The sequence below is a fragment of the Equus caballus genome, chromosome 18 (genome assembly GCF_041296265.1).
Source record: "Equus caballus isolate H_3958 breed thoroughbred chromosome 18, TB-T2T, whole genome shotgun sequence".
In the NCBI taxonomy this organism is placed as follows: Eukaryota; Metazoa; Chordata; class Mammalia; order Perissodactyla; family Equidae; genus Equus; species Equus caballus.
Window position 1 is genome coordinate 64,852,673 of NC_091701.1, and position 127,359 is coordinate 64,980,031.

The window sequence follows — 127,359 nt, forward strand, 5'->3', positions numbered from 1 at the left end:
ACACAGCAATGGAGATTGGATTGCTGATTACCATAGAGGAAGAGGGGAGGGCAAAAGGGGTGATTAGGCTCACATGTGAGGGGATGGACTATAATCAGTTTTTGGATGGTGAACATGATGTAATTTACACAGAATTGGAAATATATTATGATGTACATCTGAAAGCTATATAATGTTATAACCCAATGTTACTGCAATTAAAAAAGTAAATAAATAAATAAATATTCTGCTATAATCTATAGACCAGAATTAGTATCTTCAGTACATAAGGACAATCTCAGAAGCTCCTAGAAAATAAACATACTAAATTTTTCAAACTACTGACACCTCAAAGAATAGATGTTTGGGTACACACTTAAACTTTCAGACTGCACCAGTGGAGTGAACCAGGATTTTGAGAACACTTTTTTAGTTGCACAAGAGACAGCTCGTGAGATTCCTAGTCTGAGATCCAGCAGAACAATTAATTTCTTAGGGGTGAAGGAACTGATAAGGGAATATTTGATTATGATTATTTGTGTGGAATATTTTTAATATTTTATTTGCTCTCTATATAAGTAAACCTCTTTTCTTTCATTTTAAGATATCTAACCCACAATTTTATAAGCTTTATTTTGAAACTGAAATAAAACATTTAAAAATAATATCAGATTCTAACTGATCTCCCAGAATCTTAGGGAAAAAAAACTTTATTAAGTATTCATACTTTTCATGGTAATATAGTTATTTACCGTATTTACCATTTAGCATTGATTCAGTAAGAAGATATTCTCCTTCCTGTCAGTATATATTGAACAAATGGATTGTGTACTGAAGGACTTAACTTGAAGGGTCATATTTGAGAACGACGGTCGTCAAATTATGGTCATTTGTGGGAAGACTTTGACTGCTCTTATGCAGTAAATACTTACAATGCCCTCCTAGGGAAACTGGCCTGATATCTGGCTCAAGAGTCCCACACAGGCTCATGGATGGTAAGGAAGATCAATTCTGGCATGCCAAGAATCATGTCAGATTTGGGGAACCTTAAGAAAAGAGGAATTCACCCAAAGTTTTAGATACAGTGGGTAAAATCTGGGGTAGAGAGATCTCTTTTTTTGGCATGATTTGTTATTCTCAAGATGTCCAAAAAAACAGGCTTTTGAAAATCCAATCCAAGATTCCTTATAAATCTTCCAAGCAAAAGTTCAGTTTGTGGCCTTAGTGGTTGTTCAGTGCTGTATGGTTAATGAATTAGATAAATTAGATTAAATGGCCATATTCCTCGAAAAACATAAACACCAAAAATGGCTCCAAAAAACAGGCAATCTGAATAGACCTATGCCAAGAGAAGGATTTGAATCAGTAATCAAAAAACTACCCACATCTGGTCCATATCCACATGGCTTCACAACTGAGTTTCACCAAATGTTCAAAAAGAGTTAATACAAACTCTTCAAATAATTCTTCACGAACTCTTCAAAAAATAGAAGAGGAGGGAATACTTCCAAAATCATTCTATGAGACTGGTATTACCCTGATACCAAAAGCAGACAAAGACATCACAAGAAATGAAAACTACGGACCAATATCTCTTATGAATATGAGAGACGCAAAAGTCTTCGACAAAATACTACCAAACTGAATTCAGCAACATATAAAAAGGACTAGACACCATGACCAACAGGGATTTATTCCAGGGATTCAAGATTGTTTGAACATCTGGAAATTAATGTAATACATCATATCAATAGAATATTAAATAAAAATTGCATGATCATCTCAACAGATGCAGAAAAAGCACCTGACAAAATCCAACACCCTTTCATGACAAAAGCAATCAGCAAACCAGGAATAGAAGGGAACTTCCTCAATGTGATAAAAGGCATCTACAAAAAAAATCCACAGTTAACGTACTTAATGATGAAAGACTGGATGCTTTCCCCTAAGATCAGGAACAATGATATATGCTCTTGCCAATTCTATTCAATGGAGGTTCTAGCCACGGCATTTAGACAACAAAGAAAGAAAAGGCATTCAGATTCAAAAGGAAGAAGTAAAACTATCTCTGTTTACAGATGGCCTGATCTTTTATACAGAAAATTGTAAAGAATCTACTAAAATATATTAAAACTAAGAAATGAGTTCAGCAAGGTTGCAGGATAGAAGACCAATATTCAAAAGTCAATTTTATTTCTATACACTTGCAATAGGCAATCCAAAAGTGAAATTAAGAAAACAATTCCATTTGTAATAGTATCAAAAAAATAAAAATAAATTTAACAAATGAAGTACCAAACATACTCTGAAAACTATGGAACATTGAAAGTAATCAAAGATTTAAGTAAGAGTAAAGTCATCCAATGTTCATAAATCTGAAGATTTAATAACATTTAACATTAAAGTGGCAATACTCCCCAAGTTATCTACAGATTCAATGCAATCTCTATCATAATCTCAGCTGACTTCTTTGTACAAATTGACAAGCTCATTCTAAAATGCATATGGAGTTGCAAGAGATCTAGCATAGCCAAAACAATTGTGAAAAAGAAGAAAAAAGTAGAATAACTAACACTTCCTTATTTCAAAACTTACTACAAATCAAAGGTAATCAAGACAGTGTGGTTTGGGTGCAAAGGCAGATAGAATAGAAGCTAGAGTTCAGAAGTAAATCCATATATCTATGGTCAATAGATTTTCAATAAGGATACCAAGACAAGGATACTCTTCAATGGAAGAAAATAATCTTTTCAACAAGTAGTGCTGGGACAAACATATAGTCACATGCAAAAGAATAAATTTGGACCCTTTCCTCATACCATATACAAAAATTAACCCAAAACTGATGAAAGACTAAGTATAAGAGCAAAAACTATCAATTCCTTAGAAGAAACCATAGGGGTAAATCTTCATGATCTTGAATTTGGCAAACAATTCTTAGATATGACACCAGAAGTATAAGCAACAAAAGAAAAAAAATAGAGGGGCCAGCCTGGTGGCGCAGTGGTTAAGTTTGCATGTTCCACTTTGGTGGCCCAGGATTCGCTGGTTTGGAACCCAGGTGTGAACCTATACACCACTTGTCAAGCCATGCTGTGGCAGCTATCCCATGCATAAAGTAAAGAAAGATGGGCACAGATGTTAGCTCAGGCCAGTCTTTCTCAGAAAAAAAAGAGGAGGATTTGTGGCAGATGTTAGCTCAGGGCTAATCTTCCTTAAAAAAAAAAAAAAAGAAAAAATAGATAAATTGTATTTCATCAAAATGATAACCTTTTGTAGTTTGAAGGACACCATCAAGAAAGTGATAACACAGAATGGAAGAAAATATTTGCAACTATATATCTAATAAGGGACCTGTATGTGTAGTATATGAAAAATCCTCTCAACTCAATAATAAAAAGACAAATAATCCAATTAAAAATGGACAAAGGATCTGAATAGACATTTCTCCAAAGAAGACATAAAAATGGCCAGTAAACATGAAAAAATGCTCAACATCATGAGCCATCAAAAAATGCAAATTAAAACCACAGATATCATTTCACACCTATGGGGATGGTTAAAATAAAAAAAGATAATGATAAGTGTTGGAGAATAGTGGAGAAATTATAACCTTCATACATGGTTAGTGGTAATGTAAGATGTTTGGAAAACAATCTGGTAGTTCCTCAAACAAACACATTTAACACATGACCCAGCCTTTCCATTCCTAGGTATATACTCAAGTGAAATTATAGAATATCTCCGAACAAAAACTTGTACACAAATGTTTCTAGTAGCCTTATTCATAATAGCCAAGAGATGGAAACAACACAAATGTCCATCAGCAGACAAATGGATAAACAAAATGTGATAAATTCATGCAATGGAATAATTCAGGCACAAAGAGGAATGAAATACTGATACATGCTAAAACATGAATGAACCTCGAAAACATTATAAGTCAAAGGAGTCAGACACGAAAGATCACATTCTATAGGATTCCATTCATCTGAAAGTTCAGAATAGGGAAGTCTATTGAGACAGAAAGTAGATTAGTGGTGCTTAGAGCTGTGGTGGGAACAGGGATGGGAGGATAAAAGCATGATAGCTAAAGGATATGTGATTTCTTCTTGAGGTCATGAGAATGTAATAAAATTGACCAGGGTGATGGCAACACATGTCTTTGAAGAAATGAAAATATACTATACTAATATAATATACTAAAAGCTACTTTAAATGAGTGAATTATATGGTATGTTAAACATATCTCAAGGAAGCTGTTAAAAAATGCAACATGACTGTAGATTTGTGAAATAAACTTAAGGAAATCTAAATTATAAATTAACACCCTTGCCCACCTATGTAAATAATCAGACCAAACTTTAAGAAACCAGACTTATTTTTTTTTTTTTGAGGAAGATTAGCCCTGAGCTAACATCTGTGCCCGTCTTCCTCTACTTTATATGTGGGACGCCCCCTGAGCATGGCTTGATAAGCAGTGCATAGGTCTGCACCTAGTATCCGAACCAGAGAGCCCTGGGCCACGGAAGAAGAGCGCGTGAACTTAACTGCTATGCCACTGAGCTGGCCCCCAAACTAGCCTTATTTTTGATCAAGAATATTTATTCTTTGAAATTATTATAATCACAAGAAAGGGATATTGTAAGAAAAAAATGCAAAATCCTTTGAAATGGATATATATATATATATACACCTCCTCTCCTATATGTATATATATATCCCCTCTCTCTATATATATATTAGATTATTATATATATGTGTGTGTGTGTATCTCTCTCTATATGTACATATACATATATACAAAGGAGTATTGTGTGTGTAATATACTGTTCTCTTGTTATATTTTAGAGTTGTTAGAGTGTCCTTTTAGTGCTTTCTAGTGTGCCCTTCTGGGTTGTCTTGACCTTTCATTATTTTGAGCTATTTTACAGATATGTTACTTGCAGGAAAACTGATAATAATGTACATTATTCTTGATCATGGAAATATGAATTAGATATTCAATGGAATGCAACTGATTATTTCCCTGAGCATTGAACTGTTTTGCATCTATTTATGAATTCATTTTGTCATTTCTTGTGTTCTTCTATATGTGTGATATTTTGAGTTCTTTGAATGGTTGTAACATCTTACTGGTTCTCTCATTAATGAATAAATTAAAAAACACCTGTGATATGTTTTCATTTTATATTTTTGTGATTCACAATTTTGTCCTCTTTTATTTTTTATTTTCTTATGGAGGTAACATTGATTGATAATATTATATAAATTTCAGGTGTACATCATTGTATTTTGACTTCTGTATAGACTATGTTGTGTTTACCACCAATATCTAGTTGCCCCTTTACCCCTTTCTCCCCACCCCTACCCCCTTCCCCTCTGGTAACCACCAATCTGTTCTCTGTATCTATCTGTTTGTTTGTTGTCATTCTTATTTTTTTATCTTCCGTATATGAGTGAAATCATAAGGTATGCCCTCTTTTAAAAATTATCTTTAGCTAGTTCTTTTCCTTCTTTTTCTTTGTGCTATTCAATACTACACAGTGGAATATAATGGGGAAAGAAGACAAAGCCCTGTACATTCTCCTATTTTTCAGCATCCTTTTCTTTCTTTCAGCCTAGGAAGGAATTTGCATACACTGCATTTATTTGGAATCTTCTAGCTTAAAAAACAAATTCACAACTTTTTAAAAATTGGTTTATGGAAGGATTTACAGGTTTATTGATGACTTCAGAGAGGGTAACAGAGATGAGAGTCACTGATTTTAAGAGTTATTCCACTGATTACTGTAAAGAATTATGTTTGTAAGTTAAATTATTCAGCAGTCCAGTAAAAATGAATGAAAATCAACTTTAACTCATAACTTTAATATTTTCATACAATCAAAAAATAGAGATATACATTAAGTAGGCATAACATGAGTTGTTTTAATTGTCCAGAATATCTTGGGTATGTTTTACAGAATAAAGAAATGGTGCTTCCTATTAGCAGATTAAAACCAAGAGAAAATTAAAACAAATTCACATTTTTAAAAAATTGTTAAGCAATAAATACAGCACTACAGCTACAATTTTTTCTATGTACACCAGATTACATCTGAACAAACATTAAATTCCAGAATGGATATTTTATGAATAAATGCACTGGAAAATAACTGTATAAAATAAAAAAAAGATAGATTAGAATTTTTAAAAATTAAAGTATGACTTATACAGTACTTGCAGGAAAACAGCAGATCCAAATTTTAAAAGTTAGAAATTCCCAAAATTAGTTTTTAGATACCAACGAAGTTTGCTTTTAAAAATATTGATTGTACCTTTTTTTCATGAGTAAGATACAAAGGAGATGTTAATTAGCACTTCAGCTTTAGAGAAGACTAATATTTAAAAATATTACCCCTAAAAAATGTGGATCAAAACTGAGACTAATTAATCATGGGCTGTCTCCACCTGAAGACTGTTCAATAGGTGAATCTTGGCCATAAAGGAAATCTGATCGAAAATTAATATGACAACAGCACAGTAAAAATACTTGACAACCACAACATGATTTTAACATGATAGCTGATAATGCGATATCTTCTACTGTCATTTATAGGTGAGACTTGACAGTTTGTCTGGAAGGATGCTGAAATATGTGAACAGCATCAGCAAAGGATTTGAATCTGCGTCTTTGACTAATAAATAGCAAAAGAATCAATTTGCTTAACAGAATTTTTGTATAATTTAGGCAACAGAAAGTCCAGAATAGCCTGCATTCCTTTTTGTGACAGCGTGCTGTAAAATTCACAAATTTGAAGTTCACTTAATAAAACCTTTACACATATATAGATAAATTATAAATTATAAATGTATTGACTAGGCCATTTAACATGCTAATTCTTACTAATTTAGCTAATTTTCCTGGACAATTTCAAATGATTTCTGAAGTCACCATCTATTGACAGTTTAAGAAACAACCTATGATGACTAAGTCACTCAGTTTAATCCATTTTAAGCAGATTGACCCACTGCAAAAATGCATACACATAATGACTTCTCCTCCCAAAATTGACTTTTACTAATTGAAGGCATTTTTGTTTTTCAGAAATTTCAGTGGAAAATAACATTAGGGAAACTGAGTCCCATTTAAATGTCACTTTAATTCGTTGGCAAGATGTCCTTCCACCTTCCTTTAATTATTTCATAAACGTTCTGACAAGTCTTCCTCAATGATGGAGTCAAGTCTTTCACTGATTTATCATTTATAGTAGCTCTATTAAAATATTAAAACATTGTGTATGATAGATAATGTATTGCCATAGTTTTTTAAAAAATAGCCTGAAACATTTCCAAAGCTGTGTATCTTCTTATAGTAAAAGTCAGAAAAGTAATATTTTTAATGGGGTAAAAACCGTAAGAGTAGTGGATTGGCATTTATTACAGTAGGAGTTGTTTATATTTTCTGGATTAGAATGCAAGTTCATCGTCAAAATAAAAAAAAGAAATATGTCAAACATACCTATTCTTAAGGTATGAATCATCAAAGCTAATATACTCAATAAAACAATGGCCTTGAATTTTTTTAATAAATATATCTTATCATAGATATTTCTGATATCTTAGTTTTTAAACAAACTTCTGATGCTGGCATCTGGTTGTCTTTAAAATATTTACCAAATATAGAATTCCAGACTCTATTTTATTATAAAATCAGCCCAGACATAGTATCAGATATTAACATGCACACATTGTTACGTTATGTGTTTGTTTTTAAAAATCTTACCTAGATTGTATGTATTTGATTTGAGACTATAAAATAGAATAACAAAGTATTTACAAGCTCATTTTTCACAACAATTTTTTTTACAAACTTCCAAGAAAATAAGAAATCCTTCATTGATTTCCTTCATGTAAAATACCTGCTAATTTGTCTACACAGTAGAAATGGAAGGGGCATAGTTTCTATTTACAGATACAGGGAAACTGATTCCCTCCCACTTGTGTAGTAAGATAGGAAAGTAGCTGCAAGGTGTTCTGTAGTATCAACAAGGTGTCTCCCTGATAATACCAAAGTGGAATTGCATATTATAATACTATCCATCAATTCTCAAAAGCAGATATGACACAGGGGGGAGCTGTGACATATCAGCAAATGAGTAGCCAAAAGCAGTTCTGCTCAATTGCCTTCCTTGGGGAGAATAGGGTGAGCCAACAGGAATAATTAAGTCTTTATCTGGTCCGTTGGAAAGGGGAGACACAAAAAGGGCTAGAACACTTTCTGGGCAAAAAAATCAAATGCACCAATGAATATGGGATAAAGATTTTAAAAACAAATGAAAAGCTAATTTTCTCTCCAAGTCTATAGGCCTTGGCTAGGTCTCTTTAGGCAACAAGAGTAGAGTGATGCCCAATGTGTATGTGGACTTTTACAGTCTTATTCATTTGTGAATTCATGCAGTGGTGTGCTGGAACTGGCTCACGCCAGCCTACAAGAGTTGATTGTGTTTATATTTTCCCAATTCCACATTCAGTGATGTCAAGTTGACAGCTTAAAATCAGCCGTGGTAAGAGTATTTACACCGCAGAAACTGGCAAACGTTACACATCAGAGCTTTGTTTCCCCATAGAGCTGCTTGTTAAACATTATCAACACATTTCTGACTTCATGGAGGGTTTTCTTTGTGGCATCCAAAAAATTCATTGAATATCAAAGTCTTCTAGTTGTAAAGTCATGGATCCGGGTCTTTGAGATAGGAGTGGCATAAAATAGTTAAGTAACCCTCCCTCCATTATCAATCATATAACTTCCCTGGCTTTAAGATAATATTTTCAATATCAGGCATGCTTTTTCCATTTAAGTGTTCGCTAGGATAGTCATGACTGTAACCTGTACCATCACTGATTGTTGACACTGTGTAAGATGCAGTACGGAGGGCATCTGAATGGGAAAAGCTGTTTCCAAATTGGATTTTATATTGATTCCAGTTTCTTTTCAAAATTGCTTGAACCTATCAATCAAAAAGAAACAGAAAGACAAGAGCAATCCATTAACTGAAATGAAGATATTCTATTTAATACTACAATAAATTATGTAGTATAGCTTTTTTTCTAAAAAATGCATTGATGTTAATTAGTGACTAAAATTGCCTTATTTCCTTACTTAATTTAAAAAATAATTGAGCAAGCCATCTTTACGTTAGGGAATTCATTGCAATTATTCTGTACTTTTAGACTCCGTGAATATTTCTCTTTCCATGCCTTATCTCTGAAGCTTTAATAATGCATAAGAATGTATTGTTTTTGAACCAATAGTTAATCCAGACACCCCATTTACAAGCTTGCATGCACAACATCTAGCTTTATATAAAAATCTTTACGAATAAACTGAGAAGAGAATTAATGGTGCCCCTCTGCCTGGATGAATTTGAAGTTTATCAACTCTTCCTTGTTCTCTGCCTGGGGTTAGAGATCAGGCCTAGGTAAGCCATATAGAGTGACTTTGGTTTTAATTGAACATAAGACACCAAGGTGATTTTCTTCACATTGAGTCAGCGAGCACAAATGGGAATATTCAAATACATCTCCAACTCGATCACCTGGACACTTCCAGATGTCTGATGAGTGAGCAGACCAGCTTGGGGCAGTCTGCTTGGGGCTGATACATTCTAGGTTATGAATGTATTAGCCACATCCCTGTAACCTGATCTATGTCTTCCCAAAGCATGCACAGCTTTGAGTTGTCTTCCCCAAACTCTCTACTGCTTTTTGACCCTTTGATTTCAAAGGAAATCCGAGCACCTAAAAGCAATTTTCCATACAGTATACATGTATTCTGTAATACATATAATTCATGTATTACAAACATACTCATGCAAAAATTGTTTAACTTTCTGCTAAGTATATAGAAGTCCTCAACTTTTTATTCACTTTATTCATGTGTACACCTCAATATTAAACTTTAAAATAGGGCTGGCTTATTTCAGTCTTCTCATTTTCCTGTCAAATAGATCAAGAAAACTTCTCCAAATTACAAACAATCTCTAGCAAATATCATGGGATACTTTAAAGTCTTGTTAGTGTCTCCTATACTCTGTTACTTAAAATGAACAGACTGTTTTATTGTCTCATTCATGTTTTATCATGTAGAAAAACAGAAGAAACAAATATGAAGTCAACGAGTTTCTTTAGTTAGAATTCAAATTGAGTTATTAGAATTTCGTGGTAGCTTTGCTATCCTCTGTAATTCAAAAATCATGTAATTAGAAATACAATAAATTGATTTTAGAAGTTATATTATTATGAAACTCAGAACTTCAGGACTTTCAAGCTTATTTCTATATCTGAAGGAAATAATTTATATTTATATTTATGTAAATTTTCTTTGAAAAGAGTATTTATAGGACAACACATATATTTATCTGGCAAAAAAATTACACTTTGTTTCCCTCATGGTTAAGTAACGTATTTATAAATTTTGCAAATAATAAATATAAATTAAGGTAATTTACAAATAATATCTGCATATGTAATATCTTCAAGAACACAAGCAAATGACAAATGGAATGGCTTTAGAGTGTGACTTTTAAACACATATTCAGGGATTTAAAGCAAAAATGACTTTTGGCCAATTTTCTAATTATTTCTGCTGAGAATTGGTTTTGATCCTAGTTTTTATGCTAAAATAATTTCTCCTCACTTTGTTACTGAATGCTGGGCTGATTGAATACGTACACTATATAGTTTCTGGTTGAAAGGAAGAGGAATGTAGCTCTGTACCAAAGATTCTACATAAATGTGGAGAAGAAGCTGACAGGAAGAAATATCTTAGCTGTGAACATAGTACTTACAGTTTTAAAAATGAAAGCTTCAATTCAATTCTAAAAGCCACAATGGTTTTTGAAATATCTGAATGGTTTGTTCTCGAAACATCTAGTTTGACTAAAATCATCACCCTATTTCTTTCTTGACAATAAATCATCAGAAAAACCATGGAAAGTTTATGTCTTGAACTGTGGGAATTTATTTACTGAAGTTAAAAATAAACCTAATTAAGACCCACAGGCCTTGTAGACATCTGTTTGTTTATATTATCCTCTATAAGGATGTTATGTTTTCCATCTGCTTCCTCTAATACAATATCACACCTGTTCAACAGAACATTAAAGTGGCCACTCTTAATAAACTTTTAATGTGAAAAAATTAATGGAGAAACATAAGAAGAAAAACTGCCTTTGGAAGGGAAGATAGGCTGGTATTATTAAAGATATGAAAATATTTTTCATTATTTTACATATGAGTGTTATATAAATAGTAAGGCCAACTGTTTAGAATATAACATTACAACTTTATATGCCCATTAGCACCTGATAAGGAACCGACTCTTTACTCCTTAACCTAGATCACTGAGGAGATATTTAATAAAGCTTCATATAAAAATTCTACCTACTTCTCATTATAGAATGTGGGTTTGGTTATTTTCAACAAATCTTTCGCTCACCCTGTAAAACTCTCTATGCTCAGGTGTTGTTAAATATACCCACGAGACTAGGGGGGCCCTTCTGAGGACCAGAGTCCCTAGTTTACGTTAACAGTGTGCATTTTTGTCTTAGTGGACTAGAGATGAGATGAATGGGGCCTGAGCACTTGTCAAGTCACAGTTATTTAGTGAGAAATGCAAATAGGATTATTGTGGCTAAAAAAATAAAACGTGAAAGTAAAGAAATAGAGATATTAAGCTGAAGACAAGCCATTTGACCTAATGTGTAAAGCAAGAAGGAAACTAAGCCTGAGCAAATGATTTTAAGAAGTACGGGACATAGTTGGAACCACACAAAATGAATCTGGCAGCTGTAGCTTCGTGTTGTGAGAGTGGGAAAAACTAAGAGGCAAAGAGACAAAGAAGGAGGGATTATAGCATTTCCTAAGATGAGAAATGAATCATACACAAACAGGGATTGTATCTCGAGAGATGAAGAAAATGGGACAGATATTGAAGATGTTGTGAAGAACTGAAGATTTGGCAACAACTTGGCTAGAAGGTTTTATATTATTGTAATTTTCCACTGCCAAAATTTCCTCAATTTTAGGACATGGCAGAAGATCAGAGTCTGCGTCTCTTTTGCTTACACAGATCAAGTGCAACAAGAGTGCTAGGCATTAGTTTGGATATCCCCTGGGCACTCTTTCTAAATAAAAGGGTCACTTTGACATTTGATTCCAATATGATTAATGTTCCCATTTGTACACGTATTTTTGAAAATGAGTGAGGGCAAATCTAACAAGGAATCTGTAATGTACTAAGAATCTACTGAGGGTGGAGCCTGGTGCTAAAAACGTTGCATTTCTAGCTTTCATGAATCCTGGTGAGTCTTGTGTAGGAACTTGCTTTGATTCCCCTTTGATAAAGGTAGACACTGAGACTCCAGGAGGTTCGGAGTATTACCCAAGATATCACAGCCAGGAGCGAAGTGGCATCTTTAGGGTTTAAATGCATTGATGTGGCAGTGACTTTATTCTATCCTGCCTCAAAAAATATTTCACTAGTGATTATGTTTTGTACATTTAAAAATTACCCTTCACAAAAATGAAATCTGTTTCTGCAAATGCAGAGGTGTATCTTTCATATTTCTCTCATGTTTTTTGGCACGTTGTCCATATCTCTCTCATCTATATTTAACTGTAAAATCCTATATAGGCAGTAGATAAGATTGTCTAATTCAGTTTACACAATAAGAAATTTATAGAGATAGGTAATAAATGTTGTTTAAATTTTGTTATCAAAACAAATGAGTTATCTATTTTCCTAATTTCATTCTCTGTCTATATTTTTCATTGACTTCAGAAAAACAGTCACTCTTGTCCTCCGTATAGGAGAAAAATCATGGAGGCATGATTAAAAATATGCACTATAGTCTATTATGCTGGACAGTGCTACACTCCATTTAAAAAATATATGTATGTATAAAATAAAGATCTACATTTTAAAATTAAAATGTTTTAAATTTAATGACAGAATTAAACATGAAATATTATTATATGCTGAGAAAGTAATCAAATATTACTTAAGCAAAGGAAAGCAATATTTTACAGTTTTTCGTGACATGTATATGGTTTCCAATGTTGATTCATTTTACAGGAATGATTCTCATAGTTATGCCAACTGGTTCTACGTGTCCCCTATCTGAAGCTTCGTGATAAGCTTCATAGTTACCAAGCATCCACTTCTCACTCAGTTACTGTCTGGATTTCTAAACTGTAGAATTTTGCCAAAATCCTCCAACAGGTTAAAATTTGTCAAGTAGATTAAAACCATGTAAAGAGGTGAATCAGCATGGCTCAAACCACTGAGCAATAGCACGACTCATATGCATAAGAAATATGGTACCAGAGTTTCTAAAATGCCTGAAACTTTCCATTTAGGAAAGCCTTGGATGTAAATCTTGAAATGTCTGAGAGCATGTTGCCATATTACAAATTAGAGCATTCTATTCTACTAAAGTTCCTAACCCACTGCATCTCTTCCCTGTCTAACTGAGTTTAATTATTTTAAATCCTTTTATATACACCTTAAAATTGATTCCAAAGACCACATTGTGGACCAGTCAAAAAAACAGAGAAAAGGAGAAAATGAAAACGAGCCAATTCTATTTCCTATTAGAGTGTGTGTATTGTTCTATGACATGAAGTGTTGCCTAGCACCATACCTAGGTCGAAGTACAGACTTAATAGGATTGTTCAAAAAAATAGGTCAAAAGACTGGATGAATAAAGTCACTGTGGAATATTGTAAAGTGAAGCTGAATTTGCCCTAGTCTTCAACTCCAATATGACCTGAGCTTTTGGGAAACAGAATTGCATCATGAAGAGAGAGTCTATGATTCTTTTTCCTGACAGAAATGGAATTTGAAAGAATTGTTCCTAGAGAATTTATAATTCTCTCATTTTTTAAAGAGAAATATATATTGCAAATATAAAATGATAAAAGGAATAAAATCAATCACCATACCTCTCCATTAAAGAAGCAGAAAATTGTAGAGACCAAAAGACCCTATAAAAGAAAAATAGAATTATCTGATTTCAAATGGAAAAGAGACATTATTTGTAACCAACTTGCTGCATACATAATAAAAACAAAACCAAAGCTATATGTAAGTTTAATACCAGATTTCGCAAGCTGCGTTCCTGATTCAAGAACAGCATACTGATAGTGCATAAGGATGTGCATGATGTGGTCGTATACCTCCAAGAACACCATACCTGATAGTGCATAAGGATGTGCATGATGTAGTCATACACCTCCTCTGCAATCCTTCCTTCGGGTCGCCATGGAATCAGCACAAACTCAATGCCAAGTAATGGCACCAGGATAAGCGTAGCCCTCACAGCTTTCATGTAGAGATTAGATTCTGCTTGGTGAGTAACTTTTAACTTGGTGATGAGAACACGTACAATATTTAATAGGAAAAAAAGATTAACCTAAAAGAAAATGAAATGGTATATGAAAATTATTTAATATTAAGAAGCATTATTGAGGATCTTTAATTTTATACATCTTGGAATATTTTCAATGTGCAAGAATAAAGGGAATATTTGCCTAAGATATTAATTTGTATTTCTGGAATTGTGATTTATTAATTTAACAAGTACACCAATTTTAATGGACTTGGATTTTAGAAAAATAAAATTATGGTGGAAGTAATATGAAACACATTCAGTTGAGGAATACATGAGTGTTTTTCTCAGCTCATTTTCTTATGAAATTTTTTGAATTTTGCTATGGTCCAAAAATTAAAGCTTTTGAATATTTTCAGCTCAAAGGAAAGAACTGTTTATTTTTTCAATTGTTTAATTCTTTCAACAAATGCTTATTTTTTAAAGTCCCTTCTCTGTACCAGTGTCCACACTAGGTACTTTCCAAATATATATTACACCATAATAACAATTTTCATCTTTTTGGTTTATCCTTCCTGTGTTTCTTTTTGTAGCAATAATCCTCAAAACTCCCCAAGATATTATTGTAATCCTCTTTATCTTTTTGAGTAGGCTGAATCACACACTTGAACCAGTTGATATTCAACCTAGATCGTCCTAGAGATAAAAAAAATCTTGGCACCTCACACGGCCTTCTGTTAATGACTTTCTGTAATTACATATTTACTGTGTGTTAACAACATTCCCCAAGAGAAAACATTCTCTTTAAAAAGGAGACATAAAACTTCAAAAATATAGTCCGGATAACTAAGTTACTCAGAAAACGGACAGAGTTCTGCTGAAATACATTTCTTTCTCTCTGATTACTTTCTCTCTTTCTTATCTTTATCCAAGTCAACATCTTTCACATCTGTTTATTTTCTCTATGCCCATTCTTTACGTGTGGACACTAACTCCAGATGAGACCCTTAGGACTCCTATGCTATTATGCTCTTTTCTTTTCTTTTTTTCTCACCTTGACTTCTACCATCTGTGCTTGTTTAATAATCCAAAAATTTCAAAGTGCATACCAATATGCAATTGATACCGCATACCTTAATAAATTGGAATAATAACGGTAGCACCTCATTTAATGTAGAAAACAATGAACAAATAACATACATTTGCTGATGTAAGGCATGTGTTATGAAAATAACTGGGCATAAAAACATTCCACTATTATTCCTAGAGAAGTCAATGGAACATATGCTTCAAAAATAGACAGCACGCTCTAATCCTGATGGAAACACATCTATGAAAAGTAACATGGTTACTGATACAGGAATGTCTCTGCTAAAGACAAAAGCAGAATAAGCCGTTTCAACAGGTGTAAGAATGAAACATGACAAATCAACACATCAGCTGTTATTCCGCCCATCCTACTGCACTCCCTTCGTGAGCATTCATTGCTGTTTTAAAAGTTTTGACTAAATGGAAACTACTAACAGCCCATAGAAGAAAAAATAATAATGCTATTTTACCTGCTTATAAATTTAGAACATGAAATATTTTATAATCCTAATATGCAAAAACCATAAATTATAAAAATCAGAAGAAATGCTGCAATTTAGATGCCCATTATATGAAGCTTTCTAAATGCCAAGTGCTTCTTCAAAATGGTAAGTCTGATTTAAAATGTGAAACTAGAAAATCATCCTACTTCACTTTTTGCAAATACTTGCATTTATTTTAAATAAAAATAGTACAATAATTTTAAATTTCAGATGAACTATGTCTGAATCTCATCTATCTTAGAGCAAAAGTAGTTCAGAAGAAAGCTGTTTTTACTTGAACGCCCATAAAGTTCCCATAGCTAGGAGGTACAACAGGACATTTTCATGTCACGAGACCAACCTAAGGTCATGACGGGAAGCAGGGGGAGTCAGCACCGTGGCGGTAGGAGGATTCCTGGAAACCATTCTCATTCTAGAACAACCAGCAATCACTTCACCGGGCACCAAAGTGACTTAAGCATCCCTCGCTAAACACAAATTGAATGTATCCCCTCTCAACTTCCCCTTAGCAGGATCTCAAAACTGCTGTAGCCACGCCTGTACCACCCTGCTCAAGGACAAATGTGACAGAGGAAGTCCGAGTGGAAAGAAAGGGATTGCAATTGAAATATCTTATTTATACAAAACATATGACCATGTTAAACAATTGCTTGTGCCCCTCCCAAGACCTTGCAATTGGCCAGGACCAGTGAGGAGCCTCAGAGCTTAAACAAGGACAGAACAATTTGTCCTGGTAGAAAAATAGGCTCCTAATCTTTTCTTAGGCCAAGAAAATGCAAAAAGTTACAAGCAAATCATGTGGATTTCACTTCCTGTCTTACTGAGCAACTTGACGGGCTATCTTCCTATGTGACGTTTTACCCCAGCTGGGCCATCTACTCTTGCCTCTCAGAGTGGATGTGGACAGGCTTTTCCAAGGATTGTTAGTTGCTGTTACATTTTTCATTTGCTGAATGTTTTTACTTATTTCCTGAACCACTCTGATTTAGGCATTTGAATCACATACCCCTCTGCAGACTCAGATCTCTGGTAATAAAATTTTGCCTTGTATTTGTTCTGTAAGCTCTGGGTGGTCCAAACAATGGATCTTAACTTCTTTGAACTCTCCTCCAAACAGAACCATGGTATCATGTAGAAACTACAAGTGAGCGTTTTTTCAAGAGTTTGTTATATATTCCAGGCACTGTATTAGTCATTTAACAGGATGCATCTCATTTAATCCTTACAACACTCTGTGACGTATTTATTCTTATTATTCCATAATCACAGATGAGAAAACAAAGACATAGAGCAGGTAAAAATAAAATCAAACAGACTTGCCCTGAAGCACAGCCAGCAGTGGTAGAGCTGGGTTTCAATGCTGGCTTTTTCAAAGAACACAAAGGAGGATGTCTCAGGGTACAGCTTAGACACCGTGTGTCAAAATGTCCCTAGCATGTGCAAAGAGCAGGGAAAGGAAATTCTCTCGCTCTGAAATTTTCAGTAGAATCTACATTAAGGCATGTTAAAATCTCCATAACAGATGTAAGAAATTCCATGAGTTGATTTTCTGAACTGGCTCTCTTGTGTGGCCCAGAACAAATCAGGAATTTGACACTTATTACATGCCTTATACATGCCAGGTTAAACGCTTATTATGTATTAACTCATATAATTCCTTGTTAAAAAAATTAAAAGTCGCTATTATTAAATTCTCTATTTTAAAAATGAGAGACTTGAGGCACAGAATGATTAGTTTAATTCTGTAAGGTCACACAGCAGGTAAGAGGTGGAAGAAGAGTTCAGAATTTACCCTCTAATTTTTAAGACACACTTTTGAGAATTAGTTAACAATAATACATTTGAGAATGGCTTGAACAGTGTTCTAACATAACTGGATACTAAATTGCAGCTAGCAAATATAGTAAAATAATAGAAGAAAATTTGTCTAAAAAAGAGTCTGAAAACAAGGGTTGGAGAGCTTCAAATTTTGGCTTGACATACCACCTTTGTCTTTTTGTATATAATTAAATATCAGCTGTAATTACAGTCTTGAAGACTGTAATTGCATTCTGGTCTCTCATGCTCTATGAGAGAAAGCATGTTAATTTGGATTAATTTATTTCCCCTTTGAAACAATGTAATGAAAGCCTTGAATGTGAGTTTCATTTCCCTGCAACCACCTTTAAAAATGTCCAATTGGTGCACTTGTATTAAGTAATGATCATTATAATAATAAAACAACAGTTTAAGCAATACTCTCTTTCCAAATTAAAGTCTTTTCTTTATAGGAATATTACTGTTATTACCAACATAGGTGTGTAGGTGTTTCCAGTTTGCCCTCCCTAGCTACTAGAGCCAGCCTCTGCCCTTCTCTGTTCTGCCCGGTGTCCCAGGAGGCCCCAAGTCATCTCTGAGAACTGCGTCATAACCCAGGCTTTCTTGCCTCTGACGTTTGCTGCATTTGGTCAACGGGAGGAACCAAGAGAGAGAAGTCTGAGTATTTCTTTCTCCTTCCTTTGCTCTGCAGGCTGTGGTTTGGGCAGTGGCTGTGTTCCTTTACGCAGGACCACCTCCCCCAACACTTGCCCAATTACGGGAAGTGTTCCGTCCCCTGTTTAGGTCTAGCTGTAATAACAACTTCCCACTGTTGGTTCTTGGTGCCTCACCATCCCTTATGAATTAGTTCCTTTACTCTTCCTGCCAGCACCTCAAATATAATACTGTCATTAAATCTTCTTCAGTTAAACACTGGCAGCGTGTCGTCTGGATCCTGAAGAATACCATAGGCTAGATGACTCAGAAAATAAAGTTGAAATATGAGCAATGAGGAAAAAAGAAGAATTTTAATTACATACCAGTAAAGCAGCACAAATTGGGCCATGGATAATGTAGAGGAGATGGGTATCAGAACTGATCCAGCAGCTAGGGGAAAAAACAGAAATTATATTGAAGATTTTCATTTTACGTAGTTCCAATAGAAATCAGAAAGAGAGATTATCTTACTTGTCATTGTAATATAAGCTTCTGGCAACAGCATGTATACAAGCAGGAATCAGTGGAAATCCTGTAAATATTAAAGAAAATGAAAATAAATAGGCAACTGTCTCTATCAATGGAACTCCTCAAATAGGTCATGAAATATGAAACAGAGATACTCTAGGAGCAAATATATATATATATATATATATATATATGTTTATTGAGTAAATATCATCTGTATACTCAAGCAGTAAATATGGTAAAGTATTAGGTATTTGTATTTTGAGGTTTGTGTGTATAAGTTTTCTTCTAATAGAAGTCATTTTGAATCAATGGGCTCCAGAGCCTAAGTTCCTAATTGTGCTGCCTAAGCCTCAAGGATTCGAAGAACCCCAGCATTCACAGATTTTCTGTGAGATGGAGTTGGCCAATATTTGGTAGATGATCTGATGTGGGAAGAAGTTGAGAGCAACTGTGTGAAGAAGAAGAGAAGGAAGAAAGAGATGATTTGTGTATCAGAAATTTTGCATGTTTTGAGCATTCTAAATCAGATTTTTCAAACATGAAATGAAGAAATATATAGGTCTCTATTTTTACAGATATATCCCTTTATAAAGGTAACCCGAATGCACTAAAGATGGTGTGTGTTTGTATACGTCTCTGTATATATCTATATCTATTATCTGACTGTATAGATAGGTGACGGAAGATAGATAAATAATATAATTTCAGTTATGTTCTTGGAAACTAGTCTTACTGAATTCATTTTCAGCATTTTGTTTTGCATTATTCCTGTTATTTTTTTAATATGCTAGAAGTGAATCATTGTTTGCTTTGTGAATAATACCATGTCAGCAGATTGTGTGGAAAAAATAGATCTTTTGCACGCCTTTATTCAATAACTGATCCCTCTTAGATAACATTACAATATATTTTTTTAAACAAACATTTTTAGAATGGAACATCAAAGCTGGTTAAGCCCAATGCCGTCAATTTGCACGGGAAGAAAAAGGAGATTCAGAACACTGAAAAGACTAGATCCCTAATTCATGATTCTAATTGTTGTTTTAGTCACTACATATTTAGCCAAGATACACATCGGAATATTAAACAGAAGAAACCCACAGTGTATTATTAATTGACCTCTGACTACTGAAAACAATGAGTCAGTGGTACTTTGTTTAAATATTTCAATTTGTAGCAATAAGCAAAGGTTAATCACCTGATATTGTTTAAAAATGATTAATAAGTACGTTTTTGTTACAAAGGAACTCTGCATCCTCCAAAAGCTTTCTTAATAAGGTGAATCAACAGATATGTGTAATGGCACTTACCCCAGCCAAGAAAATAATACCACATCAAGTGTTGCTTTTCTGCAAACACAGCCACCACAATGAGTGTGTGTAGGTAAATGCCTTCACAGAGCATCCAGAAGTAATTACAGCCCATCAGGTAATGATGAATGAACTGGGACACTTTACAACTAATCTGGGAGAAAAAAAGAAAGCAATCAGGATTTAGTTGTTTATGAATTCACAGGAAAAGCAATAGTCTAGTTTAGCTCAATTATATAGAAACACAGAATTTTCTCTTCTCTATGCAAAATCTTAGACACTAATGATTCAGGTTTGTAAAATGCCAGCCTGCATCCTCATCTAATGGTGCCTCTAAAGCTTTTAGCCACTGACTCTAAGGATTTATAATGGCCCCTCCAAGGAAATGTGTAAATTCTAAATTTACTACATTTAGTGGGTGTATATTTTCCTAAGGTGTTTTAGTTATTATGCAATTATAAGTATAAAAGTGTCACACATGAATGACTTTACACCTGTTTTAGTTATGTCATCCCGAACTCCTTGATTGTTGCATTCTGTTGGAAAAATCTCAATAATTATCTTAATAAGTTTAAAAGCAATTCATGAAAAGTGCCCAACTCTTGGAAAGTCTTGCATATTATACGCCACCACGACAAATATTTAGTAATCTAATGAGCTCATAATTTTTCTTATTCAAATGCGGTGTTTGAGGGTTAGTGTAAGTAAAAAGAAGAAAATGTTATGGTTTTCCTTCCTCTTTTCCTGAAGTTTCCACTTTCTCTTCCCTTCTCTAAGAGGGAACTTCAAATATAGGGTAAAGAAAACACAAAGGAGTAAGAGACAGTTTACTCCCTTAACAAGGGGAATAAGTTTAAAACTCTCCTAGAAATACACGGCCAATGACTCCCATCAGCTCCAATTTCTAGTCTGGGACACAATAAATGTTTAGTAGCAATTTCTATTATTTTTGAAATAAATATTTTTTTCACTAAAAAGAAAATTGGAAACGAAATGCACTGGAAAATAAATACTGGGTTACCATAGAATAGTAATAATAATATTTTCATATGAGTTAGCTTAAAATACTTTCAATACATATTGTTTTATTTAAACCTCAACATAATTCTCTGAGGCATGATTTATCACTAGTCATACATCTGAAAGATAAAAAACTGAGTACTGGAGAAGTTAAGTGATTTGCTAATATTCATACGACATCAATCAAAGCTGTACCCTGAACACAAGTCCTGTATTTCCAATTTTGTTCTCATGACTATACACAATGCCTTCTAACTGAAGGTCATTTACAAAACCTATTGTGTCATTAAATACATCTGCAGAATGCGTGACATTAAATTTTAAATAACATACCTTGATGTCAAACACAATATTATATTAACAAAGTCCTCTCGAAGGTAAAAAGGAGTTATTCAACTATATTATATAGAAATAATAGACTTCAGCTTCAAATTTTTATCTGCATAGTTTTTAGATATACATATATAACTGGGTTTCTAACTCCTGATATTATTTAAAAAATTAATCTATAAACTATTATGATAAAAAGAACTTAAAGCACGCTTCGGAAAAATATTTTTGTGAAGGCTATTGCTGATATAAACAGACAAATTTTCCTAGACTATATTAAAAATCACTATATTACAGTTTGCGATTTGTGTGTTAAACACAATATCCTTGTATATAAAGGTAAGATTTCGAATCTCTTGCTCTGCAGCTCCATGACAAAACTCTGACTCTCCTTGTTTTAGAGAAATTCGCTCAAAAATGGCAGGACATTAGTCAGTTTTTTGTACGGCTAATTATACCCAACGTGTTTCCTCACCCAGTGACTTTAGAGTGGAACATAGACTAGATTAAGCGATCCGGATGCACATGTGCAAACAATGCAGGGAATTTTAGAATTTTGGAAATTACCCTAAAAACACACATAAAACACATATGAGAGTATTGTTTTTTGACCCATTGAGTGAAAATTCCTTCCCTTTCCTGATTTCAGTAACTGGATAATCTTTAAAAAACCACTTTATATATAAATATATATATATATATATATACACATACCCCTCCACAAGTCCACATCCAAAACTTAAATATGGATACTACAAACATTATGAAAGCAGATGATTTTAAAAACTTGAATTTATTTATGTTATTTGTGCAGATATTTTCATTTAAATATAGCTTACATATGCATATAGCTTGCATAAAACATGTATATTTGTATATATTTGTATAAGTAAATTTTAGCTTATGTTTTAAAAATAGAGCTTTTATGTTATGACAGTCTCTGTGCTTATTTTTGTGTGTCTTTTGATACTCATCCTACAAATTGTGCTTCTAAAAAGCCTGTAAGGAAACGATTTATAAATGTTTGCTGAGAAGATAAGGACATGATAGAGCACTTTAAAAATGTTATGTTAATAAAGTTTAACATTATATAGACAATGCATAATTCATTTCCCTGCCAGTTTTATTAACTCTTTAAAGTCAGCCTGATGCCAAACATACAACTTAATTTAAATTTTCTATTTTCATGTGCTGTTTTTTCTAACTACACAGAGTTGGTTACTTGGATTGATTTTTCACTTAGTTGAGTAAATGTTATGTAGTCATAAACCCTATGTCCCAACAGCAGAGGGACTCTAGCTGTAAAATGACATGAAGATATGTGTGACATACATAAATAATTGAAGCAGAGAAATGTATTCCTTCCTTTGATAGTCAATCTTTATAACTTGGGGAATATTAAGATATATTTACCTTTCTGGATTGGAATATAGCTACATATACTCTCTATATGGCAGACCTTAAAATATACATGTATGAGCCCTTAATTACACACATAATACATGTATCTGGGCCCCCCACCCTCCCATCTCTTCTCCACTAACCACTTGAACCCAAGGACACAACCTTATTTTACTTACAGGATTTGTGGCCACCAAGGCCTGGTTGTTGGCCACTGCAGTGAGATGAATGATTGTCACAACAGAGTTACAAACAAAAGAGAAGAACAGATTTTTGTGCAAGGTAATTCTTTGGCAACTTAGGCTCCTAAAAGGCAAGAGAAACCAAAGGATGTTGACATCATAAAATGTTTCCACATTTTTTATTAATAATCATTTAAATAAGATACATTTACAATTCATAGCAGCTGCTCCAAATTTGGAGGAATTGTTCTTTCTCTCTAAGTTTCGTCATGGTAAAAATCTTAATTAGAGAAAACCTATAATTCCTTAAAACATAGAGATAAATGTGCTGCTTCAGTACAGGTAGACATACATAGCGATAGGAAATTTGTCTTTACAAGACCTCTATATAAATTTCTTCTGTTAATCTCTCAACATGATTAATGTTTAATTCATTCTGAAAATGTAGAAGCTGAGATTCAGTGAAATTAGATAATTGATCAAAAAATCACGCAGCTAATGAATTTGAAACTTTGGATTTGTCTGTCACATTCTTACACAGATGATGCTCTGTTCATTACACCACGTAGGTTGTTCTCTTTGTATAACCTGTTGATGGTTGTTTCTGGTTGTTCTGTTTACACTGTACAGCCTTTCTGTGGTGGTGGTGGTTATGCAGACCGACCATGAGAAAGATAACATTGTATTCACAACAGATAAATTGATAAAAATATAGGCTTAGCAACCAATGAAGTTTGTTCAGCTTTACCGAATTTTTTTCTAATTGGCCCAGCCATAGATAAGATATAAAAATATTACCACCTTTTACTGGAGGTCCTCATATATAAAACAAATTAAATGAGTGTTATGGATTTCATATAGAAATAGATTTCAGGAAAAGTCATCCTTAATGACAAGTAATGCTGCTCTTCAGATTCGATCCGCATTTACACTCCAAGATGGCCCCTCTGTGACTGCTTTCCTGTGCTCAAAGACCAGCTCGAGCACTGCTTCCTTCATGAAGCATTCATTCTAAGGCTTATTATGGGTAAAGTTTTAAAATAATAGAAAGGAATACATTTGAAATTGAACACTTAGTATCAAAACAAAGCACACATGTAGGAAGACATGAGGAGTCATTTCATTACAGAGACCTAAAAGCTCATTTTGTGTTCTTACAAAATTATGCAATTAATAGGGTCAACCTAGATAATCCACCCCAATAACTCCAACCCCAAATGACGTCTACTTTGGAAATTTAAGGAGATTTTAACCTAATTTTATCATGCCATCACCTTATCCTAAACAGACTATGTGCTCAGGATATTATAGTTCGGCAGGGATGCCAAGGTTTTCTATATTTAAAAATGCAAAGTTCAGCTATTTTGTCTCTGAAATTTCTTCTGGTTGTACATCTGTGATTCTCTATATAGTTTTAGTATTTTAAAGGATCTTGAAGTGAGTTCAATTGGAATCAATATTTATAGATTTTCAACACCTGCCTTCCACAGAGGTGGGTGCTGTCGGGGATACTTCTGTGAAAGGCTGCGTGAACAAGGTGGCTCTTGGGTCAATCACTGCCTTTTAAATCATCATCCACCAACAAGAAGGTGAAGTCTAGCTGGAGTCCATCAAAATAGAAACAGCTGGGAGCTGCTAGTATTTTCGTGTTAGACAGTATTTGATTTGACTTTGCAGTGCCTGAGAGTAGTGAGAGGCAGGCAGTGATCGAGCTACAGAGTGGAGATGATATTTTGTAGAAAAGAAGAATCTGCAAGTTTTGAACAACAGAGTGGCACGATTCCTGTTATTATTTAAGGAAAGTCAACGTTGAGGCCAAGATGGTTCCATTTTCAATAAAATGTCACAGCAGTGACACAAGTGCTTTGTGTTCACGGAGGGTGAAGGGAATTGATGAATATGAGAAGAGGTGTAGGAAAGAATATTCTTTCCAAATCATTTGGAGTATGTGTGGTTTATTTCTTGCATCTATTATTCTTCTGTGAAGAACATTATGAACATATAAAATTTGTCCACATGGTCTTACTTTAAAATGCCTGCCTTGAGCTTAACACGCATCCACGGAGTGCCAACTATTGTTTAGGGAAAAACTGCTTACCCATGCAAATACTCACTTTTTTAGAATTTAAAAATGTTTTCCTTAACTGGGCTATTTTGCCCTTTTCTGCTGAACACACTTATATCCAGGTCCATTGGCTAAGACATGTATATAAACAACAAAATTTCATAGCTTTCAAATTATGACCAAAAGCCTTTGAGGGTTTGCTTAGACAGCAAATCAGAAATGTTTGTAAAGAGTTTATCAGAATGAAGGAAACCAAACGTTAAAGAAGGTTTTCAAAAATAGCAATTCATGATAGAATTATGAGCAGAAAGATAGGAGCTGAGGAACACAAAACACACAGCATTTATATTATAACTGTTGATATTTATAATATTTACATGTGCAAAGATTGGAAGTAAAATAAAATGCTAACTGTAGTTAGTTGAAAAACAATTTTAATTTTCCTTGTGTACACTTAAACTTCCTTTTACTCTCTATGATGGTCTGTATTTCTGTTCCTCTTAGAATTCCCTCCCTTCTAATGACTCTGCTCCTGCGTCAACCTGGCTTGAAAGTTAAGGACTTAAAAATGAGCTGCTGGTGTCTGTTCTCTTTTAAAGATGTGATTATTGTGAGTACAGTCTCAAAAAAATGGCTTCTTATTCTCTTACTGTGTGATACAAAGACATACAGCATTTTCCTCCTTTAGACCCAAACAATGCCATATTATGGGCAACATTTTGAAATACGGAGTCAAATCCTATTATAAATGAAATATTTAATATCCAAACCAAACAAATACTTAATAGAACACGTGAAATTGATTCAGTACAGAGACAAAGCCTATTGTGAGTATTTCACAAAATTATTCAAATAATATAGTCAACATAGATAATCCACCCTATATAACTTAAACCAAATACTTCTGCTTTGGAAAACCTGATAGCTAGTTTAGCTGTCCATACCGTTGTAACTAACTGGACCCTTGCCGAATCATTTCACTTCATGCTGTGTAAACGTGACCTACTATCTACAATGCTAGCCTATTGCTATTGCTTTAGTTTCTTCCATTTCTTCCTCCAGGTTCTGTGCAACTTAATGCAGACATGCTATCTGACATATGTTTTCTATCAATGTCTAGTAGTAAAAAGGGCTCATAGTTTTCTAGTGATACATATTGTTTTCTTCTAAATGTATTCATTAATATGTGTAAGTACATTAGTACAAATAAAATCAACTTATAAACGAAAACCAAAACATGTACTTGGTTTGTTTAAATGAAACTCTAAAAATATTTAGGTATTTCTCAAATGTTAACCTGCAACCAATTTCACCTACTCTAAATTTTTAAATGTGCTATTTTACGCAAAATATTAAACAATTGTTTTATAGGCTTAGAGAATGTTTTACAAAAAACTCTCCTGCTTTCTTTGAATGTCATAATATCCCTTTCTATCCTAGCATAACCACAGAATAGAAAATGTGGTTTGTGGGTCTGGATTGTTTCCATTTCATATTCTCTACATATAATTATTTTAGGACAGTATTTCACTATGCAATTTTGACAAGCAGAGTTGTAGAGGCAGTTAGTGTAAGTATGTCAACAGAACCGTTACGCTGCATGCATAATATAACTATGCCTTTCAGTTCTTGTTTGGAACAATTACAAGCAGATAGTATCTAGTCAGTACACATAATTCAGTGTGAATTTTGAAACATGACCTGAAAGTGAATCGGGACTATGCCACCTACTGACAGTATGACTTTGGGCAAGTTATTTAAAAACTCTAATCCTCAGTTTCCTCATCTGTAACATAGGAATAACAATAGTACTTCATAGGTTTGGCTGGAAGCTTAAACGAGATCAGTAATATCTAGTGCTCAGCATAGTATCCAACCCTTGGTAAACACTCAATGTTAAGTTAGCTATTATTTTTTTAGCATAGTTATCATATGGCTGGTTGTAATCAAGTTCTCTAATGGTTTTCTCACATAAATAATAAAATAGCATCAAGGTTCACATCAGTAACATAAAACTGCCCACGTTTTAAGTAATGCAAAGAAACAGTAAATTGTCATGTTTTTCTTACAGAACACAATAATTTAGCATTAGAAAGACAATTTCCATATGATGAAGACCAATAACTTGAGCAATCTAAATTATCTTCTCAAAGAATTTCATCCTCCCCAGAGTTGTCTCCTTCCACCTTCATTGTCAGGCTGACGCCAAGAATTATGCTGCTTCTTATTCAAGGCTCTGCCACAGAATGGATAAAATACTTGTCTTTGTTTCCCATTTGGTTTTGACAGGAGGTGGAAATTTCCAAATTACTTTCCTCAATACTAGTCCTGAGCAAAACTAGTCATGGAAAGAGGAAGTACAAGCAATGTAAGAACAGCCTGTCTACGATGTACTGCTTTCTTATGCTCTTTTATCTAATTTAATTTCCAAATGCTCAGCTCTTTTCCCAAGAAAACACTAGCCATGTGTCCAAGAGCAAAGTTCATGCCAATCTGAACACTGCCAAAAATAACAGGCAGAAAGTAATAAATCTATTAAAAGAAGCAGCAGTATGGCTATCTTTTATCTCCTAAATGGAAACTTGAGGTGATGGAATCACCTGGTTATGCGTGACACAAAGCAGACATAACCTCTATCAGCAGCTCTCTTTTGGAGGCTGCTGGTGATCCATATGGTCAGATTAGAAAAAGTATTAGAGTGTTTCAGCCCGGGTGCTCAATGAAGTTCCCTCTGGAGGGGAAATGTTTGCTCTTGCTCCGTCATGCTCCCTCCTCCCCTGCCCCTGCCTTTCAGGGCTGCTCATGTAATGTGAGTCCAGGCTGTGTAAGGAACAGACATGCTCATTTTGTGTGGCCAACTGGTTTTCTCCCATGTGTGAACCCTCTCAGTGGAAGTGCTCTCCCTGGTCTCCTGAGAGGCAGGAAACTGAGAGAAGAAATGTCAGCCTGTCTGAATGCCTGTGATTCTCACCCTCCAAAAAACCCCTTTTAGAGGCCAATTCATAATAACAGTAGTCACCATTTATTGAGCCATTAGAATATCCCAGGCACAGAGATAAGGACTTTACATTCATTATCTAATTTACACCCCCTTGAAGTATCATTATCCTTTTATAAAATTGAGGTCAGTTGCTCAAGGTCACAATCTTAGGGGATCTGTTGAATTTGAGTGTTGAAGTTTTTAAGAAAGTAATAAGGCTTTATCTCTTTTAATATTCATTTAGTCACTTATAAGTATTGATGCATAAGTAACATATTGTACATTGTTTCTGGATACTGGGGAAACAGTTGTGAATAATACAGAGCGAGACCCTGATCCCATGTCACTCATGTGACAGGGAAGGGTAAATAGACACATAAATTACATAATGTAGTTCTAGATAGTGTTATATGCTTTTTAGAAGTTAAAATAGGACTGAAATGTAGATAAAAACTCTGGCCAGAATGAGGAGAATATTCAAGATAGAACTGAAACAGGAGAAGATGGGGAGAAAAGCGTCCCAAGCACCCAGTATCCAAGTTTAAAAGGAAAAGTTTAAAGTTAAAGCTTAAAGTTTTTGAGGTGCAAGAAGGACGGTGTAACAGAGCATAAGGCAAGACTCCACATTGTTTTTTTTCCATCCTAAGATGAAGAAAATTAAATTTAAAGAGCATAATTTGCCAAATGACTTTTCGATTCTGAAGTTCATACTCTGGTGTGTTACATCTTCATGTTGCGTCAGCAAATGTTAGCAGCGTAATATCCAGTCATTCTTGGGTTTTGTTTTTCCTAACTTACTAAAAAGATGACACAGTTTAGAGGGTTTACTTTGACTTTCTCCTCATATATCATCATATCTGTGGGTACGGTCTAGGAAAATAAACTATGCTGCAAGAGTGGAAATCCAGATTGCAAAATATATTACGACTTTGGGGAGAAAAATGTTATATTTTTCATTTTCTCTATTTCAATTGACAAAGTTTGATCCATTCAAATTACGGTATAGTCTTTACACCAAGCAATGGATCGTTAGCTTTCTTGAAATGACTTGTCATTCTACTCCCATGAAAATTTAGCTATGCTTAAATAGCACTTATGTTTCAAGTTGCTCAGGCAAAATAGATGGAATACACTTAGATAGAAGTTGCATTTTTATCAAAAATATCAACAGAAATATGTGATCTTTAACATTCAGCTATAGCTTTAGATAATAAATTGACTGTTTAACATAAGTCCAAATTCTTTAATTCAGTTATTTACTTTATATTTCCATACCTGGGACTCCTCTCTAAAACCAATAATACCAATTACATTATAGTGGAACTGGTTGTTGTTAGAGTAAATCCATTACTTTTTGCATCACTCTGTCCTTATTCAAATATTATACTCTAATGTGGAAATGCAGTGCTTTTATTATGTAATCACAGTAGACGTATTTAAAGAGATTTCCAACCAAGACTTGCATTATTGAATAGGCATGCTTCTGGCTCTCACCACGTTCAGTTTGAGGAGGGTGGAGTTTTCAGCACATTGATTAAAATTCATCAATTTGGAAATACACTCAGTGAGTATGATCTAATAAAACATTACGTGAAAAACTATTGTTAATTAAACATTATCCAACGGAAAGCTGAAGGACATCTGGGATGCACGGTCCTGGGTGGGCGCTGAGAGAGATGTGATTTAGGGACCACTAGACGACTATTTCTGACCTCAGCCGTTGTCAAACCTCTGCCAGTGCAGATTTGCCAGGTTTTAAATAACTTCTCTAAGGGAAAGTTCTGATTTGCTGCAACAGGTGCATCGGGGTATGATTTTTAGAGGAAGACTCTTTGTTTTGTATGTTTCAATGCAGGCTTTAAATACTCAGCTTTGTTAAAAATCTGTTTGAAGATTGAATCATGAACAGTTTTCAGGAGAAAAATGATAGCTTAAAGAAGAAACCTATACTTGTTCTAACTCAAGAGATAGATGAAGAAACTGGAAATGAGATAAAAGTTCACAATTTTGACTGAATATATTCAGATATGAGCTAAGAAAAAAAGGTGAGCATTTGGGTCTCTTGTCCTGGAAAGTAGAAACATTAGCATTAAAGAATTATTTTGTTAAGTTGAAAAAGCTTTGGCCTACTAACCGGATAGATTATTTTTGCTGAATTTTATTTAGGATCTTATCTACCTAGAAATGATATCATTGTCTGCATAGTTGCAAATATGCAGCTTAGCTCTAAAATCATTTGGAATCAGTGTCAGAAATGTCAGGAGAATTGAGATGTTTACAAAAAAAAAGAACCTTTTTTCCCCATACAAGTCAGATGTTATATGCACTCTTTTATGGGCAAGAAGATGGAGCCCTTTGTCTGGGTTGAAAGTAAGAACAAGATTTGCTATGCTCTCAGATTCTAAACAGTAATTAAAATATAATTTATAACTAATTCCAGTAAAGTTTATTTATTTTTTTTATCTAAAGGGTTCTGCTTTGTTTTTCCAAGGATCATTATGAGTAAGAGTCATTGCCTCTCAGGGCTTGGCAAATTGCAATGTTCTGTCTCTCTCTCTTCCCCTCCCTTTCTCTTCCCTTTCTTTTTATCTCCCGCTCTGACTTTCCTTTAATTGGCTCTAATATAAAACTGAAGTATATCTGGTAAATAGTGTTTCATGTTCTCTGTTTCTAATTTAAAGCATGGATGAGTAGTAAACTTTTCTTTTCTCTCTCTAAGTAAAACATAACAAACAGTACCCTAAATCAACTTTTTGTATGGCTCTTGGTTTTTATTAGGATGGATCAGTGACTCTCAATTAACAAATAGGAAAAAAAGGTGCCCCTACCAGAGACCAAGCAAGAATGACTGCAGTATGAGGAACTGGGCTAAGAAGCAGAAAGGAGATATTGACAGATTTTTTATACACAATGATTTTATGTGAAACCTCAGCTCCTTTAGGAATTGTGTCCAGGTTAGTTGGAAGAAGGCTAAAATTTCTATTGCTCCTGACTATATTAACGTGCTTCATTAACCATTCACTTCCACCGTGTCTGAGGTGGCCTTGGTCTTCCTTCAACCTCGTTGCAGAGTATCCTATGTTGTTTTACACAGATGCTTCTACTGACTAGAATTTTAAGGAGTCTTAGTCTAACGCCTTTCTTTGTTGATGGAGACAACAAAGGCCAGACAACTCAAGGGACTTGTCCAAGGTCCCAGATAAGGCATGGGAAAGTCAGTCCCATGGGAAACAAGCTTCCAAGTCAGTTCACATCTTCAGTCCTCAAAAGTGTGTTAAGTGCCTACCATGTGCAAGGTCCTGTACTAAGCCCTGGACTGTGTAAAAGAACAAAGCAGAGACGATTCCTGCTCTCATGGAGCTCGCTTTGTGACATTCTTTTCATTACTTACCATTTTAGCGGATAGCTGTTTTTGGTAGGTGGTGGTTTTTCCTATTTTAGGAGATGGTTCTGGGGAGTGTACATTAGAGGATTTTACAATCAAAGACCACAAATTCTTGAACATGTTTTCAAGTACTGAGTTAGCTATGTGGTATCTTGTGGGCATAAAAAAGTTTTATTATTTTTGACTAATTTACTTAACCGCTAGTTCTTATGACATAATTATACTACTAATTTGGTATATATAAAATCTTTCATTCATTGTTTACTTATTTTTCTACATGAACATTGGAACCATTTCTTTATAAATATGGTGCATATAAAACTAGAAATTGTGTCTTTAATTTTTTTCTTAAAGGCACCACTGGTATAATATGCCTAGCAGGGCTAAATATTTATATAAAAATCTTTTAATGGACTAATAAGAAAGAGTGATAACTATGCCAATAATAGACAGTGTTTTCCAAACTAGACACTTCGCTTAACACTGCAGATATATTCTCAGCCCTTATACCAAATCTATGCTATAGATACTAACAGTGTCTGCATTTTAAAGATGTGAAATGGAGGATTAGAGAAACAAAAGAACTTTCTCCAAGCTACACAGCAAGCAGGTGATAAAGGTGCGATCTGGGACCAGATGTGCTTATATACAGCAAATATTCTTAACCACTCTCCTGTAATTAAGGATGTCTAGACATATGAAAAGTATTTAGAATGCTATACCTGGATCTTACTTGAAGAGGCTTTCTTATGTTTTACCTAAAGCCTGAGAATGTATAATAAATAAAAATTCATTTGTAGCTTTGCTTCTGTCTGTTCAAATTCTCCATTTTTAAAAGACAAAGTCAAATAAAATTACTAAGCCAAACAGAAAGAACACAGATCAGGATGAACCCTGGATAACTTAGTTACCTACTTAGAACATAAGTAAAATTGGGTGTTGGACTAGGTAATCTCTTCATTTCTTTCCTTTGTTTTTTTTTTTACTGAGGAAGATTAGCCCTGAGCTAACATCTCTGCTAATCTTCCTCCACTTTATATGTGGGTCACCGCCACAGCATGGCTGACAATTGGTATAGGTCCATGCCTGGGATCCGAACCTGTGAACTGGGGCTGCTGAAGCAAAGCATGCTGAACTTAACCACTATGCCATGGGACTGGCCCCTCTCTTCATTTCTCATGGTTTACAATTTCTACCTGTTGAAATTCTACCCATCATTTAACACTTGTTTCAATGAGATTATCACCTCAGGAATTTTCCCATAGCTCTATGTAGTGCCACAATAACTTGTTTTTTACTTTGTATTTCTATTCTACAGAGGTAATGTTAGATGACTACATAAGTGTATTCTATATGCCTTCATGATTGGTATAGTCTAATGACAAAATTAGTGCCTCTTATCATTTATTGAGAGATTGCTGCATGCCAGGTCCTATATGATGCTTCTTTGCTCAGTATTTTAAACAATATTATGATTCATTATAAAGAAACTGAAGCTCACTGAAAAGCAGAATCAGCCTAAGTCCATATTATTAGTAAGTGGTGATGGCAAGATTTGACTATATCCCATGTTTTTAATTACTGTATTACATTATCCAATAAAATTAACTTATGCTTGAAATCAAGTGCTCATCTGTCATGCTAATTCACCATTAAAGATTTTTTTTTTCAATTTACTGTAGAGAATGAACAGTTCACTGTACTTTCAGTATAAACTTTAAGTATAAGCAATGTAATTAGTTGAAAACTTTATTTTTTCTTTTATATACAGGCCAAACCAAATTCCATATATTAGCAAGTCACTAATTTGCTTTAACAAAACTTTGCCTATGTAGTGTGCTATACATCTTTTTAAAAGATAAAGAAATTTTAGCAAATAACAAATACATGTGTTTAATGCATACAGTTCTCTTGATTAAAAAAAAACTGCCTCTATTTCTAGAGAAAAAAAGGCCTATTTGTTCGTCAAACGTGAGAACAATGTTTGGAGCAACATGAAATTTCTAATCTCTCTTTTAAAATGAGAAATGAATCTACAGATCATATCTTTAAAGCTAAAGTACTTAGCATATATGTATACAATTTCAGTTTTGTAAAAAGTGTTTTTCCATAGAAACAATAAATTAATTCTGCAGTTTTAAATCTTAAGCCTTCAATTAAAAATTAAAATTACTTGTGAGTATTGGTTGAATAGTATTTGCTGTTTTAAATAAAAATATATAAATACAGATATAAAAATATTGAACCAGATTTTCTTTCAATTCCTAATCAATAATAAATACAGCTTATCTGTGTAGATTGCTTTTATCTTGCAAAATACTTTCACAATGCTCACTTCCCTGATATTGAAATTATGTACTTTGAATAAAAACATTAACTCCTTGGTTCTAATCCTATTTACTGAATGGCTGGTCATTCATAGGCTTAGAAGTAGCATTAAAGATCATTCCTTTCAGCTGTAAATCCAGTATAGTAATCACCCATTTCAAAATTCCTGACAGGTTGACATCTAATTTCTGTCGGAAAATCTTGACTGACAGGAAGGTCAATTGGTCACTTGGTGGTTCATTCTACGTTTTTAGCTGGTAGAGTTTTTAATTTTTTTTAAGTGAGACAAATATTTTCTTTATGTTATTATACAAACTCTATTCCCAATTATAGTCAGGTGAATTCTTGAAGTCATCTATTGTGCCCCCTATATTTTATCTTTTTCTGGCTTAACATTCTTGGTACCTCAACTCCCTGATCAGTAGACATTAGTCTCTTCAATTTCTTCACTGTCCTGATAGGCCAATTCTTATGACTTCCTCTTTTCCTCTTACAACGTCAGTCCAGAGTAGACAGAATAAATGGCTGGACTGATTAGAGATTTGGAATTGATACTTCACATTTATTGGTGTAGTCTGGCTTCCAGCATTGTTTTCACTTGACAGTCCGCTACTGCCTCGTTAGTTCACAGCAAGCATTTGTTCAATCAAATCCTGGGCTCTTTCATGAAGGAGTTGTGTTAATTTTGCATTTGACTTTATGGAATTAGTGTAGGGCTTTATTTATTTATATCCTTGCTAAATTCAAACTTGTTTGGGGCTATAGGGCTTAGAATTCTAGGAGACAGTTGTTCTCTCTTTTTTTATTTTTTTATTTATTTTTATTAATTAACTAATTAATTTTTTGAGGGAGATTAGCCCTGAGCTAACATCCACTACCAATCCTCCTCTTTTTGCTGAGGAAGACAGGCCCTGAGCTAACATCTGTGCCCATCTTCCTCTATCTTATATGTGGGACACCTGCCACAGCATGGCTTGCCAAGTGGTGCCATGTCCGCACCCGGGATCAGAACCAGTGAACCCCAGGCCACCAAAGTGGAACATGCGCACTTAACCACTGCACCACCGGGCCGGCCCCCAGTTGTTCTCTCTTTGACTGCTGATTTTGCATGCAACATAACTGCTGCACTTCTTAATTTCATGTCCTTCAGAAATTTAATATGTTTGAATACTTTGACTTATTACATACAAAATAAAAAGAGGTCATTTAATCTGAAGGGTCTCAGCTGTATTAGTTTTAAATTTGCAGAGATGATGGTCTCCTAAATGGTAATTAAAAATTTACTCCAAGTCCACTACAACTAGTTGCAGTTTTACAACTACTACAATAAGGAATTTAGGAAGGTTTCACTGAGGAAATGATGCTCAAGTTGAGATCTGAAAGATGAATACATTTAACTATGCTAGAGGAGAAGGGGAGAGAAGAGGCAGACTATTCAATTACAGGACATGCTAATGGTTTTGACTTTCTATAAATTACAATAGGAAGTCAAATTTTTAAAGCAAAGGATGACAAAATCAGATCTATATTTGATTTAAATCTGAAAATATTCTGGCTGCATTGTTTAGAATTGAATGAGGGTGGTGAAAGTGGTTTTACTGAGGCTAGGTAAGACAAGGTTGGTGGTGGCGACAGCAGAGATGAAACAAATTGGATAGACTAGAGGGCTGTTAGGAGGTTAAATCCACAGAGTATGAGGAAAGAGTGATAGGGAAGAAAACTGAGAAGGTGTCACAGACTGCTCCTAAATTTCTGGCTAATGCAACTAGATTGCTGGTAAGTGGTATTTGTAAAGATGGGTCTGGAAGAAATACTGCTTTGGGTTAGGAGGAGGTAGACACTGTGAATTTGTTTTGAACATGTTTGAGATGCTTTTGAGATGATGTATTTCAAGAGCCGTAAAAAGATGTATATCCTTTGACCAAACAATCCCAAGTCTCTGGGAATGTAGCTAAAAAAATAGTGCAAAATATGGGAAAAGTTATGCCTCAAAATGTCCATTGCAGTGTTTTTTATTAATGGGAAAAATTGGAAGAAACGTTAATGTTCAAAAATGGAGGAATGCGCCCGGCCCCGTGGCCAAGTGGTTAAGTTCGGGCGCTCCGCTGTGGCGGCCCAGGGTTTCACTGGTTCAGATCCTGGGCGCAGACATGGCACTACTCATCAGGCCATGCTGAGGCGGCATCCCACATGCCACAACTGGAAGGACCCACAACTAAAATATACAATTTTGTACTGGGAGAATTTGGGGAGAAAAAGCAGAAAAACAAAAGAAGATTGGCAACAGTTGTTAGCTCAGGTGCAATCTTTAGGAAAAAAAAAAGAAGAATGATTTAATAAACTTTTGTCAACTTACTAAGTGGAATATTATTTAGCTAATTAAATGGTTGTTTTTAAAAACTCTTTAGTGACATGGAAAAATTATATAGTGCTAAATTATAAAAACAGTTAAAATAATTGTTACATTGCAATTAAAACTGTAAAAACAAATGAAAATGAAATGAAACTGGAAAAATACAAAAAGTGATCAATAGGATGTTAGAATTATGTGCATAGTTTTCTTTTCTTTATTTAAAAATTAGTTACATGCTTAAATTGTTTTTTATTTTTTTTAAATGTGGCAAATTTAAGTGCAAGTCTCGTTTCTCAACATTATAGCTTGTTTGTTTTTAATTAAGGACTGAATTCTTTTTCCTGAAGTTAGAAATATTTAAAACACAACTTTTTCCCAAGAAGATTTATAAGACAATCTTAAATAACTCTTACGATTTCTATTTTATGCCTTTATGGTAAAGGCTGGTCTATTTTATACGCAGTCATAGTCATAAAAGTCTTCATGTTAAAAAAAGAATTTTGGCTAATATTAGTTACACTTAAATTAACTCTCTCTTTGTGTTTGTTTATAGATGTGGTAGATACGTAATTTTTGTGAACTGAAAGTCTGAGTTCTAGAGTATTGCATAAATTTTAAGGCAACTCGTTGCATCATTTAGTTCCAAGAACCAAAGAGAGTCATATTTTCAAATTTAGATACTTTGTATTTTTAAATTGTACAGATTTTGTTTCCAGGAATGAAGAAAAAAAATGAACTATTTCTTTCTTAAACTGTTTGTTCCTTTTATTATACTAAATGAGAGTTTGAAATTTTAATTTCATTTTGTGTTTTTAAATTAACTAAATTAAATATTAACCTAGTTTTGTTGCTATATTTTACCAATGTTTGTTAGCATCAGCAATACTGTTTCACTTTGTTAATTAGCATAAATAATATATCACTGCCGACTTGAGGACTTTATTTAAAAATTGTCACTTTGGAAAATGGTTTATTTTCCATTTTTCAGAGCTATTTTTAAGCTATTAGACAATCATAATAAAGTTTTTGCTACTCCAAAGATAGTATTAATTTCAAAAATCTTGCATAAACTAGGAGCATATTCAAGAGTACAGATGGAGCTTTAATAAGCTATATATAAGTAACTGATGTGATGTAACTAATTGTAAAGGCAGTGACTGAGAACTGGCAGTTTGTTTTGAGCAAGAACATTTTGGTGACTTGTTGCAAAATATAGCATGGTAAATTTAAGTCTTTCAGAAATGTTTTCCATATTTTAGGATAAAAATTATTTTCAACTTCTTTTGATATACATTTTGCACAATTTACTAAAGAAAATGTCCAATTTTAAAAATGTACACACGTTTAATTAGCTTTATTCAGAGTAGAGTTTTTAAAATCAGTTTCTAATGGTGCCTAGATAATGTCATAAATCGAAAGCCCCATTAAAAAGTTTTCATGTGGATTCCTCAAAGTAATTGATATTGAAGATTCTTAAGAAGGTACAAGTTTCCAAAAATGTTAATTCTGGTACAATCTCTAGATCCCATGATTTTGAACCCAGGAGAGGTAACAGTTGGTTGGTTCATATATTATTTGATGTACTCTGAATATTTGATGGACTATGAGCTTAAAGTTGGTGCTCCAGTTACAGAAGTACTTAACATCCAGCTGTCTGATAATTTCTCGATTTGGATTATTTTCACGTGCTACTACTCTAGCTGGTTCTGAAGCTGTTGATGTTTCAAGATGACTGTTAAAGAAGAATAAGAAGGCAAAGGACGAGGGGAAGAGGAAGAGAAGAAGGAAGGGAAGAGGAGGGGACGGCTAAGATAATGAATATGGTGATGAAGCTGCAGTGAAATACAGCTACTCACTCTTCACACAGCACTCTATGTGATTGTGATCAAAATTATGAAAACCATGTTAATGCATAAAATAATGTATACATGTTTTGGAATTTACTTTCCTATAATTTAAAAAATCACTTGTTGATTGATTGAATCAAGAAATTGCAGCTGACTCTCCCTCCCCCAAAAAAGGAGTAAATCTCAAGTAAAGTTCAAAGTATAATTTAACCATTTTAACAATGATCCCCTCAAACCAGGAAAAATAACCTAATCATAATATATTGGGATTCTTATTTTTAATAATATATATTAAATGTCATTGTTATTATTCACACAAAATACGGGTTCCTATAATGCACCATGTATACTGATACTAAAATTGACCAAGAGGTTGAAAATTCAATTAAGAAGGACTGTAATATTTGACAGTTTCCAAAGCAAATATGGATAGGTTTACATATTGATTTTGGCTCCTTTCTTACTATATGACTTCCTTATTATATGTCTACTAATTTTTTAAAGTCGGACTTCAGATATTTCATCAACCTCCTCGCTCTATATTTCTACAAAGTCAAGATAAGTTCAACATATCTCAAACATTCAATTTATTTTAAATATTATAAATCATCATCAATATTTTGTATATTTTATCAGCACGTGAGACGAACATGCACACGACACTACATTCACCAAAGACAACCGGTAAATTTAAAAAATATTTTACATGTACTTACTTGAAATAAAAGAATATGCCAAGCGAGATAAGCAGTGATGCAATAGACAGTCCATGTCCAATTATAGTCAGGTAAAACAAATTCAGGGCAGTCTATAATTTATATGAATAAAAAAATGAAGGCTTATATCAATACTAATAATACTTACAATACTTATAATCACTACATGTGTATAAACTCAAATTCAATACAATATATTTTAAAAAACGTGATCTGATGGCATTACCATTTAGCTTATAAACCAAGAAATACTTGAATACGTCTGATATGAAGAATATCTATGCAAATTTATTGAGTAACCTTAAAATTTATAAATCACAAGCCCTTTCTGTTTAAGAAATTAGAAAGTTATTAAATATATGAAGGAATAATTTTATTGATCTAGCTTGTGCAATATATGAAACCATTTTATATTTTGGAGGATATTGACAATTCTCACTGTATCACTTTGTGCACCTTAAATCAAAGACAATTTGATGATTTTTGTTCGTTTGTTTGCTTAGGCTTAAATGCCAGATAAGGCTTTCTTTCCCAAATGGGTTTTTCTTTTTCCTGTGACAAATTTGAGGCTCCAAGACAAATCTGAACATAGTAACTTATAGGAACTCTGATCTGTACAGATACAAACTAAATTTCTCCTTGTTTGACTTTTTCTCTTCGATTTTTATTTGCCTGTATTCCACTTATTTGCAACTTACCATTTTATTGTATATGTTTATAATTCTCTTCAAACCCTTCTCTGAATATGCAAAGAATACATGATTTATAAGTACAATGATAGCTGACAGTTATCAAGTGCTTACTACATGCTTGTTAGTTTTCTAAGTATTTTGTTTATATTAAGTCAAACCTTATTAAAAAAAAAAACCCTGAAGGTGGGTTTATTGTTATCCTCATTTTATACCTGAGGGGACCGAGGCAGAGAGAGGTCATGGCTTACCAAAGTCACAGAGCTGGTAAAGGGCAGAAAGTCAGAGATCAGGATTCAGATTTAATCACTGTGAGAAATTGCCTTTGTCTACACTCCAGTGAAAATATATACAGGCACTTTCTATCAAAGCTTTATCATTGTGACACACCGTGACTAACCTTGACTTTAACATATGGAGTTAAAAGTGGGCCTGTGAGTGAGGGACTGACAGCCAGTCAGATGGGAAGCCTTCTGCTAAGGGGCAGATGACCTGTAAACCCTGCTGGGCTCATCCTGTTTACTGGAGCACAATTCCCCCACGTAATTCTAGAAATTCCACCACAAATGAAAATTTTCCCTTTTCTTACACTTTTAAGGTATGTTTTCCTTGGAAAATTTGAAGCCCCAATCCTGAGCCATTGACTTGTAAATACGTTGTTACCTAGCAGGATGGCTTCCTCAGTGAATGGCAGAATCAATGATAATTATTGCCATAAAGATATTTTTCTTCATTGCTTTCTTAAGGCGTATTAGGAAAACACTGTACAATGGAATGGAGCACTAACTGAATTTCTCCAGTGCTGTATCAGTAACTAACTTTTTAAAGAGAGAGTGTAAATGAAATTTCAATTTATAATTATTACATACCTTCACTTTCTCGTGTGTGTTAACATTACATTGGGTATAATTTGTCCACGTTCTATTGCTTTCTGGATGTCTAAACCAGTTTCCATCTTGGTCACAGATCTTTGTAACTTTTTCTTTAATATTAAAAAAGAAAAAGGTAATTAGTTAACCTAGGGTTTGCTAGTTAGATGTCAAAGATATTTGAAAATAAATTCTGCTTTTACCTGAAGGATCAAAATCCTGAAAGTAATCAGGGCAGTGCTGCATTGATTCGGTTCCTGCAGCAACATCATTCCAGCACAGCCATCCATCCCAGGTTCTGTTGCAGTAAATGCCTTAAGGAGAAAGTACAGATTAGGGTTCGCTAACCGCTTCTACTTAGACGTGAAGCCACAGAGTCTTAATAGTGGGTTCACACTGACATGGAATAAAGACTGTCTATTGAAAATGAAGACATCATATAAAATCTATAGCAACAACTTAGATTTTTCACCAAGTAATCATTAGAATAACTAATTGCTAAATTAAATGTAGAAATAGCTGAAAAAAATATAAAAAGTTTCGCTTTAATTCTAGTTCTCAAAGATAGCTACTTATTCAATAAATCAGTGGTCTTTGCCGGTTGTCCTTAACCTGAAAGTAGTGGTTAATTAGCATTCCTATGCTTGAAAATAAAAAAATATCGGAAATCAGAAACATATTTTATTTTAGAAACTGCGTTCTTAGGCCAAGGTGTTAGTATATTCTGAACCGAAGAAGTGAATGTTCCAATGTTTCCTATTTCATCATATTAACCCTGACACATAGTTATTTAGGCCCCTCCACCAAATTCTAGCACTCACTTTCCTTCCTTTTCTTTTCAAATGGAATAGAGTGTTTATTTATTTATTTTAAATGTTTTGGTGCAGAAGATTGACCCTGAGCTAACATCTGTGCCAATCTTCCTCTATTTTGCATGTGGGTCGGCACCATGGCAAGGCTTGATGAGTGATGTGTAGGTGTGCACCTGGGATCTAAACCCATGAACACCGGGCTGCCAGTGGAGCGAGGGAACTTAACCACTATGCCACCGGGCTAGCCCCAGTGAGTGTTTAATAAAAAACTTCTTACATGAAAAAATATAAAATTGTTTAAAGGCATAGAGAAATAAAATGATCATTGTTCCAAAGATCTAACAGTCTAGAATCAAAGAAAGTAATTTTCCACCTTGTCAGGTAAGCACACATTGATAGAAACCTGAACGCTACACGGGATGTTTATTTTTTTAACAGATTTTTACAGCACTCTCAGAATCAATCTAGCCTTCATGGAAGTAAGAAAGATTCTCTTGACCTGAAAGTCTAAATAATTCTCAATTTTTAAAAAAACCTCAGATAACCTCAGTTTTCTCTCTTGTGATTTTCAAATACTTATTTAAATAGTTTGCATCCATCTATTACTAAATAAAATGTGTTTTGTGCCCTAGCAGAGAAAAATTTGCTGATATCACTTTAGAAAGCATCTCAAACGATTCCTTATCACTGCTCCAAAATATTCCATCTGGTTAACAACAACACTGGCAGCATGATAGACTGCAAGGTCCAGAATTTTTCAAACCGTGTTGTATGTCATTTGAGACATGAGAAAGTATTCCATTAAAAAATTTTGTGGTCAGGGGCTGGCTCGGTAGTGTAGCGGTTAAGTTGGCGCACCCTGCTTTGGTGGCCTGAGGTTTGCAGGCCAGGATCCCAGGCACAGACCTGGGCACCACTTATCAAGCCATGCTGTGGCAGGTGTTCCACATATAAAATAGAAGAAGATGTTAGCTCAGGGCCAATCTTCGTGACCGAAAATAGGAAGACTGGTGGCAGATGTTAGCTCAGAGCTAATCTTCCTCAAAAAAACACAAAAAGTTTGTGGTCAAATAAATTTGGGAAACACAAAGTTAAAATAAAGACAGTTCTTTATTGCAAGACATGCTAGAGTATTTAAAATTACAAAGAGCATTATGAAGCTCCAAGAGGAAGATTTACAATGCAGTGATCCTAAACTCATTTTATCACAAAATTGTTTTATTATGAAACTCTCATAGAGATATTCCTATTGTTCAACAATTAGATTTGAAGCCTGCTTTTACATATATCTAGATAATCTGGAAGGTGTTAATTCAATAGTTTTAAACTAATAACACTGAGATTTTAATGAAATAAAGTAAAAAGCCAGATCAGTTAACACAGAATTTGAATATAATTTGTAATTACTTGATAATTTGACCACTATTGACCTAATATTAGATAATTTGCCATTGTCTGGTGTATTTTAAAGATATTTTTTAACTGGCTGAGTATCTTATAATAAAAATGTTTGGACAGGTATGTCTAAATACTTCTCCAAAGATGAAGTAATTTTATTATTCAGTTAAATTAAGATTCTAAAAGTTGACCAATGTAGAAAAATCACCTTTTTCTCTTTCTCACAAGCAAGTTCATTTTAACAGTTAAAAATAGTAATAATAACCTACTTATAACATTAAATTTATATAAGAAACAGTATGTATTATACTATCAAATATTTTCCCCCAAATTTTAAGATCTTTGTTTCCAATGATAATTTATCACTTTAGAAATATCTAAAATCTTTTCATTTTGCTTGGTTTCACTGTGAGTTTTGCGTTTTATACCTTGAAGATGACCCTGTCTTTAGGGTTGGCAGGTAAAAGACAGAGCCTGTTTTTGGTTTTGGTTTTTGCTGAATCTGGCAACGCTACTTCAGCTACTTATATTTGCATCCTCAGAATTGAAGCAAATATCTGGCACTTAATAGGCCCTCAATACATGTGACAAAAATATCTAAAGAACACATTATGGAAACAGAAGCACTTAGATTTCATTAGCTTTGCTACCAAATGTCCTATGCAAAGTATGTGTTTGGCCAAAAAAAAAAAAAACTGTTTGTCATTCTGTTATGCAAGCTCCTATGAAGATTGTGAAAAAAGGAAACACAGATTCCATAAACTGAAAATCGACGGTCAGTGATTCAATTCAAGACATATACTTATTTGATATTTTAAATATCTTTATTTATCCCTAAAAATACCCCTGTTGCACATAGTTTATTTACATAGAATTTTCTAAAAGGAGCAAGATAAATTATGTCATAAATATTCTCCATAAATAAATAGTTAAAACTGCAGATATACCAGAAAAACTAGAAGCTAACACATTTTTAATAAGGAAGCTAAGGAACCCATAATGATGTAATGGGGTAGTTTAAAAAAATATATATATATATATCAAATACATTTAAAATTAAATAGTCATGTTTACCTTCTATTTGTTGAATAGGGTCTTGCATAATTTTTTGGTAACATTCATATTGAGCTGTCATGATTTTATTTCTAGTAACACTCAACTGAATTGAGTCATCAGGGATCTCTTCTTCTGATTCTGCTGTGACAAGAATCTAAGGAATTAAAAAAAAATAAAACTTCAGAATTGTGAGAATGTCTGTGGGAGGCTGGCTGTCACCGTGGAAAACTCTAAGTGCAGTGATGTACTGCGTGGTCAGCTGGCTCTAAGGGGAACTCCCTGATTCAGTGTTTGCCAGTTTCCATGGTACAAATATCCCCACCATGTCCAATTTGAGGCCACCTATAAGAAGTTGCCACTGGCAGCGTGGGGAAGCACAGTCAGCAGTCGGCTCTCAGCAGCCTGTGGGAGCTGGCTCCAAGACATGTTCTGGAATGCAGGCTGAGCTGTGTTCAAAACCCACCTCTACTTTTTCTCCTGCTCTGTGAATGTAGGCAAGATTCTTAACCCCCTAAGCCTCTGCTTTCTTAGGTAAAATGAGATGAAATAGTATTAAGACAACAGAGGGGAAGTATCTAGCATTTAATTACGAGGTAAATGCTCAAAATTGTTGTCATTTTTATCACTATATTTTGATAATCAAAATAATGACAAGTTCATCTATGATGCTGGTAAATAGAATTTTTATTGTATGCATATCAATAAAGTTTTTGGACAAAGTCTATGTTTATGTTCTTCCAATTTAGTAGCACTATTTTAAGCTTCACTTCCACTTTAATTTCTATGATTTTTCCCCATTTTATGATATGAGTCCAGTAAAAATATCTCTTAAATCTTATTTTTCCTTCACTTTTCCATTATTTCTATTAACTATTTTCTAGAAGCAGTTATCTTTCTACTCTTATTTTGTTCTCTTGTTCTTGATTTTCTCTTCTCTACCAGGAAGCTGAATTTAGTAAAGTCTGAATAGTAATATTCCCTCAGCGTGTAGCACCACTGAAGTTTCACCATCTCCTGACCACCATTTAACATTAACTCTTTCCTCTTTTTTTGGTTTCAATTTCCTAATAAGGATTTCTGCAGCAGGCGTGCTGCACAAGTAATAAATGGAAATTTATAACATCAAGAAAATTAATATTTTTTTCTCTTGTTCTCAGGAAGTTTATAGAACTGCATAAAACCTGTATCATTTTTACTCTTGCTTAAAATAAGAACTCAGATTTGAACACCATCTGAATGAACTCAAGAGAAACGGTCACAATTTCTTAAATTACAATAATCAGATTGGTAATCGGTTCCAGAATTACCTACAGGAAACCAGTGTTGGCCAGAGCAGCTCATTGGCATGCTCAATGGAGGGTGTGAGCTGAAGAAACAGAAGAGCTGTTTCTTGAATTCTGGTCTATTTACCTAAGATAACATCTAAGAAGTGCAGAATTTGGACCGCTTGAGACTTGAGAATGTTTTCAAATACAAATGCTAACAGGAATGTAGTCTTGCTTTTTTCCCCGTTTAGGTTTTGTACATTTTGTTGCGTTTCTTTGTTTGAATCTGTGTGGAGTTTGCTTGGTTGGGAACACAAGAGGAGAGAAAATTATTTGCTGGCACAGAATTAGATGAGTTTATGTCTCTTGGTTTCTCATACATGTAATGAGATAAAGGTGCAGTCACTGTTTTAATATGAGAGAGACACAGAAAAAATATGAACAAAATATTTCTGTAAATAAAAATAAATTAAATGTATAAGGCATATGACCCCTCCAGTATAGCAATTGCTTTTCAGTCATCCATAGTCTATCCTCCACTTCCGGTCCCACATAGCCCCATATACCTGCAGAGGCAGGCATGAGAGCAAACACTCACAGCCATAGCTGCTCCAAACTTAGCATCAGTGCCCGTCAGAAAATGGACACTTCATACTTGTTTGAATGAATAGCTGAGGAAATTAATTTAAAATATAGTGCATGGTTCTGAATCGCTTTTCAGTCAATATAAGTCAATCAGTTGGCAGAATGGGAGAAAAATCAACAGGTTGGAATCTGCTTTTCTGATAGATCTAACTTAGAATCAACAGATCTGGTTGAAAATATTTTACCTGCTACTACAACAGTACTATAGAGCCATTCTGATAATTACTTTCCACTGGTGTCTTGAGCATGGGTATCCACTGACCTTCCTCACTTTGACGTCCCCTGCTCACACACCCTGCCCACCATCCTATAGTGCCTGCTGTCGGATTAATCGCCTAAAAGTGCCCACTGAAAGGAAATGAATTATTGCTGTATTGATTGGATATAAAAATTTACTTAATTTATGCATCAAATATGTGCATGTCATTTTGTTGTCATTAACCGTTATCAATTATTGGTATATTGGAAGTGAAAACAGAAATAATCAGAGATAGGGAGATACATTAGAGGAATTTATGCTTACCATAAAAAAAGGCAAGAGAAACACAAAATACAGGATACACTTTTTCTCCATCATTAAAGCCAAAATGAAATATGCTATATAATATAAATCAAACTGCAATAGAAAATGAAAGAAATATAATTCATCAATATTGTGAAATATAGATGGTTCTCAATGGATAATTTCTTTTAAAACTACACAATAATTTTGCTTTAAAGGTTTCATTAATACTCTTACGTTTTACAAATGTTAAGAGCATCATGGCTTAAAGTACTAAAGAACTTAATTAAATACATTTTAATTTAATTAGCCTTACCATCAGGAAAGCTTCTTACATATATATTTTTAAGTAATTAGAAAACATCTTGCTTTCTTTTCCTTTACCAAAATTGAGATAAAATGATTAAAATACCAAAATAAAGAGTTTCACAAGAACACAAAAAAAAGCTTACCTTTATTTCCTATGAGTATTAATCTCATTTTTATTTTTCTGATTAATTTAAGGGAGAAAATCGTTCTCAGGTCAATTTCTTGGGAATCAACATGCATATGTCATAAAAATGGCCTTATAATTTAATACAAATTATTCTTCATTTCAGGATTCAATTGGTTTTTTTTAATCAGGAAATAAAAGATTCCCTAAGTCATCTACATTACTAAAATAAGTTTACAGGAGATGGGCAATACCAAATAAAAGTCTTTCTGTTAAATATTTCTAATGGGAGATACGATTCTGAGCTAATGAATAATAACGTCTAAAACACCACTCCCTACCTTCTTAATTCTAAGATACAAACATTGCTAAGGTAAAGTGTATATTGCTTACTCCCTATAAGGCTCCTGAGCAACCTACTCTCACAGTATTCTTATGAGATATAAATGATCACTTATTTAACTGAATGTGTAAAAAATATTTTTCAAAGAAGATAAAAAAATTCCAATCAGTAGATATTTGTCAGTGAACTAAGCACTTGGATTTAATTTCATTAGGAAACTTGTCATGATTTTTGTTACAGGGCAAATATAAGAATAAGAATCATAAAAATCTTTCCACATGCTTTGATTATTTTTATTATCACAAGCAACGAGAGCACATCATTAACTAGCACGGAGAATCTGTGCCATTGCTTGCCCTCACCAATTACTCACCTAGAAGCAGCTTTTCTTTTTAATTGTAGCAATCTTCCAAATAATGTTTTCTCTTCTATCAGCTATATTGGGTTTTTCTTACTAATTGACCTTAAGAAAAATATAACCAAAAAATCAAGAAGCATTGTATTAATTTTAAATATAAAAAAAGTAGCATGAGGAAAACAATGAATCAAAGTTTTTGCAATTCAGTAATTAATGAGTTGATATGTTAGTTTTTATTGCATTGTACTATGAGAAAATCTAATTTTCCAGGACTTACAAGCACAATTGTCTCCAGACTCAAATCACATTTTCTCTTGGATCATATTCGACATCGTCTTGAGGAATTTCTTAAATCCACGGGTCATGACCTGAAATATTGATTGATATAATAATTTAACATTATTTTAATAAACCAAAATCATTTCCATCATAAATTGAAATTTTCAAAGAAAATACCACTTTCAAAATGATATTTTTATTAAGCTATTCCAATTTTTTTTTTTAAAGATTGGCACCTAAGCTAATATCTGTTGCCAATTTTTTTTCTTCTCTTCTCCCCCAAGTTCCCCAGTACACAGTTGTATATTCTAGTTGTAGGTCTTTCTGGTTGTGCTATGTAGGACACCACTTCAGCAGGGCTTGATGAGCAGTGATATGTACGCACCCAGGATATGAACCAGGGAAAACCTGGGCCGCCAAGCAGAGTATGCAAACTTAACCATTCAGCCAGAGGGTTCGCACTAAGCTACTCCAATTACTCAAAATCTCTTTTGCTTACAATATATTTGAATTTTGTCACAAATATTTGTTGTTTTCCATTATTTGGAGAAACTTACATCAATTTTCATTTATCCAGGATTGTTGAGACACTGAGCAATTAACTGAATATTTTAAGTAAATTTCAAAAAACTAGAACATGATAAAAAGTCTTTTAAATTAAACAATAGCTTAGTCTTCCTTTGAATAACTTTATCTAATCATTTATTGGGATGTGTTATTAGTCTTAGTTCCGTATGTCTATTTCCCTTGCTGGTATGGTTTCTGAAAGCCAGAAACCGTATCTGATTGATTTTTGTATTCTTTGTGCCTGGCAGTTAATTTACATTTGGTGTACAAATGAATGAATAAATAAATGAAAAAGTGAATCAATAAAGTACTTTAGGATTTTAAACTTACAACCAAGAATGCTAATCATAACTATTAATTAACTGTCGTTTCTTCTAGTAGAAGGCTTTAGATGGTGTTTGAATCTATACTGACAATGAAAATTGGAAAAAAAGTTCTTATATCAGCATGTTTACTTTCTTACAAGATAATGTCCTGAAAACTATTCAGTTTTCGAGTTCTGTGGTGGTTTTGATATTGAATAAACAGTAATGTACTGTACTGACTTTGGAAGTCATAAAGTTAAGCCAAATTGAAGACATTGGTAATTTACGTTTTTCTGTATTAAATATATATAGTCCAGGAATATACAAGTAAGAATGTAAACAAATGTTATTCTCTTTGGAAGTAAGATAGGTGTTTATGCAACAATGTTTTGATTACACATGAGTCAAGATTAAATTACCTTTAATATGTACATGGGCTCAAAACTCGAAGTGGAAAGTTCTTCAAAAAATATGTTTAGAGTTTTCCCAAACCCGACATATTTGAAAAACATTTCACCCAACACTAGCAGGTATTTTTGTTGCTTATCTAATAGGCTTCAAAATCAGAGATCCAAAATATCTTAGTGAAATCTCTTAGTGTTCGCTGGATCATCTTGGCACCAATAATTCAAGAGGGATTTATTCAACTCACAAAATATTCATCAATGCAAATAATTCCACTTTTATAGTTTTCCTTCTTCACCCTATTTCCTAGTGATTGGGAAAATGTGCTCCTAGGAACAGGGTTGTATCTTGCACTATGTAAACTTGCGGCACATCTAATTAAGAGGGCAGATCTATGGCCCCTGGTTTTATCAAGGATGCAGCAACGAGTTTGGGTGGCAGACTTTCAAACACATGGTGGATAGCTGTACTCTCCCTGAGATCTGGCAATGTCCATTTTATGTGGTGATCCAGTCACTTGAGTCATCTTCTCTCTCAAGGCCCTATCAAATTTTCCAGCCAGCAGACACATGTGGTGAGTGGTCCAAAATGGAGGAATCACCCCTTTAACTAAGAGTTCTTTAGGTCAATAATGGAGGGATCATGACTGGCCAGGTAGATAATACCATTGCAGATACGTCTGAAGTTCAGGTTAGACTGAGTCTCATATTGGTAGATGTAATGACATGACCGTTATCAGGAGAAGCATATTTGATTGGTTCTTGGCATACTGCCTCTAATACGCTCATTTAGCAAATGGATCTCTTTTCTATATTTAGCTTATTCCAAATTTATCTTTGCTAAAATACATTTGATATTAACTGACCAAAACTATTGAGCAAATCATTGTAAACCTCTTTCAGATCTTGTTAAATTATTTACTGATAACTGAGTCACATGCTGCCTCATGAAATATAGCAGCAGCTCTCATTCAATTTTGAGGAAAGATAAAATACATACTTAAAGGAGGTCAAGTCAAATGAATAAATCTGCTGGTGTATTTTTCCTACTGGGCTCAGGTTTGTTGGTAGGTAAAGGACTTCTTCAAAACTGAGAAAGCTCTAATTTAAACTCTGAAGTGAATTTGTAATCACAATGGTATAGTATTAGTTACTGGCATTTTCTCTTTCTAACTGCTAGCCTCACGGATCCTGTAAGTACTATTTTATTTTCACTTCTCAAAATTAAACAAAGTGGAAGATTTCTCTCTACTGCTAGAAACAAAATAATTTTTACACATGGAATAAAAAATAGCTTATTTCTAAATAGTCCTATGCAATTTGCCCAGAGAATCGCCAACATAAAATAGAAATAATTTATCTCATCACAGAAAACTTTGAGAAATGAAGAATGTCTTAAAATCTCAAATAGCTTTTGAAATATAGCTTCCTAGTCACTCAGGGCTTTATGTAACATCATTCTGGTTTCATTTCTTAAAATCACCATAGATCCACACCACAAGTCATTTTTCATGGATCTGTGTTTCCAAGTTCATAAATTTCAACGAATCTTCTTGGCTTACTTCAGTGTAAAGGGATGTTTTATTCTACATAAAAATTATCAGTCAGTGTGACTTAATCAATACTAATTTATCAGAACACAAAACACAAATTCTGTAAATGCAGCTTAATGCCTTACAAACTGGCTTCTTATCTTCCCAAAGTTTTATTATTCCTAAAAACACTTTCCATAAATTTATTTTTCTTTATAATAATTCTTATTTTTAGTTGAGTCACCCAAACATAATATTAAAAGTGTATGTTCACTCCAAGATTAAGAAAAAAAAGAAAACTTTCATCTTCCACTCCTCCATTCTCCATTTCCAAAGTATCTCGAATTTTTACAGGCCCTGAGCCATATTCTTTTCTCCATTTATTTACCCAGTCACTATAAAGTTGGCTAACAGAAGCATTTCCCCACATATCTAATTTGCCATTAAGTATCCTGAACCTTTGTTCGAGCAAAATGAGGCTGTTTCCTATCTAATACATGCCTTCTTTTATGGCGTATTGAACAAGCTACATTTCTCCTGAATCAAAGCAAAGAATAAGTGCTTTTCCCCAATTCCAATATTCCACACTTGTATGGCAAATAGAAACTTCTTTCTGTCATTCTATACTACGAAGAATACATTGTGTCACTGAGAAAAATGTCAAAGTACAAGATCCTGGTTACCTTTATTCTGTCCTCACTGCTTATTTTTTGGTAAAAGCTCAGACTTCATGCTAGAATTATTCATGCAAATTACTGTCTTTATTTCCGATAGAGTCTTTGAGAAAGAAATGTCAGTGTAAGATTTCAATTCCCCACTCCCAGCCTGGCCTAGAATGTCCCTAACACTTTCAATACACGAAGAGGTAAGAAAATTAAAATATAAAGAGACTTCTCATTCCTAACGATCCGTTACTCATGTAAGAAACTCAAACTATAAGTCCTTTTTTGTAATATCACTTGGAGCTTGCATTATTTTTCAGGCTATTGAATGAACAGGTACCAAATCACTGATGGAGTGTAAACCAGCGTTCCTCAAAGTGTGGGTTCACGGATCCCTGCTTGAGGATCACCACCAGAACTTGCTGAACATGTTAGAGTGTCTAGGCCCCACCACAGACCCTCTGAATCAGAATCTTCGGGAGATGAACTTGGGAATCTGCATTTTTAGTAAGCACCCGGGGAAATTCTTGGCCTGTTAGATTTTGGGAAGCACAATATAAATACATCATCCTCACTGGGCATGCTGAAACCTGGACAGACTTAAATTCATTCCTCTAAGTACTGACCAGACTACTTGAAAAAGAACTATCAAGTGTAAATCAAGCAAAATATTCTGCAATGTTCCGAGGCACAATTAATGTCCCAGAACTCCCAGAACAAGTTATCCAAATATCTATTTTAAAACGTATCATGTCATGTTGTAATTATTCCTTTGTGTGTCTGTTTGTGCCACTAGATTGTGAGCACAGTAAGAATAGGACTTGCATCATTACCATCTTGGTGACTCCAAACCCTAGCAGAGCCAGGGCATAAAGAGGTTACAGAGAAAGTGTATTTTGAGTGGATTACTTACAAAATGAATTTAATCAAATTGAAGAAACCTGGTGTTTTAGGATGTTCTTAATCCTCTCAAGCATATTATAATTTTCTGACACCTTTAAATAAATATCATTCCTGGGGCTGGCCCCGTGGCTGAGTGGTCAAGTTCTCACACTCCGCTGCAGGCAGCCCAGTGTTTCATTGTTTCGAATCCTGGGCGTGGACACAGTACTGCTCATCAAGCCACGCTGAGGCAGCGTCCCACATGCCACAACTAGAAGGACCCACAACTAAAGAATATACAACTATGTACAGAGGGGCTTTGGGGAGAAAAAGCAAAAAATAAATATATCATTCCTGGATTCTACTCCTAGAAATTCTGATTCACTTCATCTTGATTGGGGCCCAGGGATAAGCATTTTTTCAGGTTTTCCAGGTGATTCTAATGTATAGCTACAATTGAGAACCAGTGGTACAGATGGAAAAGTCCTGTGGTAGGCAGAATAATGAGGCCCCAAATATTTGCATGCCTTAATCCCCAGAATCTGTGATTCTAAGGTTATGGACCTTAAAATAGAAAGATTATCCTAGATTATTGTGAATTATCCTGGTAGGCCTAAATGAATCATTTGAACCCTTCAAAGTAGAAAAAGAATGTTGAGGAGTCAGAGAGATGCAGCAGAAAAGAAAGCTGAAGAGATAACACAAGATAAGGAATTGATGCCCTGCTGCTGGCTCCGCCAGATCTATAGAACTATGAGGGTGTTGGTTTAAGCCACTAAGTTTGTGGCAGTTTGTTACAACTGTAGTAGAAGACTAATTACAAATCCTCACCTGATCAAGAATTACATTTTCTCTCCAAACTTAAGTGGTAAGTTTCTGCTTCTCACTGACTGGTCATCTCTCCCAACTTTGGAAATCATAGTGCAAGGCAGTCACATTAGCTAGCAGCATCTCTTTCCAGCTGCTCCTAAATTGCTTTGTGATTTTGAGAAAATCAATTCAACTCTTTTCTGCTTGGTTTATCCAACTAGAAAATGAGTACTGAACTTGATCTTTAGCTCTGTTTTCTATTGCATACTTGTTAGAAGATGTATGCTGGCATCAGAGAGACATCGCTTCAAATTCCAGTTCTTGCAGCACTTAACCTCTCTAAACCTATCTCCTGACAGGAAAATGGGTGTACGAACAGTGGCTCAATCAATGTGGCCTAGAATTTTTATAACTTGTCTGGTCAAGTTGTTTTATTTTTATTTTTTTAATTTAATTTTATGCATGTGTGAGGAAGATTGGCCCTGAGCTAACATCTGTTGCCAATGTTCCTCTTTTTGCTTGAGGTAGATTGTCTCTGAGCTAATATCCGTGCCAACCTTTCTCTATTTTATGTGGGACACCACCACAGCATGGCTTGACGGGTGGTGCTAGGTCTGTGCCTGGAATCCAAACCTGCGATCCCTGGACCACTGAAGCAGAGCACACAAATTTAACGGCTACACCACCCGGCTGACCCCTAGTCAGGTTGTTTTAAATGTTAAATTACATGACAGATATAAAGAACATGTTCATAATAAACTCCCAATAAGCATTAGCTATTGCTATTATCTGCATTATTCTATGATTCTAATTAGTTATGGCAATGATAATCTCAACAGAATGAACCAGGGAAGTACAGTATACATATTTTAGTGACTTGGCCAAGGTCCCCCAGATGCCTAGGGCTGACCCCAAGCTAAGAATTTAGATTCTTTCACTCTAAATTCAGGGCCCTTTGCCCTACACCATACTGACTCAGAGAACTGAGTCATTTATTTGGATAATTAAGGTTTAAAAAGGTCAGGATACGTTTCTATTTTGCTCATTCAGTTCTTTTGCCTAACTATCCAATTTTTTGCGTTTCATTTCACTTTTATTCATCAAACACATTTATATTTTTTCTTACACAATGTCTTATTTTAACTCATTTTCTTAGTAATGTTGTGATAGTAGATTTTTTCTAAACTTACACGAGTAAGTGGCTTGACAACTCAGACTTGCCATTCTGGTAAGTTACCAAAATAAAAACCACATATATTATCTTACTCTCGAGCATTTTAAAATGCATTTTAAATTAAGAAATCCTTCCAGGAATTCAGTTAGTCATCTTACCCTATTTATTGAGCATCTGCTTTTACCTAGTTGTGTAGGGAGATAAAAGTGAATATAAGTTAAGACTTCTGACCTCAACAAAAATACTTATCAAGTTGAAGAGCAGTAATCTTATGCTGATTTTAGAGGCTCAGTTCATTACTTTTAAACACAGCCCGTAGGACTCATTTATGAGGTGCTGAGGGGGATGATTTCATGAACATTTAAGACAGGAAGTTAGTCCTGGCTTCAGTCAATATGCTGTCATTCAATGAGCTTGAGCGAGTTACACCCCTCCCAGGTGTCTCTTTTGTAAAATGAAAGAATAGGACAAGATCAGTTTAAGCCTTGGGTAGGGGTTCAAAATTTATGCAAAAAGAAAAAAGTGGTTGGCATACAGGAATACTTCTGTTCAAAATAACCCAAATCCACAACATCCTTGAAACTAAGTCATTCCTGACACCATCTTTTCTGGCTCAGGAAGACTTTCCGTGGGTCTCCTACCACCAATTGGCCCAGGAGTTTGAGCTGGAATTTGAAGACTGTGGACAGTGGACCTTTTGGCTCCCTGAGTTTTCTCTTGTCACACGGGAGTTCGTGGAAAAGTTATCTAGGCCAAAACAAATCATATCTTGATTTCACCTCATCTTCTACTGCCTCCTTTTAGAACTATTCTTACATTTTAGAGGCCGTTTGGGGAAAGTCTAGCTCTCTCTTCTCCGCTGCAAAAAATCGAAATTAGAAAAGCAAACATACTTCTTCATAAGCTCCCTTGCCAGACTTCTCAGAATGGAATCTAATCAGTTCATCTAGGCCAAGCTAAACTGATTGCTGTCATCATTCGAATAGCCTTAATGCTCCTGGGACTGGAAACCAACAATTTCTGAATTTTGGCTACATTGGGTTTTTATCTCTTTTGCATTTCACAGAAAATGACCTAGGTAAAAATTTAAAAATTACAGAGTGTCAGAAATTACAGGACATGTTAAGAAATGATTCAACAGTGCATAAATTCCACACGGTAATCAATTGAAACAGTAAGAAAGTTTATTACATTTAGTTCATCAAAGTGAGAGGCTGCCTCATTGGTGTAGTGGTTGAGTTCATGCACTCCACTTCAGCGGCCTGGGGTGCACGAGTTTGGGGCCCAGGTGCAGACCTACACACTGCTCATCAAGCCATGGGCAGTATCCCATGTACAAAATAGAGGAGGATTGGCACAGATGTTAGCTCAGCAACAATCTTCCTCGGAAAGAAAGAGGAAGATTGGCAAGAGATGTTAGCTCAGGGTCACTCTTCCTCACAAAGAAAAAAAATCATATGAACGACCAAGTATATAAGCACATCTAATAGCCAATTTTTAAAAGTCAACAAAAATTCTCATAAACACCTCTAGAAGGTATTTTATTTTTAAAGAGACCTGAGTTTAATTATGACTATTAAGTTCTACATGGTAAGAAAACATATATCGTAAATGGTGCTGGGTAGTATTGCCATAAACATCTTTGCTGCAAGCATTTTTGTTGCATAACTAATTGGCTATAAGGCAGTTTTGCCATAAAAGATTAAAAAATAACTGTTGAGAGATTGAGGTGTTTTTGTTTTCTGTTTTTTGGTGCCATTTTTCCATTGATGAATCAACCACCATAAGAGATTAAAAAAAAAATAGCTGGTCACCAGGTTTTTTTTCTTGTCGGTTTCTTTTCATTTCTCCCCTGATGAAGTTCTCGAAGTTACTCCCATTTTTATGTGATATTAATCTTAGCTAGCCCTCATAATGGTCTACACAGTAATGAGCAGATGCTGGTCTTAAAACAGTTAGCGTTTCTTCCAGCTAGCGATGTTTTCTTGATGGCTTTATCAAGCTGACATGACAATGATGTGCCCGAAGAGCTGTGTTTTTATTTTGAAACATACTACATTGCAAGAGAATAAGAGAGCCAAGGGCCTCTTCTCTGAGGGTGCAGAGTTGAACCCACATTTCCCAAAGAACAAAAACACGTGCTTAGTTAAGTACTATCCACAAAAAAAATAAAATCAGTTGTTTGTGCAGTATTACCATGAATCTACATACACGTTTTAAATGTATTCAAATATTTAGTATTTTGTAATAAAGTCTTTTTAATTTTATTTATTTATTCATGTTTTATTATGTCCTTTTTAATTAATATCTCTGTTATTTTTCATGATTTTATCTTTTATGGAAAAATTGTCTTACGGTCAATTAGTTATGTAACGAAAATGCTTGCAGCAAAGATGTCTGCAGCAAAGGTGCTTGCGGGGAAACTACTGACCACGATTGTCAATATTGTCCTATTGACTAGTGAGACAGTTTTCTTTTTTCCAGAGAGATATTGAAATAAATAAAGTAACATCCGACTGATCTTTAATAATTAGCATAACAGAGGGACAACGTGTGATATCAGTTACAAGCAGAGGCAGTAGTTATACTGGTTACAAATGTGAGTTAGCCTTCCTGATGTTAAGACCCAACTCGGCCTCACACTGGCAAGCTAAACAAGTTCTGTAAGAATAGTTTTCTCATTTGCAAAATAGTTCCTAAAGCAGAAGGCTATTGTGAAAATAAAATGAGATAATGCACAAAAACCTTTCAGAACTCAGTAAATGTTAGCTACTATTATATCATGTTAAAATTTTTAGAAATATAAGTAAACTTATGCGTTTTAAGTTATTTGCCATAATTTCAATAGCATTATAGGTGAAAATTAACCCTATATTTTAAGGTGATGGTCATATGCATCTTGGGTTTTTTTATCTTCTACAGAAATAATAATATTTTTTAAATTCTATCACTTAAGTCAGGAAAATATCAAATAAAGCAAATAATAACAAGTATATTCCCAAATATCATGTCCATCTATGATGTTAATATCACTGCATATTTCCTAATATTGAGTTTATATAAACTAAAGCTCTGCAGATTGTTTGTATATGTTGTAATCAGTCACATCTTAAAGAGAATAACATGTTAATCCAATTAAAAACAAGACACAAAATTGCCCAGGTTTGACTTTAATTTTAGGTTGACGATGAAAGCTTTTACCAGCACTGTACTGGAACCCAAAAAAAAAGTTGACTCTGCTTACTTTCTAATCTAATGAACATTCCAGGTTGAATAACCATTAAAGAGAGATAATATTGTGATTAAATTTGGGACTTCATTTTACACTCTGAAGTACTTACTCACGGGAATAATCTTCCCATTGTGGACATAATTAACCATTTTCCGGTGATTTTGGTCACCCTCTTTTTATTGGAAAGAGGCAAGCTGCCAAACCCCAGCCCAATTAGTAAAAGGTGGGAGGGAGCCTAAAAAAAATGCTTTGTACTTGGTGGAGCGCTCTCCCTCCAGGAGATCTAATATGGAAAGAATTGCTTGCTCAAAGAGCATAGAAGCAAAACACATCTTTCTAGCCCTTTGGACTAAGAGCTTTACACTTATTTCCCTTCCACAAAGTTAGGAGTCAAAATCTATGTGAAAACATGCTTTCTTCCACAGACGATGGAATCAAAAAATATATAATTCTGCTGGAATTTTAACTTAACCTAGAAGTCCATCATCAAAATTATGGTATTTTTGGTATTTGGAGCTTTCAATCTTTCTCCAAAAAAATTTTATATGACACCTTTTAGCATTTCTCAGGACTTGGGAAGCACACACACGCTGCTGATACTGTTGGTCCAGCACGTGTTCTTTTTTTCTCTGATGGAATGAACCTTTCTTCCCAATAGAGAATCTATTCCCTCTGGTTCAAGTGAGGCTGGCTTCCTGGTCACTGAGGTAGGAAGTGACTGAAATCTGGGCAGACTAGCACAGTCCTCTGATTTAGATTGGCGTAGGCATGGAAATGTGGTCCAAGCCACGCCATCAGAATTCTCCCTGGGACATCTCTGTTAGTGTTATCAGGGAAGGTTTTCTCTTTCTGCGGAGGTTGCAAAGCAAGGAGAGCATGATTATTGGGCTCCCCTCATGCATCCTTCCTACCACATGGAGAAAACCTATCCCAAAAAATGAAGTCAAGCAGAGGCTATCAGATGAGAGCTGGGGATTGGTGGAGACTGCAGGACGTTAGCGCCCTAGAGTCTGGCCACATCTGAAATCAGCTCCCATAATGGACTTCTTCATCCATGTAACCAGTAAGTTACACTTTATGCCTAAACAAGATTGATTTGTTGTTTTCTCTTGCAACCAAAACATTTCTAACTAACACTACGAGAAATGCTGGTATAATGGAAAGATTACCAAGAAAATTCCATTTTCCATTCTGCCTAGCTTACAGAGCCTGAATATTCTTAGGTTAGTCACTGCCAGGCCTCAGTTTCCTGACCTGTAAAATAAGATGACTTCAAGCTCCTTTCTATCTCGTAATCTAAGTATCTAAAGATTACTCTCTTTTACATCAAAGCAAAGCATCATTATTCATTCCCAAAGCATATTCCAAGCCCAGCTAATAGGAGTGCAGAAACTAACGTTTACACCCAAATGTATCTATGAGGTGATTATTTTCTCTAAATCTGAAATAGACTTAGCAGTATATGCTCTTGGATAATCTACAGCTAATATGTGCCTGTGGCAAGATATTTGCAGCCAGCTCAAAAAGTAATGCGACCCTTAGATGAAAACATATGAACAATTTTTTGTGACCTAGTGTTTGGCAATGTTTTTTAGATGTGATACCCAAAGCACAAATGGCAAAAAAATAGACAAATTGGACTGCATCAAAATTAGAAACTTTTGTGCAACAAATGATACCATCAAGAAAATGAAGCAGCAACTCACAGAATGGGAGAAAATATTTGCAAATCAGATATTTGACAGAGGACTTGTGTCTAGAATATACAAAGAACTTTGAAAAGAACTTTTACTACTCTATAATAAAAAAACAAACAACCCCATTAAAACATGGGCAAAAGATCTGAACAGACATTTCTCTAAAGAAGATATACCGATGACCAATAATCTCATGATAAAAATGATCAACATCATTACTTATAGGGAAATCAATTCAAAACCAAAATAAGATACAACTTCATACCCACTAGGACAGCTATGATAAAAAAGAGACAATAATAAATATAGGAAAGGATGTGGAGAAATGTAACCATTATATATGGCTGGTGGGAATGTAAAATGGCATAGCCGCTTTGCAAAATAGTTTGACAGTTCTTCAAAATGTTAAACCTAGAGTTACCATATGACCCAGCAATTCCATTCCTAGGTATACACCCAAGAGAAATAAAAACATATGTCCCAACAAACACTTGTATATGAATGTTCACAGCAGCGTTATTATTTATTTGTTTTTAGGAAGATTAGCCCTGAGCTAACATCTGCCTCCAATTCTCCTCCTTTATGCTGAGGAAGACTGGCCCTGCTTAATTCAAGGATGGTGACAAGGCGCATGGGTCTGGGCCTGGGATCTGAACTGGCAAACCCTGGGGTGCCTAAGTGGAGCTCGTGAACTTAACTGCTATGCCACCGGGCTGGCCCCAATGGATCCTATTTAAAACTAAAGGAAATTTTCTAGGTATATCACTATACCTTTTGCCTTAACTATATATAATGTTTATTTTTTTATAAATTAAAATTTATTTCTCAAGGGAAATACAATATTTGTGTATGAATTTAAAAGTAGGTTCTGAAAGCAAATTTCAAGGAAAGCGCACTTTTCCTTACAAATCAAAACAGTCCAAACATATAAAACAGAGCTAAATTTTGTTGTTGTTGAACATGAAATTGAAGGAACAATTTAAACTTTGCATTCATGGGATGCTCTGTAAGCTAGGCAGGTTTTCTGGTCAATGTGTTTTGTTTTATAATGTGAACATATTTATCTCTTGACAAAGGAGAGAGAGAGAAAACTAGATGTTCTGCTCAGCATAATTCTTTCCTTAGATACGCATGACTTTGTTTGCATTTACTTTTTTTAAAAAACAAAAACCAGCTTTATTATGATATAAATCACATACCGTATAGTCTACCAATTTAAAGTGTGTAATTCTATGGCTTTAGTGTATTCATAGGGTTGTGCAACTAGCACCACAATCTAATTTTAGAACACTCCCATTGCCACTCTCCTCTAGCCCTAAGCAACCACTAATATGGTCTCTGTCTCTATACATTTGCCTATTCTGGACATTTCATATAAATGGAATCATACAATATGTGTCTTTTGTGACTGGCTTATTTTACTTAGCTTAATGTTTACAAGGTTTATCCATGTTGTAGCATGTTTTAGTACTCCTTTTATTTTATTCCCAAATGATATACCATTGTATGGATATATCACATTTTGTTTATCCATTCATCAGTTGATGGACATTTGAATTGTTTCCACTTTTTAGCTATTAAAAATAATGCTGCTGGGGCCAGCCCGGTGGCACAGCGGTTAAGTGCTCACATTCTGCTTCGGCGGCCCAGGGTTCTCTGGTTTGGATCCCAGGTGCGGACACGGCACCACATGACAAGCCATGCTGTGGTAGGCGTCCCACATAGAAAGTAGAGGAAGATGGGCACGGATGTCAGCTCAGGGCTAATCTTCCCCAACAAGAAGAGGATGATTGGCAGCTGATGTTAGCTCAGGGCTAATCTTCCTTGGTAAAAAAATAGTATCCATAATTGTTTATCTTTTTTCTCCTGACAGTGATTTGTTGTTTTAAAGTTTGTGCAGTCTTTTATTTCGTTTTTCACAAGAGTAGAAAACTGACCACTTATATACAAATGCAGATATTTTTATAACATTTATGATATATTTTAATTGTGTTATTACAAACAATAACAACAAGAAAAAACCATACAGGAATATTAGCAAGAAAGAGAAGAGAAATTATTGAACTTTAGATCATTCTTGGAAATTAACTTGGGTTAAAAATCTTATATCCTAATATTTCCCTTCTGAAGTTATTACTAGGTAAAACTAATTATGTTATTACTAGGTAAAAGAAAAGTGTAGGAAAGATGGAAAGAAGAAAGTGACGAAGGAAGGAAGAAAAGAAGGAAGGGAGGGAGGAAAGAAGGAAGAGAAGGAGAAAGGGTAGGAAGGAAGGAAGGAAGGGAGGGAGGGAGGAAGGAAGAAAGGAAAACAGGGAGGGAGGAAGGAAGGATGTGAAGGAGGAAGGGTGGGAAAGAGGGAGGCTGGGAAGAAGGAAGGAAAGAGAAAAATCAATGTACGTGTCTCAGGTAAATGCATAGTTGATTTAAAATTAACTCTGTTCTCCATTATTTTTATAAAGAAGCAAACAGAATGTTGATAATACTGAAATTTGTCCCTTGACAAGATTTCTAATTCTTACAACCATTAAACATAATTCCATCTTAGTGTTTTTTAACATATTCATTTATTTATTCATTCATTCAAACATTTATTTGGAAACTGGTATATTCCAAAAGCTATGTTAATTACTCAGGATACAGAAATGCTATTATTTCTGCTCTCAGAAATAGTCAAAACCTTGAAGGGGAAGGGAGATTTACAAATATGGATAACGAAGTGTTATTGGTAGTCAATAAATATTTTTTAGTGTCTGATCAGATGGAATGATGCATTTTACATGGAAGTATATGTGTGTGTGTGAGTGTGTGTATGCATGTGGAGAGAGAGAGAAAGAGAGACATCGAGAATATGAAACTTAAATGGAGTATCAAAAAGTCAGTAACACGGAAGTACCAGGTGCTTGAAAGATGCAGGTATGTTAAGAGATAAGGCTTTCCAGGAAGACAAGAAAGCAAATTAAAGATGGTATCTTTTGTCCTGTTGAAGAGTTTTGAATTAATGCTCTAGGCTAGAGATTTTCATGTAAGATGCCCCCTCTGATTGCTGGTGGTGGCAGGCAGGACAGCTGTACCAGCAGTGTTGAAGTTGAATCTAGACTCAGTGAGAGTCAACTGATGCTTCAGTGATGTCTGCCAGGGGCACCATCCTGAGAAGGAACGACATGTATTCCAAATATTTGCTAACCTGGCTGCAAATAATGAATAAAAATTGTGGGAGAACTCAGCAGTCCAGCACTATGACAAGATATTTATTTTAGAAAATAGGATGATTAATTCAAAGACGGTGACAAGGAAAGTTGCAGAGAGACAAATCAGAATACTGCAGCGACTTCTAAGTAAGTGAGGCAAGAAAGTAATCCTGAAGGCTGGAACCTGGAACGAAGAATAACAACAGCGCGGATGGAGGAGGTCGGCCACGTGGTGTAGTGGTTAAGTTTGTGCGCTCTGCTTTGGCAGCCGGGGGTTCACAGGTTGGGATCCCAGGTGCAGACCTAACGCTGTTGGTCAGCCATTCTGTGGTGACATCACACAGCTCAGGGACAATCTTCCTCAAGCAAAATGAGGAAGATTGGCAATAGATGTTAGCTCAGGGCCTCTTCCTCACACACACAATAATGATAATAATAATATTAATAATAGTGGGGATGGAGAGGAGTATTTAAAAGTTGGAGATATTAAAAAGGTTTAATCTATGAGCATATGAGAACTTAGCAAATGTAAGAAACCTGAAGAGATTCCCCAAATTCTAACGTGAGCATCTGAGTAGGTTCTAATCACTAATATAGGGAATCTAGCAGCAGAAAAGGGGTGGTGGGAAAATTTTTGCGTACAGATCAGGCATTTTGAAGAAGAAAGTGTCTCGGAGTGTTTGTCTAGAGAGTTCTGGAGGTCAGTAAGGGAGAGCCTCAAAATAGAAAGTTCACTCTCATCATCATGTAATAGTAAATGGTGACATTTTGTCCAGAAAGACTGTCTGTTGTGGGAAGGGAGTAGACAGTGTAGTCTAAGAGGTGTGTCTGTGAATTGAATTGGAGCACATTTCAAACCGTCAGTGTTTAAGGAATTCAAAGTAAGTAAGAAGATGCACTGATAGAGGACAGAGTTAGAACTTTCTAGGGACAAAGACCTAGAGACTCAAAAGCCTGGGTACAGAAATGAGCCAAGCTTGTGTGAGGGAAAGTGAAGGTGCAGGCCTGCAGGGCACTCGAGAGTCTTTGGGGGAATTAATGAGTGGAAAACTGCATATGGGATGGAGAAATTTGCTGGGCACACAGTCCCGTGATGCCCTCTACAAAGTGCTGTAAATTGCGCACATACCAAACACAGCTTATTTTTAATTATTTACCCTGTGACTAAGTCTGGGTTGTAATTTAAAAATAGATTTTCCAGTGCAGAAGAAGTCGCACAGGAAGAAGCTCCTTGCTGAATTAAGCCGTGCTTAAGTGAGAACCGCTGCTTCAGAACAACACGTTCTCTGTGAAAAAAGATGGCAAAGCCATTTCGGTGAGTCTAACCTTTGCGGAGTGCTATTATCAACTCAATTGTATGTTTTTTCCTGTTTCACAAACATGTTCCCAAAAGACTTTTAAAATAGCTTTCTTTCCTGCTAAATTGTTGTGCCAAGCACTTTTTCTGAATCTCAGCCTTAATGGATGAGGATGTGTTAAAGAAAAAATGCCCTGTCACGCTTGACATAGTGTATGTAATGGACCTTAACAACCACAGTAAAACATTTTCCTGACTTGACTGCTTCCTCTCTAAGTCTTAAGATGGTGCATTTTAGTGAAAATGCAAAATACCTTGAAGAAACAAAAGAACAGACAATTGCCCCGAAAATTTACCATTTTAAGTCAAGTCAAAAATCTGTCCTCTTGAGTAAGATTTTTTTCCCCAATAAAGAGGGAAAAAATCATTACGGAAAATAAGTCCTTTTTTGCAAAAGTTAAAATAACCTGAAATAGAGTAACTTAATCCTATAGAATTGTTCCCTAGGTACCTAATAAGCCGTTTTCCGGGGGGAGGCGCAGGGAGAGAAGAGAATCACAACATCCTGAGGTCTGTCTTGGTTGCTTCAAATTAATCCTATGCATTGTTAGGGTTGTCATATTATGTGTGTCTGTCTTTCCAGCCAGAAGTGTTTCCCACCGAAAGTCTGTACAGCAATGTCAGCGGGGGAAAAAGCCACAGAAGAAGATGAAAGTAAATAAAAGATAGCCGGATGGCCACTTTGGTGGAGGCAAGGGCTGGAAAACTCACATGTGGCTTTCTGGGGCAGGAGTCAATAAGTCTGTCTGAATAGGATGCTGCTTTTGGCAGCAGATAACATTTTTTAAAAAAATAGCAGTAGGGGACTTGTATTGGCAAAAAAAAAAAAAGACAGGAAAACAGTAGAAAGCAAGATGCAGGAGAGAGAGGACAGGTTCTGCGTGGACAGGCGCTGGTTTGTGATACTAGCTTCGGGATTTCCTAACCGAGAATGTAGACGGAAATCAACCCTTGCCTGGGTTTCTGCGGCTCCCCCGGATGGGCGTGCCACAGGTCTCTCAAATATCCTGTGGGGCTTAAATCTCAGAACCCGAAATCACCTGTCACAATCTGCGAGGTGATAAGTATTTGAGAGGTAGTGGCCCCCTCTCTTCCCTGCAGCAGAAAGAAAATGTCTTATTTTCTTAATTGGTCCCAGTGAAAAGACCAGCAATTTTGAATAAAATTGCATGTGAATATTTAACTATGCCAATATTCTCGGCTTTCTGTCAAAGAGAACTTCATCGGCCACCAAAGGCATGGGATTTAACATATTCAAGGGAGAGTGACAATGGGTGTCATCTCCAAAATCACTTGTCTTCTCTTCATAGCTACTTTGCTTTGTGCATAACAGCACTGACCCTTACTCTGTTAGGAGGTGCATAGATATTACATGTACATGTATTAGGTCTTTCTTCAAAGAATGGTAATAAACACCAGGGCTCAAGTCTTCCTCATCCTTTCTTTGGATCTCTGACAATATTATTAAGGAAGTGAAGTCTTTTCTGCTTTGTCACAAACACCTACCCTAAGAAGACTTCTGTGTTTGTTATCAACTGTTGATTTTTATTTGCTTAATCATTTTCTGGATCAGGAACACCAGTGAAACTGAATGTCTCAAATACCTTATCTGGATATAGCAAGGGGTTATTAGTTAGAGATAAAACGGTGCAAGGATATAAAATGTAACTGGTTCTAGGAGAAAGAAAGAAAAGCCAGAATGGTTATTAGTTATTTTGTTGTCCAAAATAATAATTAAGACATAATACATACATACAAAATAATTAAAACAAAATAATCAAATCAATAGTGTTATTAATTTAATTAAACAAAAATTATTATTTATGTTTTAAAACATAATGTTGACTTTTAACATAAAATAGTACCAATGTTGGGCTATGTATTTATCACTTCTTTCGTATTGTCAAAATTTGATTCTGGACCACCCCACCACCATCCCCAGAGGAAAAAAAAAAAACATTATGTTCATGTTTGGCAAAGAAACAATAAAAACAAGACTTTATCATCTAAAATGACTTTTTAAGCTTGAAAATAATTTGTTGTACTGTAAAATTGCATATATTTTGATTTAGCTTTTACTATTTTATGAAAATTATTTGTAAGAAAACATGTACTTTTAAAAATTGGAAATTAATTCTTTAACTAGTGAAGATGTACAGAATATTCAATCCACAATTCAAACTTAAATTTCCTGCTAAACATCTTCATCATGAAAAACATCTTAGGAGAATTCTGCCTCTGTCTGATGGAAGGTACACTGGCGAGAAAAAAATACAACCAGGATGTACTGGATGTAACATTATTTGTTTTGTTTATTTAGTTAGTTAGATCTATGGTCTTTTTAACTAACCGCTTCTTATAATGCTGTTGTTGGCACTTAGAGTAAGTGATCAGTAAATGTTTGAAAAAAGACATGGTTTGGTCCCCTTTTTCAGAGAGTGTGTATGTGTGTGCGCACACAGTTATAATATGAGAGACAGTGAGACAGGGAGAGGGAGCTAAAACGGGAAGACAGAAGGAAAGGTTTTCCTAGTTTATTGCCTAGTCAGGGAAGGAGTGATGGACTCAACATTATTAAACATATACATCAACTATTTAACTGGAAAATCTTTTAGTCAGATGTAGGAAAAGCAGAATTTTGGAAAAAACAGAGCTATTTTGTCTAATAATGCTAACGATGCTTTAGGAAGGATCTGATTACTGTCTTTTCAGGACTTTGGCTCTACCATCCTCAAGAAATCCTATCTGAACTTCTCATTTCCTTTGACTTCCCTCCTCATTACCTCTGCTCCTTTTTTAAGCATCCTTGAATAGCGCATTATCACCCTAAACCTGGGTCTGTTTTTCTATCTTCCCCTCCAAATGTGAGTGCTATTTGAGGGCATTAGAAGGCATTGCTTTACTCAGCTGCAAGTCCCCAGGGCACTGCCTGGTGTGTCACTGAGTTTTTAAATAAATAAATAAATGAAATAATTATCCACTACAAAATATGTGTCCATAGTTATAATAATTCACATTGTTTTAATGATTTACAAAGACTGATCACAGCAAAATTTATGTGTCTTACGAAGAGTAAAAGACTAGTTAAGAATGTTTGTCTCCACCACTGGTAAAATGAAGAAGAGACTTAAACTAGTCAAAGAAAGTGTTTTCTCATACTTTGAAGACAATTTTAAAAGTTGGTAGGTGATAACATCATGGTAATCAAAACAGGAAGTTATGAACATTTTCAAATGAACTACTTCTTTTAATTTTTAAATAGCACATTTTCAAAATTTTAGTCATGTATTTTTGCCTGTTAATCCTAGAAACCTGTGCTGACGTTGACTTTTATTCACTTCTATTTTAAGGGAAAAAAATCCAAATTTAAAAATAAGTGAATGAGAAGTCCTCGGGCATGAGGTGAGGACTGAGAGATATAAATATATACTGCTTGATATTAAAGCCTTCTTTAGCAATAAGCATATATTTAGGTAAAAAGTTGCATTTAAAAAATTCAAATAGCATCAGGTTGAATGTGAATAAACCCAAGGTTCTAATTTTAACGAACCTGGAGATCGCAGCGGGAACAGATTGAAGGCTGGTTCTAATAACAACACATGTGACCTAGGCTTCCTGTGTATAGCGCATTAAGGTTGCTAATATTCCACCTCTACATGTCATCTTGGTTTCCATCACCATGCAAGCTCTGTATAATTTGAGCAAAACCATTTATCTTTGGTAGTCTCAGTTTTGAGGTTGTTTTTTTTTTTTTGTAAAATAAGAGTATTGGACTAGATTCTTAAGGTCCTTTTTTTTTCCTTTAATTCTATTATTCTGAGGGAAAAATATCAATTATATCCAAGACACATATATTAATGCAAATACATTAAGTATTGAAGCCCCCCCAAAAAAGGGGAACTTTTTCCCACTAATTTATTTCAGATATGCATGCACCAAAATATTACAGTTTGCAAAATAATGCTATTTTGATGTTTATTTACATAGTTAGAAAACATATTTGGATTTTGTTTTTTAGCTAATAGTGAGGTTTTTTTCATTTTTTTCTTTCTCCTAATGTCTTCATTAATAGATGAGTAAGGCAACATTTAAGAAGCATGACAATATATTTTCAAGTTTATTTAAAATATTGTTAAGAAGTAGAGAATCTAGAAATAAAATCCAAAGATGATTAACATGATATTCATAAAATTACATTATGTACTATGTATCTTTCTTTTAAAAAGTTAGGATGATGCAGAACCCCAGACACCGGCTGCAGAAATAAACCAATGAATTCACTATGATCTTGCGCTGGAGTCCTCTGTTGCCTACAAGGGAAAACTTGAAAACTCTCTTCTGCAGCTGGTTGTTTCTGCTCTTGTGATAGTCCCGGACGGCGTTTGGACTTTATTGTAATTCACATACAAACCCTCCCCTCTCAGAAAAGCTACCAACAAAATTTTAGTAAAGGAAATGAAGTAATGTAATCATGGTATAGCGGAGTGAAATGATTATACTCCAGTGATAGCTAAAAAATAGCTAGATCAAGAAAAAAAATAAGATTTACAAATGCGGTTTTTTTCTTTAGGCTTTTTTTCCTGTTCTCCCTTCCTCTATGCTCTACACAGTTTGTAATTAGAACATTATGTGGAAATATAGAATTTGCTTTTTCCTAAAAATGAAGTAGCAATTACATTTTTTTTTTTTTTTTTTTTTTTTTTATTAATGTTATGATAGATTACAACCTTGTGAGATTTCAGTTGTACATTTTTGTTAGTCATGTTGTGGGTACACCACTTCCCCCTCCGTACCCTCCCCCCACCCCCCCTTTTCCCTGGTAACCCCCAATCAGATCTCCTTCTCAATATACTAATTTCCACCTATGAGTGGAGTCATATAGAGTTCGTCTTTCTCTGACTGACTTATTTCGCTTAACATAATACCCTCGAGGTCCATCCACATTGTTGTGAATGGGCCAATTTCGTCTTTTTTTATGGCTGAGTAGTATTCCATTGTGTATATATACCACATCTTCTTTATCCAATCATTAGTTTCTGGGCATGTAGGCTGGTTCCACGTCTTGGCTATTGTAAATAATGCTGCAATGAACATAGGGGTGCAACGGACTCTTGAGATATCTGATATCAGGTTCTTAGGATAGATACCCAGTAATGGGATGGCTGGGTCATAGGGTATTTCTATTTTTAACTTTTTGAGAAATCTCCATACTGTTTTCCATAGTGGCTGTACCAGTTTGCATTCCCACCAACAGTGTATGAGGGTTCCTCTTTCTCCACAACCCCTCCAACATTTGTCGTTCTTGGTTTTGGATGTTTTTGCCAATCTAACGGGGGTAAGGTGATATCTTAGTGTAGTTTTGATTTGCATTTCCCTGATGATTAGCGATGATGAACATCTTTTCATGTGTCTATTGGCCATATTCATATCTTCTTTTGAGAAATGTCTGTTCATGTCCTCTGCCCATTTTTTGATCGGGTTGTTTGTTTTTTTGTTGTTAAGCAGTGTGAGTTCTTTGTATATTATGGAGATTAACCCTTTGTCGGATAAGTGGCTTGTAAATATTTTTTCCCAATTAGTGAGCTGTTTTTTTGTTTCAATCCTGTTTTCCCTTGCCTTGAAGAAGCTCTTTAGTCTGATGAAGTCCGAGTAGCAATTACATTTTAAAGAGGGCACAAATAAATTAATTCAGAGCACATAAAATGTTTCCAATTACTCTCCGTTAAAGGTCTGAAGTCTTTCCTCCTCCCCTCTTCTCCTCCCCAGGGTTTTCTCCCAGGACTGTAAGAGTCACTGTGAGCTCTTTGTAAGAAATGTTTTACATGTGAATGCCTTTAATTGACTCTGTTTACCAAATAATGATGGATAATAGCCCTGAAATCCCTGGGAAAATGTTTATCACATTAAAGTCTTTCCCCCCCCCCTCCTCCTTTGGATCAGCTTTTCAAACAAATTTATTTGTTTTGATTCAGGAAATAACCTTAGTAGAGCCTCAGGATTTTCCTCTGGACCAACAAAGGAGATATTATTGTGATCTAAGCATCTGTCAGAGAGAGAGGGAGAGAGAAAGAGAGAGAGAGAGAGAATAGTCCAGATGGAGAAAGTAACATGGGCAAAAGAAGTAACAAAGACAAAGAGAAAAGCATGAATATCAAATGGGCAAAATATTTACATCTCAGAATTTCAAATTTTAAAGAGATTGAAACACTCATTCTGTTTTCCTTGACATCGTATATTACTATATGTGATTACTGTCAGCTGTTATATTTTAAACCTTATAAGGTAATTGCTATCTCTATCTGAGGGTGGCTCTATCTGTAATGGTTATATCATACTTGTTCCAAGTTAATTAAATTCTATCAGCCCCACTCCCATAGGAGGAAAGCAAGAGAAACTTATAGGACTATAATATTATTTAAGATGTTATTATTCACATAGCAAAAGGACAAAAGTGGGGCCAGATCAGTGGTGCAGCAGTTAAGTGCACACATTCTGCTTCAGCGGCCCGAGGTTCACCGGTTCAGATCCCGGGTGCGGACATGGCACCACTTAGCAAGCCGTGCTGTGGTAGGTGTCCCACATAGAAAACAGAGGAAGATGAGCACAGATGTGCACTCAGGGCCAGTCTTCCTCAGCAAAAAGAGGAGGATTGGCAGCAGTTAGCTCAGGGCTAATAATATATCCTATTTAGGGCTGATGTGACTATTACATGAGAAATTAGTATGTAGGGAGCTAAGAACATTTTCTGGCACACTAGTAAGCACTCAGTTAGTTATTATTATGAAACAAGTTTAATACTAGATATCATTAATTGTTGTCACCCAGCAGGAAGAATGGAAAGCACCAGGGGCTAGCCCCATGGCCGAGTGGTTAAGTTTGCGCACTCCGCTTCAGCAGCCTGGGGTTCACTAGTTCAGATCCTGGGCCTGACATACACTGCTCATCAAGCCATGCTGTGGTGACATCCCACATAGAAGAACTAGAATGATTTACAACTAGGATATACAACTATGTACTGTGGCTTTGGGGAGAAAAGGAAAAAAGGAGGAAGATTGGCAATAGATGTTAGCTCAGGGCCAATCTTCCTCACCAAAAAAAAAAGAAGAAGAAGAAGAATGGACTGGAAAGTACCATAACTCAATTGGGATTTCAGCATAACAAATATTTTATTTATGAAAAATTTCATTTATGGAAGGGAAGTTCTCTTTTCTCCTATGTTTTATTAGGGTGTGAGGATGGGAAAGTAGTGTAATTATAGTTATCTAAGAAAACCAATTAGCATATTTTTATCCAAGGAGGTTTTTAAATTCCTCAATATTAGTCAACAATGTTTCATTCTTAAATGTAAAAGTAACTTTAGATATTAAAGTTATAAGTACATGACAACATTTTAAACCAACTGCTCACATATTAATGTAGGCAGCAGAGTGTCATAATGAAATCATTTAAAATCCACTTTTCATTGAGAGGTAATAATTATTAGCCACCAAATCTATAGAAGATTGAAAACACAATCTTTCTTTTATCATAATAGAATAAATAATGCCTAACATCAAAGGACATACGTGAATCTTGGCTAAAAATGGTATCTGACTGGCAACCTATGCAATGTATGCCATCTGCTATCTTTATGCCAGTTACACCTTGAATACACAGAAGTTGAAGAAACACTCCTCAAAACACTGACATTTAAGACAGATTTTCCCAGGATGGTGGAGGCACTCCAGTTACTGTAGAGCTGGACCCAGAAACAATAAGTGCCTACCCAAAAACAGAAAGTTGACACACACATCATCCCAAATTCACTATCTTCTCTGAAACTCAGAGGATTGAGAGCTGTGCTCTTCAAGAAATTAGTAAGTGTGGGCATTTTTGTTTTTGTTTTAAGGCAGCCAGAGAAATGTGTCTATTCTTTTCGTATTTTTTTACCATTCATCCAGGAATTTCATTTCCCAGAAAACAAGAAATACCCCTTGTTTGTTGATTGGTTGATTGATTGATTTGGTTAGGAGTAGACACAGGTGCTATCTTAATAATCTCTGTGGTTAAGTGTTAATCCCATAAATCCAGCCCTATAGGGAAGGAGTGAAGTAGCAAGAGGCCTGGTAGCAATATATTGAAGTTCCTGGAGAAAGAGGTTTTTATGCATTCTATTGGTCAAAGTGTGAGAACTCCAGATGATAATATTTGGGATAGAGAATATGAGACAATTCTACACTAGAAAAATCTAGATAAATGCTGAGATAAATGCTTCCTAAATGTTGAGACTTTGGTTAAAAGCTATGTGTATATGCCTGTCTTTGAACTTCTGACACGAAAAGGGGTTTTGATGAAACCCTAGAGAACAGTGAGCATAGTCAAAGTCAATACTCAAAATGTCTGTTGGCAAGCAGATGTATCTTCACATCATGATCAGCAAGAAAAATAAAATAAATGATTTTTCTAAGGGGCATTATTGAAAAATATTGAAGCATTAAGGAAAGAGAAACATATCTTTTTGAAGAATCTGAGGAAAAGTATAGATCTGAAAAGTATACTTACTGACATAGAAAAATTTTTATAGAGCCTTGCAGCTTCTAATAGTGTCTATGACAGGAAACTAGTAGTTTCTCTGACGTCAACTTGACATTCAGCCATGAAAAGTCTTTTAATTGTGAATGATTTATAAAATATTTGGCTTAAAAATTCTTTTTTGAAGGGCTGATATGTAAGAAGCTTTTACATAACAATTTAAGTTTGGGAGTAACTGGTATATTGAAGATATGGATTATTATTTTTTAAATAGGGAACCAACTTAGTTATTACCCAGGATAACTTTAAAATTTTTCAAGTAACTCTTACCTATTTCAATGCCATATTCTTCTGTGAAATAATTTCTTAGAAATTGTTAGCATTATGAACTAAATTTTTCCCAAAAAAATTCACATATTTTTTAAATTAACTAAATGATTTTTTTGAGGAAGATTGCCCTGAGCTAACATCTGCCTCCAATCCTCCTCTTATTTGCTGAAGAGGATTAGCCCTGAGCTAAAATCTGTGCCCATCTTCCTCTGTTTTATATGTAGTACACCTGCCACAGCACGGCTTGATAAGCAGTATGTAGGTCTGCACCTGGGATCTGAACTGGCAAACTCCAGGCCACAGAATTGAAGTGCATGAACTTAATTGCTATGCCACTGGGCCAGCCTCCAAAAATTCATATGTTGAAGCACTAAGCCCCAACATGACTCTATTTAGAGATAGGTTCTTTAAGGAAATAATTAAAATTAAATGAGGTCATCATTGTGGGGCCTTAATCTAATAAGACTAATGTCCTTATGAGAAGAGAAAAAGACACTAGGGATGCTCACATACAGAGAAAGGCCATGTGAGGGCACAGTGAGAAAGTGGACATCTATAAGCTAAGAAGAGAGGGCTCATGAAAAACGAAACCTGCCAACACTTTGATCTTGGCCTTCCAGCCTTCAGAAATGTGAGAAAATTAATTTATGTTGTTTAAGCCTTCTGGTGTGTGATATTTTTTTATGGCAGCCCTACCAGCCTAATACAGCTGGGTTGAGTCAGTTCTTAGAGCTTGACTCTAAAGTACAACCTGGAGAAAAATTTCCAAGAATTTTATAAATGGCATTGCAAAAATTATCTCAATTTAAACACTGTCTTATTAATGAATAGGCCATTTCATTTATTTAAAGTTAGGGCAAAGAAATATATCTTAATTTGCAAAAGAGCTATTTATGCTAACTAAAGAAAATATTTACTGATAACTGAGGAGTGACATCAGCATCATGACAGAATGAGTTCTTCCCTTGGTCTCTTCCCTCCAAGTTACAACTAAACAGACATTACTTAACCAGCAGAGGATTCCCTGCACAGCACAACAGGACTTCTGAGAGCCTACACAGCTATACATTTGAAGATGGGTAGACTGGATCCCTAGAAGGCAGTGGAACTAGATGAGTGCACTCCTCCCCCTCCCCAGTGGCAGCAAGCCAGGTCATGGATCCCTACAGTGGCCAGTGTGACTGTAAGAGGAGGTGGGGATGGCCCAGCCTTCACAAACGCTTTCAGGGGTGCAGCCCAATCTGTGAGAGTATCCACTGTGCTACAGCAGCACTTTACACCCAGTGGTGGAGGCTCAGGGCTGTGAAGGCACCTGCCCACTGAGCACAGTGCAGGAGGGAAGGTGCCCTGCCCACTCAGAAGGCACCTCTGCCTGTGGAGCACAGTAGCTCGCAGAACCCACCAAGTGAGGGCTCAGCCCATGTGAAGGCTCCCTTCCTGCCTAGTGTGCAGCAGCTCAGCTGGTTCCCTGCCAAGCACAGAGGCCTCATCTACAGTGCCCAATCCACTCAACTAGCACAGAGGCCCTGCCCACGTGAGTGCAACCTGCAGAGCAGCTACAGCCAGGCTGAGCAAATTCAGAGTAGCAAAACTTACAACAGTCAGGGCAGGATCAGAAAACACAGCTCTTGCTCCTCCCCAGCAGTAGCAGGCGGAATCTGTGATCTGATACTACCAAAAATGTGCCAGCAAAGGATCAATTCTTCCAACACCATGAAGAACTCAGTAACACTTCAGAGCAGAAGGAAAATGACGATTTTCCAGAAACCAATCCTGAAGTTACAGAAATGTATAATCTAAATTTCAGAGAATTCAAAATAACTGTCATAAAGAAACTCAATGAGCTATAAGAAAACTCAGAAAGACGGTTCAATGAGCTTGGGAATAAAACTAATGAGAATAAGGAATACTTCAGCAAAGAGATTGACACTCTAAAAAAAACCCAAGCAGAAATTCTGGATATGAAGAACACAACTAATGAGATAAAAAATAATCTAGAAACCATAAAAAACAGACTTGATATTACGGAGGACAGAATTAGTGAATTAGAGAACAGAAATATAGAAATGCTACAGGTAGAGGAGGAGAGAGAGCTAAGATTTTTTAAAAAATGAAGAAATTCTTTGAGAAATATCTGACTCAATTAGTAAAGGCAATATAAGGATTACAGATAATCCAGAAGAAGAGAGGGGAAAAGGAGCAGAGAGCTTGTTCAAAGAAATAATAGCTGAGAATTTCCCAAACCTGGAGAAGTAACTGGACTTACAAGTACATGAAGCCAATAGAACTCCTAATTACATTAATGCAAAAAGTCCTTCTCCAAGGCATATAATAGTAAAACTGGCAAATGTCAATGACAAAGCAAAAATATTAGGGGCGGCACGGCAGAAGAAAATAATCTACAAGGAAACTCTATCAGGCATTCAGTAGATTTCTCAGCAGAAACCTTATAGGCTAGGAGAGAATGGAATGATGTATTCAAAACACTGAGAGACAAAAACTTCCAGCCAAGCATACTCTATCCAGCAAAACCATCCTTCAGATACGATGGAGAAATAAAAGATTTCCCAGATAAACAAAAGCTGAGAGAGTTCATGACCACTATACCTCCCTTACAAGAAATAATGAAGGAAGCTCTCCTACCTGTAATAAAAATACAAAGATTTACAAAGCTTTGAGCAAGGAGATAAATAGACAAAATCAAAAAATTGCAGATTTCTATCAGAACAGGTTAAAACAATTATAATGTAAAATATAAAGGGAAGGAAAGCATAAAAACTAACTATAAACACTCTTAATCACAAAATCACAACACAAAAAAGAAATTGTGACAACAACAACTCAGAATGGAAAGACAAAAGGGAAGGCATGTCTTTAGGTTAATGGAAATAAGAGTGTATCAGAAAATGGGCTATCTTTTCTATGAGATCTTTTATACAAACTTCATGGTAACCACTAAACAAACAATCAGAGTAGAGCCACAAATCATAAGTAAAGAGAAAACTATCAGAGAAAACCACCAAACTGAAATGGCAGTCAGAAATACAAGAGAAGAGAGACAATGGAAATATAGAACAACAGGAAAACAAAAGAAAATGGCAGTATTAAGCCCTCATATATGAATAATAACTCTAAATGTAAATGGATTGAATTTTCCAATCAAAGCAGAGTGACTGGATAGATTCAAAAACAAGACCCAACAACATGCTGCTTCCAGGAAACACATCTCAGCTCTAAAGACAAACACAGGCTCAGAGTCAAGGGGTGGAAGACAATACTCCAAGCAAATGGAAAGTAAAAGAAAGTAGGTGTTGCCGTACTTATATCAGACAAAACAGACTTCAAGATAAAAAAGACAATGAGAGACAAGGAGGGTCAGTATCTAATGATAAAAGGGACATTCCACCAAGATGACATAACACTTATGAATATATATGCACCTAAGACAGGAGCATCAAAGTATATAAGGCAACTACTTATGGACCTAAAGGGACAAATTGACAGAAACAAAATAATAGCAGAGGACCTTGACATCCCACTTACATCAATGGATAGACCAGCTAGACAGAAATTTAACAAGGAAATGGTGGTCTTAAGTGAAACACTAGACTAGATGGACTTAATAGATATATATAGAACACTTCATCCAAAAACAGAACAACACACATTCTTCTCAGGTGCTTATGGAACATTCTCAAAGATAGACCATGTGTTGGTTAACAAAGCAAGGCTTAATAAATTTAATAATATTGAAGTCATATCAAACATCTTTTCTGACCACAATGCTATAAAACTAGAAATCAACTACAAGAAAAAAGTTTGGAAAGTCACAAATATGTGGAGACTAAACAACATGCTACTGAACAACCATTGGATCATTGAAGAAATCAAAGGAGAAATCGAAAAATATCTGGAGACAAGTGAAAATGAAAATATAACATACCAACACTCATGGGATGCCGCAAAAGCGATTCTAAGAGGGAAATTCTTAACAACACAGACCTACCTCAACAAACAAGAAAAATCTCAAATAAGTAATTTTAAACTACACCTAACAGAACTAGAAAAAGAAGAACAAAGCCCAAACTCAGCAGCAGGAGGTAAATTATAAAAATTAGAGCAGAAATAAATGAAACAGAAACAAGAAAAACACTAGAAAGGACCAATGAAACTAAGAGCTGACTCTGAAAAGACAGACAAAATTGACAAACCCTTAGCCAGACTCACTAAGACAAAAAGAGAGAAGTCTCAAATAAATAAAATTAAAAATTAAAAAAGAGAAATTACAATGGATACCACAGAAATACAAAAGACTATAAAAGAGCACTATGAAAAACTATATGCCAACAAATTGGATAACCTAGAAGAAGTGGATAAATTCTTAGACTCATACGACCTCCCAAAACTGAATCAAGAAGGAATAGAGAATCTGAATAGATCAATTATAAGTAAAGAGACTGAAAAAGTAATAAAAAACCTCCCAAAGACAAAAGTCTAGGACCAGATGTCTTCTCTGGAGAATCCTACCAAACATTCAAAGAAGATTTAGTACCTATCCTTTGCAAACTACTCCAAAAAATTGAAGAAAACAGAATGCTTCCTAAATCATTCTATGAGGCCAAGATCACCCTGATCACAAAACCAGACAAGGACACCACAAAGAAGGAAAATTACATGCCAATATCACTGATGAACATAGAGGCAAAAATCCTCAACAAAACATTGGCAAACTGGATATAGCAGTATATTAAAAGAATGATACACCATGATCAAGTGGGATATACACCAGGGATGCAGAGATGGCTCAATATCCACAAATCAATCAATGTGATACACCACATTAACAGAACAAGGAATAAACATCACATAATTATTTCAATAGATGCAGATCCAACATCCATTTATGATAAAAACTCTCAATAAAATGGGTATAGAAGGAAACAACCTCAACATAACAAAAGCAATATATGACAAACCCACTGCCAACATCATAGTCAATGGGGAAAAACTGTGAGCCATCCCTCTGAGAACAGGAACAAGACAAGGGTGCCCACTTTTTCCAATCCTATTCAACATCATACTGGAGGTTTTGGCTAGAGTAATTAGGCAAGAAATGGAATAAAAGATATCCAAATCGGAAAGGAAGAAGTGAAACTCTCACTGATCGCAGACAACATTATTCTATATAGAAAACCATAAAGAATCCACCAGCAAACTATTAGAAATAATCAACAACTAGAGCAAAGTTGCAGGGTACAAAATCAACTTACAAAAATCACTTGCATTTCTATACACTAATAACAAACTAACAGAAAGAGAACTCAAGAATACAATCTCATTTACAGTTGCAGCAAAAATAATAAAATATCTAGGAATAAATTTAACCAAGGAGGTGAAAGACCTATACATGGGAAACTATAAAACACTACTGAAAGACATCAAAGAAGACAAAGAAATAGGAAGATATTCCAAGCTCAGGGATTGGAAGAATAAACAAAGTTAAAATGTCCTTACGTGAAGCAATCTACAGATTCAATGCAATCCCAATCAGAGTCCCAATGATATTCTTCATGGAAGTAGAACAAAGAATGCTAAAATTTATACAGAATGACAATAGACCCCAAATAGCCAAAGCAATCTTGAGAAAAAAGAACAAACTTGGAGGCATCACAGTCTCTGACTTCAAAATGTACTACAAAGCTATAGTAATCAAAACAGCATGGTACTGGCACAAAAACAGACACACAGATCAATGGAACAGAACTGAAAGCCCAGAAATAAAACCACATATCTGTGGACAGCTAATCCTTGACAAAGGAGCCAAAAACATACAATGGAGAAAGGAAAGTCTTTTCAATAAACACTGTTGGGAAAACAGGAGAGCCACACGCAAAAGAATGAAAATAGACCATTCTCTTACACCGTACACAAAAATCAACCCCAAATGGATTAAAGATTTGAATGTAAGACTTGAAACCATAAAACTCCTAGAAGAAAATATAGGCAGTACACTCTTTGACATCAGGCTTAGCAGCATCTTTTTGCATACCATGTCTATTCAGGCAAGGGAAACAAAAGAAAAAATAAATAATTGGGACTACATCACACTAAAAATCTTCTGCAAGGCAAAGGAAACCATGAAAATAATGAAAAGGTAATCCTGGGTTACCTGGTAACTGGGAGAAAATATTTGAAAATCTATATTCAACAAAAGGTTAATTTCTAGAATATGTAAAGAACTCATACAAGTCAACAACAAAAAAACAAACAATCCAATCAAAAAATGGGCAGAGGATTGGGGCTGGCCTGGTGGCCTAGTGGTAAGTTCACATGCTCCCCTTCAGCAGCCAGGTCTGCACAAGTTTGGATCACAGGTGCAGACCTACACACTGCTCATCAAGTCATGCTGTGGCAGCATCCCACATACAAAATAGAGGAAGACTAGCATAAATGTTAGCTGAGTGACAATCTTCCTCAAGCAAAAAGAGAAAGATTTGCAATAGATGTTAGCTCAGGGCCAATGTTCCACACCAAAAGAAAAAAAAAATGAGCAGAGGATGAGCAGACATTTTTCCAAAGAAGATATACATATGCCCAACAGGCACATGTAAAGGTGTTCAACATCACTAATTATTAGGGAAATGCAAATCAAAACTACAATGAGATATCACCTTATACCCATCAGAATGGCTATAATTACCAACACAAGAAATAAATGTTCGAAAGGATGTGGATGAAAGGGAACCCTCACACACTGCTGGTGGGAATGCAAACTGGTGCAGCCACTATGGAAAATAGTATAGGGATTTCTCAAAAAATTAAAAATAAAAATAACGTATGATCCCGCAATTCCACTACTGGATATTTATCCAAAGAACATGAAATCAACCATAGAAAGAGATGTTTGCACCCCTATGTTCATTGCAGCATTATTCCCAATAGCCAAGACGTGGAAGCAACTCAAGTGTATACACAATGGAATACTACTCAGCTATAAGAAAGTCATCCCATTTGCAACAACGTGGATGGACCTTGAGGGTTTTATGTTAAATGAAATGAGCCAGACAGAGAAAGACAAACACCGTATGGTTTCACTCACATGTGCAAGGTAAACTAACAAGTGGACGAAAAGAATAGATTAGTTGTTACTGGGGGAGGAGGGCAGGGGGGTGGCGAAAGGGGTAGAGAGGCACATATGCATGGTGAGGAAAAAAATTACACTTTGGGTGGTTAGCATGATGCAGTGTATACAGAAACTGATATAGGATAATATACACCTAAAATTACACAATGTTATAAAGCAATATGACCTCGATAAAATAAATGAAAAAATAAAAAAAGAAAGAAATGGAGATTCTCAAGCCCCACCCAAATCTCCTGCGTCAGAAACACAGCGCCCAGCAGTAAAAAAAAAAAAAAAAGAAAGAAAAATGTTTACTGTATATGAGTTTAAATTAAAATGCATCAGAAAGGCCTTCTTTGGATTACTTTAACTAGAGGTATTAATCCACCTCTAAAGAATCTATTATATATGTATATTATGTTATGAAGATAAATAGCATAATATTAAGCCATTAAACATAGCAGTTTAAAAAATACTACGATTAATGGCTAATCTTTTTGGAAGCAGTGTCTGGCTCTCATGCCAACTTAATCTCCGTTTGCCCTACTCCTTGAATCTTCAGTTGCTTTAGTCACACTGAACTATACATTCTTAATAGCAATTACTCCAAAATCTATAAAATGAAATAGATGCTAACATTTCTAAGAGTGCTTTCAGAATAAGAACATTAAAAATCATTTTCATGTAGTGGTTGCCATTAATTAAATCTGTTAATATTTCATATTTTTAGAAGATAATATCTTTCCCAGATAGTGAATATAAGAGAGAAGTTTCTGTCAAGAATCAGTTTGATTAAAAGAATCATTTAATAAACTAGTTCTGGAAGAGATCAAATTTCTTTCGTGAGATTATGATGTAATATTTATAATGCATATCTTGGAAATATCTCATTTGTTGAACCACTGTTCTTTGAAAGTGTAAAAATAGCATTATAATGAAACTGCTTGAAAGTATGGCTCAAATAGGTTGTCATAATCATATTTCTTCTTCTTTTGAAATTTTTTTAAAAGAAAAAGACATGGACCAATAGGGAGAGGCAGCTGTCCTTGTGGGGAAGCTCATTGTAGAGCATGATGCCTTTGCCAAGTTTTATGTATTTGCCTACAGCTACAAAAAATATATACATATTCAAAGAATACATTAAAACCAGCTGTGAATTCTTATCGACTACTGCCAGAAGGAAAATAAATCATTAAGGGACTCATATAACTTAATTGGGAATCCAAACTCAACAGGAGATAATATGAATTTATATTTCAGGACTATATATGTTTGAGTGGTATGTTGAGTGAAAAGAAAAAAAAAATTTGAAATGTGCATGTAAAGGATATAAGAGAGTAGAGGTGTCGGGGAAGGCTAGTGTTCAGAAAAGAAGATGAAGGAAAGCAAATTTCTAATATCTAGTCTTGGATTATTTACACATAAATATAGTAACCATATATGTCTAGGAGTTTATTTTTAAGTGGATTTAATACGTCAGAATATTGAATGCTTTGCATGGGTTTTGAGAAAGGATTTACTTAAGGCTTTCAAAGCCATTTGAGAATTTCCTCTGAACACATTAAAGGGTATCTGTGAATGCTGACTTACAAGAATTTACATGTTCCCTTTCTTAGGTAGAACTATCTAAACCGTGAATAGATTAATCCCTATGGTTACGTACATCAACGGCAAGACTTCCCATGTGGAAGAAGCTATATTCATTTTTTCCCTTCTGAAAATAACCTTATTAGGATATAACACATACCTTCTTATTGCCAGGTGACTCATATGAAAGCACAAGAGACTTTAAATCAGTTAGGTAATCCCATAGTTCACTTACTATTTTCATGAATTCAAATACTTTGAAACCTAGTCTTGGTTCCATACTATTTAAATATTTACCTTAATTATACCTAACTAAACTTGTCCGTAATTATTCTTGTGACTGAAATCTTGTTAGGCCCCAGAAGCCTCTGGATATCTAGCCATATTATCAATAATTCACAAATTCCTAATTTTATCTGCACCTTAGAACATGGGACCTCCAGCATCCTACAGCGTCCCAAGTGTCTCTTGGGATCTCTAAAGGGATGGTTCACAAGCCAGTCCCTTTCTTAGGACCAACACACACCATTCTTTCTCTAGTACTCTGACCTCTCTCTAGTCCTCTGCCCTTAGAATCACTGGAATTGACCTTACTCTTGCCATTTCTTACTACTTCATCCTGAAAATGATATCACAAAGACACTATCTCCTGACCCTCTAAAAGTGTTCAACTCTTGGGGTGCCAGCGTCCTGTTGTGTCCTGTGCAGAGCTGGGCCTTAGACTTTACCCTCTGCTGTCTTGCCACCTAGACCCTAAGACAGCACAATTCCTGTCCAGAGTTTTACTAATTTGATCGTGAAAATATCTCCTCTGTCTTCAGCTCCCTAGAAGCTCCCGACCAGTTTAAATGTCCAGTAAAGCACAGGTACCATGCCCCCCTCTGAGTCTTTATGTCCTCATCATCGTAGCTTAGGTCCCACAAAACAAAACAAAACAACCTCCTATTTCCTTCTTCAGCAATATTCAAATTCTTTTGCATATTATTTCAAGCATATAAATGCTGGTGAGCCGGTAGGAGGAAGTGGAGAAAGGAGGGGTATTTAGACTAAGCATCCCATCCTGGTTCTACCAACTAATAAAAGGAGAGCAGAAATTGTCAGGAACTCATTGAGGTAGTATTTAGAAATCTCTTACCAAAATATCAGCAATAAATAGTAGGAAATAAATTATTACAAACCAAGGTTTAATTTGATGTTATAACAACTTAAGTGAGAATTATAGGGTAATTTAAACAGTAATAGCTACCTATTTATTGAGTGTTTCTGTGTGCTAAGCACTGCTGTAGGCACTAGAAGCATGCTATCATACTCAATTCTAAGAGCAATGAGTCCCTTCTCTTTTTCTGTGTACAGAAACTAAAGCTTGAACTCATCTCACTAACGGAGAGCAAAAGTGGATCCCAACCTGAGACGCTCTGACTTCCAAACATATACTCTTAACCAGAACTACCTCCAGACTCTGATGTATTTCAAATAGTCACTGGCTATCTAGATATTGATCAGTAGTATTCTGAAGTTTATATGAAGCACATGCCCCCCATGGAGCAAAACCATCACTGAGAGAACAATGTCGTTGGAGCGTTTGCTTACTATGTGCCCACCACCAAGCTAGATCCTAGAGGGAGGATATTAAAATAAATAATACCCTCTTTTCTTTTACATTCAATTTGGTTTCCTTACTTATATTAAGACCATTAAAGTATACTTCAGAAAAGATGGGCTATTTTAAATAATCCTGTGAAACTTCTCCCTTGGAATTGCTCACTTTATGAGCAATCACTTAAGACTTGAGATCTTTCTGATTACAGAATTTTTTTTTCAGAATTAGCAAAACAGTATGCAACATGATTTTTGGAAGATTATTTAGTGAGGTATCTGTTGGTAAGCCATGAACGTGCGACCAGTTGAAAATTTAGGAGAATTGATCTTAGAAGACACTTTTAACTCAGTATTTTATTTTGAAATTAATTACACATACAGCAAGTACCTATATTTTTGCATACAATTCTAGTGGAAACACAGACCATTTGAAATGATTCAAAACTTCAGGAGCCAAGGCTTAACTCAATGCCATTTATAGCAACTACAGTTAGAAGGACCTAAGGGTTTCATTAATAATAGTAATAATAGCTTTTATCTGATGAGAACCAACTTTATGCATTTTGAGCTTATTATTTTGTTTAAATATCATTTGTTCATAATATAAACAACATCAATTTGACACAAAAGCTTTACTCTATAGATGAGAACATGGAGGACCAGAGAAGTGAAATATCTTGACCACATTCATGCGAGTGGACAGTGGCAAAGGGGAGCTAGAAACACATGCCCTAACTCAGATCCCTGTCCGTTACCCTGTGCATCTCTGGGAACTCACCCTAGATACACACATCCTGTGAAATGAGGTAACGGCATCCTCAAAATAAAGTCCAAACACCCAATTACATCCACAAATGGTCAGGCTTTTTATTACTGAAATTTCAATTGAAAATTAGCATTTTTAGAAAATATATATTTACGTATGGGTTCAGGTAGATTGAAAAATCAATGACACAAAAGAGTTACGTTTAACGACCAGAGTCTGTGCTTTGTCTTTAATTTCGTCTGCTTCACCAATGCTTGCAGTTGGCTTGATGCCCCTGCTAACAGGTTGAGCTTCATCTTGTATAATAGAAAACATTTTTTCTCAATCCTTTTTCAATATAAAAACTTATTGCCTGGTCAGTTTCTTAAGGCCTTGGTACTAAATAAGTCCAAGTTGCTTACATAAAGAGAAAAAAATACAATAAAGTGGCAATTGAGAGACCTGGATAGACAGAGTGGCCACAAAGTCTCTAAGCACATGTGTGTGCTGTTAATTGAGTAGCATAATCATGTCAGAATATGGAAAGCAATTTCAGAAAATTATTTGATAGGGCCAATTTTTTTTTCAGTAGAAATATCAATCACAAGATTGAATAGGGGTTGCACCAGAACTGCATAAGAGATCTTGCAGCAACAATTATCCTGAAATGTAAGATACATCAGCATATTGTGTGCTCCCAATTAGAAAATACCTTGACAAATTCAATGGACAATTGGATTGGAGATGAATCCAAAATGAGGTGGTTTATTGAAGTCCATATTTAGAGTATGTGACTAATTGCTTGGGGCACCATGACAGGGAAGATTTATCAAATCTGTCTAACAATTGTCAGGATCTTAGAGTAAATATCAGAAAATGCTTTGCTAAGTTCCAAGTTCACCAGATACGAAAATGTCCAGAAGAACATGGGAAAAATTAAATTTATGTGAAGAATGGAGTGTTGCTTATAGATAACTTCTAAGAGGCATAATTAGATAGTTTGTGGTCATTTTATAGAACAGTCAATACAAGTATATTGAAGAGAAATACATACTAATTCTGGTTGTCATACCAGGATACTATTTTGTTTCATTTAACCAGTCTATTTATTTGCCTGCTTCCCATTTTTCATTTCAGAAATGCAGGGTTTGTATCAAAAAAGCTGTTAGGATCCTTCTAGTCCTTTAAAGCTAAAAGACAAATTTGACCTTCAAAGACATCAATCTAGACAATAATAATAGAATATTATAGAGGCATTGTTCTGGCTACAAAGATATAGAGCTTTCCAAACCAGCCACTACAAAATGTGAACAAAAAAATATAGTCTTAGTCTTTTAAATTTAATATATCTATGTGAACAAACACATTTCTTTCTCTTCATTGTCATTGCATGAATTTTTTCTCAGAATGCATTTAAAGTTCAGCTAATGTGCTTCAAGGTTACATTATGTACCTATGTATGTTTGTTTGTATTCCTACATAATTTTCCACCAAATAGTTTATCAAATGTCATGTAGAATCTGAGATGTCATAAAAACATTCAATATCATTGTTCCCTATAAAGAAAACACAAAACTTATCCTAATAGGATTTGTTGAGGAATATTCGTATCATCTGGCTGAAGGCTAAATTCTGAGGTCTGCTATGATTCAGAAAATTTACTCTAATGATGGGAAAATTCATTCTAAATTATTTTGTGATTTTATGCGTATGTGTATATTAGTGTTGCCAGTGATAAAGCAACCAGTGTGTCATGTCACTGCTCTCTGGATCCTTTCACGAATGTACAAAGGCTTTGGAAAAAATTAAGAGTAAATAGGGAACAATAAACTTTTTAAGGAAATAAGTAACTAAGATTAGCACAGTCTCTATAAAATGGAATCCCAAATGATTTGAAGTTAGAGTTTGTTACTAATTATATAGTAAATATGAAAAACAAGTTTATATATGAGATAATAAAAAATAATAAATTCAACATGGTCATAATTTTTCTTTATAGATCAGGACTCTCCTGCTTAAAGCCTAATTAACAATAGCCAAATTTGACTTACAAAATGTGGATGTGCCCAATGAGGTAATTCTTTACAATGGGAATTGATAGCTGTTTGTTTCTCAAATTTCTCTCACTTAAGGTGATCTTTGGAATCATGGAGACAAAACATTTGACTGAAGTGTCGAATTTTCAATATGGAGGTTTTGGTGTCATGTAAAACAGCCTAAAACAATAAGAGTGGGTCAAAGGCTTGCTTGAGTTAATTAATTGTCACCAAGTCTATTCACCAGGATTATTGAATCATAGCTTTAGTTTCCTTTAAATCCAGGGTCTGTTTCTCATCAGGAGGCAAGCTTTAGATTCAGCATGTTAAAAGCTACAAGTATTGGTGTTGGGTTTTCCTTTGTCTTACATCTGCATCAGTCTGAGAAAGCAAAGAACTTTTAGCCACAGCAGGAACTTCCTGTAAAATATAGTAAATGACTGTGCTTTCCTCATATGCCACACCCTTTCTTTCTTCCTAGGTCCTAGATACTTCTCTACTACTCTGGGTAGAAATATGCTCACTTTCACAGGAATCAATAAATGTAAGTGTGTTATCATTTGTTTTTAATAACTAGTAGACCTATAAATAATACATCATTAAATGTATTAGCAGGATGTTATACAATAATGGAACAAGCCACAAGGTGGAAAGGCTTTCCCATCTGGCATATTGTGACTGATGGAGTAACATAGACAGAAAATTAGATAATCTCAGAAAGGTATAAATATGGACACTTTAGGAAGAACTAGCATATTTATAATTCTAATAGGTACAAATGAATTGTGGCATAGCCGGACTGATAATACACTTTGTCAAATTCATGCTAGGGTGTCCATGTTTTGGGAACAAGGAAGATTTTGTCAAAATTGATACGGTTCATAAAAAGATAATTAATTTGCTTTGAAAGAAGGCTCAAATAAGGCCTGGAAGAGGATGGAAGACAAATGAAACAATAGCAAAATATCTAAGAGAAACAAATTTTGTGTGTGTATAGGGAGGTGTTTTTTTTTTTTTCAATGTGGGGTTTTCCTACATAGGGGAAATCCACACCCCATTGTCTATCAGAATTCATCAGGAGTCTAGTGGACTCTGAGAATTGGTCTGAGGGGTCTGATTCTTAATCATAAGTATGAGTCTATCCCACTGAATAAGCTTTTCAAGTATGATAAAAACTCGAGATAAGTGCTGTCTGTTCACTGATTGCTTATTTTATGGGTCAATGCGTCTTGGAAAAAGACTGTGGAATTTTCCCACATCTAATGACAACCTCTTATGGTTTTGCCAATGTATAATGTTTTTCATTATCAAAAATAGAACTTCATTATCAAAAATATGTGAGCTATTTGCTAATAATCATAAGTTACAAATATAAATTATTACACATAGAATTATAAGATTTAGTTGCAAAGGATTTTCTTAACCTTCTTATAATTTATTATCCTCAATAGCAAAAGAGAAGCCCTTTTGTTATCTTCCAACCTATTGCTTGCAAAGCCGTATATTCATTTGCTTACTGATAGTACCAACAGCTCATTTCCCTGTGATACATGCAGTATCTAGTCACGTGACCCCAGATTCAATTTATCCTCTTCTAATTAAGTCAAGTTAAGAACCTCAAGTTAATTGTTCTGGTTACAAATGCACTGTACAACGAAAGGTATGCTGTAACTCATTATATGGTATAAGAAAACATTATATGCATATCTATTAATGAACTTATTTTAAGTGCATTCCTCATGGGGGAGGGAGTGCAAAGACGAATTGAACACGCCAATCTAGTGCAGTGTTCTTCTAACTTTTCCGTTGACACCATCTCTCAAATAATTTTGAAAAAACATCCATTTAAGTTGACAGGTCATTTGCAAAACATACGGCTGATTTTAAATGTTGACATTTTCAACTGTAACTGTTACATCATTTTTTTAAATGTTCTCAATGAAATACACGTGCAACAACAAGTTAATGCCTATCACAGTCATTTATAAATAAATGAATGCACTTTTCTTGACAGTGGGAAAGTTTGCTTCATTTCTTGGTTTCTTTGACATCATATTCTACTCCAGGATCCACCTTCCCCCCATACAATTTTATTCTACTGAAATATATCTTTATTTTTCAAATTCTTTTAATCGATCACCTGAAAGCCAGCAAAAAGCATAATAAAGAAAAAGAAGGGAGTAAACACAGAGTGGAGCCAGAAAGGGGGAGGGAGGGAGCTAGACCACTGAGATAGTAGGTGACATTTTAAAAATCAAAATGTCGTGATGTCTTCCTTTTCCTTTGAAGAGTTTGCATGACTTCTATGCAAATCTCTTCTAATCTTTTCATAGGAAATTTTAAGTGACATCTTCCTGCTCAAAATCTTCTATACAAGAAAATATGTATCTAGGTCGAAATTTTTTTTGAAAGAATTTCCTATTCAAGTGGTTGTCAATGAATGTTTTAAAAATTCCTTGATTGTACTACTATTACAATTTTTATTAGAAATAATAATAATGATGATGATGCTGATAATAATAGTAGCTAACGTTTTGGAAGGCTTACTAAATTCCAAGCCCTGATCTAAGCACTACATATTTCTACCACTACTTGTCTCTATCAATTCATATACAGAGTGGTCCCCAAGTCTGGAAACATGATTGACATAGTATAGACGATTTGCTCACTTATATTATAATACGTGAAAAAGTCATATTTAAGTTTTCAGACTTTATGATCACATTATTAAAAACATATAGGTAGGTACTATGTTTATCCCAGGGTTTACCTATGAGGAAACTGAGGCACAAGTAGATTTATGAACTTCACCACATGATTAAAAAGTTGTCACTTCAGGATTTGAACTAGGCACTTTGGCTCTAGAGTTTATACTCTAGATCAAAACATAATAAATTTATTACAAATTTTGATACATAATTTTTAAACACAAAAAGTAAAATGTTTTTCTTTTTGCTGCGGAAGATTGGAACTGAGCTAACATCTGTACCCATCTTCCTCTATTTTATATGTGGGACGCCTGCCACAGCGTGGCTCAACAAGCAGTGCCCAGGTCTGTACCCAGGATCCGAGCCGGTGAGGTCCAGGCCACTGAAGTGGAGCATGTGAACTTGACTGCTAAGCCATGGGGCCAGCCCCCAAAACTAAAATTTTATTAGAAATATATCACTTAATGAGATGAAGAAAGAGGGGAGCTCATGTGTCTTTTTGAAGGTGGTTTGGCAAACATCAGTGTATCCATTGTCCCTGTCCCCTCGTTGATGGCCTAGGACATTGTTACACCTTGCAGAAATGCTTTGTAGTAAGACTCAGAGGGTGAGAGAATGCTTGTGTGTATGTGTGTGTGTGCATGGAAGTGAAAGGAAGATTATGAAAGGAAAGGTAAAAAAGGAGAACTAGTCTGACACTGAGACTTCAGGAATTTTCTATGATAGATCAGTTTTAGGATGGAGTTCAAATGAAGGCTAAGGATCTAGAAATTGACTTCTATAAAACAGGTTGTTTCTGCCTAACCCTTAGGGGGTGTGCGTGCCCCAGTTTGTAGATCACTGGTCCAAAGTGTTAGACATATTAAATGATGAATTCAATTCTACCAAAAATAAAAATGCATTGCATTTGAGAACCATTATGCTGAGCATTGTAGTCAGAAAAATGAGTAAGACTTAAATTGTAATTTAATGTAAAGCAAATGTGAAAAGGAACAAATGATAAGTAAATACATTTATGAAAGTTTATAGAAATCCTGAAGTGACCACTTTTTAATCACTTAGGAGAGTTTAGTGATTTGCCTCATATCCCAGAGCAGTGGGAGACGAGCTAAGACTAGGAGTTCCCTTTCCTGAGTCTCAGTTCTGTGTTTCTTTTATTGGGTTAAAATTAAAACACATATGGGTTGGCCTGGTGGCGCAGTGTTTATGTTCTCATGTTCCGCTTCAGCAGCCCGGGGCTCATTGGCTAGGACCTCGGGTGTGGACCTACCCTCTGCTTGTCAAGCCATGCTGGGGCAGGCATCCCATGTATAAAGTAGAGGAAGATGGGCACAGATGTTAGCTCAGGGCCAGTTTTGCTCAGCAAAAAATAGGAGGATTGGTGGCAGATGTTAGCTCTGGGCTAATCTTCCTCAAAAAAAAAAAAAAATCAAACCATGTATGAGTCAAAATAATATTTTTAAATAATATGATAGCAAACTGCAACTGATTCTCAGTTATATTTTTTAATCTCTCCAGGGACGATTTTTCAACTTCTTTCTTGGTGGAATTTAAATACATATCCACTTTAAACTGTACTTGTTAGAAACAAAATTTTAAAAATTACAGAAGGGGCAGTGAACTTCTCACAAAAAAATCTTACCATACTCCTGTGAGACCAACCTAATGCAGGGAAAGCAATTTAAATTTGGACCTTTCATTGACAAGCCACTTCCAATTTATCTCCTTCAAACTGTCCAATATATGTCAGGATTTATAAGTTGAAAGACACTTAGAAAAAATATTGTGTAATCCTCTTAATTTCCACGTGAAGATGACTGGCACACACAGATAGTGGAGGCCAAAATCAATTTTTGCTTAGTAGGTGAATTTTCTTCCACTTAATACTCTTTCTTATATGTCTTCATTAAGCAAAATTGAGGCCTTATAAAAATTGATCTGGCACCACTTCACATAAAACAGTTCAGGAAGAAAAATCCAGCTGTCAGGTATAAGTAGGCATTTTGACCATTGTACTAAGGAACAGTGAGTCATATGAAATGTAATGTGCAAAGGAAGCTGACACATAAAAGGAGAGAAAAACAATGATGGCTTCCCAAAGACATGCTGTGGGACAAAGAATAATTATAGAGGGTCTATTTTTGGGTCTGGCAGAATGACTTGGGAATTTAAAAATCACAGCTTAAGTACAGGAGATGAAATTATGTCACTCAGCTTTGAATTAAAGATAAAATAATTTAGTAGGCTTTATTTTTCTTTAATGCTGTTATAGTTGATTAAGATGATCCATGATTGAATTGTTAAATACTTTGCAGTCTAAAAATAAATTAGGACAGGAAAGTTACTTTAGTTTTGTTGAGAAGGGGGCTGTGAGGTGTGATAACAATTGCGTAATTAACATCTTATCTGACATGGTACTATAATGTCAAATATAAATAAGAGGGCGAATCCATCTCTAACAGTCATCTTTTTTGGACGCACCAATACCCCTAAAGCTTGTAATTAACGCCCAGGATTAAGATTGAAACTGCTTTGCCAGAAGTTTTAAAAATAGTATCTAGAGTGATTTTAACTTTTAAAACAGCTTGCTCCCTATTTTTCTGTTCCCTTCTTTATAAATAAGATATCCTCTCACGTTCCAACTATGGGGAAGTTTTACATCCATTTTTAGGAACATATCAGTCACTATTTAAATCAGAAAACAAAGAAGTCTACTGAAGAAAGGAATTTAGTTCAAATGAACAACATAGTGCTATTATTTTATAACATTAAACATAATTTGTTTTCTATATATGTGTGTATACATATATATATATATCTAGTTATAACAATAGTTATAATATTTGCCACAGACATTATATGTGTGTGTGTGTGATGTTTTTGTGTTGGTGGCTAATGTTATTAAATTACTAATATTACTAAATCTGATAGAACCCATTCCAATTATTTAACATTCCTAGTCCTCTAGCCAAGGGAACAGAAACATGGGGGCTAAATCCACACTCAAACGTCCTAAGGAAATGACTTTGTAATTTTGACAGATGTCTATTAGTCCCTCTTTATCAGTATTTTGTCAGATTATCTTTCAAAATTCCCTTTATTCAGAAGTCATTTGAAGTTAAACTGTATATTATTCTGTGAAATCTTTCTTATTATCATTAACATTTTCATATTATCCTTGACTTCTTTGGAAATCCAACACATTGCTTTCATTAGGTCATGAATGGTCTTTTGGAATGTATGCAATACCTGAAAGTAGGGCCATCCAAGGTTTTGACAGGTGGCAACACAAGTGGTTGGTGCATCATCGTAGGACCCTGGATGACAAGAGAACATTCCTGTGAATTTGGCAATATTATTAGTGGATAGTGGGCTTTTATAGAACTTAACTTAAAATTATACACTAGCGTGTTTCTTTGTTAAAATCATGAACATATGTATTTTAAATGCTGCATTTGAGAGGGAAGTTGGAAGAAGATGTATCAGGCACAATTAGATTGCCACCATGCTAACCTGGAAGTGATCAAGAACTTTGTTCCTGCCGTCTTATTTCTTAAGCATGAGGATTTTAAGGGATACAAACATGGAGGATGGTACCTGTTGTTCAAGATCTTAGCGCTAGGAAGAGGTGGACGCTCTGAAATGTTCAGCAGAAAGGTTGCTCCTGGTAGATAGGATGACTTGGCCAATGGTTCTGAGGAGGGAATAATGTGGCTGGTTTAAAGTACAGAAAGAGAGTCAACATAATAAAGGTCGAGTGAATGAGGGGAAAAAGTGATGTAGAACTTGCCAAGAGGGAGCCAGAGGCTAGACCATGTCAGCAATGAAATTTAACTCTCTTTAAACACAGGGCGTTACTAACTAGTGAGATTTGTCCACTGCTAAACAGACTTAATGTCTACAAACGTGCTTTACATGTATCTTCTCAGAATCAAACTAATGTTGAAAGCAAGATACAGCCATAATCTAGCACATTTCCCTTTGCATTTACACAGTATATGGACTTGTAGAACTTCAAAAATGTCAAATTTGCATTTGCAAACTATTTATCTTCATTAGCTTTTCTTGTGATTTGAGAGGCTTTTATTGAACTTATCCTTATGGATTATCAATTTGCTGCTACTTCTAAGAATAACATCTGAATTATTACCAAGGATTTCTATGAAAGCAATAGGGATCTTATGTGAAAACTCAAAAGTATTAAGAACGCCTACGTTAAAAGCAATCTTTGCAACCAAATCTTTTGTGAATCAAAAAACGTTTTAATTATTTTGTAAAATTGCTTTTTAAAATTTTACCTCTTCGTATATTTTAATCATTTATTATATGTTATCATAAATTGTCTAGTATATGTTGCTGTTAAGATTGGAGTCTGGTCACATTAAACAGAGGTGTATTTTTACATCAATAGAGACTCTGCATTTATTTAGAATCTGGATTTCGTACAAGCTATTTTGGAAAAAATAACTTGTCAGTCTCAGGCTTTACCAGCATACATATGGAATTCAGAAGGTTCAAAGTTGAAGTTTATTTTGAATATTTTCCCAACTTGCTAGAAAATACCACTAGAAATAGAAATGACCACAGAGTGTTATTTTTTCTGCATGGGTCTAGAAATTTCATTTTTCATCCCAGCTGAAATTGTATGGAAGAATCTTTCTACCCTTTTGGTGATTTGGAATAAGCAGAAAATAAATATATCAATGATTACTTCTGGCTACCAGAAAATTTACTGATGAGTTAATTTTGGTTAGTAAATGTGTTGCACATATTAATAATCTATATGTCAGTATGGTCTTACTTCCACTTTCCTCTGAAAAATATCAATATCTGTAGTACCAAAAAACAGATCACTATCCAAGAAAAGAGAATACAAATAAAATATTACAAAGCCTTAATAAAAACCATAGCGATACCTAGAAAAAACTCAAAAGAAAACCAATTTTGTTCAAGTAGCACCACCGGCTGAAGTGAGTACACAATGAAGTCAAAATTAACTAAACCTTAAAAACACAGAAAAGAGATACAGCAAATAAGAATAATAGAGAAAACTTCTTGATATAGTGTTGCCATAGTGAAGCACAACAATTAAGCCAAAAGAATAAAAGGCAAATCTAAGCATATTTATTAAGAGGAAATCAGAACCCTGAAGAAATATATTGGTTAAATTCAGCTGATGGATCTAAGGGCAATCAAGTGGTTTCCAAAATGAGGGATCCTGTGAAAGACACAAACTCCAATGCCTTCTGTGAGGTTTTTATATATCAGAAACAGTTTTATAACAGTAGAAAGAGAGATGCTACCTCTTTCAAGAGACTTGTAAGCTCCATAAATGATTTAAAATATTCAAAAAACTATAACAAGCACACATGTCATTATACACTTGTCCTAACTCATAAAATGCACAACGCCAAGAGTGAATCCTAATGTATTTTGGGTGATCATGATGTGTCAATGTAGGTTCATCGGTTGTAACAAATGTCCCACTCTAGTCAGGGATGTTGATAGTGGGGGAGGCTGTGCATGTGCGGAGAGAGCAGGTATATGGGAAATCTTTGTACCTTCCACTGAATTTTGCTGTGAACCTAAACCTGCTCTAAAAATAAAATCTGTTCAAAAAAAAAAAAGCACACAGACATCTGAATGGAATTATTTGTTTTCTTCCTCTCTATTTTAAAGGGGACGTGTATCTGATGGAGTTTTTAGATAAAGGGAAATGGAAAGTTAGGGATATGATTCGAGGCATTGTCAATCTGTGTTCTTATTCATTATAAGAAATGCTATTCATAGAGTCCCAGTTTTAAAAGCAATAAAACAATCTTTCCTGGACTACCTAATCAAAAATAGATGGTTAGTCCTTTTCTTAAATAATTATAAACAAAAGTGGCTTAACTGTAATTCCTCAACATCAAGCCACTGCTACCCAATTAGAAGCAAATGTTTCAGAGGAAAATTTTAATTCATTTTACATACAAATTTGCTGTGAGTCATAATTAGGGCAATGCAAATTAAAACCACAATGAAACACTATGTTACACCCACTAGACCGGGAAAAATTAAAAAGTTTGACAATACTACAAAGTATTGGATGTGATGTAATGGAAACCTCGGACGTTGTTGGTTGGTGGGGGGAGTATAAATTGGTACAGGCACTTTGATTGCTAGGATCCTGAAATCTCACTTGTAAATATATTCCCTAAAGAAACTCAGACACGTGTGTACCAGGAGATATGTAAAAAAAAAAAAAAAAAAATTCGTTCATTTCTTCATTGTTTGTAATAGCAAAATGGTGGAAGCAATCCAGATGTCCCTCAGCAGGAGAAAGTATAAATACATTGTGATCCATTCTTGTTATGGAATACTGCAACAGTGAAAAGAAAAAACCACAGCTACACGTTAACACTGATGCTTCTCCAAAACATAGCCCTGAACGAAAGAAGTAAGTCTCTGAAGACTATATTCAGAACGATTCCACTTCCGTAAAAGCAAAAATTAAAACAACAAAACTAAATAATATATTGCTTAGAAATTCATATATATGTGATAAAAAAGTAAAGCAAGAGAATGACTGGTACAAATTTAGTTTAATGGCTTACTTTTGGGGACATGTATGTGACTTAATCAGGGAGGAACATGATGGACAAAATGGCTTCTAGATATACAGGTATTTATTTATATGCATGAGATTTTAAAAATTATAAAAAGTTTTTGTAGAACAGTATGCAGAGTATGATTCCTTTGAAATCATGGATTCGTTGTGAATCTATGGATCAAAATACATAAAAATGCAATGTGCTTCAAATAGGTCAGAGGGGTTGGGTGGGAAATGCAGCTGCCTCACACAGTACTGATCCAATTTGAAAGTTCACTTCCTTTTCTTAGAATATTGTTAAGATTAGACCTCTTTTAAGATTTTACAGTTAAATCATAGTCATATACACAATTTAAACACTTTGAACTTTACAAATATGATTTAGGTGTGTGAATTCTATTTGACTTTAGTTTACTTTCCTAGTTAAATGGAGGAAGTTTTGGAACACCAATGATGAACAACCCATGAATCAATGTATATGTGTGTCTGTGCGTGTGTGTGTGTGCACTTACCCCTGGGTCCAATGAAAGAGAAAAAGGTCAGTAAAGTTGTATGTATTTTGGATTATTATCAAATTCCTAAGACTTTTAAGTTAGGATGATTCAGACAGGGAAAATCTGTCCCCCGAATCAGAAAACTAATAATTCTCAAAGCCAGAATCAGAAGGGAAAGTAATAATCTCTTGTTATTTATGTGTAGTTCACTGTGAATTTATACTTACTGCTTCATTATTTAGAAAGAGAATGACTTGATTTAAACATGTGCCTTGTTCACTCTTTTGTTATTGTAAATTTGAACCTTATGGTGTTGTTATGTCTTATGCTCACAATGTCCAGACTTCGGGAAAGAGAAAGCTGCTTTGAGGGCACACAGGGATCATTTAAACATCACCTCCCTCTGTGTGCTGAGCCACCCCAGACTGATTCCAGGAGGTCTGGAATGAGAAGAAGGACTTGCATTTTACCAAACAGCTTTGCTGCTTTAAATGTGGTGTGATTGATTAAAGTAGCCCAATTTCTGGGCTACCTTTTGAGAAATTGTCCTAGACAAAGACCTGTCAGTAGGTCAGATTCTACGAACCCTCCAGTCAAAGGGAGAGTCATTACCTTGAGCAATTGGGTCCAAGTGTTAGAAGATGATTACCACCCAGGAGGTAGTGTTTGCTTCTCACAACTTCTTCATAAACAATCTTCACCTCTTATCAGAAGAAATAACCCCTAGGCTTAACACTCACCTCCATTCCCCAAACAAAAGAGCAGACAAAGTTTTCCTATCAGAAATGTTAGACCAAGCAGCTGGAAGGCATTTGCATATCAACTTTGTGTGCATGGCCATGTATCCAAACTGTCTCCACATCTTAATTGATGCAGTTCAGTGCTGGATTTTTATTTCCTAACCTTTCTGGTGAATAAAATATGTCTTATTGAACCAATTTATCTTTATCTTTTTATAGCCTTTCCTTTTATCTTCTTTCTCATTTCCTTTTTGTTCTGTTCACTCCCCTTTTCTTTCTCTGGTTTCTTTTACTTCCAAATGCCATTCTTCACTCTGGTTTTATATCAGTCTTTTACTCAGTAAGCAATAATTACTAAGATAAATACATTGTTACAGTCATATAGCTTTATTCTCTAGGTGAGAATTCTGAATCTTCTCTGTTCTCTGTTCTCCTGATTGGTCCTTAACTCCGTAATTGTTCCTTTCATTTCTAGTTTCATCAACTTCTGAGTAAATCTCCTAACATTTCACCTCGCCATTTACCAAGACACTGTCACCAGACCTGTAACAAAATGCAGTGTCCTGATTTTACTCCAAGGGACAAAAGTTTAGGGTGTGTAAAATTTTTAAATTATATGTTTAAAAACATACAATTAAAAATGTGATACATGTAAACACAGAGAGCTCATCCACTCCTTTAGAAATAAATGAAGTGAGGACCTACTTAGTAAAAGAAATCAGTTAAAATAAGACCAATCAGACAATTGTTAACAACATTTGTTTGTGGGCAACAATATGAATTAAAAAATTGATTTAAGGTCATATTTCACGCTATAGACTAGCTAGTTATGTCTCTGGTGTTACTAGCAATCTCCTGGAATAGAGATCCTTAACATAATCAAGGTGATCTAGCATATTTAAGAGCTGAAGAACTACTAAAACAGATATGAGTTTTATTCTATACCCTTAAATCCACTATTCAATAGAGAGTCAATTGTAATAATTAGTGAAACTGTTATAAATTGACAGAAACTTTTTATACTTAATTTAGGATCAGACAGTTAGTCAGGCTTCAAAACATCTGTTTTCATCCTACAAGTAACACCATATTAGAAAAGGCTCTCAAGAATATGTGGTGCCTCTGCAGAATCTGAATGAGAGGGAACAAATCTTTTGGCAACGCCTTTTTCTGAACAGGACTACTGGGAGTACCCACTTGTCACTGTAGGGACTGATATTAGCTTGAGAAAGTGTGAAGTGTCTCTGCTCAGTGTGACAAAGTGATCATTTGTGCATTCCAATTTAATTGCAAAGTACTTGAATTAAAAATTCTATCAAGGTTTTTATTCTGTAAAGTTTATTTTTAAGTGCCTTTTCCACCATTTCATCAAGCCCATCTAGATTAGAAATTGTCACTCTTTTGTCTTTTAAAAATTATTTTGTTCAGTTTTATTTTATTATTATTCTTGTCTATTTTAAGCTACTTGGTGGAAAATGGGTTGTAGAATATTGGGTTCTCATGCTATGTATAAATATACCAGAAATAAATTGAATGTAGACTAATTCTTAAAACAAAATACAGTTTTTGTAAGGACATTATTATCATTTGTGATTTCTAATAATAACTATTTGAAAGCATATTATTCAATAATGACCACATCAAATGAATTCAGAAAGTTCTGGAAGACTTAAAGAAAAAGGTATTTTACAATTTACTTTTTACGTTTTGAGCAATACTTCATTTCGGACAGAGAGTTGCTTAATCTAAACTAGTTTGTTGCTTACGGTTTAAAATCCATCAGTGTGTTAATATGTGGTGATAATACATTGAAGCAAAGTAAAATTACAACCTTGATGTATTTTATATGCCTATTTTCCCTGAAATCTCTGGATGTATTTTGAGGATTAGTCTTTTTCTCAAATGAAAATTGCTGTTTCCCTGAATGATACACATACCTCGGCTCAGAAGGAAAAATAACTCAATTGTGATATTTCTAGGTGAACGGACAATTAGTATTCTGAGTCTCAAACACATGGAGAATTTAAAATAGAAAAGAAAAGTATTGCTATAACTTGTGATTTGTGTCAATTCAGAAGACATATTTTATGAAAATCCATCATGAGGCTCTCAAACAAATCATGATTTTATTTAATGACAAATATATATTTCAATTTATAAAATAGTCCTTTGGCTTTTCAGTATGGAAAACTTGCAAGACTGTACGATGACGAAAGGCCATTGACAGTTGGCATTCTTTTTAGAATTATCTTTAAATATTTACGAATCAACAAATCAACACTTTAAAAAGCTTTATAAATTCCAGATTAACAAACGTAACACATCAATTATTGAGCAGATGTAGAATTTTTGGCAATTAAACAGACCTTGTATTTAACCATATATGCTTTTTTAAAAGATTGATTTACTTTCTTTTGATTTCACTGCTAAGTTTTTCTTCTCCTTCTATAGCCTTAGTGCTATTGTCCAGAAAGGCAATAGGAATGGAGTAAGACTTTGTTGGGAAGCAACAGTTGGCAAGTCTGCCAGTTTCAACAAGAAATTCTGCCAATTTCAGGCATTCTTTGGCCAGTTGGGGAAATGCTCCAACATTTTGTGTTAAAATACTGAGCAACCTTCTCATTTACCCTAGTTTGAAAGGTCACTCTTCAGAATTCAGTGAAACCTGAACACTAAACACATTACAGAAATCATCTCTACTAATTTATTTCCCTTTACAGAAGTAGTGAAGGGATAAATATTAGGTCGATTTAAGAATAATAAAATGGTAATTACTTTCTGAACTTTTCTCTTTGGCAACGTGTCATGGTTCTAACACCTTCAGAATCTCAGCTCCAGCATCTATTGCATAAAGACTGGTATAAAGAAACATAGTCCTTCATTTAATCATTTATTAAGCAATTGTTAAGCACCAACCATGGGCAGGCACTTCTCTAGGTGCTCAGGACATGTTGTGGAACAAAACCAGGCAGAAGTGTTCTACTTGCAAGTTAGTAGTATGGACAGAAAGTAAACAATAATGTAGAAAATATGTAAGTTATAGTGAGTGGTTTGCTGCAAAGTGAATGGCGTTACAGGAAAAAGCTAGGACAAACTGAAATAGATGAAGATGGGCAAGAGGGTTGTGGTAGTGTCAGTATAGGTTGATTCTAAATAGTGATTAGGTTAAGCCCCGTAGAAAAGTTTATATCTGAGCAAAGACTACAGGGAGGAAAGAGACCTAGCCATACGGATACCTGGGAGAAGAGCGTTCTGTGCTCATTAAAAGAAACCCACGGGTAACTTTTAATCCTCCTTTAGATAATGTGTTTACCTGCCTTTGAATTAGAGGTACTAGCAAGATATAAACTTGTCTGGAGGTGAAGGACTCAACAAAACGAAGCAATACTAACATCTGGAATCCAGGAACTATAGACCCACATATAAGGAAAATGAACACTTTTTTCATATTCAGGTGCTATAATGATGCATATGTGATGAAGAGTAGAGAAAAGGGGAGAGATAAACTTAGGAAGTTACTCGGTTAATTCACTCAAATAAGTATTCCTTCATTAATTTCTATTATCATCTTATATCAATAAAGTAATACAATGCACAATGATCTTTGTTGCCTGTGACAAATTTGATTTAATTCCAAAGAGTTATTCAAATTGGAATGGATATACTGTGCTAGCTCTTCAGATAGAAAAGCTTATACATTGTATTTGCAGACTGTTTCCCTTCCACGTTTATAACATTATGCAATTATGTCTGGAAGAAAAACATAGACCAGGATGTGGGGAAACCCTTGAAGTCTAAACGATTTTGAGTAATTAGGAGCAGAATGTTGTCTAAATGTAAAAGTCTAACTTTTTTTTGTTAAGTACGTGCTCTTTCAGGACCTACAGCATAGTTAGACTTAATGAAACCCTCTGAGGACAGACTGAGCTGGAGTCTCTTATTTCTAAGTTAGGAACCCATGAACTAGATTTATTTAGCTTATTGAGGTCTCCACCTTCAGAAACTACACGTAACATTAAAAGTTTTGAGCATATAGTCTTTTATGGTATGCACACTACTAGAATTGAGATAGCTGAGAACTTGTAAGCTTAAATATGCAGTCCTTTATGATACTGGAGTGGTGACAGTTGAGAACTTAGTGAACAAACAGCTTTCAGGGTTAATCTGAAAAATTACACAGTTAGTGGATTTTTAAAGGATGTTTGAGTGATACTAAAAAAGCCCTCTTTGTTAATTTTGGTGTATTTATTTTGAAGGAAGTAGGCAGGAATATGGCTCACAAAATATGGACATATATTAATTTTATGATCAAAAAGACTGAGTAAGTCTCTTGGAATAATTTTTGAACTGATAACATGGAACACGGCACAGGAAATCCTTTTGGAAAATGTATAATTAAGGAAGTTAACTCATGTGAGGAACTCAATTAATTAAAGTATTAAATAACATTTAGGAAAGTCATTTTATGGGTTTCACCCTTCAGTTTGTTCCCGACCTTAATACTTGTTCATATCTCATTGGAAGGCCTTCCTGTTCAAATTAATGAAACCAAACATTCTTCAAAGTTTTATTCTTAAGAATATCATTTTCTTTAACCACATTCTTTTTGTCTTAAAAAGGAACAATTTCTGATACACAACCATGACCTTTGAGATGGATTTAGATGCAAGGAAATATTTCTGTTAAAGTATGAAATGTCAGAATTAGAAGCAGTTGAAAAGATGCTTTAGAATATCTTAACCAAAGCACATACAATTCAGTAGAATCCATTAGATTGTTCTTCACTTCAGGTGGGGTTTTATTTTTTTTGATGTGTCATCTGTAATCCAAGGTTTCCTAAATATCATAAATATATACAGAAAATATCTGATTTATCAGGTTTTGTCATTTTAGAAAACACTCTAGTTACGGAATTCGGTCTTGATCTTGTGACAAGACGAAAAATAGAGTATCGGCCAGCAGCACAGATCAAGAGTTCATGCTTTAATCAGCACCGTCTTACACTGAACTGAGGTGGAGCTGATGTTGTCCAGAGCCCGGGTCCTGTCTTGCTTACCTTTGACCTCTAGCATGGAGCCTGGCACATTGGGAGCACTTGCTAAACCGAGGATCATGATGTTTAACCCTAGCACCCCCTAACAGCAAGAATGGCACAGTTATATGAGTTAAAACACGGCTGTTCTCCGACAGGATGAAATTCTGTTGTGAACAGAAATTTCCCCATTTAAAATATACTGTAATGAGAACACATTTTAGTTTGCTAAGAATAAGAGCAATTCTGGAAGGTCCTATGTGGATCACGTAGAGGAAAACATGCTACCTTTCTTTTTGAAGTGTAGAAGTCTTATAGCCTTTTATATTTCTTTACCCTCCTCTATTTACAATATAATTATTTTAAACATTTACTCTACATTCATTTAGAACCACATCAGACTGCCCATCTCCAAAAAAAAGCCCTGAACAACTGGAGAATATATACCATGCTATGGTTGGATGACTAAACATTATTAAGTTGTCTATCCTTATAAATGTAACTGGTGAGTTCACTGCAATTCCAATGATCATTCCTGTAGGAACGTTTTAAGAATTCCCAAGTCTAAAAGCCTATAATTGGGGGAAGAAAAAGAGCAAATATGTATGAATCCCCTCCTAGCTGTGGTGGTTAATTTTATGGGTTAACTTGGCTAGGCCTATGGTGCACAGTTGTTTGATCAAACACTGGTCTAGATGTTGCTGTGAAGGTATTTTGTAGATGTGATTGACATCTACCATCCGTTGACTTTAAGGAAATTGATTACCCTCAGTAATGTGTGTGAGCCTCATCGAATCAATTGAACGCTTTAAGAGCAAACACTGCAGTTTCCCAAAGAAGAAGGAATTCTTCTTGAAGATTTTTTTTTTTTCCATGCTGCTGGACACCTGAGGCCAGAAAGTAGCTCCTGGGCATTTGCTTTGGAGGAACATGAGGATTAGGTAGGTGCAGGTGACAGAACTTAGTGGACGGAGAGCGGTGCAGAAAGGAAGATGGGAAATTAACAGTTGCAGATTCTAGCTACCATGTTGCTTTCCCCCCGTCCCCCCCCCCACCCCCGAGCCCTGCAGTATTGCCCTCTGGTTGATGGAAATAATGTTATGGGCCATTTGTTTCTGATGTCCATGTCTGTTTTTTGAGTGCTCAGATACTTATAAGCTGAGGTGGCTGAAAAATATACACATATAATTTACCTCATTCTAAAAAAATAATTATTTGAATTAATTAGCATAGGTTCATAAATAAGAGTCTAAGAACTCTTAATGGATCCATCAAAAAGGAAGATCCCATGAAACTCACCCAACTCTATGCAAATGAGAGGCCTTATGAATGCAGATGAGTTTACTTTGTCTGGAGAGAGAGTTTATAGTTTTAATGACATTCTCAATGTGGGCTATAATTACTAAAATATTAAAAAACAAGTTTTTAGAATAAATTATCTTAAACCAAAACCTAAATGAGTGTTTACCATCCTATTGCACAGGTACTCTTTCATCATGTTTTTGAAATATAATGTATAAGAAAATATGTGTCTACCATTAGGCAGTAGTAAGAAGTCCCTGTAATAAAGACATTTTTACAAAAACAAAATAAGCACCAAAAACTTGGAGCCCTACAAATTGAGTTTAATCTGGTCATTCTTAATGTTCTTTTAATTTTGAGCTTCTGCAGCTGTTATACTAGTCAAAACTAAAAATTTCCTGGTGAACATCTAAATTTGTCTCTCATGTACTAAATTCCACAAAATCCATGCAAGCAACAACAATAAATTTACTTTTATTATCTTGTGTTAGAAGAGATTGAGTTTAAATTTGGTGGATCGTTGTCCTCATTCAACTTTGTGCATAATCAGTAATAAGAGGGCTAATAGTAGGTAATACACAATAGCACAACAAAATAGGATTTGGAGTCACAATGGACGTAAGTTCAAGTTGAAGATTTGTCAATGATGATTGACTTTGGACTCACCACGTACTTCATTGAGCTTAATGTGTAAAAAAAAGAAAAAGCAATAATTTCCTTTTAATATACCTTTATAAACTGTTAGTATGAGACACTTTTTAAGTGCTCAAGTTCTATAGAAATGGTGATTAATATCAGTTTTCTTAGATTCTGGCATATATCATATATGGCAAAAGTGTGATCAGTCTAAAAGTTGTGGTCACAAACCACACACGTCCCTGTCTGTGAAGAGGTTGTATTCTGTCTGTGTGTTGACTGGAATGAGCTTTTGTGTGGAAGCAAGTTATGTCCTCAGTCCTGTTCACAGAAGATTTATGATGAGCACTAACATTGTTGGAGACCTACTAAGTGCCAAGTGCTGTGCTAAACATTTTCTATGTATTGTTTCCTGGATTCCTCACCAAACCCTGTAAAGCAGTATTATTGACACTTCCATTTTGTTGATGAGAAAGGGGAACTAAGAAGTGGTGAATTTGGGGTTCATGTGCCAATGATCTGAAGCCAAAGTCCATTAAGCTGCACTTCTGCAATATAGCTCATATTTTAACTGTGGTATATTAGGTTTTTTTTTCTTTTCATTTTTTGCAATTGATAAGAAGGAAGTGGGAAACAAAAGCATGATTTTTAAAAAAATTCCTGCTGATCACACAAACTCACAGACTAACCTGGGAACCTAAGATTATTTACTCTGTCATTGTTTCAGCAGAATGACGCATTCTATGCTTTAACCTAAGGTTCTGGGAATAGCATCCATTGGCTCTAGGGAGGACGAGGTACCAGGAACCAATTGGAAAGGGAAGCAGACTTGTTGAGAGTATGAGGTCTGGAGCCAGCTGGCCAGGATTCAAGTCCTGGCTTTGCCATTTGATAGCTATGTGACCTTGGGCAAATTTACTCAAGAGCTCTGTGCCTTGGTTTTGGAGTTTCTTATCTGCAAACAAAGATACTAATAATATTTCCTAGGGTTTTTGGGAAGATTAAATGAGTTTATACATGAGTAATTAATATTGTACATGGCACATGGTGAACTCTCAAAGAAATTAGCTAAATAATCTCGGCAGCAGCAAACCATTTATTAAAAGAAGTTTTCTTGGGGCTGGCCTGGTGGCATAGTGGTTAAGTTCGCATGCTTGCTTTGGCAGCCCAGGGTTTGCAGGTTCAGATCCCAGGTGCAGACCTACACACTGCTCATCGAGCCATGCTGTGGTGGTTTCCCACACACAAAACAGAGGAAGGTTGGCAGAGATGTCAGCCCAGCAACAATCTTCCTCACCAAATAAATAACTAAAAGTGGTTCTCTTGTATGAGTGCAGTGTGGAAAGATGAGCCCACTGCTAACTTCTGGAGGGAGAGCTGCTGTAGGAAGGCAGACTCTCCTGTTTGAGGCAAAAAGAAGTTTTTGTCCCTCCGGGATATTAGGATATATGTGTCCAATAGCGCATCCTTCCTCTAAAACTGTCAAGGACCAGAGGGTAAAGCTGACAATAAATATATACATCTATGCGAATAAACCTGACAAGTTCCAGGATATTTTAGTTAATTAACTGGGACTTAACGAAATTGTGTTGAACACTCTTAAAATGTAGCAATGTCTTTACTACACATGACATGAATGCTGTCTAATTGTACTCCATTCCAGGCAATTGCTTCAAACCACCATTATATCTAAATTTCTAAAACACAAATGCATAAGTTATATTTTTTTGCCTTAGCTAATAGATTATATCGGCATATTTTTTTAAAAAGTTTTAAATCCAAATTATTGACAACAAATTTTTAGAGAAAAATCTGTAGATTGATTAATAACATGTAAACGTTACTCTAATATTAGGTTTCCATTATCTAAGTAAAAACAAGTCTCCTATTTCTGCCTCACATTTGAAAATAACTACAGAATTAAGGGAAAAAAATCATGGTTTTGTATTGATGACATTCTTTTCCCATAGTTTTAATTCTCCTTATTTTTGTTATAACTTTATTCTTTTCCAGTACTTACCAAAGTTTCAATTTTTTTCTTCAAATTATCCTTGGAAGGCAGATAAAACTGAGATTTACACACAAAATATCTGCATAACAATTGGTCTCAGGTTCATTAGTGGGCATGGGTTCAAATTAATATTCATTTGTAAAATTTGTGAAATCAGTACTTGGAGATAAGACAAGTTTATCTTAGTTTTGGTCGATAAAACCTAGACCATGTGCTCATGAATATGCTGATAATCCTCCCCATGAATAAGCTGTAAGGAGAGGGGCACTCTGGTAAACCAGCTGGTTACTATTTCATTCTATCACTGCTATTGAATACACGACATGGAATGGTCAGGAGTCTCTATGGTTTTATGAGAAACACAACTGAGCTCAGGTTAACCTAAACCTGAATAGAGAAATACCAACAGATTTATACAAAAGTTTATGCCACCTTACCGTTTTTCAAGTTATGTTCCAAGTTAAAGGAAATAAAATTTCTCTGAAAATTGGGCTCCATCCAATAACCTCAATAAAGTATAGAGCTCCAGCCTCAATACCATAGGGATGGTATTTATTTATGTAGATTTATGTTGGGTTGAGTTGAGATTTCTGTTCTTTTAATTGGTAGTAAGGTAGGAAACATATCATACATTTAATTAAAACCATGAAGCAATAATAAGATAAACCTTCCTTTACATTTTAAAAGTAAATACACTATTTTGACCATTTTTGCAAACAATAATATTAATGTGTTAGTTTTGCATAATACTATCTCTTTTAAGTTAACGAACTAGTTTAAAGGGAAAAAAGGAACAAAATATGGTCTAGGAAAATATTTGCAACTTATCATCTGATAATAATACTAGTAACCTAATAAACGTAGACCCTAATTCAGTTCACAGCCAGAGATTCCATTTTATTTTCTAATAATAATAAGTAAGACTTCTATTACGTCTTTAAAAATTAAATTCACTTCTTTGTTTTTTGTAAAATAACATTAAATTAAAAAACTAATTTGATTTTAAGATTACTCAAATATGGGAAAATTCAGATTATTTGATCTAATCTGATTTAATGAACAATATTATAATCCTAATTAGACATGAAAAAACAATAATCTGGATTTATTGAGGACTTTTCTGTTTAAATTGGAATGGCAATAGAATGTATAAAAATATATTTTCTATTATTTAAATGGGTTTTGTTGATTTAATTATCACATATCTAATCACGTGTTCTCTTTTCCTGAATCACACTAGACCAATATTTATATTCCAAATTTTACAAGTAAATGTATTCTACCTATTATTTCTTCAATTTTGCACTAATGAAGACTATTTACCTTCAAAATTATAAACCAATTTATAAGTAGGTGAACTAAAATTAAGATGTGAAAACTATCCGGATACTTTGATTGCATAACTTCTATTCTTAAAAGAATTTGGGCAGAAATGGTTGTCTATGTGAATAAATGGGAAAGATATTGAGATATCTGTTTGGTACACAGACCTGATCTCGTGTTTCTGGTCAATTTTTATTTTCCACCTAAATGCATCAAAACGTTTTCTGATATTAAATGAGAGGATTTCTTGAAATAATAGTGCAGCATGCTAGAAGTACTTTGGTAGAAAAAGAGATCTTTCCTGAGAAATTATAAACATTTATAGTTCACACATGGACTTCAAAACCAGACACAGACAAATGTTTTAAATAGCTGTGCACTGATTTTCCATCTTAAGTGTCTTCCCTGATCGTCTGATTGAGACAAGAACTGAGGTGCTTCAAACTTGACTCTCTGAGTGTCTTTCATTAACACCATTGGAATGATACAGCTTATGTTTATGGGTTAAAAGCTTCTCTGAATCCTAAACAGAGATAAGGAAGAAAGCCAATTTTGACTTGAAATAATGTTCTTTGAATATATTTGTTTTCTGAAAAGTTGACACCATAATCATATCTCCAAAAACAGAATTATTTTTTCAAGCTGCATTCAAAGTCATACCTAAGAGTATGAAATGTTTCGTTTAGTGAATGCATATTTTGACCCTTTAAAAATCATTTTGTTCATTTATCTATAAAAGTTTCTAAGGCAGTTCTTAAAAATTAAGTTAATATCAAATTTTAACCATGGAGATAAAAATTAAAAGCAAAATATTGTTATAATGGTTACACAATGATCTAAGTTAGAAATATCTAATACTATTAACTGAAGTCTGATTAGTTTTTACGTGTTTTTCAAAGAATTTTTCCACATTAACATAAAGCATATAAGGTAATCTTTTTTGTCTTAATATTATTTTGAAATTTTTATTGAAATAAACTTCTGTTATGTCTCAAATAATGCTAAAATATCTACCAGTGAATGTGAATATTCTCATCAATATGTTAGGGTATTGACTCCCTTTAAACCTGTTTGTATCCTGGGCATCATTGGTGAGTAAAGGACATACACCTTGAACGTGTATGTAACATAATTTTTAAAATTTCAGACCGAGTTCTAATTTATTTTTAATTTTCTGTTATTCCAAGTTTTTCAAAGTGAATGAGTAATTTTACATATTACAAAAATTTACATATTTTAACTAATCAAATAATATTTTGGCATACGCTAAGCTATATTAGGAAAAAAAGACAGTGTAGCAATAACCAAAAGCATATTTCTTAAAGACAACTGAATAGTACAGGTATAACATATTTCAGCTCACATTATTCATATAATTTCTCAACTCTGTGCTTCATTTTACATATTTAGAATTGGCCTTAGACTCTGTGCATTAATTTTATGATCCTATAGGGTACTATCATCCAGAAAAAAAATGAATTCTTTGTGACTGAAAGCATGCATTGATACTCTGATATTCTCTTATCATTAAAGAAAGCAAACTTTAAAATATGAATTCTTATTTCAAGCTTTCAATTATTTTCTCAAATATTGTCTTTGCCTAATGACCCTCAATATTCATTGCCTACTGTTTTTAACAGTATTTTTTTGAAAGATAAAGATTATAAGCCATACTATTAGTACAGTTACAAAAATTTAATTAAATTATGCAATAAAATTATGTTTTTTGGGCGAGCAATTAAATAAAACTTAGAGAAGTTTGGGGAGTTCCTTATTATAAAGTATGATATTAACTTGATATTAGTATCATACCTCCTTCTAAAGAATAATCTCAATTAAAAATTATGCTATTTTAATTTTTGTTACTAACCCATGGCATTGGGTTAGGCATTTAATGTGTTCTTTCCATTTCCTCCTCTCATGATCTAATGACTATTTACAAAGTCATATTCTAAAAACACTTTTTCCATTTCTACACGTGTCAGGGAACTCAATACAATTAATGATTGAAAGGAGATAGGAAATCAGCTACAATATTTTTAAATCAGATTTAATTGAAGTTTTCATTATTTGGAGAAATTTGTGGAAAAACTGAGTAGAAAATTATGAAGGAGTTACTCAGAATGAGTTTGTAGTCCACTGCTAACGTGCCGGATTATGGGTGATTAAGCACAGGATTTCTCCGTTGAAGGACATTTTGCAGAGTATAATTTCATTTAGGTATGAAAATACATGTAAATTATGTCAAACCATATACTTGAACACAAATCTGACATCCAACTTTTTCTTGGCAACAAATTTGTGATATCGCTATACCAACAACTTATTAAAGAGACACTAGTTTCTTAAATTGCCCAGGACAGTCTGTACTGTTGAAAGAAGCATTAACAGATGTTTCATCTCAACATTTCAGTAAGTTTTATTCTGGAAATTCTTTTTTTTTTTTAAAAATACCCACTTTAATTTCTCTGTTTAATAATTTGATATAATTATTTGGGAAAACTGTTAGTTTTCTTTATCCACAATTATCTCAATATCACACCCTCCCCCCAAAGCTTGCAGAGGGATACCAGACAAATTGAAGTAACACATTCTATTAGCTAAAGATTTTTGAAGTTAGAGTTAATATAGAAATCTGAACATTTTCTCACCCCTAGCTGTTTTTTTCCCTTTGTAGCCCACCCCATGATCCGATGCAGCGGAAACAGTTCAGAGTTAGCAAAAGAGAGATTTAAACACATCTGGCAACAACAAACAATGAAAATTCCATTAGTTCAATAGTTAGAGATGTGTGTATAAATAGAGGTGAAATGAAAATAGAAGGCAAATATAACAAATCCAAGTGATTACTTTTCTTTTAATTCTCCATTGTGTTCAACAGCTGAGTGAGTGAGACTCTGAGACCCCGTAAATAGTTGTTCTTTCACCTCTTTCATAGAGGACTGATTATATGGAAAGTTTAAAGACCCCTCCTGGGGGAAAAAATGTTTTCCTGCTGTCAAAATTCAATCTTAGCTAGTAGCAGCTAATTTTAAAAGGCATTGTTCCTTGATTAAGATGTTTGTTCAGAAGCATGCCTTTTAATGCATTTAGGTTTTTATTACTTGCTAAATTTATTTTCTAGAATATCACTGCACATAATATTATCTCATAGTAGTAGATTTTGTATACATCTTGGGGTAACATACTGTGGTTTCTTTAACGTGAAATAAATGAAAATATGTTTCAACATCATTTCAACGTCACTAAATTCTGTAGTAGAAACATTGTCAAACTACATGAGAACACTACTCGGAGTAAATATATTTGTTGTGAATAATGTACTTACCCAGCACAGCTCCTAAGGAAATTCTTGGTGAGATATTCTTAGGATGGAATTTGATTTTCTGAGATTCCGCAGGGGAGATTTACCCCCAGGCTAGGTGGGGAAGAGAGAGAGCCTTGCAATGTGATCCTGCAGGCAGGGTGAGGTCCAGTTAGCAGAGCTGGATGATCCTAAAGCAGGAGGTGACACTCTTTGCTGGAGAGAGAGGACTGTTCTGAGTAGATTGGAAGTGTTGTCACATTGTATGTGCTCAGCAGCAGAAGGGAAACATCAGAGCTTCCTGTTACATCACTCTGACCCCGCCTGCAGTTAGTGTTAGGTTACTTTCTTTCTCAAATAGCATTCCCCAGGAAAGCAGCACTCCTTTCTTCTTCTGAGACAAGAGCAAGATGCAGCCTGAACAGACAGAGATCATATGCTGTATGAATACATTGTGAGCAGCAAAAGCTGGCTGGATTTCACCTTGACTGAGTTCTGTTAGAACTTGCCAAACAGAGCTGCCTGTGATTTGAAGGAAATCTGAATGTAACATTCTACTCAAAGAGTTAAAGGAATCACGAGAGTGTGTGTGCGTGTGTGTGCTGAATTATACCTGACAAAGCATTGAGGACATTTTTTGTCTAACGTGTCTATCTTTGTAAATGAACACAGAAAAATAATAACTGCTCCCATCGTAATTAATTCTATGATCTGACTCATTAATTTGGAGCACTCATAATCAGAGCTCTTCCTTGATCAGTTTTCCATAATTAATGACAAAACTTTATCCTGTATGTTTTTCAACTTTTTTTTACTTTGTTCATGACATAATTACGTATGTGTGTCATAAACAAAACATTTGTGTGTGTGTATATGTTGTGTGTGTATATATATTCATATACGTAGAATTATTTTTCATTATCTATAAGTAGACATTTTAGAGAAAATACCCCTTTGAGAATATATTCATAAGACTAAAATAATTGTACATATTTTTAAATATTGGACTTAATTATGCTATCACCTATGAAATAAAAAAGCAATTTATACTACAACACTTATACCTCAAAATAGCCTTAACAAAAATGCAGGTAATTTATAAACATAATATTATGAAACAATGTAAAATGTGTAACATACATTAATTTTTTAGAAAAAGTTCTGCCTCAAAATATAATTTTATTCTAAATGTGTTTAATGAATTATTGGAAACTATCAGGGAAGAAAATTTTAGATTTGAAATGCACTTGTCTTTTGATAATGAGGTAAATCTGTGAGATACAGCAATAATTATAATTGCTGAAACCTCTACACCATTGAAAATCACTTAATTTATCTGGGCATCAATTTTTTCTCATCGGTAACTAGAAGAGATGGATCAAATAATATCTAAAATCCCTTCTATCTCTAAGACTTTGAATCAACAAATTATGTAACATTTAGAAATAGATAAGACATTGTAGTGATTATTCAATTCTTAGTAAATTTGAGATCAGAGGCACTGAGAAATGGGGAAGTCATTGCAATTCAGGAACAAAATGAGATGCTCACACTCTGTAGACTAACAAAGGAGGACAAGGCAACATAAATTAAAGGGATATCATCTCTCCGAAGCAGTATGCTCCTGTTGTCATTTTTATTACCTGGATCCACGGAAGAAACTTACCACACAATCTTTGATATTAAAGTCAATAGGATCAAGGTCAATAAAAATACATACATGCAAAAAATAGGGTACATACCAATCTCCATCAATTATACTTAAAAGACTTCTAAGAAACTGAATTCAAACCTATTTGGTTCTTAGGAGAGAGAAAATAACCAGAGGAGTTAAACAGCCAGGTTATAGAATATTGTATTTCCAGTTATGGCTTGGTCTTGCTTTGCCTTGGGAGGCTGCTGAGGTGTACCTCATTTTGAGCTATTTCCTTCAGCCCGTGAGAAGGAAAGTAGATGTTGCAGATGATCGCTGGCTCCACGAACAGTGGCTCTTTAATCAGAACGCTGATGTGGATATTCCCAGGTGAAAGCTTTGCTGAATTCTGCTGTAGAGGGAGCACATAGCCCAGGGAACCACTAAGAAAGAAGTACAAAGCACTGGGATTGGACCAAGAAACATGAAATTCCAGTCCTCGTTCTGACGCTTTCTTGTGTGTCCCCTAACGAAACTTTTTAGGTGCCAGTGCTTTCATTTTAAAACTCAGAGCAGAATCATATACTAGATTTTTTTTTTTTTTTTGCTGAGGAAGATTCACCTTGAGCTAACATCTGTTGCCAATCTACCTCTTTTTGCTTGAGGAAGATTTGCTGTGAGCTAATATCTGTGCTAATCTTCCTCTATTTTGTATGTGGGTCGCTGTCACAGCCTGGCTGCCAATGAGTGGTGTAGGTCCATGTCCAGGAATGGAACCAGGGCCACCAAAGCAGAGGGTAACAAACTTAACCACTAGGCCACAGGGCCAGCCCTACATTTTAATATTTGTATGATCACTGTCCATGTTTTCTCATCTCCTATGTTTAGAATAGTATCTGACCCCTAGAAAGAGATCAATATATAGCTTTTCAATTTAAGTTATGAAAAACTAAAACTTTTCCCAATAAGTTTGCAAAAGCATTACTTTTTTTCCCAAAGATTCATTGATTTCATTTACACTAGTGAAGTCTAGTAAATGAAAAAAAATCTATGCTTTGAACTTATGTCGTAAGACTCTTAAACCAACGCTCTTTCTCCTCTACTATACAGCAAGTGTTATACTAAGTGGAAGGCTAATAGGTTAGGTTATAGTATTTATGTTCAAGTTATTGGTCAGGCACATGGTTATTGTCCCTAAAGATCTAATAATTTTCATCACTATCATCTATAAACCTTATTCAGAAATAACAAGCAAACTGCATCCCACTAATCAGATCCTTAAGAGTTGCCGTTTCATAAACTCCAGGTGAAATAAACGGCTTGAAGACTTCCAGGGAGCTCTGGGTATGGGGGGACAAGTGAAAAGATAGATAATGCAAAATTCTCAAGTACACACTGAAGCATGATGAAAAATATTTGGAAAAATGCAGTAGAACAAATTGAAAAGATTTCAATAATCAATGAGGTGATTCTTAGCCAATGTGGCATTAATCAATACATTAATTCAGCCTTCTGTATTTCATATATATATATATATATATATATATATATATATATATAAAATAATGTTTCCCAGAACAATTTGAAGACACTTGCTAATCATTTAATATGCAGTGTGATCGGGCTTATATTTTGAGCTAGATACTGTATTAGTTGTGTTGGGGAGTTATGGAAAAATAGGATGTGTCCTGCTGTCTAGTTGTTTACAGCACAGATTGACTATCACACAAGGAATCATGTGCCAAATTCTCTGCAATTAGCAACTAATGCTGCCAACACAGGGTCTAGATGTAAACACGCAGGACACTGTCAATAAGATTCTCTATAGAACTGAGCAATGATGTATAAATGAAGAATGACAGATATAATGATAAAATAATCATACTGGTCTATTTCAGAATACTGCACACAGGGTTGTGCCTACTCTTGCAGTCCCGTGTCAGGCTTACAAGCACTGCAGTCCCTTAATAATGAGTACCGATGACCATGTGAAATGCCCTTTGACTCACACTCAGGATGAGACGAACTCAAAATCTGAGGATTACTGTTTATATTATTTGACCGAGTTAGTTAAATTAGACGAAAAATGTTGTTTGACAAATTTAGTTCTCTACAGGCTGAACTGACCACTTCTTTTGAATTCATGTGGCTACTTCCTTGGAGCGTAGTTCCGCTACAAAAGCAAACAAGCAAAACAAAACAAAACGCCTTTACATGAAACGTTATGGACAGACCGTCCTGGTAAGGGTTCAGGGAAGAACTTTGAAAATGATTTCTATGAAGTTTTTCAGGTTTTACGCTGTGGGTTAATAATTCCTCTGTGCTCTCAATTGTCTGAAAGTCATTACTTACACTGAGAGAGAATTTATGCAGTCAACAAAATTATGTATACCATGCTTTATTAAAAATGCTCCAAAAATTTGAGGAGAAGCATATAATTTTTTATAATCTTTATGTCAAAAATTCTAGTAATGAAATAAGTCAATCTGAACTTTTATTATTTTACCTAACAATTGCTTAGCATTTTTCAAGTTATTTTGTTACTAAATGAATTGCATTTAGTAAAAGGACCTGGATCTGATGGCTGGAACATGGAGAGTGAATATGCTATTTTCTATTATTAAAATCAGAGGGCTGATTGTGCACATAATTTATCATCTTGAGGGAAATCATGACGTTTGTCATAACATCAAATATTTTTAAAACATTTGCTATGAATACGAATTTGAAAAGAGCAGAAAATTTTAAATATGAAATGAGTAACATTATATCAGGTCCATATATAGAAAAATAAAACTATTTTACTGGCCTATAAATAGTATTTCTTTTAGTATTTTATAATTTGTTTCCCCAAGAGAGTCAAACGACATGTCAAAAACAATTGGCTGAAAAGCTGCCTACTCTTTTCATTGATTCTTGTTAAGTTCTGATGGACCTGGATCTTGAAAGGAACTCAACATTTTATTATAGATCTTCATTAGTGTTTGAGCCTCTCCTCCCAGAAAACGGGGGATAGTTGCTAAAATAAACAGCTAGCTCTAGTAAATGAGATATACCATAGACTAATTAAAAATGAAAATTTTAACACAACGAGATTATAAGTGCTCACTTAAATGAGGCTACAGAATGAACTTCTTCCAGGTGAACACCCTCAATTAGAGTGATCATATGCCCCGGCTTGCTAGGGCAGTCCCAGTTTATATAAACTAGGACACCCCACGAAGTGTCCTAGTTTAGATGAAAAATTATACATGGTCACCCTAGCCATACTTATCCATACTGCATTGACAAGTGATACATAAATACTGAGAGTGAGTGATTTGTTTGGGAAACTGGAGTCTTCTTTCCCAGAAGAATTTAAAGTAATTCTTTCTATTTCTAGGATAGTTTTGGTTGGCATTGATAAAGATGCTCTTTTCATCTCTGGATGTGTATTTATTGTGAGCTTGTTCTGAAATACTTCTTATTTGCTGAATATCAATCAACTGTGAAAATAAATGGTTTACTTAACTTTGTGTTTATGCATATTAACGTAAGTAGTATTTGATTAAATGACTGTGTCTTATATTTTGCTTACAATTTAATCATTAAGTTCTAAAGATGCCAAGTAGTATGAAAGTTTTCCCAGTACAGACTATTTTATTCAGCAACTATTGTCATATTTGTATAACTTGTAAAATTATTAACAATTTCTATTTTTCTCTTCTATAATTCACTCATACTTAACATCATTCTATTATATACAGTGAAAGTTTTTAAATATATAGGAATGTGTAACTATATATAACGCATATATTAAAGAATAATACAACATATTTGCCTAAGAATTCTTAACACCTTTAAGATCCTTTTTATACTTAGCTTTGAGGAGTTCGGTATCTATAGTCCCATCCTGCCACCTAGTGTTAAACATTCTCAAATTACAAAAAGTCTGAAATAATAATGAAATTGTTTTTCTCTAATGAAAAAAATCCCAACAACTAGGGAAGATTCTTAAGAAAACATTCTGATGCACGTGATAATGAGAGTTGTAATGGGCAGGTAATTAAAGTATCAGTTGGTATATATGTAGTGAAAAGAAGGTGTACTTCATAAAATATTTTGATGCAAACAATCATTAAATAAATGTTAAGGGTCCCACCCTGTGACCGAGTGGCAGCCCAGGGTTTCACCAGTTCGGATCCTGGGTGTGGACATGGCACCGCTCATTAAGCCATGCTGAGGCACCATCTCTCATAGCACAACTGGAAGGACCTACAACTAGAATATACAACTACATGCTGGGGGGCTTTGGGGAGAAGAAGAAAAAGAAAGATGTTTGGCAACAGATGTTAGCTCAGCTGCCAATCTTTAAAAAAAAATTTAAAAAATGTTAAAACATAAGTAAAAATTACAAATTAAAATGACATATCATTTTTGTCTTCAAATGAATATATATATTACATGTACATGTATTATATGTATGTACATGTAATATATATATATATATTTAAATATTTGAAATGATCTAAAGCTAGACAACTCTGAAGCCCATGGCTAGGATAAAGTAAATTACCCCATAGGTATCTGATCAGGAATAGAAATAAGATCTTCAAAAGCTCACAACAGTGTGAAAAGTGTTTCTCACATCTGATAAGCAAGGCCCTCTATATCTAAGCATGAAAAGTATTTATTCTACCACTGTATGTTAGGAAAAAAATCAATTATTAATTCGCTATAATCCTGCCCTGGCTTAATACGGCTGACATTTGAGAGAGGCAGTATTTGGGGGGCATATTAATTACCTCTGAGGTCTGTCTCTATAAACATTTGTAAGGTTTTGGAACCACATTAATTGATCATCTACCATGCGCCAAGCATTTGGATGGATACTGGGAGTACAAAGTTTGGTAATGGGGACATGGTCCCTGCTCTCAAGGAATTTACTTTCTTTCCTTAGGTAGACATTTAGAAAAATGTACTTATTTTTGCTCATATTGCTGAAATACTCAGATTGCTAAAAAGCAATATGTTCAATGACTGAAGGTAGGATGGAGGGAAAACATATTTCTTGTAAAAAAGAGGGTAATAATTACTCTGGAACCTAAAAGTCAAGAAATATAAGGCATTCAATAGATTAGGAAGAAGTCTGTTCTCAGTAGGGCTTCCCAGAAGCAGAGCTTGAGAGAAGGATTTGGTTCCCCTGACTTACTAAAGGAGAGCTCTTTAGGCTTTAGGAAAAAACATTAAGGGAAGGAATGAAGCAGGACTGGAAGAAGAAGGAGGTGAGCGAGCATATGGTCTCAGGTAAAATCTAGATTTGGCATAACCAATGGGGTAGGGCTCTGGGGTGTAAATTGCATATCAGAGTTGTCCTCCCATGATGCAAGGGAGTCTGTCTTTAGTAGCTCAGACACTTAGTCAGACACTGTCACTGTGGGAGCGGAGAACATAAATTCTAGGCAAAGTAACTACCATCAGCTGAAGATAATTTGGAGAAGGCTGCAGCTGGGAGTTATTAGTTGCCAGTTCTCCCAGAAACTGGGAGCTGAGTGCACCAGCTCAATAAAGGGCATGTGGGAGGGGCACCAAAACAGAGTTTACTAGGAAGACTATTGCAAGTACACAAAATCTGTTCAAGTGCTGCACCTAGATTGCTTCTAGAGCCTGGAGACCAGTGAGCACAAAAAGAATCCCATGTGAATACATCAGGACATAGAATGTAGGGCCATGTAGACTGTGGGAAGGAATTTGTATTTTACTCTACTTGCAATGAGTCACGCAATCCAAATCAAGTTTTATGCTTTGTTCTGGTGCGACTGGGTGGGGCTGGGGTGAGGAACCAAGGACAAAACGCTTTCCTGGGAAATGTTCTGTGTCTTTCTGCAAGTTATTAGCTGGCGTTAATGCCCACAGTGTTGACCATCGACCCTTATATATAGTAGCCTTCAAATTCATTTCTCATGGTATGGGGGATATTCAGAAAATAAAAATACTACAATTGGACGACTCTCTTTTTTGGATTAATTGTAAGAAATCATAAAAACAAATTCAATTTTGGGTTGCATTGACTATTGTATTGTTGAGTACTTAACAATATCTAGTAGTGCTGTTGGGTCTCTGTTTTGTTTTGGGGGAGGTTGAGGAAGAAAAGTAATGTTGTTGATGACTGGCACTTTTCCAGAAATATGCTATACGCTTTAGATACTTTCTTTAACTCCGTGAAGATTTTATTTTCACTTTTCAAATGAAAGAACAGAATCTTAGTAAGTTTATACAACTGGAAATTGGTCAAACTGGAACTTGAAACCTAAGTTATTTAGTTTTTAAAACTGTCCTTTACAACATTATTAGCAAAATATTTAATCTGGCAAACTACTTCAGATATTTTTGGAAGAAAATTGTATGGACTATAAGTCAAATGGTATCGGTTGCTGGGGCTTTGGTAGATAATTCCACATTGACAAAATGAAAATAATGAGTATTAACAATTTAGGAAGACAGCACAATGTTCAGCAAATTTATCTTAAAGCATTACCACTAGCTTGGCTATTTTTCTATTTAAATATATTTGTATTCTGATTTTTATCTGGATCATATATTTCCAATAGTATTCATATATGAATGATAGTGTATGTTTCTGAATATTTGGGAGGATGACACAAAGAATAATGGAGGTCATTTTTTAAACTTAAAATTTCTTAGAAACATAAGGCATATTTAAATATTTTAAGATGAGTTTTACATAGGTTTATTAGAGAACTATAAAGAACATTCACCGATTTTACTCGTTTTTACCCATGTCGAAATTTTCATATTAAAAATATTATTAGCACCTCAGGCAATTATCTAAAAAATTATTAAAAATTTTAAAAATTCTCAATATATAATTTTTACATTTTCCTCCATTAATCTTGTTAACAGTAAAGCCAATTATATTAATCCCCTCATTTGTCAGTTATAAAATTGTTACTTTAGCAAGCAAAATTTACCTAAAAGTTCCTACTTTAACTTTCAATTGCCTTACTTATTTGAATAATTGTTACAGTTCAAAGAGGCTATATTCTAAAACTCTGGGGGCTGGCCCCGTGGCCGAGCAGTTAAGTTCGCGCGCTCCGCTACAGGCGGTCCAATGTTTCGTTGGTTCGAATCCTGGGCGCGGACATGGCACTGCTCATCAAACCACGCTGAGGCAGCGTCCCACATGCCACAACTAGAAGGACCCACAACGAAGAATATACAACTATGTACTGGGGGGGCTTTGGGGAGAAAAAGGAAAAAAATAAAATCTTTAAAACTCTGAAATATTAAATACTCAACTAATTGTAATACTATTGGCTATCCTTTTATTGAATACATATGATGGAGCAAACACTATGCTAAGTACTTTACACATGTGCTCTCATTTACACTCACAATCATTTCACAGACAAAGAAGACAGGATTAGGGACCCCAAGATTTACTGGGCTCAAAACCAAGTTGATTTCAATCCAAATCCTGTGCTCTTTATTATTGTATTTGATTGGGTGTTTTATTTTTTCTTCCACAATCCTTAAAATATTCTTTATTTGCTTCTGACAGTTTATTGACAGTGAGAAGAAAGGAGAAACTGTGGGATTTACTGGATTTTAAAGATTTTCTCCCTAATTAAATGATCCTTTGCGTCTGTGTGTGTATGTGTGGGTGGGTGTGTATAGCTTGTGAAGGAGAAAAACAGAACTTGCAAAAGATTAAATGAAAATTTTCCTAACATATATTAGCTTTGCAATTCTAAAGACTTTCTCATTGAACAGTGGCAGATATTTTGAGTAAAAAAATCTTAATTGTTTATTTCTTCATCTCTGGAGTAGCAATTTCTTGGCTAGATGGGTCATTTAGGTAGCTCACAGCTGTTCACATTTTGAAACTCTGGAAATTTCCCTAGAGTGACTTATAAATTTTATGGAACATTTTGTTGAGAGTGGGGAATATGTTAACAAAAGAAAGACTATTGGAAAGTCAAAATTCTTGCCTTCTGATTCCAAAAAGTTACAAAGAAGAAGGAAGTAGCAGTTTCCTCTGGCTTCTAACTTGAGAGCACCTGCAGCTTAAGACAGTGCAGAACATTAGAATTACACCCTCTGTGAAAGTACAGATTAAATACGGATCAAAACCCCGAAAACACTCAGATTCATATTTGATGTAGCCGATCTTATAAAGAATGAAGAACAGCAACCTGTCAGGAATGTGTGGAGGAATGCGTTAATTCTGGCTGTTTAGGATTTGCTTAACTCTTATTAGAATAAATTATGATTTGAAATAAGACTTTGGTACTAGAATTAACTTGTTCTTCTCTAAATTTTACCAGCTCTTTTAAGAACGATTTAAATAAAAAAGAGATTAAATACTTTCAAAATTGTCAAAGCTTTTCATGAGCTTGAAATGCCTTGATGAGTTACTGTAAATCAGAAGCACATTTATTATATTCTCTAGAACACATATAATCTTGAGTGGGGGGAGAAGTTAATGGTTCAGAAAACTTTTTTTTTTTTAATTGTAAACAAAATCCAAATGTTAAGGCATTCGGAATCTCCCAAATTGAGTGGGGCCCCCATAACGTAGTAACTTAGAAGCTTCTCGTAAAAGCTTCTGCTATTTGGGGATCAATCAGGCACTGACAAAGGAAGTCCGTTACAGGCGTAGTTGGCTCAGATGTGGCAGGCTGCATCAACATAGGCTGGTTTTGAAGGAACATGGCAGACCACTGAAAATGCCCACCTTATGCTAGGAGGGATGGGCGTTGTTACTGAGAGAAAAGTGTGGCTGATGTTGATTTTTGTTTTCTAATCACAAAACATCTTTACAATTTTTGACTTACTGTATATTGGTGTTGGATGCTTTTTAAAGAGAAATCATTTTCATAAAATCCTGAAATGCCCAAATTAAAAGAATTCTTATAGGCAGTCTAGTCCAAAACATTTGTTCTAAATATGAGTAAATGTGGAGCCGAAGAAGTTTGATGACAAACAAATTCATCCACCAAGCAGTGTTGGTGTTGGTACAAGAAACCATATCTCTTAGTTCACACTCCAGAACTATTCCCCAAAGCTCTGATGGGAAGTGAAAGCATTAAACAATTTTATATTTATTTTAATTAATTTTTATTTTTCAGCGAAGGACTACAGGCACATAATTGAAAGATCAATTAAAATTAAAGACTTATAACAAGTAAACAGCTATTCTTCATTCTCAGACTTTACGCCCAACTTTATTCTGGCTTCCTTCCATTCTCGCCATTTAGATGTACAATTGCATTTTTATTTCTACTTCTCTGTATGTGACTTATTCTCCCATATTCTTCTCTGTCCTGTAGGAATTTTTTCTTCATCACTAGTATGTGAAATTGTGTGCGTGTGTGTGTGTAGAGGGTGTGCTGGGTGGGTTTTCCTTTGTTGGGTAGCATTCACCATTTCAATGAAGAAAACCTGTGTCATCTAGTTCTACAAAATCTCCCCCGTCTATTTTGTCTTTTCTATTTTCTGGACCTTCTGTTACTTCAAGATTTGGCTCCTGAATTGATGGCTTACTGTTTTTTTTTTCCTATCATTTTCCTTTCTGTGGCTTTTTCTTTCAATAGCTTAGAGATTTTCTTCACTTTTTCTTCCATTTCTTGATTTTTTAAAAAACATATTTAGTGTATTTAAAAAATTTTTTCCTTTATAAGCTAATGTTCTTATTATTATCTTCTTTATCTGAAAATACTAACTAGAAGAATTACAATAAATAGAAAAATATTTGCTCTTTTTATGTTCCTCAACGACGTATTTGAATTTTCTCTATGGGTTTTTTTTTTCCTAAAGGTTTTTTAAAACATCTTTTGTGCGATTTCGTGTTAGGTATGTTAGGGTTTTGTTCTACTGTGGCTAGAATATATTTTCTATTTAGTTTACAGAAATGCTATTGATTGCATATGTTGAAATTGTCTATAGGAATCTTGCCAAACTCCAGTATTATTTCTAATTGTTGTCTTAGATTCTCTTGGATTTAAAATTATGACAAGCATATTATATGACAATAACAATGATGTAATATTTATATCTAATTACTGTTTCTTGTTTTTTGCTTTGGCTGTAAAATTAAGACTGCCTGGATATGTTGAATATTAATGGTAACAGAGGGCATCTTAATCCTGTTCCTGAGTTTAGTGGGAATGTTTATAAAATTTTACCACTAAGTATAATATGTTATAACATTGGTAGATATTGGTAGATATCCTTTATCAAATTAAGAAAGATCTCTTCTTTAGCTTGCTAAATGTTTTTAATCATGAAACACGTGTTGAATTTAATCAAATGATTTTTCTTTATCCATTTAATATAATAATTTATGCTTTTTTTCTGTTAGTATTTTTATTACATTAAACAATGATCAAATTTGAACCATCTTTATATTTCTTACTAAATCATCAGTATTACTGGTTTTTCCTTTTGCCTTAGATTCCAGTATGTTTCAGTTACTAATCCCATCTTTTTAAAAAGCTTGGTATTTTCATGAATTTTTACTTTATTTTTGACTTTTTAAAAAAATACTGCATTACAATTTTATCCTGGTTACTGAGATTTTTTTTGTGTCCCCTCAAATTTTGTGCCTGAGACAAGTGCTTCACTTGCCTTGCTCTAATTCAAGCCCTGCCACTCAGATCACAAATTTCAGGTAGTGCTTATACCAACCAGAAATCTGGGGGTGGACTTGTGAGTCAAACCTAGTTAATCGGAAAGTCACATTTCTTAAACATGGTGTTGAGGTCAAGGCTAGCCATAAGACATTTGGGTCAAAGACACTGAGACCAGATTTTGTTGTTGTTGTTGAGGTCATAATAGTTTATAACATTGTAAAATTTCAGTTGTGTTTTATTATTTGTCAGTCACCAAATAAGTGTGTCCCTTTACTCCTTATACCCACCCCCAACCACCTTTCCCTCCGGAAACCACTAATCTGTTCTCTTTGTCCATGTATTAGTTTATCTTTCACATATGAGTGAAATCATATGGTGTTTGTCTTTCTCTGTCTGGTATATTTTGCTTACCTTCAAGGTCCATCCATGTTGTTGCAAATGAGATGATTTTGTCTTCTTATGGGTGAGTAGTATTCCTTTGTATATATTTACCACATCTTCTTTATCCATTCATCAGTCAATGGGCACTTGGGTTGCTTCCACATCTTGGCTATTGTGAATAATGCTGCAATGAACATGGAGGTGAGTAAATCTCTTTGAATTGTCAATTTCAAGTTCTTTGGATAAATACCCGGTAGTGGGGTAGCTGGGTTGTATGGTATTTCTATTTTTAATCTTTTGATAAATCTCCATGCTGTTTTCTATAGTGGCTGCACCAGTTTGCATTTCCACTAGCGGCATATGATGGTTCCCTTCTTGCAACATCCTCTCAAACATTTGTTATTTTTTGTCTTGGTAATTATAGCCATTTTAATGGGTGTAATGTGATATCTCAGTGTAGTTTTGATTTGCATTTCCCTGATGATTAATGATGTTGAACATCTTTTCATGTGCCTATTGGCCATCTGTATATATTCTTTGGAAAATTGTCTGTTCGTATCCTCGGCCCAACTTTTGATCAGGTTGGTTTTTTTGTTGTTCAGTGGTGTGAGTTCTTTATATATTTTGGAGATCAACCCCTTTCTGGATATATGATTTGCCAATATTTTCTCCCAGTTGGTGGGTTATCTTTTCATTTTGTTCATGGTTTTCTTTGCCTTGCAGAAGATCTTTAGTCTGATGAAGTCCCATTTGTTTATTTTTTCTTTTGTTTCCCTTGCCTGAGTAGACAGCGTATTTGAAAAGATCCCTTTAAGACCTACGTCAAAGAGTGTACTGCCTATATTTTCTTCTAGGAGTTTTAAGGTTTCAAATATTACCTTCAAGTAATTTGATCCTATTTGATCCATTTTGAGTTAATTTTTGTGTATGGCAAAAGATAAGGCTCTACTTTCATTCTATTGCATATGGCTGTCCAGTTTTCCCAACACCATTTATTGAAGAGCCTTTCCTTTCGCTGTCATATGTTTTTAGCTCCTTTGTCAAAGATCAACTGTCCATAGATGTGTCATTTTATTTTTGGACTTTCAATTCTGATCCATTGATCTCTCCGTCTGTTTTTGTACCAGTAGCATGCTCTTTTAATTACTATAGCTTTGTAGTATATTTTGAAGTCAGGGATTCTGGTGCCCCCACTTGTGTTCTTTTTTCTCAAGATTGCTTTAACTATTTGGGGTCTTTTGTTGCCCCATGTGAATTTTAGGATTCTTTGTTCTATTTCCATGAAGAATGTCATTGGGATTCTGATTGGGAGTGCATTGAATCTGTAGATTGCTTTAGGTAGGAGGAACATTTTAACCATGTTTATTCTTCCAACCCATGTATATGGAATATCTTTCCATTTCTTTATGTCATCATCAGTTTCTCTCAATAATGTCTTATAGTTTTCCATAAATAGGTCGTTTACCTCATTGGTTAAATTTTATGCTAGATATTGTATTCTTTTTGTTGTGATTGTAAATGAGATTGTAATCTTGAGTTCTCTGTTAGTTCGTTATTAGAGTATAGAAATGCAACCGATTTTTTTTTTCCAAGATTTTATTTTTTTCCTTTTTCTCCCCAAAGCCCCCTGGTACATAGTTGTGTATTCTTCGTTGTGGGTCCTTCTAGTTGTGGCATGTTGGACGCTGCCTCAGCGTGGTCTGATGAGCAGTGCCATGTTTGCGCCCAGGATTCGAACTAACGAAACACTGGGCCGCCTGCAGCGGAGCGCGCGAACTTAACCACTCGGCCACGGGGCCAGCCCCGCAACCGATTTTTCTAAGTTGATTTTCTACTCTGCAAATTTGCTGTAGTTGTTGATTATTCCTAACAGTTTTCTGATGGATTCTTTAAAGTTTTCTGTACATAAAATCATGTCACCTGTAAGCAGTGAAAATTTTACTTCTTCATTGCCAACTTGGATATCCTTTGTTTCTTTTTCTTACCTAATTGCTCTTGCCAATACCTCCAGTACTATGTTGAATGAGTGGCAAGAGAGGGCACCCTTGTCTTGTTCCTGTTCTCAGAAGGATGGCTTTTAGTTTTTCCCCATTGAGTATGATGTTGTCTGTGGGTTTGTCATATATCATCTTTATTATGTTGAGGTAATTTCCTTCTATACCCATTTTATTGAGAGCTTTTATCATAAATTGATGTTGGATCTTGTCAAGTGCTTTCTCTGTGTCTATTGAATTGATCATGTGGTTTTTAGCTCTCATTTTGTTAATGTGGTTTATCACATTGATTGATTTGCAGATGTTGAACCATCCCTGTGTTCCTGGTATGAATCCCACTTAATCATGGTGTATGATCCTTTTAAGGTATTGCTGTATTTGGTTTGCCAATATGCTGTTGAGAATTTTTGCATTTATATTTACCAGCGATATTAGCCTGTAATTATCCTTCTTTGTGTTGTCCTTGTCTGGCTTTGAGATCAGGATGATGTTTGCCTCAGAAAATGTGCTAGGAAGTGTTCCATCTTCTTCAACTTTTTGGAACAGTTTCATAAGAGTAGGTATTAAATCTTGTTTGAATGTTTGGTAGAATTCTCCAGAGAAGCCATCTGGTGCTGGACTTTTGTTTTTTGGGAGTTTTTTGATTACTGTTTCAATCTCTACTTGTGACTGGTCTAGTCAGATTCTCTATTTTTTCTTGATTCAGTTTTGGGAGGTTGTATGAGTCAAAGAATTTATCCATTTCTTCTAGATTGTCCAATTTGTTTCAAAGTATTCTCTTACAATCCTTTGTATTTCTGTGATATCTGTTGTAATTTCTCGTCTTTCATTTCTAATTTTATTTATCTAAGGCTTCTCTCCTTCTTTGTTAGTGAGTCTGGCTAAGGATTTGTCAATTTTGTTTATCTCCTCAAAGAACCAGATCTTAGTTTCATTGATCCTTTCTACCGTTTTTTTTTTGTTTCTATTTCATTTATTTCTTCTCTAATTTTTATTATTTCTCTCCTTCTGCTGACTTCGAACTTTGTTTGTTCTTCTTTTTCTAATTCTGTTGGGAGTAGTTTAAGATTACTTATTTGAGATTTTTCTTATTTGCTAAGTTGGGCCTGTATTGCTATTAATTTCCCTCTTGAGACTGCTTTTGCTGCCTCCCATATGAGTTGGTATGAGGTATTTTCATTTTTATTTGTCTCCAGATATTTTTTGATTCCTTCTTTAATCTTTTAAATAATCCATTGGTTTTTCAGTAGCATGTTGTTTAGTCTCCATGTATTTGTCACTTTCCCAGCTTTTTTCTTGTGGTTGATTTCCAGTTTCATAGCATTATGGTCAGGAAAGATGCTTGATATGATTTCAGTCTTCTTAAATTTATCAAGGCTTGCCTCTTTTCCTCAGCATATTGGCTATCTTTGTGAATGTTCCATGTACACTTGAGAAGAATGTGTACTCGGCTGTTTTTCAATGGAGTGTTCTCTATATGTCTGTTAAGTCCATCTGGCCTAGTTTTTCATTTAATTCCACTATTTCCTTTTTGACTTTCTGTCTGGATGATCTATCCATTGATGTAAGTGGGATGTTAAGGTCCCCTACTATTACTTGATTGTTGTTAATATTTCCTTTAAGATGTCTTAATAGTTGCTTTATGTACTTTGGTGCTCCTATGTTGGGCATGTATGTTTTTATAAGTGTGATGTCTTGTTGGTGGAGTGTCCCTTTTATCATTATATACTGTCACTCTTTGTCTCTCATTGCCTTTTGTCTTGTGAAGTCTGCTTTGTCTGATGTAAGTATGGCAACACCTGCTTTCTTTTGTTTGCCCTTAACTTGGAGTATCATCTTCCATCCCTTCACTCTGAGCCTGTGTTTGTCTTTATAGCTGAGCTGTATTTCCTGGATGCAGCATACTCTTGGGTCCATCCAGCCAGTCATATGATTGGAGAATTCAATCCATTTACATTTAGAGTGATCACTGGTATATGAAGGCTTATTACTGCCATTTTATCACTTTTTTCAGTTGTTCTATATTTCCCTTGTTTCTCATCTCGTGTATTTTGGACTGTCAATTCAGTTTCGTAATTCTCTATGATGATTTTCTCAGTTTTCTCTCTTTTGTTTTAATTGTGTCTCTGTTCTCATTGTTTGCTTAGTGGTTACCATGAGATTTATATAAAAAATCTCATAGATGAGATAGTCTATTTTCCGATAGCCTCTTATTTCCTTAGTCTAATCAGGTTCCATCCCTTTCCTCTTCCCCATCTAAGTTATTGTCACAACTCATTCCATTTTGTGTTGTGAGTTTGTGGTTAAAATGATGAGATTATCATTATTTTGATGTTTTCCTTCCCTTTATTTTTAATGTTATAATTAAATGTTTGTCAACCTGTTCTGATAGAGAGCTGCAGTTTTTTTTATTTTGCCTACCTATTATCTCCTTGCTCAAAGTTTTGTAAACCCTTTCTATTTTGTTTCAGGTATGAGAGCCTTCTTGATCATTTCTTGTAGAGGAGGCCTTGTGGCAATGAACTCCCTCAGATTTTGTTTATCTGGGAATGTTTTCATTTCTCCAACATATCTGAAGAATATTTTCACTGGATAGAGTATTTTTGGCTGAAAGTTTTTATCTTTCAGAATTTTGAATATGTCACTCCACTCTCTCCTAGCCTGTAAGGTCTGCTGAGAAATCCACTGAAAGCCTGATAGGGGTTCCTTTGTAAGTTATTTTCTTCTGTCTTGCTGCCCTTAATATTTTTTGTCATTGACTTTTGCCAATTTTACTACTATATGCCTTGGAGAAGGTCTTTTTGCATTGATCTAATTAGGAGTTCTGTTATTTCTTTTACTTATAACTCCTGCTCCTTGCCAGTTTTAGGAAGCTCTCAGATATTATTTCTTTGGACAAGCTCTCTGCTTCTTTCTCCCTCTCTTCTCCCCTGGAATACCTATGTTCCTTATATTGCATTTCCTAATTGATTTTGATATTTCTCAGAGAATTATTTCATTTCTTTTTAGATTTAATTTTCTCTCCTCCTCCATCTGAAGCATGTCTGTATTTCTTTCCGCCAAATTGTTAATTCTGCCCTTCATGATGTCAGCTCTGTTATTGAAGGACTACAGATTTTTCTTTATTTCATTGTGTTTTTCATCTCCAACATTTCTGATTGATTTTTCTGTGTAGTTTCAATCTCTTTTGTGAAGAATTCCCTCTGGTCATTAATTTTATTCCTGATTTCATTGAACTGTCTTTCTGAATTTTCTTGTAATTCATTGAATTTTCTTATGATAGATATTTTGAATTCTCTGTCATTTAGATTATACATTTCTATGCCTTCAGTAT

The 127,359-nt window shown here is 34.8% G+C and overlaps 1 protein-coding gene across 3 annotated transcripts; it reads right to left on the reverse strand.

Moving 5' to 3' along the window:
- Positions 1-5,676: 5,676 nt before the first annotated feature.
- On the reverse strand, positions 5,677-109,873 carry CALCRL (calcitonin receptor like receptor). Of its 3 annotated transcripts, XM_023622172.2 has the most exons (17): positions 109,408-109,685; positions 91,199-91,266; positions 85,257-85,421; positions 47,496-47,586; positions 47,234-47,323; positions 46,106-46,198; positions 43,691-43,826; positions 40,610-40,720; positions 40,407-40,519; positions 38,849-38,940; positions 23,172-23,298; positions 20,242-20,395; positions 18,932-18,992; positions 18,784-18,850; positions 14,220-14,438; positions 13,969-14,010; positions 5,677-8,972 (listed from the first exon to the last, which is right to left on the reverse strand). In XM_023622172.2, exons 6-17 carry the CDS (start codon positions 46,157-46,159, stop codon positions 8,757-8,759), a joined length of 1,392 nt encoding a protein of 463 aa, XP_023477940.1. In that variant the 5' UTR covers positions 46,160-46,198; positions 47,234-47,323; positions 47,496-47,586; positions 85,257-85,421; positions 91,199-91,266; positions 109,408-109,685; the 3' UTR covers positions 5,677-8,756. The 3 variants fall into 3 exon arrangements, with proteins under 3 accessions (XP_023477940.1, XP_001501718.2, XP_023477941.1); XM_001501668.7 differs by lacking the exon at positions 85,257-85,421 and having other exon boundaries at positions 109,408-109,873; XM_023622173.2 differs by lacking the exons at positions 85,257-85,421; positions 91,199-91,266 and having other exon boundaries at positions 109,408-109,828.
- Between the last annotated feature and the right edge of the window lie 17,486 nt (positions 109,874-127,359).

Bases quoted from the DNA above. Each gene is read 5' to 3' on its own strand.
- CALCRL (XM_001501668.7), bottom strand. From the start codon at position 46,159: ATGATGGAGAAAAAGTGTATCCTGTATTTTGTGTTTCTCTTGCCTTTT. The intron at 40,721-43,690 runs GTAAACATGACT...TTTCTCCTTAAG, and splicing joins CCCTATTCAACAAATAGAAG to GCATTTACTGCAACAGAACC. The intron at 23,299-38,848 runs GTAAGTACATGT...CTTGCCTTTTAG, and splicing joins GGCATATTCTTTTATTTCAA to GAGCCTAAGTTGCCAAAGAA.